This window comes from Salvelinus alpinus, chromosome 9 (genome assembly GCF_045679555.1).
Source record: "Salvelinus alpinus chromosome 9, SLU_Salpinus.1, whole genome shotgun sequence".
NCBI classification, from domain to species: domain Eukaryota; kingdom Metazoa; phylum Chordata; class Actinopteri; order Salmoniformes; family Salmonidae; genus Salvelinus; species Salvelinus alpinus.
In genome coordinates this window covers 74,684,382-74,828,560 of record NC_092094.1, presented here as the reverse complement: position 1 = coordinate 74,828,560, position 144,179 = coordinate 74,684,382, and the positions used below count along the sequence as shown (strand labels likewise).

At 43.4% G+C, this 144,179-nt stretch overlaps 2 protein-coding genes and 2 long non-coding RNA genes across 11 annotated transcripts; 2 read left to right on the top strand and 2 right to left on the bottom strand.

Annotated features, from left to right (window-relative positions):
• Positions 1 to 1,998: 1,998 nt before the first annotated feature.
• On the bottom strand, positions 1,999 to 15,428 carry LOC139530624 (uncharacterized). The gene is made up of 2 exons (XR_011666085.1): positions 15,257 to 15,428; positions 1,999 to 2,698 (listed from the first exon to the last, which is right to left on the bottom strand). It is a non-coding gene; the product is annotated as an uncharacterized lncRNA (long non-coding RNA).
• On the top strand, positions 11,909 to 45,532 carry LOC139530622 (homeobox-containing protein 1-like). 5 transcript variants are annotated; one of them, XM_071327196.1, is made up of 11 exons: positions 11,909 to 12,173; positions 13,486 to 13,558; positions 33,940 to 34,524; positions 36,423 to 36,508; positions 36,768 to 36,878; positions 40,095 to 40,251; positions 40,429 to 40,511; positions 40,612 to 40,707; positions 40,814 to 40,908; positions 41,532 to 41,609; positions 42,081 to 45,532. In XM_071327196.1, exons 2-11 carry the CDS (start codon positions 13,494 to 13,496, stop codon positions 42,435 to 42,437), a joined length of 1,713 nt encoding a protein of 570 aa, XP_071183297.1. In that variant the 5' UTR covers positions 11,909 to 12,173; positions 13,486 to 13,493; the 3' UTR covers positions 42,438 to 45,532. The 5 variants fall into 5 exon arrangements, with proteins under 5 accessions (XP_071183297.1, XP_071183296.1, XP_071183301.1 ...); XM_071327195.1 differs by having other exon boundaries at positions 11,910 to 12,173; positions 40,811 to 40,908; XM_071327200.1 differs by having other exon boundaries at positions 11,912 to 12,173; positions 42,264 to 45,532.
• On the top strand, positions 13,581 to 20,690 carry LOC139530623 (uncharacterized). Of its 2 annotated transcripts, XR_011666084.1 has the most exons (6): positions 13,581 to 14,856; positions 15,599 to 15,706; positions 15,997 to 18,156; positions 18,258 to 18,341; positions 20,317 to 20,498; positions 20,594 to 20,690. It is a non-coding gene; the product is annotated as an uncharacterized lncRNA (long non-coding RNA). The 2 variants fall into 2 exon arrangements; XR_011666083.1 differs by lacking the exon at positions 15,997 to 18,156 and having other exon boundaries at positions 13,605 to 14,856.
• A 2,615-nt stretch (positions 45,533 to 48,147) lies between the features above and the next one.
• On the bottom strand, positions 48,148 to 135,184 carry LOC139530621 (kinesin-like protein KIF13B). Of its 3 annotated transcripts, none has more exons than XM_071327192.1 (40): positions 134,992 to 135,184; positions 134,108 to 134,462; positions 127,568 to 127,661; positions 92,983 to 92,995; positions 92,577 to 92,637; positions 91,970 to 92,062; positions 91,485 to 91,665; positions 90,710 to 90,797; positions 90,288 to 90,422; positions 82,181 to 82,293; positions 81,871 to 81,982; positions 81,441 to 81,653; positions 80,945 to 81,055; positions 80,607 to 80,741; positions 78,732 to 78,862; positions 75,649 to 75,735; positions 75,314 to 75,507; positions 74,800 to 75,088; positions 74,485 to 74,647; positions 74,213 to 74,359; positions 70,455 to 70,604; positions 69,924 to 70,049; positions 68,034 to 68,207; positions 67,529 to 67,686; positions 67,127 to 67,259; positions 64,984 to 65,133; positions 63,751 to 63,780; positions 63,547 to 63,646; positions 63,239 to 63,365; positions 63,037 to 63,092; positions 62,741 to 62,865; positions 62,294 to 62,569; positions 61,664 to 61,816; positions 61,275 to 61,352; positions 61,078 to 61,128; positions 60,787 to 60,916; positions 58,998 to 59,131; positions 54,539 to 54,601; positions 53,484 to 54,183; positions 48,148 to 53,256 (listed from the first exon to the last, which is right to left on the bottom strand). In XM_071327192.1, exons 2-40 carry the CDS (start codon positions 134,202 to 134,204, stop codon positions 53,048 to 53,050), a joined length of 5,580 nt encoding a protein of 1,859 aa, XP_071183293.1. In that variant the 5' UTR covers positions 134,205 to 134,462; positions 134,992 to 135,184; the 3' UTR covers positions 48,148 to 53,047. The 3 variants fall into 3 exon arrangements, with proteins under 3 accessions (XP_071183293.1, XP_071183294.1, XP_071183295.1); XM_071327193.1 differs by having other exon boundaries at positions 58,998 to 59,098; XM_071327194.1 differs by lacking the exon at positions 53,484 to 54,183 and having other exon boundaries at positions 53,090 to 53,256.
• Between the last annotated feature and the right edge of the window lie 8,995 nt (positions 135,185 to 144,179).

The following is a 144,179-nucleotide window of genomic DNA, read 5'->3' as shown; positions in this document are numbered from 1 at the left end:
CTAATCTCCCAACCTCATAACTAGCTACCAAGAAGCCATTTCAGGCTATCAATCTAGTTAGAGTAGCTAGCTTGTCTAACTATTTGAGAAAAGCAAGCAATAACTAAATGTACTGAATAAGACTCACATTCCTTTTAATCTTTAACCCAGATTTTAGCAAAGATGCAGAGCAGCATATTTCGTTTCTTATTTTACAGACAGCTTAAGATGTATGCTTAGATATGCAGAAAAATCAAAATATTTTTTACAAAGCATAAATATTTTGGCTTTAGATACCTGAAACAGCATTTTCCTGCTATTTGAAAAATGCAACATTTTCACATTTACGTACAGAGGGAAATGTTCCCCCCGGTAGACCAACCCCCAGCCATCCACACATACTTTGTGCCCCTCAGATTTTTGGGGTATATGATGCCCCTGGGTGATGCTGATCCCATGTTCACACATTCTACCGACCGGCAAGCTTTGATTTTGCGAGAACAGTCGGCATTGACAATACACCATATCGATAAGGGGTTGGAGACGGGTTGTGAGAGGGACGAGTCGCCCCTCCTACCCTGACTGTTGACAGAAGCTCTTCGGGTGAAAGTAAACAGACATCTTGATCCACTTAATCAGAAATCAGCAAGTCTTCCCCAATCAACAGGTTTTAATGAAGGACTATAGATTAGCATTACAAAATAGGACAACAGAAACGAAGACACAGCCAAGCCTTTCATTTACTGCAGCTATTAATGTGCTGCTATTGTTGTAATGGTGATAATTTTCTGTAATCAAAGTTATAGCAGGCCTACATGTGTTGTGATAAAGGTATTGTAGCCTTAGCTGATCAAAATATGTTTGTGTTTATGATGAGTTCTAAGTGGATTAAGAAAAAGATATGAAGCATAAATCAATATCCTATTAAAGAAATTAAATTAAGCCTTTTAAATAAGAAGCCTCATTTAAAATGACTTAAATCTAGTAAAATATGTAATTATTCTTATCGCAATAACTTTTCCATAGGCTTGTCAGTGACACCTCGAACCAAGTGTAAATTATTCTACAAATGTCTGGCCTACTTTTACAACCTTTGATTTCCACCAAAAACCTTGTGTAAATTTATTAAAATGACTTAAATCTTGTGAAATATGTCATTTTATTGTTATCGCAATACCCTTTCTAATTGATTGTCAGAGAGACCTTACTCAAACATTTCTGGCCTACTTTTACATCCTTTGACTTCCACAAAAAACCTTGTGTGAATGTATTACAATTCCTTAGATCTAGTAAAAACATTATTCATTTGCAGGTTGAAATGTGTTCAATATCCACTGAAATAGCTAGCACGTTTCCTAGATAGACAGTAGTTGCCTTGGTAAGGCCAGGAAAACAACCTCTCACTCAACGTCAACAAAACAAAGGTGATGATCGTGGACTTCGGAAAACAGCAGAGGGAGCACCCCCTTATCCACATCGACGGGACAGCAGTGGAGAAGGTGGAAAGTTTTAAGTTCCTCGGCGTACACATCACTGACAAACTGAAATGGTCCACCCACATAGACAGTGTGGTGAAGAAGGCGCAGCAGCGCCTCTTCAACCTCAGGAGGCTGAAGAAATTGAGCTTGTCACCTAAAACCCTCACAAACTTTTACAGATGCACAATTGAGAACATCCTGTTGGGCTGTATCACCGCCTGGTATGGCAACTGCACCGCCCACAACTGCAGGGCTCTCCAGAGGGTGGTGCGGTCTGCACAACCCATCACCGGGGGGCAAACTACCTGCCCTCCAGGACACCTACAGCACCCAATGTCACAGGAAGGACAACCACCTGAGCCACTGTCGTTTATCCCGCTACCATCCAGAAGGCGAGGTCAGTACAGGTGCATCAAAGCTGGGACCGAGAGACTGAAAAATAGCTTCGATCTTAAGGCCATCAGACTGTTAAACAGCCATCACTAACACAGAGAGGCTGCTGCCTACATACAGACTTGGAATCATTGGCCACTCTAACAAATGGATCACTAGTCACTTTATTAATGCCACTTTAATAATGATGCTTACATATCTTGCATTACTCATCCCATATGTACATACTGTATTTTATATAATCTATTGCATCTTGCCTATGCCGCTCGGTCATTGCTCATCCATATATTTATATGAACATATTCTTATTCCATCCCTTAGATTTGTGTGTATTAGGTAGTTGTTGTGGAATTGTTAGATTACTTGTTAGATATTGCTGCACTGTCGGTACTAAAAGCACAAGCATTTTGCTACACTCGCAATAACATTTGCTAAGGAAGAAACCTAGAGAGGAATCAGGCTCTGAGGGGTGGCCATTCCTCTTCTGGCTGTGCCAGGTGGAGATTATAACAGAACATGACCAAGATGTTCAAACGTTCATAGATGACCAGCAGGGTTAGATAATAATAATCACAGTAGTTGTAGAGGGTGCAACAGGTCAGCACCTCAGGAGTAAATGTCAGTTGGCTTTTCATAGCCGATCATTCAGAGTTAGAGACAGCAGGTGCGGTAGAGAGAGAGAGAGAATAACAGTAGGTCTGGGACAAGGTAGCACATCCGGTGAACAGGTCAGGGTTCCATAGCCACAGGCAGAACGGTTGAAACTGCAGCACAACCAGGTGGACTGGGGACAGCAAGGAGTCATCAGGCCAGGTAGTCCTGAGGCATGGTCCTAGGGCTCAGGTCCTCTGAGAGAAGAGAGAGAGAAATAGAAAGAAAGAGAATTAGAAGGAGCATACTTAAATTCACACAGGACACTGGATAAGACAGGAGAAATACTCCAGATATAACAGACTGACCCTAGCCGCCCGGCACAAACTATTGCAGCATAATTACTGGAGGCTGAGACAGGATCATGGCTACTAATAATGCAACGATTGATTTATACAGACTAGTTACATTTTAGGTTTTGACGTTATTATACCATGTGGGTGTTGGGAAGAAAACAACAATTTTGACATTTATGGTCTGTTTACGTATATTTTAGAGGCTATTTACAGTATACAGAAAGTGTGTATAACCCTGTATGAACTATATTTATAATTTTATATTAACAATAATTATATTACACAATTTCTGATATACTCTGTATAGTAAACATAAAAACAGCAACATTCACACATGACAGATACAAATGTGTATATGTATGTATGTACAGTATATATACACTACCGTTCAAAAGTTTGGGGTCACTTAGAAATGTCCTTGTTTTTGAAAGAAAAGCAACAGTTTTTGTCCATTAAAGTAACGTCAAATTGATCAGAAATACAGTGTTGGACATTGTTAATGTTGTAAATGACTATTGTAGCTGGAAATGGCCGATTTTTTATGGAATATCTACATAGGTGTACAGAGGCCCATTATCAGTAACCATCACTCCTGTGTTCCAATGGCATGTTGTGTTAGCTAATCCAAGTTCGTAATTTTAAAAGGCTAATTGATCATTAGAAAACTCTTTTGCCATTATGTTAGCACAGCTGAAAACTGTTGTGCTGATTTAAAGAAGCAATAACACTGGCCTTTAGACTAGTTGAGTATCTGGAGCATCAGCATTTGTGGGTTCGATACAGGCTCAAAATGACCAGAAACAAAGCACTTTCTTCTGAAACTCGTCAGTCTATTCTTGTTCTGAGAAATGAAGGCTATTCCATGCGAGAAATTGCCAAGAAACTGAAGATCTCGTATAACGCTGTGTACTACTCCCTTCAGAGAACTGCGCAAACTGGCTCTAACCAGAATAGGAAGAGGAGTGGGAGGCCCCAGTGCACAACTGAGCAAGAGGACAAGTACATTAGAGAGTCTAGTCTGAGAAACAGATGCCTCACAAGTCCTCAACCTGCAAAACACCAGTCTAAACATCAACAGTGAAGAGGCGACTCCGGGATGCTGGCCTTCTAGGCAGAGTTGCAAAGAAAAAGCCATATCTCAGACTGGCCAATAAAAATAAAAGATTAAGATGGGCAAAAGAACACAGACACTGGTCAGAGGAAGATTGGAAAAAAGTGTTATGGACAGACTAATCTAAGTTTGAGGAGTTCGGATCACAAAGAAGAACAATCGTGAGACGCAGAAAAAATGAAAATATGCTGGAGGAGTGCTTGATGCCATCTGTCAAGGTGGAGGCAATGTGATGGTCTGGGGGTGCTTTGGTGGTGGTAAATTGGGAGATTTGTACAGGGTAAAAGGAATCTTGAAGAAGGAAGGCTATCACTCCATTTTGCAACACTATGCCATACCCTGTGGACGGCGCTTAATTGGAGCCAATTTCTCCTACAACAGGACAATGACCCAAAGCACAGCTCCAAACTAAGAATGTTCCAAGATGGCGTAGCAGTGCAGATGTTGTTTGTCATTCTCCTGTGTAAATATGGTATTTTTCGTATTTTTTGTATATTTTTCAATATATTTTCAATCTATTTTTACCATTTTTAAATTAAATATACCTGCTAATTAGCTACTAGCTATTTAGTCAAAGTTAGCCACTGCTAGCGGCCTTTACCTTTAGCACAGACACCAGCCGCTTTTAGCCTGGATAATACTTGCCAGCCTGCCAGTCTGCACAGGGCGTTATCAACCCTGAGCATATCGGACTGTTTTTCTCCACTACAACACCGGATTCCTGCCGTAAGCCATGGACCATTACTCCTGGTCATCGCAGCTAGCTAGCTGCCACCGAGTGGCCCAGCCCCGAAGCTAGCCTTGAGCCAGGCCCATCTCCCGGCCTGCTCAGTGGACCCTATGATCACTCGGCTACACAGCTGATGCCTCACGGACTCTTCACTAACACGACTAGAATCCACTACACCACTGGATTCTTGCCGTAAGCTCTGGACCTTTGCATCGGATCATCGCTGCTAGCTAGCTGCTACAGAGTGGCTATATTGGCTAACGCCCTTGTCCCGAAGCTAGCACCAGTTAGCCGCGAGCCAGGCACATCTCCCAGCTAGCAAACGAAATTACTCCAGCTACAATACCTCTTTTGCCAACTGGCCTGGACCCTTTGTCGAACACAGAGCCCCGCAGTTCCATCACGACTGGTCTGCCGACGTAATTCCATCCGTTGTGCCCTTACCCGCCTTTGCCGGACGTCGGAGCAGATGCTTCTACTAGCCCCGGCATGCAAACTTTTTTTTGAACGCCGTGTCTCCCGCTTGCTAGCCTAGTAAAGACTACCTAGCAGCTTCCCTGTTTCATCTATTGCTGTTCACTGGACCCTATGATCACTTGGCTACATAGCTGATGCCTGCTGGACTGTTCATTAATCACGGTACTCCATTTAAAAAATATATGTTTTTATCTGTCGGCCCCAGCCTCGAACTCAGGCCCTGTGTGTAGTTAACTGACCCTCTCTGCCCATTCATCGCCATTTTACCTGTTGTTATTGTCTTACCCGTTGTTGTCTTAGCTGGCTCTCCCAATCAACACCTGTGATTGCTTTATGCCTCGCTTTATGTCTCTCTCTAATTTCAACATACCTTGTATATTGTTGTTTGGGATAGTTATCATTGTTTTAGTTCACTGCGGAGCCCCTAGTCCCACTCAACATGCCTCAGATAGCTCTTTTGTCCCACCTCCCACACATGCGGTGACCTCACCCAGCATAACTAGTGCGTCCAGAGATGTAACCTCTCTTATCGTCACTCAATGCCTAGGTTTACCTCCACTGTACCGGCACCCTACCATACCCCTGTCTGTACAGTATGCTCTGAATCTATCCTACCACGCCCAGAAATCTGCTTCTTTTATTCTTTGTCCCCAACGCATTAGACGACCAGTTTTGATAGCCTTTAGCCGTACCCTCATCCTACTCCTCCTCTGTTCCTCGGGTGATGTGGAGGTTAACCCAGGCCCTGCCTGTCCCCAGGCGCTCTCATTTGTTGACTTCTGTAACCGTAAAAGTCTTGGTTTCATGCATGTTAACATCAGAAGCCTCCTCCCTAAGTTTGTTTTACTCACTGCTTTAGCACACTCCACCAACCCTGATGTCCTTGCCATGTCTGAATCCTGGCTTAGGAAGGCCACCAAAATTCTGAGATTTCTATCCCCAACTACAACATTTTCCGTCAAGATAGAACTGCCAATGGGGGAGGAGTTAGCCTGCAAAGTTCTGTCATACTTTCCAGGTCTATGCCCAAACAGTTCGAGCTTCTAATTTAAAAAATGTATCTCTCCAGAAATAAGTCTCTCACTGTTGCCGCCTGTTATAGACCCCCCTCAGCTCCCAGCTGTGCCCTGGACACCATATGTGAATTGATTGCCCCTCATCTCTCTTCAGAGTTCGTTCTGTTAGGTGACCTAAACTGGGATATACTTAACACCCCGGCAGTCCTACAATCTAAGCTCGATGCCCTCAATCTCACACAAATTATCAAGGAACCCACCAGGTACAACCCCAAATCCGTAAACATGGGCACCCTCATAGATATTATCCTGACCAACTTGCCCTCCAAATACACCTCTGCTGTTTTCAATCAGGATCTCAGCAATCACTGCCTCATTGCCTGCATCCGCTATGGGTCCGTGGTCAAACGACCACCCCTCATCACTGTCAAACACTCCCTAAAACACTTCTGCGAGCAGGCCTTTCTAATCGACCTGGCCCGGGTATCCTGGAAGGATATTGACCTCATCCCGTCAGTAGAGGATGCCCGGTCATTCTTTAAAAGTAATTTCCTCACCATCTTAAATAAGCATGCCCCTTTCAAAAAATGTAGAACTAAGAACAGATATAGCCCTTGGTTCACGCCAGACCTGACTGCCCTTGACCAGCACAAAACATCCTGTGGCAGACTGCACTAGCATCGAATAGTCCCAGCGAAATGCAACTTTTCAGGAAAGTCAGGAACCAATACACGCAGTCAGTTAGGAAAGCAAAGGCTATCTTTTTCAAACAGAAATTTGCATCCTGTCGCTCCAACTTCAAAAAGTTTTGGGACACTGTAAAGTCCATGGAGAATATGAGCACCTCCTCCCAGCTGCCCACTGCACTGAGGATAGGAAACACTGTCACCACCGATAAATCCATGATAATCGAGAATTTCAATAAGCATTTCTCTACGGCTGGTCAAGCTTTCCTCCTGGCTACCCCAACCCCGGCCAACAGCTCTGCACCCCCCGCAGCTACTTTCCCAAGCCTCCCCAGCTTCTCCTTCACCCAAATCCAGATAGCATATGTTCTGAAAGAGCTGCAAAACCTGGACCCGTACAAATCAGCTGGGCTAGACAATCTGGACCCTCTCTTTCTAAAATTATCCGCCGCCATTGATGCAACCTCTATTACCAGTCTGTTCAACCTCTCTTTTGTATCATCCGAGATCCCTAAAGATTGGAAAGCTGCCGCATTCATCCCCCTCTTCAAAGGGGGTGACACTCTAGACCCAAACTGTTACAGACCTATATCCATCCTGCCTTGCCTTTCTAAAGTCTTCGAAAGCCAAACAGATAACTGACCATTTCGAATCCCACCGTACCTTCTCCGCTGTGCAATCCGGTTTCCGAGCTGGTCACGGGTGCACCTCAGCCACGCTCAAGGCACTAAACGATATCATAACCGCCATCGATAAAAGGTTGTACTGTGCAGCCGTCTTCAATGACCTGGCCAAGGCTTTCGACTCTGTCAATCACCGTATTCTTATCGGCAGACTCAACAGCCTTGGTTTCTCAAATGACTGCCTCGCCTGGTTCACCAACTACATATCAGACAGAGTTCAGTGTGTCAAATCGGAGCTCCTGTTGTCCAGACATCTGGCAGTCTCTATGGGGGTACCACAGGGTTCAATTCTCGGGCCAACTCTTTTCTCTGTATATATCAACAATGTCGCTCTTGCTGCTGGTGATTCCCTGATCCACCTCTATGCAGACAACGCCATTCTGTATACATCTGGCCCTTCTTTGGACACTGTGTTAACAAACCTCCAAACGAGCTTCAATGCCACACAACACTCCTTCCGAGGCCTCCAACTGCTCTTAAACACTAGTAAAACTAAATGCATGCTTTTCAACCGATTGCTGCCCGCACCCGCCCGCCCGACTAGCATCACTACTCTGGACGGTTCTGACTTAGAATATGTGGACAACTACAAATACCTAGGTGTCTGGCTAGACTGTAAACTCTCCTTCCAGACTCATATTAAACATCTCCAATCCAAAATTAAATCTAGAATCGGCTTCCTATTTCGCAACAAAGCCTCCTTCACTCACGCTGCCAAACATACCCTCGTAAAACTGACTATCCTACCGATCCTCGACTTCGGCGATGTCATTTACAAAATAGCTTCCAACACTCTACTCCGCAAACTGGATTCAGTCTATCACAGTGCCATCCGTTTTGTCACCAAAGCCCCATATACCACCCACCACTGCGACCTGTATGCTCTCGTCAGCTGGCCCTTGCTACATATTCGTCGCCAGACCCACTGGCTCCAGGTCATCTATAAGTCTTTACTAGGTAAAGCTCCGCCTTATCTCAGCTCACTGGTCATATACCTGCTGGCGCTCCAGCAGGTATATCTCACTGGTCATCCCCAAAGCCAACACCTCCTTTGGCCGCCTTTCCTTACAGTTCTCTGCTGCCAATGACTGGAATGAATTGCAAAAATCGCTGAAGTTGGAGACTTATATCTCCCTCACTAACTTTAAGCATCAGCTATCCGAGCAGCTTACCGATCGCTGCAGCTGTAGATAGCCCATCTGTAAATAGCCCATCCAATCTACCTACCTCATCCCCATATTGTTTTTATTTACTTTTTTGCTCTTTTGCACACCAGTATTTCTCCTTGCACATTATCATCTGCACATCTATCACTCCAGTGTTAATTTGCTAAATTGTAATTACTTTGCTACTATGGCCTATTTATTGCCTTACCTCCTCACGCCATTTGCACACACTGTATATAGACTTTTTCTATTGTTTATTATTGACTGTACGTTTGTTTATTCCATGTGTAACTCTGTAACTCTGTGCTTGTGTCGCACTGCTTTGGTTTATCTTGGCCAGGTCACAGTTGTAAATGAGAACTTGTTCTCAACTGGCCTACCTGGTTAAATAAAGGTTGAAATAAAAAATAAAAAATAAAAATGCAAGAACTATTTAGGGAAGAAGCAGTTAGCTGGTATTCTGTCTATAATGGAGTGGCCAGCACAGTCACCGGATCTGAACCCGATTGAGCTGTTGTGGGAGCAGCTTGACCGTATGGTACGAAAGAAGTGCCCATCAAGCCAATCCAACTTGTGGGAGGTGCTTCAGGAAGCATGTGGTGAAATCTCTTCAGATTACCTCAACAAATTGACAACTAGAATGCCAAAGGTCTGCATGGCTGTAATAGCTGCAAATGGAGGATTCTTTGATGAAAGCAAAGTTTGAAAGACACAATTATTATTTCAATTAAAAATCATTATAACTTTGTCAATGTCTTCACTATATTTCCTATTAATTTTGCAACTCATTTTTGTATGTTTTTATAGAAAACAAGGACATTTCTAAGTGACCCCAAACTTTTGAACGTTAGTGTGTGTGTCTGTGTATATACACTGCTCAAAAAAATAAAGGGAACACTAAAATAACACATCCTAGATGAATGAATTAAATATTCTTATTAAATACTTTTTTCTTTACATAATTGAATGTGCTGCCAACAAAATCACACAAAAATGATAAATGGAAATCAAAATTATCAACCCATGGAGGTCTGGATTTGGAGTCACACTCAAAATTAAAGTGGAAAACCACACTACAGGCTGATCCAACTTTGATGTAATGTCCTTAAAACAAGTCAAAATGAGGCTCAGTAGTGTGTGTGGCCTCCACGTGCCTGTATGACCTCCCTACAACGCCTGGGCATGCTCCTGATGAGGTGGCGGATGGTCTCCTGAGGGATCTCCCAGACCTGGACTAAAACATCCGCCAACTCCTGGACAGTCTGTGGTGCAACGTGGCGTTGGTGGATGGAGCGAGACATGATGTCCCAGATGTGCTCAATTGGATTCAGGTCTGGGGAACGGGCGGGCCAGTCCATAGCATCAATGCCTTCCTCTTGCAAGAACTGCTGACACACTCCAGCCACATGAGGTCTAGCATTGTCTTGCATTAGGAGGAACCCAGGGCCAACCGCACCAGCATATGGTCTCACAAGGGGTCTGAGGATCTCATCTCGGTACCTAATGGCAGTCAGGCTACCTCTGGCGAGCACATGGAGGGCTGTGCGGCCCCCCAAAGAAATGCCACCTCACACCATGACTGACCCACCGCCAAACCGGTCATGCTGGAGGATGTTGCAGGCAGCAGAACGTTCTCCACGGCGTCTCCAGACTCTGTCACGTCTGTCACATGTGCTCAGTGTGAACCTGCTTTCATCTGTGAAGAGCACAGGGCGCCAGTGGCGAATTTGCCAATCTTGGTGTTCTCTGGCAAATGCCAAACGTCCTGCACGGTGTTGGGCTGTAAGCACAACCCCCACCTGTGGACGTCGGGCCCTCATTCCACCCTCATGGAGTCTGTTTCTGACCGTTTGAGCAGACACATGCACATTTGTGGCCTGCTGGAGGTCATTTTGCAGGGCTCTGGCAGTGCTCCACCTGCTCCTCCTTGCACAAAGGCGGAGGTAGCGGTCCTGCTGCTGGGTTGTTGCCCTCCTACGGCCTCCTCCACGTCTCCTGATGTACTGGCCTGTCTCCTGGTAGCGCCTCCATGCTCTGGACACTACGCTGACAGACACAGCAAACCTTCTTGCCACAGCTCGCATTGATGTGCCATCCTGGATGAGCTGCACTACCTGAGCCACTTGTGTGGGTTGTAGACTCCGTCTCATGCTACCACTAGAGTGAAAGCACCGCCAGCATTCAAAAGTGACCAAAACATCAGCCAGGAAGCATAGGAACTGAGAAGTGGTCTGTAGTCACCACCTGCAGAACCACTCCTTTATTGGGGGTGTCTTGCTAATTGCCTATAATTTCCACCTGTTGTCTATTCCATTTGCACAACAGCATGTGAAATTTATTGTCAATCAGTGTTGCTTCGTAAGTGGACAGTTTGATTTCACAGAAGTGTGATTGACTTGGAGTTACATTGTGTTGTTTAAGTGTTCCCTTTATTTTTTTGAGCAGTGTGTATATATATATATAATATAACAAGAGACTTTTAATTTTTTTCCTACAAAATATAGAAATGTGCCTTTTCCACATATGTAGGCCCTGGTATTGTGCAGGAGATAATGAAAATGAGTTTGAGAAGTGGTGGAATTGCCCTAAAATAGAGCTTACTGTTCACTGTCAGGGTTGAAAAGATGAGTGGTGGCTTACCCTCCATTGTGCATGTGACTGCCTGCACTCTCCCTTACCCAGGCTGACATGACCACGGCCAAACCATACATTAAACAGGCTCCACTCAGCTACAGTGGCTGCTACCGTGGGGTCTCTCTCTTTCAGACCAGGACCAGAACCACACACACACAGTCTTGTATAACTAACCAAGTGGGGGCACACACATTCAAAATCCCATTCTCCCTAACCTTAACCCAAAAACCTAACGTTAACCCTAAACCTAACCCTAGCTCCTAACCCTAATTCTAACCTTAACCCTAAACCCTCTAGAAATAGCATTTGACCTTGTGGGGACTTCTGGACCCCACAAGTATAGTTAAACACGTCCACACACACACACACACCTTAGATGAGAAAACATTATTCATGTCCAAAAGCAGTTGATTGTGGTCTAATTTGGGTCTGTGAAAAAAACTGAAGTGGATAATTTTTTGAACTTTGTGGAAAGCAACATCTCTATCACTGAAAAAAATGGATTGTATTATTAGACAACAAATCCGCCAGGCGGCGGTCAAATCCAAAGAAAGAGTTTATCAAGGGTGCATTCAAGATCGTATGTTTCTGAGGCGTTCCTGCAATAGGAATTTCCAAAACTACGAATCCCAGAGAACCTCAGTGCGCTCGCTATTAATGTCAATATGGCCACTGTCAGTCAGACAAAGGCGAATCAGTCTCGCCACGAAATGAAATCAAATTAGCAAGCTAGAGGAGGACGGATGGCACTGTGAAAACCGGCTGGTGCATGTTCCGTGTCGGGGATATAGAAGAGGACTTGTCACGAGGACCAACTAAACACCGGTTTATTAAATGCTGTGGAGGACGGGGGACCTAGATACAAAGATCAAGGTAAGACTTGTAATGCTAAGTAGTTAGCATAGGTTGCATTTCTGCAGACTCGCCCGCACTTCTTGGCACTGGTCCCAATGCTAGTCAGCAAGCTAACTTTATTAGCTAGCTGAGCTATAGCTGGTCACTTAAGGGATTTATAGCTAATGCCAGATCAGTGTTTTATGAAGTCGTTGGAAAAGTCTGCTTGGTCTATACAGGTTGTAAAGATTGGTAGCTAACAAGCCAGATGTCATGTCATAACTATAACGCTAGCTTAAATATGTCACGCTAACTAGCTAGCTAGATACCATGTACTGTAGCTATTGTCATTGAACAACCATTGCTACCACACTCAACTGCTTAGATCACTAGTTAGCAACAATACGTTTGTGGGTGCCTTTACCCTGCCATGTATCTATTTCCTGGCTATACTGTAACTAGATCATTATCAGAAAGTAACAACACAGCCAATGCCATACTCAATTGGTTAGATCATGAGTTACTTGCAAAGGATGAGCTAAGTAACGTTAGCCTAAAATCTAGAGCTGGACCGTGATTGAACACCACCCCTCCTGTCACCACACACTTTGCAAACAGTCAGACCCCTGAGGCGTTTGCGTGCTGTTAGCTACAGGTTATACACACAGACGGATAGTTTTTTGCATAGTTGTCTGGAATGGGTTTGGATTATTAGATTGTGCGCGTGAGAGATTATTTTAAATGGTACGCCCGTGTATGATGCATTGGCGTTCCACTGTTTTGATTCCAATGGGAATGTTACGGGGGTGACGTCATTTGAGTCACCACGTCATAAAATTATGCTGGGTTCAAAACAACTCCGAAATATATGCCGCATTCAAAACAACTTGGAAATCTCACACTTCCAATTTAAGTGCGTTTAAAACAACTGGGAACTCTTTATAAAAATTAAAATTAAAAAAACGAGCTCCGACTGGGAAAAATGTATATTAACAGTCATCCAACTTGGAATTCCAACTCGGGAACTCGGGCCTCTTTCTAGAGCTCGGACCTGAAGATCACTGATTTTTCTGAGTTTCCAGTTGTTTTGAATGCGGCTATAGATTACCACAGTATGGGTCATAATACCCATAAATTTAGCGGTCAAACAGGGAAATGGTTACAATTGTTTTCCCACCATTCATATTTTTCCTCATAGGGGATTTTAGAAACATTTAAAATAAGAGCTGTGTTTCATGTAGGCTTACCCTGGCATGATGTTTTGATAACTGTGTAAAGCTCTCTAGGACAAAGTGACTTTTTATAAATATATTTGCCTGTATTTGCCCCCCAAAAATGCATTGCAAATTAGCTGCTAATATGGCTATCCTAAAGGACTACAAATGCCATGATGACCTGGACGAGACTGCTGAATCGAGGCAAAGGTAAGAATCTCTGAATTAGCTATCTAATGTTAGCTAAATGTAGTAAGAAGTAAATTGGCTACATTTCTTTAAATTGACAATTCTGTGATCTGTCCTGTGAAAGTTTTAAATTGACAAAATACCTGTTAGCAAAGGTGTCAGCTAGAATGATGTGCTGGAGCTTGCAGGGATTTGTAGTTTTGCATGTCTACTTTGATGCTTATTAGCATTTTAAAATCTGAAAGTAAGTAGAGCCGACTATATTGATAAGTCATCTTGTCCGAAAGAGATTTACATGGTTATCAAAACGTCAGGGTAAGCCTACACGTTACCCTTGTTTACATTGAGCTGCACTGGGGTCAGAACACAATCATGGTTGGACAACATCTTGGTGTCATTGTACTTAGTGTCTTCTAACATATGGAGAACATCTAGATTATGAAACACATTTTCACATTCATTTATTCAACATTTAAAAGTAAGCTGTCTCCTTAGGGCATTTAAAACCAGATATATTGCTTCTATGTGGCATCAATATGAGTCAGAATCATTAATTCTGGTGCCAAAATTGACTACAAAGTGTAAATAGGATAATTTTGGTCAGTCTCGTCCGAAATTGAGTTTTGTCAGTGAGTTCTTTACGACTTACTGGAGTGTTGGGTATACATACTTAAGTATCAAACGTTAAAGTATAAATCATTTCAAATTCCTTATATTAAGCAAACCAGGAGGTACCATTTTTCTTTTTTTTACGGATAGCCAGGGGCACACTGCAACACTCAGACATCATTTACAAACGAAGCATGTGTTTAGTGAGTCCGCCAGATCAGATGCAATATGGATGACCAGGAATGTTCTCTTGTTAAGTGTGTGAATTGGACAATTTTCCTGTCCTGCTATGCATTCCAAATGTAATGAGTACTTTTGGGTGCCAGGGAAAATGTATGGAGTAAAAAGTACATCATTTTCTTTAGGAATGTTGGGAAGTAAAAGTTGTCAACATATAAATAGTAAAGTACAGATACCCCAAACAAACTACTTAAGTAGTAATTTAAGGTATTTTTACTTAAGGACTTTACACAACTGCCAATTGCCCAGAGACAACACGTTGTGCTATGTCCCCAGATGCCATGTGGACATTTTTTGTCAAGTCTGCATATGGGTGCAACGCAAGCACATTTTTCTCGCAAATAGGAGTGAAAATGGGCTTCCATAAAGTTGGTGCAAACTTCCAATGCATTTCAACAATATGGCCAGGAATGGATTACTTGCGACAGTTTATCTTCCGCTGCCTGTCAACCGTCAAACCACTGGTGTTGGTGAGTACTTTAGCTAAGTATATAGCTGGTACTAGCTAGCGGCTACTTTTGGTTATACAACATTATTTGATAATGCTAGCGAGCCAGGCTAGCTATGATGCCACAGATGAAAGGGGAATGATACTGTAGCTAGCTAAATACATCAAGCTAACGTGTAATGTGATGTAGCATCTCAGAGGACGATGTGCATAGCTTACCTCGCTAACAACAGCTAATTGTAGCCCATTGACATTTATTATTTGCTAAAAAATTAAGTCAATACAGGGCAGGCACTTGGATACTAGCTTTCTAGCTAATAATATGTAGCCAGCTTACTTTTAATAATGTTTCAACACGAACTGGCTAACTAATGTTAGCTAGATAGCCAACTCATTTAAACTCGGACAACGATATAACTTACCCGGATTTGCAAATTAGGTAGCTAGCTAGCATTTGGGGGCTTCGTCTGCTAACCCAAAACATGACTGTGATCATAAAAGTGTATCATATATTTTCTAAGGCAAAAATAAATTCTGGTACTAGTCTACTACAAATATAACTATGGCTCTGGCAGTGAATAGCAAAACGTTATCAGGAAGCATTCAGCAATGTACACAGCTGGTTGCATAGTAACGGCGTTCAGCGTCACCGGGCTGAATCTATTCTGTAGTTAGTCCCTCTATTAGCATATAAATTAATTCCAAACTAGAGAAAGTTATTTTTCTCGCTATGTTTATTGAGTTACATTTTATTTCATTTACAGGCTACATACAAAAGCTGGTGGATTTGTTGTTCAGCAGCATCTAGGAACCCTCCTACCATATCAGGAGCTGTTAGACACCAGTCCCACTTCAGAGGACACTTGAATCAGGTTGGTCACATTTGATTTGGTCAATGGTCAAAACACGATCTGTCCTGGAATTCACCTAACCACCATTGATAATGTAATCATTGCTGTGTGTGTATATGTATGTTGTAAGGAGGTGCCCCCTTCCACACTGTGCCAATGGTCTACTCCTGGGCCGAGTGAGTAATGCCATGCTGGCACGTGTCCCTTGTGATTTAGCTGTGAATCAGGATCTCTGATTGGCTATGTTGAATTGTGTATTTACTGTTGGCTTCCATGACTGTATAGTGAATGTCTTTCCCTCTCTCCCTCAGTGATATGATGCTGGGTTGGATATACAGTGCATTTGGAAAGTATTCAGACTCCTTCACTTCTTCCACATTTTGTTACATCACAGCCTTATTCTAAAATTGATTAAATATTTTTTCCCCCTCATCAATCTAAACAGGTTTAGCCATTTTTGCAAATGTATTAAAAATAAAAAACGGATCAAATTGACATAAGTATTCAGATCCTTTACTCAGTACTTTGTTGAAGTAGCTTTGGCAGCGATTACAGCCTTGAGTCTTCTTGGGTATGACGCTACAAGCTTGCACACCTGTATTTGGGGAGTTTTTCCCATTCTTCGCTGCAGATCCTCTCAAGCTCTGTCAGGTTGGATGGGGAGTGTCGCTGCACAGCTATTTTCAGGTCTCCAGAGATATTTGATAGGATTCAAGTCCGGGCTCTGACTGGGCCACTCAAGAACATTCAGAAACTTGTCCCAAAGCCACTCCTGTGTTGTCTTGGCTGTGTGCTTAGTGTCGTTGTCCTGTTGGAAGGTGAACCTTCTCCCCCAGTCTGAGGTCATGAGTGCTTTGGAGCAGGTTTTAATTAAGGATCTCTTTACTTTGCTCCATTCATCTTTCCCTTGATCCTGACTAGTCTCCCAGTCCCCGCCCCTGAAAAACATCCCCACAGCATGATGCTGCCACCATGATGCTTCACTGTAGGGATGGTATTGGCCAGGTGATGAGCGGTGCCTGGTTTACTCCAGACGTGACGCTTGGCATTCAGGCCAAAGAGTTCAATCTTGGTTTCATCAGACTAGAGAATCTTGTTTCTCATGGTCTGAGTCCTTTAGGTGTCTTTTGGTTAACTCCAAGCGGGCTGTCGTGTGCCTTTTTTACTGAGGAGTGGCTTCCGTCTGGCCACTCTACCATAAAGGTCTGATTGGTGGAGGGCTGCAGAGATGGCTGTCCTTCTGGAAGGTTCCCCCATCTCCACAGAGGAACTCTTGAGCTCTGTCAGTGACCCACGGGTTCTTGGTCATCTCCCTGACCAAGGCCCTTCTCCCCCGATTGCCCAGTTTGGCTGGGCGGCCATCTCCAGGAAGAGTCTTGGTGGTTCCACCAAGTGCTCTGACATCCAGTTTCAACTGTGGGACCTTGTATAGACAGGTGTGTGCCTTTCCAAATTATGTCCAATCAATTGAATTTACTACAGGTGTACTCCAATCAAGTTGTAGAAACATCTCAAGGTTGATCAATGGAAACAGGATGCATAGTCTCATACATAGGCGGAAATCCCAGGGGGGACGGGGGGGACACGACCCCCCCATCCTGGGAAAAATATGATTTGTCCCCCCCAATCTATCACTGTAAACATAACTATGTAATTTCAATAATATTAATAATACGCAATGAAAGCAGTTGTGCTGATTATAGACACTTAATAGCGCCTTTTTAAGTTTCAAAAGATTGCGACCACCCCGCCCTTTGCCTCACAATGGTTTGATCCACTGCCAGTTCTTTAGCTGGCAAGGTAATAGAGGGTTCGTGTCTACTGTCCGAAAGGCACTCAATGTACGTAACTGACGTGAGGTTAATCCAGTCAATCGCGCCATAGCAATGTTTACATTTTTATGTTGGCAGGGTTCACACACTAGCTGAATTTGCAGAGCTAGCGCGCAAACTAAAGCAAACATTAACTAGCAAGCTAGCTAGTACCTATTCCATTAATGTGGCGTCGTCAAAGATGGAATCTTTGCTATCGTCAGTTTATTCCAAGATCCGCATGCATCTGTAGTGCTTCAAAGTCCCTGTGATAAGGTTAGCGATAAACTGAAGTCCAAACTGAACAGAACTACACTCTCTTATACCATTGTCTTAAATATATTTAATGGTCTCGTTGCAAAAGCTAAGTTGTCGCTAGTGAACTTTTTAACATTTATTTTATTTCACCTTTTAAAAAAAAAAAAAGATTATAGCAAACACCACAGAAACGGAATTGGTGCTCGCTAGCTTTACAAATTCAGCTATTGTTGGAAGCCAGCCAATATGAAACAAACTATATTAAAATTAATAAAGGTTGTAGCATATGTTGTGTAAATGTGTGTGTGTGCAGCTAGACCGGCCAGCCAGCCAGGTAGAAAAATGGCAGAAAAAAGTAAAAAGACGGACATCAGAGTATCTTTCAGTACACCAAAACGCAAAGTAAGAACTCTAGTAGCCTAATATCTCAAAGACGAGTTGATAAAATGTTCATAAGAAAGAAGTGAAATGCTAATGGAAATGTTTCACATTTATGTCATTAGGCAGAGCAGGCAACAGATGGCACACAGACAGCAGAGCTGGGGACAGATAGGCAGGGACAGACTGGCAGAGACAGGGAGTCTCAGGTAAGTTTGTTGAGTCTTTGTTTGGCAACATTATGAAAGGTTCTCAATTTTTTTTACTTGTAAAATAGGGACATAATTGGAAAATGCCATGGATACCCCCGCTCTCAACTTAAACTGATGACTAAACTAAGATTTGTTTATGGAAATGGTATTGCTGTTGTGATTAATTGTGTAGTTTTGGGTACCGGTAGTTAGGAGTACGGCAAACACCTTATTTCTTTTCTAGGAGACAGACTGAGTCAGTGAGGGTGGTGAAAGGGAAAGAGCCAGGGAGAGAGACTTCAGAGAACAATGTCACAGCCACGGCAGGACCAGGTGTCACCCTTGTTGCCAGCAGCACCAGTATAGGGGACAGTGGCACAGCATTGTCCAGTTACCTCAGTGATGGCACAAAACCATATCAGCCACACCCACAATTTTTGAACCGCAAACTCTTGCCAACAGAGTGTTGACGTTTCAAGAGGCCCCAAAGCACAGAATGAAATTCTGAACATCATGGCCAATACAATCATTCGAGGCATTGCAGCTGAGATTAGGTCTCTTCCGATTGTACAATTTTCATTAATTGTTGATGGTACTCAAGATGTCTCTGGTGCTGAACAGGAGAGTGTCTTTTTGCATTATGTTGACCATGACCTTGTCCCTCACGAGGAGTTTATTGGGCTATACAGGGTGTCGGAGACAACAGGCGAGGGCATTGCGAAAGTGGCAACTGAAGTGTTGTTGAGGCTCAATTTGCCCATGTCTGGCTTACGTGGGCAGAGTTACGATGGTGCCTCAAACATGGCAGGAAAATACACAGGTGCACAGGCAATTGTGAGAAGGCAGCAGCCATTAGCCCTCTATGTCCATTGTGGAGCACACTGTGTAAATCTGATTACACAGGCTGGCTGCTCAGCCTCCCCACTGATCCGGGATTCCCTTTCTTGGGTCCATCAGTTAGGTGTCCTCTATGGCCAGTCAGGAAAGTTTAAGAGCATGTTTGAATCAATTGCCACGTCCAAAGAAACACATCTGCCCACCCGGAAACCCCTATGTCCAACAAGGTGGACTGTGCGGAATACTGCTATTAGAGCTGTGCTAGGGCAGTATGAGCGGGTACTAAGCAGCCTAGAGGAGAGTAGTTTTTAGTACATGACAGTACACTTACAAATTATTTATTTCATGTTATTTTATTTAAAATTGCATACTTTGTGCGACATACTTGTCCATAGCTGCTGTTTGAAGAGTTGAGACACTGACTGAAGGATATTTTGTTTGATTTATTTGGGTTTTTCATTGAAGTAGTTATTTTGCTTTTAGAACTGTACTTATTTTAAGCTTTTTGTTCTTGTAAAGATATTGTAGTAGACTCAGGCCAGTGGCACATTTAATGACTATATAAATGTATCAGAAAAAGTAAAATTAAAAGGTCAATTCAATACGGAGACTAACTTTGTAATGGTTCTCAATGGAGACTCTTTTAGATGAGATCACACCATGTTCATTGTATTTATGAAAACTACACCCATACAGTGTACAGTACCATTGCTACCTACTGGCCTTTCTTGATATTGCTGGTTGTAAGTACAAATACCTGCATACATACTGGACTGGTAAGGAGCACTGCTATAACTATTATTAGTAGTAGTATTATAATGATTTAAACATTTGAACAAGTTGGTTAAACCCTTCAGTTAACTACTGTACCTATCAATTATTCAGTTGTAGGAATTATGGTTCCTCAATATACATTTAACATATTACAACGTAGGCTATGTGTTACAGCACTACTTTTGGTGTCCCCCTCAGGAATTGCTCTTGAGAAAATGTAATGTAATTGTCCCCTCCAAGGTTGATATCAGATTTTCGCCCCTGGTCTCATAGCAAAGGGTCTGAATACTTTTATCAATTTGCAAAGCTTTCTAACAACTTGTTAGCTTTATCATTATGGGGTGTTGTGTGTAGATTGATTAACCATTTTTTATTTAATCAGTTTCAGAATAACGCTGTAACGTAACAATGTGGAAAAAGTGAAGGGGTCTGAATACTTTCCGAATGCCATGAAGAAGCCAAAGTTGGGCTCCTTCATGACCAGTATTTGTGACGAGGGGCCTGGAGCTGTTCTACACTGCCATGCCCATCAGGTGTTGGCAAACACCTCCGAAGGGACAAAAGGTGATTACTAATAAGACTGTACATCACAAGTGTGATATCACCCTTTTTAATATATGTGCCACTCATCAACTCTTCCTCGTTTTTTTTTTTTACAGATGGCCAGAAGAGATGCTTTTGGAATCCTCTGACTCAAAGACAGGTTGATACTGTTGTGTGAATTGGGAGAGACCTTGCATTAAAATGATACTAGTACTTTTTTATCTTTTGTTATTATTGTTACTGTTACACTTGAAAGATATCAAAACACTTAGTTTAGAATATCTACTTAAGTTCAGCAATTGCACTCTTCTCATATTCCTTTGTAGGCTACTGACCAATGCAATGCATCCTCCTGGAGAGGTATGGGAAGAGTGCCGTCCTCCTACATCTCACATCTGTCTGTACTTATTGAACTCTGCCTGCTGGACCCATGGGTTGAGGCAAACTCTGTCATATCCAGGATGGAGTGTCATGCACTCCACCCCTCCTTCCACCTGACTGCACCTGTCCATAATGTAATTCATTACGTAGATGGAAGGGACTTCATCACCCACTGGAGACTTGGACTGTGTTCGTAAATTCACTCTGGCTATCTACTCCGATTTCAGAGCACGCTCGTCTGTGTGCCAGAGCACAAAATAACTGAGGAATTTACGAACGCGCAACCCCCATTTGAATAATACTGCCGTCCAGTAAACGTCGGCAAAAGAACGTATTGAAATTGTTGCCAGCAGCACAGTTGCATTCACCAATGCACTAGATAATATGAAAACAGACTGAACAGTGATGCTAGGGCGAGTGAGATGTTCTCTCATTTGTGTCTGGAAGTAGCAATCAAGTTCGGTTGCGTGCTTGACTGCTGTTGGGAGGTCAGAACGATCAGATCAACCCTACTCCTCGGCCAGAGCGTCCAGTGTGCGCTCTGAACGCTCCGAGAGCGAAACGCTCTGAATTTACGAACGGACAATCTAACGACACTCACAAATGCACTCTGAGCACACTCTGGCACTACAGAGTGAATTTACGAACACACCCTTAAAGACAGAATCACCCAAAATGACACTTAAAAAAAAAAAAGTGTTTATTTTTAGACATATTATTTAAAACAATATACTCTACAAGTACATCACATCCAGAGTGAGCTCTATGGTATGTTTGAAAATATGATTTTATACATTGAAATTTACATTACATGTCATGAACCAATCCAAGCCCTCCTTTTAATTAAGATTACACATTCAGCAAATCACCAGCAGAAGGAGTTCCCTTTGAATCCATTTTCCATTTCATTCTGGTGGTGGTGCTCATACAATGGATTATTACTGCTATACAATCAATCATTAATTTATCATGTAGCAGAGAATCCACTCTGTAAATGTGATGTACTTGTAGAGTATATTGTTTTAAACAATATGTCCAAAAATGAACAAAATCTAAACGGGTAGTTTTGAGATTCATGTTGAACAAATTAACGTGTAATATTTTTATTTCAGAATCTAGACACTCCATATATTAAAGCAAACTATAAGGAGTGTAATGACACCAGGATGTTGTCTGTATCATGTATGGTTCACAACTCATAGGGTCTTATAGGAGGCAAGAATAGGTCTAAAAAGATATTGGTATAATACCTATCATATAGAAGTAAACTTCGGAGTCACGGAATATGTTGTGTGGTCTCCCACTACGACTCAGGGAGAGCTTGCAGTTTTAGGCTACAGATGAATTAAGTTATGACGAACTCACAGGAGGTTGGTGGCACCTTAACGGGCTCGTGAAAATAGCAGGAGAGACATGCGTTTGATCCCATTCGTTTGAAGCCATTCCATTTGCTCCGTTCCAGCCATTATTATTAGCCGTCCTCCCCTCAGCAGCCTGCACTGGATGAACTTCACAGGGTGGTGAAAGTGCCCGGTGATGAACCTAATGCACCTTTTCAATAAATATCAAGGGTTTTATTCTGGTGACATGATCATGATGCTTGGCTGCCATTTGACCAGTGGAGGCTGGTGGGAGGAGCTATAGGAGGAGTTCATTGTAATGACTGAACTGGAATTTATGGAACGGAGTCAAAAATGGTTAGATACCGTTCCATTTATGCCATTACAATGAGCCCATCCTCCTATAGCTCCTCCCACCAGCCTCCACTGCATTTGACAAATAAAAATAGTCTAGCTCAGTCTTTATAATCTCATGTAGATAGCCTACCCGCACTTCCTGCGAGCTGTTGGCTAGAGCTCATGTTCCAAGACCAGAGTGGGCACATTTTGCTATATAACGCAACAGATTTTGTGACAAAACAATCAGTAAAGTTGAAAACGCGATGGAAACCAATTTAACTTGTATTTTTTTATTCAATACATGGGAATTTTAACCGCAACAGTTTTGTCAGTTTGAAGGAAACATCTCAACACCTCAAACTATATTTGCATGAAAAGCTGTCGCGATTTGAATGTAAAGCTGACTATCGATTTTCAATCACTTGGCTTTGGATGGTAGTCAACCGCAACAACTCTGGTCAATGTTGAATAAGCCACTTTCACTGAGTCTCCCTAGTTAAGCATGGGCATTTCCATCTAAAGGACCCATGAGCTCCAACATGTGAAGTTCATAGGAGCATGTCAAATGAAAGCTAAGAGTCTTTTTTTGTTTGTTATTTAGGCATATATACAGTTGAAGTCGGAAGTTTACATACACTTAGGTTGGAGTCATTGAAACTCATTTTTCAACCACTCCACAAATTTCTTGTTAACAAACTATAGTTTTGGCAAGTCGGTTAGGACATCTACTTTATGCATGACAAGTAATTTGCCCAACAATTGTTTACAGACAGATTATTTCACTTATAATTCACTGTATCACAATTCAGCTGGGTCAGAAGTTTACATGCACTAAGTTGACTGTGCCTTTAAACAGCTTGGAAAATTCCAGAAAATTGTCATGGCTTTAGAAGCTTCTGATAGGCTAATTGACATCATTTGAGTCAATTGGAGGTGTACCTGTGGATGTATTTCAAGGCCTACCTTCAAACTCAGTGCCTCTTTGCTTGACATCATGGGGAAATCAGCCAAGACCTCAGAAAAAAAATTGTAGACCTCCAAGTCTGGTTCATCCTTGGGAGCAATTTCCAAATGCCTGAAGGTACCACGTTCATCTGTACAAACAGTAGTACGCAAGTATAAACACCATGGGACCAGGCAGCCATCATACCGCTCAGGAAGGTGACGCGTTCTGTCTCCTAGAGATGAACGTACTTTGGTGAGAAAAGTGCAAATCAATCCCAGAACAACAGCAAAGGACCTTGTGAAGATGCTGGAGGAAACGGGTACAAAAGTATCTGTATCCACAGTAAAACGAGTCCTAGATCAACATAACCTGAAAGGCCGCTCAGCAAGGAAGAAGCCACTGCTTCAAAACCGCCATTAAAAAAAGCCAAACTATGGTTTGCATTTGCGCATGGAGACAAAGATTGTACTTTTTGGAGAAATGTCCTCTGGTCTGATGAAACAAAAATAGAACTGTTTGGCCATAATGACCATCGTTATGTTTGGAGGAAAAAGGGGGAGACTTGCAAGCCGAAGAACACCATCCCAACCGTGAAGCAAGGGGGTGGCAGCATCATGTTGTGGGGGTGCTTTGCTGCAGGAGTGACTGGTGCACTTCACAAAATAGACGGCATCATGAGGGAGGAAAATTATGTGGATATATTGAAGCAACAACTCAAGACATCAGTCAGGAAGTTAAAGCTTGGTCGCAAATGGGTCTTCCAAATGGACAATGACCCCAAGCATACTTCCAAAGTTGTGTTTAAAATGGCTTAAGGACAACAAAGTCAAGGTATTGGAGTGGCCATCACAAAGCCCTGACCTCATTTGTGGGCAGAACTGAAAAGGGGTGTGTGAGCAAGGAGGCCTACAAACCTGACTCAGTTACACCAGCTCTGTCAGGAGGAATGGCCCAAATTCACCTGACTTATTGTGGGAAAGTGGAAGGCTACCTAAAACATTTGACCCAAGTTAAACAATTTAAAGGCAATGCTACAAAATACGAATTGAGTGTATGTAAACTTCTGACCCACTGGGAATGTGATGAAAGAAATAAAAGCTGAAATAAATCATTCTCTCAACTATTATTCTGACATTTCACATTCTTAAAATAAAGTGGTGATCCTAACTGACCTTAAACAGGGAATTTTTACTCAGATTAAATGTCAGGAATTGAGGAAAAACTGAGTTTAAATGTATTTGGCTAAGGTGTATGTCAACTTCCGACTTCAACTGTACATTTTTCAACAATTTTCCATCCTAAAAAATGTGCCTTTCGTTTCCAAAAGCCCATATGTTTAAGATATTTTCTAATTTCTGTCTCTCTTGAGGGATGATGATGAAAGTTCACAGAACTAGTATAGGTAGACCTACCAAATAAGCTAGTGTATTTACTGATAAAGTTTGTTTATGTATTATTAAGTGTTCAAAAGTCGTAATTCAGTTATCAAATCGGTAACGGAATTACCGCAATTGAACTGGCTACAATTTAAAATCAGTCTTAACAAACCACCGTTGAGTCACCTGCTACTGTCCTCCTTTCCACTAGCAAACTTATGTTCAGCTCATAACTATTTTCTTTCATCTTGTGGTCAAAGCAAGACTGAAAACTGTATGGACAACCAGACTTGCGCTGATTCTCCTTCCTCTCGCACACCTACTACGTACCCTCTTTTCCATTTACTGTAACAAGCATCCTCACCAACTGAGCACCGGACGTCCATGAACGTTGAAATTTGGTCAGTCCGCCCTGTCTGGACCAAATCTGAGTTTGAACAGCACAGTACAGTAGAGAACACTACAGTAAAGAAAAGTAGAGCATATGAGTAGAGTACTCAGTACAGAACTGTACCATACTGTGCTGTGATGTCCAAACCTGTGAAACATAGACATCTATGATTGGTTCAGATTTGGTTTGGTCTGGACCAAACTTGGGGGCGGAGCTCATTAGAATAATAGCCAGTGTGTAAAATAATACCCACATATCCAAAACAAGGATAATGCATATTTCTACTTTTGTGTACCTATTCAGGATACATCACCATGAAGATAATTAAATTAATATCCATAATTATGCATTTCTACATAGTACAGATCAGGGACCCATGATGTAATTACATTACTGGATGTAAATCCAATTCACCTACTGTAGTTCAATAACCCAAATATATATATATATATATATATATATATATATATCAAACTCAAGGTGTCATGTCATAGCTGACACCCCATTCTTTCTGCAGACATCTTTGAAACTTAATTCTGAGGAGATATTTAAAGGTGCAATATGCAGAAATCGCTCCGCCATTTCCTGGTTGCTTAATTTCTAATATTTCTCCTAATTTCAGTTTGTGACAAAAAAGCAGTGTAGAGAATCACTTTACCATCTAACCCACTGTGAAAAATATTTCAATAACCAAAAGTATTGTATTTTCAGCTGTTTTTGAAGCTGGTGTATAAAAGTAAAAGACGCAAAAACAAAACTTAAGAACAGAAGCATAGAAATAGCGCACATAGTACAGATCTACCGCTTCTTAGACTTGCTTTCAATGAGAATGACAGTTCTATAAGTCGCGTTGCTAGGTGAATTTGGTCAGGTCGCCCAAAAGTTACACATTGCAGCTTTAACAGAGTTTTTGGAAAACATAGTTTTTGAGCAACAAAACCGATGTGTGCTCAACTAAACTCAGCAAAAAAATAAATGTTCTCACTGTCAACTGTTTATTTTCAGCAAACTTAACATGGGTAAATATTTGTATGAACATAAGATTCAGCAACTGAGACATAAACGGAACAAGTTCCACAGAAATGGAATAATGTGTCCCTGAATAAAGGGGGGGTCAAAATCAAAAGTAACAGTCAGTATCTGGTGTGGCCACCAGCTGTATTAAGTACTGCAGTGCATCTCCTCATGGACTGCACCAGATTTGCCAGTGCTTGCTGTGAGATGCTAACCCACTCTTCCACCAAGGCACCTGCAAGTTCCCGGACATTTCTGAGAGGAATGGCCATGTCCCTAGCCCTCACCCTCCGATCCAACAGGTCCCAGACGTGTTCAATGGGATTGAGATCCGGGCTCTTCGCTGGCCATGGCAGAACACTGACATTCCTGTCTTGCAGGAAATCACGTACAGAACGAGCAGTATGGCTGGTGGCATTGTCATGCTGGAGGGTCATGTCAGGATGAGCCTGCAGGAAGGGTACCACATGAGGGAGGAGGATGTCTTCCCTGTAACGCACAGCACTGAGATTGCCTGCAATGACAACAAGCTCAGTCCGATGATGCTGTGACACACCTCCCCAGACCATGACGGACCCTCCACCTCCAAATCGATCCCGCTCCAGAGTACAGGCCTCGGTGTAACGCTCATTCTTTCGAGGATAAACGCGTTTATCCGACCATCACCCCTGGTGAGACAAAACCGCGACTCGTCAGTGCAGAGCACTTTTTTTTGCCAGTCCAGTGCCAGTTTTTTTTGCCGGTCCAGCGACGGTGGGTTTGTGCCCATAGGCGACGTTGTTGCTGGTGATGTCTGGTGAGGACCTGCCTTACATCAGGCCTACAAGACCTCAGTCCAGCCTCTCTCAGCCTATTGCGGACAGTCTGAGCACTGATGGAGGGATTGTGCATTCCTGGTGTATCTCGGGCAGTTTTTGTTGCCATCCTGTACCTGTCCCGCAGGAGTGATGTTCGGATGTACCGATCCTGTGCAGGTGTTGTTACGTGGTCTGCCACTGCGAGGACGATCAGCTGTCCGTCCTGTCTCCCTGTAGCACTGTCTTAGGCGTCTCACAGTACGGACATTGCAATTTATTGCCCTGGCCACATCTGCAGTCCTCATGTCTCCTTGCAGCATGCCTAAGGCACGTTCACGCAGATGAGCAGGGACCCTGGGCATCTTTCTTTTGGTGTTTTTCAGAGTCAGTAGAAAGGCCTCTTTAGTGTCCTAAGTTTTCATAACTGTGACCTTAATTGCCTACCGTCTGTAAGCTGTTAGTGTCTTAACGACTGTTACACAGGTGCATGTTCATTAATTGTTTATGGTTCATTGAACAAACATGGGAAACAGTGTTTAAACCCTTTACAATGAAGATCTGTGAAGTTATTTGGATTTTTACGAATTATCTTTGAAAGACGGGGTCCTGAAAAAGGGACGTTTATTTTTTTGCTGAGTTTGTGTCAAAACAGACGGGGTTGGCTTAGATTGTTAACAACATGTAAACTATATTTAGTCTCCAATGTTCATTGGAAACAAATACATTTGCACAATGAGCACTTGTTGTCTCTCAAATACGTTATTACAGTTGTTTGACATGAAATCAGTCAAAACACCTCAAAACAAGACATGGGATCAAGATGAAACTAGCTTAAACAAATCACTTACGATTGTCCAAAAGGTAGTTTCTTGTAGTTTCTTGTCACTGTTGCTATCTGGCCATCCAGAATCACAACAACTCAGACTTCTGCCCCATTGAAGAGTGCGCATCGTTTTTATAAAGTTTTTTTTATTATTGCGATTTTACTGTAATTCTGTTACTTAACTTTGCATCTGCACAGGTCTTCCAGTAAATGTGTTTTTGTGAAAACTTCTGTGTAAATTGTTCAACGTAGTCCCTGTGCATAGAGTAAGTCGTGTAGTGGCGGGTATACGCTGTATACCCACTTCCTTAAGCCGTATCAATTAACAATGTTAACGGAACAGATCAGAATGTTTAGCTTAAAATGTCGAGATATTACTTATTCAGCAATATGCACACAGCAGGAGGCCTATGCGCGAAGGCTCCAAAAATGCAATTTGCAGGAAAACTCATTCTAAAATGTGCACAGCACATGCGAGCGGTTTCGTGGACAGAGATGTGTAGATATCTGTTAAATTTAGAAAGAGGGGCGATCTAATGATAGTTGTTGTATCATGGGTTGCTATGATTAGGATAAGGCCTTTGGCTACTAAACAATGAAAGAAAGTTACAAGAAAAACAATAGAACAGGAGAACGCATATGAGGAAGTCTTTAGAAAATAATTGCCCCCATGTTTCTATGGGGGGATTTTGGCGACAGACTACTGTGATCCAGGCAATATATGTCTCAGATTATGAAGTAAAACATCCAGGTTTCAAACAATTAGAGAACAGAAGAAATATAGCGATGAAAGGTCTGACTCTTCTGTTAGATGGAAAGGCTTTCCCAAAAACCTATTAAATTGAATGTTAACTAGCTACAAAGTAGCCAATGCCTACCTGGGGAGACTCCATCTCATGCACTACATTCTTGGGGTTTTCCCCAAACCCCAAAGTGGTCTCCTGATGTGGTTTAAGCATTGTTATGGAATTGGAACATCCAATTTTGTTGTTTGTCTATTCAAGCTCTACTTTGGGAGCAAAAACCTGAATATTTCCGACTCGGTTGACAGCTTCATTTATTTATTTCAATAGTAGGCCTACTATTAGCCTGCTTGCACAGTACCACAGTACCGCTTGGGTTTCCTGACTGTGAAAGACCAATATGGGATTTATCATTTTAGGCCATTCGGAGTGTGTCACTGTTTCTCATAGAATTCTTCAGACAGGGTGCCATCACCGGCCGGGCCATAGAGTTGACCCACTTCTCCAGACACCATTGCATGGAGTTGTATGGTTTGTTAAACTTTGAAATCAATGTTGTTTTCTTTTGGCACACATTTTAAAGTGAAACATCTGAGTCAAAGGGTAATTCCGTTACCATGGAATTGCTTGCATGCGAATGTTTCCTCTAGTCCTAATTTGTAGATCATTATACAGGTTACCCATTAGATTTCCCCGTGTAGGCTCTGTGTTGCGAGACTAGTTTACCAGTCAGTGTTCCCAATACAAAACCAGAAGCACAGACACCCAAATTTACCAGTATCCACCTTTTCATCAGACACCTAGTAATCCAAAAGATTTCTAGGCAAAGGGAGTCAGGGAAAGTTTGCTGTGAAGCTACTAACTGGCTGCTTCCTTCTGCACCTGGGTAAACATATTGCTTCCTGGCTCCTAACCTTTTTCTAGGGGCCCTAAGGATTCAACTACACAGGTTACAAGCTTGGAATGGTTGATTAGGCATGGAAAAATGTGTTATTTTGCTCCGAAGGACGATCATTTCCCTGGCGTTGCAGTTTACAGCACAAATACAGTACAGTCGTTTCACAATTGTAATATGCTAATAGTTGCGTCCACTTGTTTAACAAGTCACTCAGACCCAAACACACTCAGTGTATGTTTTGAGAGTTTGTTTTTCCTGCTGAGTCAAATCTGACACGCCTGGACACTCTAACTTTTAAAAGCCACGAGGCTCTCAGGGCATAGTTGTGTGTGTGCATAGATTTCTCTTGCACTCGCTCTCTCTATCCATCCATCCACCCAGCCCTTTTTCCCTGCAGCCTTTCTGCTGAGCAGTGATCTACTGTATAAAGAGCATTGACCAGTGCTAGTTTAGTCAGCAGTATTAAACCTCTTTCCTCCCCAGGGCTAGGGCCAGGCTCTGAGCCTCTGCACCAGAGGAAGACAGGAGAGTCAAGGAGGAGGAGGATTTGTGGAGAAACTTGTTTCACTTCACTGAAGGAGCAGCACTTTGACTCCCACCCAGGGTTTATATTACAGACTGGACTATAAGACATGGTTTCAGTAGATCTCCAGGAAGAAGAGCAGGGCTGCCCCACCTAAGTCAAGGTCCTGGGCACCTTATTGTTCCTGCCCTCACCTAGCTGGCACACCTGATTCAACTAGTCAAGCCCTTGATTAGCCTAGTTGAGTATTAGTCAAATCAGGCATGGTTGCATTGGGCTAGAGCAAAAATGTACTATTTTCCCTAGACTTTAGTGTTGGGACCTAGCCTAAGCCTACAGTTCATTTGGAAAGTATTCAGACCCCTTCCCTTTTTCCACATTTTGTTACGTTACAGCCTTTTTCTAAAATGGATTACATAAAAAAAATTAAAATAATAATCTACACACACTCATAATGACAAAGCGAAAAACAGGTTTTTAGAAATGTTTGCATTTAAAACAGATACCTTATTTTCATAAGTATTCAGACCCTTTGCTATGAGCCTTGAAATTGAGCTCAGGTGCATCCTGTTTCCATTGATCATCCTTGAGATGTTTCTACAACTTGATTGGAGTCCACCTGTGGTAAATTCAATTGATTGGACATGATTTGGAAAGGCACACACCTGTCTATATAAGGTCCCACAGTTGACAGTGCATGTCTGAGCCAAGGTCGAAGGAATTGTCCGTAGAGCTCCGCGACAGGATTGTGTCGAGGCACAGATCTGGGGAAGGGTACCAAAAAATGTCTGCAGCATTGAAGATCCACCAAAAACACAGTGGCCTTCATCATTCTTAAATGGAAGAAGTTTGGAACCACCAAGACTCTTCCTAGAGGTGGCTGCCCAGACAAACTGAGCAATTGGGGGAGAAGGGCCTTGGTCAGGGAGGTGACCAAGAACCGAGGGTCACTGACAGAGCTCCAGAGTTCCTCTGTGGAGATGGGAGAACCTTCCAGAAGGACAATCATCACTGCAGCACTCCACCAATCAGGCCTTTAAGGTAGTGGCCAGAAGGAAGCCACTCCTCAGTAAAACGGCACACGACAGCCCGCTTGGACTCTCAGACTTTGAGAAACATTATTCTCTGGTCTGATGAATCCAAGATTGAACTCTTTGGCCTGAATTTCAAGTGTCACATCTGGAGGAAACCTGGCACCATCCCTACGGTGAAGCATGGTGGTGGCAGCATCATGTTGTGGGGATGTTTTTCAGGGGCGGGGACTGGGAGACTAGTCAGGATCGAGGGAAAGATGAATGGAGCAAAGTACAGAGATCCTTAATTAAAACCTGCTCCAGAGCACTCATGACCTCAGACTGGGGGAGAAGGTTCACCTTCCAACAGGACAATGCAGGAGTGGCTTCAGGACAGGTCTCTGAATGTCCTTAAGTGGCTCAGCCAGAGCCTGGACTTCAACCCGATCGAACATCTCTGGAGAGACCTGAAAATATCTGTGCAGCGACGCTCCCATTCCAACCTGACAGAGTTTGAGAGGATCTGCAGAGAATAATGTAGAAACTCCCCAAATACAGGTGTGCCAAGCTTGTAGCATCATACCCAAGAAGTCTCGAGGCTGATTGGGGACATTGCCCTGTGTAGGGTGCTGTCTTTCGAATGGGACGTTAAACAGGTGTCCTGGCTTTCTGTGGTCACTAAAGATCCCATGGCACTTATCATAAGAGTAGGGGTGTTAACCCCCGGTGTCCTGGCTAAATTCCCAATCTGGCCTTCATAACATCATGGCCACCTAATCATCCCCAGTTTACTATTGGCTCATTCATCTCCTCTCCCCGTAACTATTCCCCAGGTCGTTGCTGTAAATGAGAATGTGTTCTCAGTCAAGTTAGTGGGTGAAATGAAAAAAATTGTATGTAGATTGAGGGGGGACAAAAACAACAATTTATTTAAATTTGTAGAATAAGCCTGTAATGTAACAAAATGTGGAAAAAGGGAAGGGCTCTGAATACTCTCCGAATGCACTGTATAGTTTGAGAGGGAGATAAGAGAGGGGGAGGTATGCCTCATGTATTCCAGAGAGCTTTTTTTAAGGACGGCAGATTTGGAATCATATTGTGGAATGTGTGCAGCAGCCTTCATGTGACCACATCAGGACATCGTAGAGGAGAATGTAGTATAAAATGAAGATCACGAGCTGTTAATGTATCCTTCCTCTGACTCTGATTCCTCTGATTTAGCCAATGTCTCAAAGTAAGCATCCCAAATGGCACCCTATTTGCTATAAAGGACACTACTTTTGACCAGGGTCTATAGGGCTTTTATTTTGTATATCTATTTTTTTTGTCTGCTCTGTGCAGAGACTGGCTTTTCATACAGTAATGGTTCTGGGTACTGTCTCTGTCAAGTAGGCTAGGCGTTGTTGCATTGTTTAAAGCTCTACATAATAATAATAACAGCTATATGCCCTCTTGTTTTCAGTTGATGAGATCACTAGTGTGCTTTGTGCAATATGCATTCTGACTATGGCACCTCCTTCTCTAACAGCCTTCAGTCACTAGGTTTAGAGACTAGCCTGTGTGTTCGCGTGCCCTCTACTCTATTTGACCCTGTCTGTCTGTCTGCCTCCTTTTTTTACTGCTCTCTCTGTGTGTGTGTGTGTGTGTGTGTGTGTGTGTGTGTGTGTCCTGGCGGGGTGTGTATGTACACTACTGTATGTAAGTTTGTCTGATGTCTGTCTGTGTGATATCCTATACACTGTCCTATGACTCATTCCCGCCCTCTTCAAAGGGAAAATATGGAGGTTGGCCGCTTAGAATGGAACATTTTCTTGGCGTTTTTCCCAAGTCGCACTCTCTCTTAACCCCTCCTCCCTCCCTTTCTCCTCTCAATCTTTCAACTCTCTCTCTCTCTCTCTGTCATGCATGTGTTCTCTGTCAGCTCTCTCTCTCTCTCTCTCTCTCTCTCTCTCTCTCTCTCTCTCTCTCTCTCTCTCTCTCGCACACACATGCGGTCTGCTCTCTCTCTATTTCCATCTCTCTCACCCTCCCCCCTTTCGCACTATCTATCTAAGTCTATCCATATGTCCCATCCCTTTCCACATCTATCCTTCTCTCTCTTCCCCTCTCTCTCTCTCTCTCTCTCTCTCTCTCCTATCTCTCATGTCCTTTTCCTCATTCTCCCCATCTCTCCCTCTACCCCTCGCCCGCGCTCTCTCTCTCTCTCTCTCTCTCTCTCTCTAAAAGCCCTCTAAGAGGTTGATAGAATAATCCATTTCATATCTGGGCTGCAGCTGCTGAGCCAGTCTTCTCTAAGCATGCCGCTGATGAGGAGATAAGGTGTGTGCGGTTCTTCGGGAATTTCCATTTGTGTGTACTTCTTTGTAAGCTGGATGATGTTTTTGTGTGATTCTGAGTGCATACGTGTCTCAGCGTAATCTTTTGTAAGAGCTGCCATGGCCTCCCTCATAGTAATGGGTTATAATAATGGGTTACGTCATAGACATAAGCAGTGTTATGCAATACTATTTGATCTGTACCAGTGTCTAAGGGGCTAGCAGTTGTTCTCTGGACAGGGTCATATACAATACAGCGACAGCTCCCCATCTCTCCATCCATCCCTGTTTGTCTCATCTAAACGCGTCTCCTTCTCCCTCCTCTCTTCATCCGTCCGTCTGATCTGAACTCTCGCTCTCCCTCTGTTTAAACCATTCTCCCTCCATCTCTTTATCCATTCCTTCTAAACTCTCGTCTCTCACGCCATCTAAACTCTTCTCTCTCCCTCCTCTCTTCATCCATCCCATCTAACCGTTCCCCTCCTCTCTTCATCCATCCCATCTAACCGTTCCCCTCCTCTCTCGCTCCATGTCAACTCCTCTCTCCTCTTCTCTCTGTCCAGGATGTCTCAGTTCACAGATGAGCCTCGCTTCACCATCGAGCAGATTGACCTGCTCCAACGGCTGAGGAGGACGGGGATGACCAAGCCAGAGATCCTCCACGCTCTGGATACCCTGGACAGACTGGACCGCCAGCACGGACACAAGTTTGGACGCCGTCCCCAGATGCAGCCCCAGCCTGTCGGTCAGGGACCGACGTCCAATAGCAATGCTAATATGACGTCGTCTTCCTCGTCCAACAACGTTGTGGCGTCCTCATCGACGTCCACGGCCGCCACACAGACTGGTTACCGGGCGAATGGGAGTGGCGGGAGTGATCTGTCGCCGTCACTTAGCAACAACTATGATATGTCGCCGCCCCCTCCGGCGGTTGTATCTGCCCCTGTTGCTTTGGCAGCAGTGGCTCAGAACGGGTGTGGGGTTGGTGGCGGCGGAGAGATTGTTGCCATGACGAACGGAAAGCTGTCTCCACCACGGTTTCCTATCAGTGTTAGTGCGGTTAGTGGTGGCGTGACTGCGAGAGGCTACGGGTTTGAGGCCAGCGAGGAGGAACTAGACGTGGACGACAAAGTGGAGGAACTCATGAGGTGAGGAGGAGTAACCTGAGTCTTATGCCTCGTTCACGTGCTAGTCGGAAATAGGAAACTCTGACATTTCCGACTTGGAAACTCATTGAACTCAAGAGTTTCTCACTTGAAAGTACCAGAATCAACCAATAGGAAGCTCCTCGCAAAATAACTTGTGTTCATTTTAACTCGGAGGTCCCGAGTGTCGTATAGCACATGAACACAGCATTATCTGAACAGATTTAGATGGTAGTCAATAGGCACAAAATGGTAACCAAACGAATGACCTTTCATACTACCTGAACATGTCGGTTTTGAATGTGTTTTGTTCTGAGCTAGACCCCCAGGCCTGAGTCTAATGAGTTAAGTGACACCGGTCTATAAACACAGACACCATAATCAGACACACAGTGACGAAGCTGGCTGATGCTTTTTGCATTAAAAAGTTAATGACTAGAATTTGGATTTACTTAAAAATATGACTTATTTTCCATAACTATAATAAATACAGACTTGAAACAGGCAGAGTTAAAGTGGCTAAAGACAAATGTCAAACCGAGAGGTATAATAGACGCAGACACTCCTCACATCATCCTCGCTTAAACTGAAAACCAGGTGCCTCTCCCGCACCTTTAACCACCTGCACATAATTAGCAGGCCAGTCAGTTATCAATTAACCAATGCCTGTCCAAAAACACATGAACACACAATACGTTATTACATTGACAGTTTGGGTTGAAGTGGTTGGAAAGATATCAACTATGAATGGAATATATGCGGGTAACGTTATCTGGTTCGCTACATAAAATGTGGGATCTCATACACACACACACACACACACACACACACACACACACACACACACACACACACACACACACACGTGTCCTGTCAACCCTGCAGCTGCTCTTTTGTAGTGTGTGCCCAGTGATAAAGGCAGTATTGATTAGATGGAGTGATGAAAATGAAATTAAATGGAGGGAGAGAAAAGTAACAGTGGATTTCTGGCAGCTCAGTGCTGCCTGATTCTCCCTCACGTTCTCCATGAAGGGGAATCAATATAAATGTAAATGAGAAGGCAGTGTATCGACAGAGACTGTGTGTGTGTGTGTCTCCAGTGTTCAGCAGACGCTCCATCACATCTATGAGAACTGCTCTCTCTCCTTCTCTGCCTCGCTATCTCCCTCCGTCTCGCGCTCTCTCCGTCTCGCTCTCACTTTCTCGCTCTCGCTCTCTGCTTTTGTCACATTCACTCTTTCCGTCTCGCTCTCACTTTCTCGCTCTCGCTCTCTGCTTTTGTCACATTCACTCTTTCCTTCTGACAATCACACATACAGCGGCACTTGGTCACACACACACTTTCTCTGCCATCACCCCTATTCTCCTTGCTTTTCCTCAACCCCTCATATTGAGCTCCCGAGTGGCGCAGTGGTCTAAGGCACTGCATCTCAGTGCAAGAGGCGTCACTACAGTCCCTGGTTCGAATCCAGGCTGTATCACATCCGGACGTGATTGGGAGTCCCATAGGGCGGCGCACAATTGGCCCAGCGTTGTCCGGGTTTGGCCGGGGTAGGCCGTCATTGTAAATAAGAATTTGTTCTTAACTGACTTGCCTAGTTAAATAAAATAAATATTTCCCTTTTGATTAGCGCTTTGCTTCCTCTCCAACGTCATTGTACTTGCTGATCATATCTCCCTCTATTCATGGCTCTCTCTTCCTCCATTTCTCTCGCTCTTTCCACAGACATCTCTCTCTCACTTCTTCACTCGTCCTCTCTTTTCCTTGAACCGTCTTCTCATTCGATCTTCCTAGCAAAAGTGAACAATGCTCTTTGTTTTCTCTTTCCTCCCTCACATTCACCACCTCTCTCTCTCTCTCTCTCGCTCCTCCCTCACACTCACCACCTCTCCCCCTCCAGAAGGGACAGTGCCATAATCAAGGAGGAGATCAAGGTGTTCCTGGGGAACAGGCGCATCTCTCAGGCTGTGGTGGCTCAGGTCACAGGTCAGTATGCCCCCTTGTGGCTAATACAGTACACTACATATGGCACTTGACTGTGGGAGTGGAACTGTGGTCACTAGTGTTTGTGTGGATGTAATGAGAAACCGCAAGTACTTCATCCACTGTATATATGCAGTGGCAAGTTAATGAATCCCACTTTCTGTGCTCTTTCTCTCTCTGGGCCATCCTCACTCTCTTTGTCTGTCTGTCTCTCTCTCACTTCCTCTCTCCATTTTCTCTCCCTTGCTCCCCCTCTCTCCAGGTATCAGTCAGAGTCGTATCTCCCACTGGCTGCTCCAGCAGGGCTCGGACCTCAGTGAACAGAAGAAGAGGGCCTTCTATCGCTGGTACCAGTTGGAGAAGACCACCCCCGGTAATGCCCACCACCACCACCCCCATGACCAGCCCCCCACCCGGTCCCACCATGCCCCCCACCTCCTCCACCCCCTGGCAGACCCCCTTCTGTGCCCCCCCGACCCCCCCACCCTCAGCCTCCTCCCATCTGTCCAGTCCCTCTTCAGTTGTTCCACTCGTTCCATCCACTATTAGAGGACTCTCTAAGACCCTGCCCAAACTAGAGGGGTTATATGATGAGAGCTGATGGGCGAGTCTATGAACTATTTGTTGATATTCTCGGGCTAGAAAATAGGGATGGCCAAATCCACCCTATGTATCCCTGAACTGTTGTTTTGGCCCAATGCAATGCACTTTTCTAGGGGGCACTCATGCCAAATCTGAGTGTGTTTATTTGTAGTCACTCCATGTGACTACACTACCCACATGCCGTCTTGTGCCCCCTCAGTTTCAATGGGCATACAGTGCTTTGCAAAGGTATTCAGACCCCTTGGATTTCTTTGCATTTTATTGTGTTACAAAGTGGGATTAACATTTATTTAATTGTTCGTTTTTGTCAACAATAATAAAAATGAGAACTACAATATAGTCGTTGTATAAGTATTCAGGCCCTTTGTTTGGACAAGCCTAAATTAATGACAGAAGAATACAAATATACAGCATACAAATATTTCAAAGCATGCAACAAGGCACTAAAGTAACACTGCAAAAAAAACATGGAAAAGGAAAACACTTTTTGGCCTAAATGCACAGCCTTATGTTTGGGGCAAATCCAACACCACATCACTGAGTAACTCCCTCCTTATTTTCAAGCATGGTGGTTGGTGGCGGCATCATGGTGTGGGTGTGCTTCACATCGGCAAATACTGAAGTTTTTCAGGGTTAAAAAAAACGGGATGGAGCTTAGTACAGGCACACTCCTACAGGAAAACCTGCTTCAGTCTGGGAGAGGAATTCACATTTTCAGCAGGACATAACACGAGGTGAAATCTACACTGAAGTTGCTTACCAAGAAGACTGGGAATGTTCCTGAGTGGCCAAGTTACAGTTTTGACCTAAATCTGCGGAAAGACTTGAAAAATGCTTTCTAGCCATGATCCCCAACTTCTTGACAGAGCTTGAAGAATTATGAAAACAATAATGGGATAAAATAGCCAAATCCAGGTGTGTAAAGCTCTTTGAGAATTACTCAAAATCGCTGGGAAAGCTGTTTCTAACATGTATTGACTCAGCGTGCTGAATACTTATGCAACGACTATATGAGTCATTTAATTTCGATCAATCTTTAACATGTCATTGACATTAAAGTATTTTGTGGTTGTTGACAAAAAATTGCAATGAAATCCATTTTAATCCCACTTTAACACAAAAATGTGAAGAAATCCAAAGGGTATGAATGCTTTTTCAAGGCACTGTAGCTACTCTGCAGACACGCCCCATGCAGTATTGAAGCCTCTCCCCCAGAATGTTCCATTCACAGTACTTGTCCCGCCCAATTCTCTGAGCTGTTACGTCACATTTCGAACCCCCCTGCAACCTGTTTCTGCCCCTACAAACCCATTGTCTGTCTATGACTCCTTCCTGTGTCCAGATGTGTCACTTCCCATTTTGTGTCCCCCCCCTACTCTCTGGGCACAGCAGCCAATAAGCTATCACAGCCGCAAATATTCAAATACTCATTATTGGCTGGTGTATAATGAGTAGTAGTAGTACTTGTAGTTGTATCGCTACGATGTCGCTAAGACAATTGAGTAGAAATGTAAAGTGCTTTAAGCACTGTATAAACCTCATTTAATATGTTATTATGATGACTATAGCTAGGCCTTAAAGAGTACTGGTGTGTGACTGTATAACCATGGTGAAAAACTGATTTTTAATAAAAAGCAAACTTGTGAAATCACACCGGCCTCACCTCTCTGTCTGTGTGGAGGGGAGGGTGTAGTGATGAGCCCTGGTGGACTGTGTATGTCACAGCACCTATAGACTACTACTGTATTAGCTACATACATCAGGGCTATTCCCATCTGGGCCTGCAGCTCTGCAGTGCTGCCGGTTGTTCTTTTTCCTCCAGTCGTTAATTGATTGATTTTGATTGTCCCAAGAGTCCACTCGAAGGTCTGAATCAGTCCCTGGTTAAAGGGCAAGACTGAAAAGCAGCAGTGGTGTGGAACTCCAGGCCCAGATTTGAAAACTGTTGATCTATGTTGACTACATCTCTCGATTAGGGAAAGGCAACTGACGGCCCCCCTTTTGTAGGCCCGCAGACCAATTTCACGCAATAAAAAAAAAAAAAAAATGTTTTTAATTTTAGGATCTCAGTCGGGGTCTCAACTTACTGTTGAGAGTTAGAATAGTAGAATACACAAGGTGCAATTTCAAAATTTGGTTGTGCTTCAGCAGTTACTCAATTAGCCCAAGTCAGCTAAATGTTTTTAGATTGGTAAATTAGTCTAGCGCTCAGGTAAACTTAAGCATTGTCGAATTACCGACCGGGATGGGGCCCATTGAACATCTGTTATCATATTAAAAACTGCAAAAATGTGCCTCCACCATATGGCAAAATGTGTAGAATTGCAGGAAATTTGCTGTAAAACTGCAATTTATCTCGTTTTTTTTGTGTGTGGCCCCCATCAAAGTTGCCCATCCCTGATCTAGACAACAGATTTCAACATTTCATTTTAGTTCCAATCAAAAGCATGTATAGGTGTGAGTCAAATAGAATGGAGTCAGAAAAAGACGAAGGTTCTAGTCCCAGGAAGCACAAGTAGCATCCAGGATGTTAGTCTTTTAAAACATCTGTTATGAGTTTCAACATCTTCATATGGACACAGTCCACCTCTCCCTACATCTCTACATTTATAATGGGAATGCTGTATGTGTGTTACAGCTATAGGCCGTATATAAGGGTTACAGCCGCCATTGTTCATTAGGATAGTGCTATTGATCTATGCCAAAAACACTACCGCTCTTTGTATAAATGAGTCCTAATTTCCATACATGCACACCACGCAGTCGCAATATAACACTCTTAATTCTTCTATGAAATAAGGTGCTGAATCCTTTTTTATAAAATGCACTCAATCAACAACTAAAGGAGAGCACTCTCTAAATAGTAGATGTTTGAGTTTATTTTTAAAGGGACTGCGCACATTAATCAACGTTTCACTTGATCACTTGATACAATCTTGGTTACGTGAGGGTTGTCTCCATGGTAACATCACGGTTGTATCTACAGGTGCCACTCTGACGATGCGGCCCGCCCCCATGTCTCTGGAGGATGTGGTTGAGTGGCGGCAGACTCCGCCCCCTATAAGCTCCACCCCCGGGAGCTTCCGTCTGCGCCGAGGCAGTCGCTTCACCTGGAGGAAAGAATGTCTGGCTGTGATGGAGAGGTGAGGAAGAGACATAGAGAGAAAGGGAAGTGATGGAGAGAGAGTTGAGGGAGGGAGATTTGGTGAGTTGTTATAATCTAGATAAAGGCTGAGAGATTGGGGAAAGTAGCAAATTTGCCGTTAGACTTGGAGAAATGTGAATGTTGCCTAATAAATTACGTTGTGGTTATTTTCCAGTTACTTCAATGACAACCAGTACCCTGATGAAGCTAAAAGAGAGGAGATCGCTAACGCCTGCAACGCTGTCATCCAGAAACCAGGTAAGAACCAGCAGGAGGAAAACATGGAAAAACGAAAGAGGTACATACTTATGTTGAATATTTATTATGGAGTAAGAACACTTGAATATGGTGTGTGCAGGGAAGAAGCTGTCTGATCTGGAGAAAGTCACGTCTCTGAAGGTCTACAACTGGTTTGCCAACCGCCGCAAGGAGATCAAGAGACGCGCCAACATAGGTAACGTTTACGACCTCTCGGGGGGGGGGGGGGTCGAGTGAGTGTGTATGAGAGAGTGCGTAAGGCTCAGATATGTTATGGAGAAGTTTTAATTTTTTCGAAGAAGAAGCAGCAATCCTGGAGAGCCATGGGATCGACGTCCAGAGTCCTGGTGGACACTCCAACGGCGATGACATTGAGGGGAATGACTTCCCTGACCAGGTAACCACCCCTAATAAGGTGGAATGGTCCAGTTCTCTGCAAATCGTGTTGTATCTGACAGCCAAGACATTCTACCTTTTTATAGGGGTGCTCTATCATACACATGAGAGAGATCATCCCTGAGCATGTGGTTTAGCCGACATTCACAGCGGTCGTTTTTGCGGTGTTAGAGGTGGAAATGCGTTAGACTGGTCAAATCCACTAGCGACTCTTGGCACTATACTTAAAGCGGACATTGACATTGACTGCACGCATTAAGAAAAATCCCAGTTCGAACACTAGAATATGAGATGTAATCTACACCTAGATTAGGCTGATAGAAATCCTCATTATTTTTGTTGAATGATTTTCAATTTGAGCGTCATTATTTCCATATAGGATAGACTTTCTCGTTCTGATCTTCTAACGTGAGTGGCTTCATGACAATGATCAAGAGCAGCTGCGCACCAATTAGACAGCTCCAAAGCAGTTACACCTTCGACATCGCCAAAACATCAGCTATGCCAGTTCACGCTTGATCTGATTAAATCTAGGCCCTAGTCTCATCCAGTTTGTATCTTGTAGTCAAGACCATTCTGCCTTCATACGGGTGGTTTAACATATTGCCTCTTGTTTTCCTGCAGGGCTGTGAAGTCCCTCTGTTTGAGAAGAGAGCTGTTACCAGACCCTTCAGTCGACTAGACCTGTCCTCTCCCACACAGGTATGTATACTGCTATGAGACGTTGTATTGCATTACATATCCATACTGTACTCCATATTTGGTACAGAACTTTTTCTCTATACCAAATCTGTGAGATGGGTAGCTAACCAAGAAGTAGGGGGAAAGAACGCCTTAATGTTCATGTATTTGTCCATGCTAACCAGTTGACGTACGTAACCGAACAAGGGTGCATCTCAATAGTCTGAAGCGGATTCTCGATCTGAAAACACAGGATAGTGGAAAGCAACATAGTACTTTGCTTTACCTATCCATTTCTTTCAGGTCAGTGTGTAGGTCAGGGGTCTCAAACTCAAGGGTGGACCAAATATGGTCCGTGAACCGATTTTAATGCAGCCCGTGGTTTTGCTTAGTAAATGCGCCCTGCAGTTGTCTCAGGGTTGAAGACCACAGCTTTAGACTAGTATGATGTGTAAACACGACCCCTGACTCCTCCCCCTCTTGCGGTTGCAGGTGCCCACCCTGCTGCCCAGCTGGCTGGCGGCTTGGCCCGGCTCGGGCAGGGGGGGCTTGGCTGCCCAGAGGGCTAGCTCTCTGATTGGCCGCTCCTTGCTCTCTGGGTGGGGTCTCGCTCAGGGGGTGGGGATGGAAGGTTCCAGACTGACAGGTGTGTCCTGGTCTCCCCCCTCCCCCCAGGATGATGACTCCACCAATCACAGCAATGCCCTGGAGCACCAGGATCCCATCGCCCTCGCCGTGGAGATGGCGGCCGTCAATCACAGCATCCTCGCCCTGGCAACGCAGGCGGGGGGAGGATTGGCCCTGGGCGGGACAGGAAGTGACATCAAAACAGAGGTGCTAGACGACTAGGGATGAGAGAGAAACGTGTAATTTTGCGTTCATAATCAAATGGGAAGGTGGTAATTACCAGTTGTGAAGTCGCAAAAACGTGTTGGATGCATTCACGTGCTTTTAACTCGTTGAGAAATGTACAGCTATAATGCTTGTAAACAAATTAGTGTTCAAAAAACATTAATATAACTATAAAAAGCAATGGTTTTGTTGTTGCATTTAACTGCCGAAAATGCTGTTATCGAAGTCATTTCCGCAGCTACCAGTCAGTCGTATATGGTAAATACCACCTTCCCACTTAGTTATGAACGCAGCATATGTTTGTGTGTGCGCGCGTGCGTGAGTGCACATGAGGATGAGGCTACAGTAGAGTAGGAAAATATTTGTTGGGAGCAAGTAGAGCTTGTTGGAACATTATACTGTAAATGATGACCAAAAGTAATGCATAGGCTTAGAGACTGTCAAAGCTAAGGTAACAGGCCTCCCCTTACCTCCACCTCCCTATTTCCTAACCCCTTTAGACTGTTCTAGAGGTATTGTGTTGGGAGGCCTGGCCCTAAAGTTGTCTATGAAACAGTCATACAGTGTATGTACAGTGTGTGAGGTATATTATGCTCTTGTCTGTGTGAGTCTAAAGAATCAGAATAGGTTATTATGGAACCCTGGACAACTCCCTGTAAGCATGGAGGGCTCCTGCCTTGGCATTCTGATTTTGGCACCTTCTCCCCCAACGTGCACAGTATGCTATTTGATTCCTCGCTCGCTCCATCTTTCTTCTCTACCTCACCCAGACATATTCTCTTTCCATGTATACTCTTCTCTTTTGCCTCTTACACTGTCTGTTCACCCCTCCCTTTTCCCTCTCCGTCTGTCTGTCCCATTTCATTTGTCTCCAACTTCGCAGTATAAGGGAGAGAGAGGCGAGTGTTCTCAACAGGCCTCTGTAATCCCTGAAATGTATAAATATATCCCCTTGTTGTAGCACTACCTAAGCTGGATAGGTTTAAAGCAAGTGAAAATCAGACATTCATTATATTATTGCTTGAGAGAGAGGTATCGTGCAAGCTAGTGAAAGGGGCCATACGTGGTTGCTATGGGGGTAACTATAAGCATATTGAAGCTGTACCCAAACCATTTGTTTTTAGCTTTTAACCGTAGCTTAGTCTGTTCCCTTAAATTAAGGTGTCATAATCATGTTCCCCAGTTGAGAGAAAATGCGTTATTATTTTAAGATTGCCAATCAAGGGTGCGTTGGAAATGTCCCTATCACATGAGGCTGCTGAGGGGAGGAAGGCTCATAATAATGGCTGGAATGGAGTAAATGGAATGGCATCAAACTCATGGACCATGTGTTTGAAACCATTCCGTTCCAGCCATTATTATGAGCCCATCCTCTCCAATTAAGGTGCCAGCGGCTGCCTGTACTCCCAGTACTAAGAATAATAGGGACCAATGCAAACACTTCTTTTTCTATCCTTTATATGCCATGACGTCTTCAACACAAGCTGTTATCCAAGATACTTGCTTTTAAATGGTATTTTCTCTTTTAAAAATAAGTCACTTTATGGGAGTAGCTACCATGGGGCTTGAGTTTCCTGCCCTCGTAGCTTATTGGTTGTCCGGAGTGATTGACAGACCAGGCAAGCAATAGGAGGAAGAGAGACTGATCTGTTGGCTGACACAGGTTCAAAAGGTAAGGGGTCAGGGTTTGTTTGGTGATTCCACAAACACCTTCCCCCCCCATCTACCTTTCCCTATAAGCTAGGTTCCCCCACTCCCAGGTCGCTGCTTTTAATGTGAAATAAGTTATGTAGATGAATAACCTTGTTTGTTTTTTTACCTTAAAGGGGTAGTTCACATTCAAGTTGACCAGACTCAAATGTGATTTTTTTGTGTAGGTTCCTGTTATGATGAAATCAGCAGACCTCAATCCCAAACTACTGAGAAACTTTCTCCTTGCCAGATCTACACAACAGTCATGGTGGGATATGGTCCCAGCTTATTGTTAGACCACTTCTGAGCAGGGCTTGGAACCAGTTCAGGGAACAGAAACAAACAGAAAGTGATCTATACTGTTGTTTTAAAACCATGGGATCCGGCTAATAACGTTATTTTACATTCCGTTCTTTTATTCTGTCGCGCAAAGCACTCACTCTCTCATTAAGAAACTTATTCCGGTGTCTGCCTCCCTGCCAGCTGAAAATCTTTGCCAGTGTGCGTGTAGGCTACCTGCCCCTCCCCATCCGAAGTATTGTTTACTGTAGCCTATTGACGTTACAAGCGTGATTCAGAAATTAGGGAGAGCGATTTGTAATTAGAGAAGAATGGGTTCTTGCTAGGTATCACGTTTCACATTGGATTTATAAACTACAAAAAGGTAAGATGTTTTTATTTTAATTCTGGCGCCGCTCTTCACACACAAGCTTGTTAGCTAGCTCTGGTCCAACATTAAGCGAACTCTTTGAAATTAAAAGTTCCTCCATAGATGCCAGTCCTCCACATGTATAATTCCGTGGGCCTAATTCAGATAATGCATGTCATAAGATGCCCAGCGCTTCAAGCCATCCTCTCTTTCTCCCACCACCCGATTTCAGAAGTTTAAAAAAGAACGACATAAAAAAGTAACGTTTTTTCCCTTTCAAACCTCTGTGGGAACAGAGGAACGCAACAAAAAATATGGTTCTGTTCAGAATTAAACTAATAAATAATTGGTTCCAACCCCTGCTTCTGAGGTATTGAGATGTTTGGCAAACGTTAGTGTCTCGTGACATACTGTTAGCTGACCAAGTTGCAGAGATGACTCACATTGATGTTTGGGTGAACTGTCCCTTTAAGTAGGCCAATATATATTAAATGACAGCCAAGCTGACCTGTTTCTGCTGCTTCTGAGGTTCCACTAAAACCTAGTGCTTTGTTCTGTATCAAATATGTATCTTACAAGATAAGACTATTCTAAAGACTGAGGCAGAAAAAAAAACATTTTATTTTCGATTTGTTACTTAAATCTTTCCATGTGTAAAACTCTGCCAAGCAGAAATGTATACAGTGGGGAGAACAAGTATTTGATACACTGCCAATTTTGCAGGTTTTCCTACTTACAAAGCATGTAGAGGTCTGTAATTTTTATCATAGGTACACTTCAACTATGAGAGACGGAATCTAAAACAAAAATCCAGAAAATCACATTGTATGATTTTTAAGTAATTAATTTGCATTTTATTGCATGACATAAGTATTTGATACATCAGAAAAGCAGAACTTAATATTTGGTACAGAAACCTTTGTTTGCAATTACAGAGATCATACGTTTCCTGTAGTTCTTGACTAGGTTTGCACACACTGCAGCAGGGATTTTGGCCCACTCCTCCCTACAAATCTTCTCCAGATCCTTCAGGTTTCGGGGCTGTCGCTGGGCAATACGGACTTTCAGCTCCCTCCAAAGATTTTCTATTGGGTTCAGGTCTGGAGACTGGCTAGGCCACTCCAGGACCTTGAGATGCTTCTTACGGAGCCACTCCTTAGTTGCCATGGCTGTGTGCTTCGTGTCGTTGTCATGCTGGAAGACCCAGCCACGACCCATCTTCAATGCTCTTACTGAGGGAAGGAGGTTGTTGGCCAAGATCTCGCGATACATGGCCCCATCCATCCTCCCCTCAATACGGTGCAGTCGTCCTGTCCCCTTTGCAGAAAAGCATCCCCAAAGAATGATGTTTCCACCTCCATGCTTCACGGTTGGGATGGTGTTCTTGGGGTTGTACTCATACTTCTTCTTCCTCCAAACACGGCGAGTGGAGTTAGACCAAAAAGCTCTATTTTTGTCTCATCAGACCACATGACCTTCTCCCATTCCTCCTCTGGATCATCCAGATGGTCATTGGCAAACTTCAGACGGGCCTGGACATGCACTGGCTTAGGCAGGGGGACCTTGCGTGCGCTGCAGGATTTTAATCCATGACGGCGTAGTGTGTTACTAATGGTTTTCTTTGAGACTGTGGTCCCAGCTCTCTTCAGGTCATTGACCAGGTCCTGCCGTGTAGTTCTGGGCTGATCCCTCACCTTCCTCATGATCATTGATGCCCCACGAGGTGAAATCTTGCATGGAGCCCCAGACCGAGGGTGATTGACCGTCATCTTGAACTTCTTCCATTTTCTAATAATTGCGCCAACAGTTGTTTCCTTCTCACCAAGCTGCTTGCCTATTGTCCTGTAGCCCATCCCAGCCTTGTGCAGGTCTACAATTTTATCCCTGATGTCCTTACACAGCTCTCTGGTCTTGGCCATTGTGGAGAGGTTGGAATCTGTTTGATTGAGTGTGTGGACAGGTGTCTTTTATACAGGTAACGAGTTCAAACAGGTGCAGTTAATACAGGTAATGAGTGGAGAACAGGAGGGCTTCTTAAAGAAAAACTAACAGGTCTGTGAGAGCCGGAATTCTTACTGGTTGGTAGGTGATCAAATACTTATGTCATGCAATAAAATGCAAATTAATTATTTAAAAATCATACAATGTGATTTTCTGGATTTTTGTTTTAGATTCCGTCTCTCACAGTTGAAGTGTACCTATGATAAAAATGACAGACCTCTACATGCTTTGTAAGTAGGAAAACCTGCAAAATCGGCAGTGTATCAAATACTTGTTCTCCCCACTGTAGTATGAGATTAATCATTAAATGCTTAGTTTGTTTTTTGTTTTTCCATTTTGATATGCAGTGGGCCCGATTCAGACTTAGTAAATGTACGCCTTTCCTAAGCACTTCTTAGTAGTTGGTATTTAGACTTACCTTTTATGCAGGTGCATAAAGGGCTTTTCAAGCGTGGTTCCCTTGTGCACACTGAATACATTTAACCTAACCGCTGAAAACCCTCCCATTTTCTGGCCAGCTGATTTTCTCTTGGTTTTCAGTACATTTATCTAAAGCCATAACTTTAAATTTGACAGACTCACTAGAACAGGGATGGGCAACTCCAGTCCTTGGGGGGCATGCTTGGTGTGACACTTTTAACACACCTGACTCCAATAATCAAGATCTTCAGTTTAGAATGCAATTAGTTTATTCAGCTTGTTGTGTTTGTTAGGCATGGGCAAAAAGTGACACCACTCCGGCTCCCGAGGACTGGAGTTGACCATCCCTGCACTAGAATATATGGATCAATGAAAGGCCATGTAAATACATGCATATTAATCTCATTTTCAGCACCAATTGAATTGGTAGATTTAAAAATACTCTGATCTTGTGTATTATTTAGGGTTAGAAAAGTATTTATAAATAATAAAACAGGTTTGGAGACCCTTTAAGCATGAAATAGGTTGGTGAATCAAAAATAGTCGTAAATATTCATCCTGAAAGTTGCCATATTCAATTGTTCAATCCATTAAATATTGGAAAGTGTAGAATAGGGGGAATAATGTTACATTTATGCACGCATAACTCGGGTCTGAGTCGGCCCCAAACTACCGTGTTTTTCATTGCCCTATTGTACTCCATCAAAGGCAAAACTTATCCTTCAGGTTTCTGAGCTCTTTACTAGTCTCTCGAGACTGTTTAACAATTGTTAACGCCATATCAAGTAGCGAGCTAGCACACGATTTGGTTCATTGGCATCACCCAGAATTTGATGAATCTGTCAAATCTACAAATTAAAAATTGGTACTGTATACAAAACCAGGTGAAAACGTCTTTGCTAAAGGATTGCTACTCAATAATGACCATTAACCTCTGTGGGAGGGGCTTTGCCTTTGAAACTGCGAGGGAACAGCTATTGCCAGTCCTCATTCATACATAATGTGAATACATGAAATAACAAATATTCTAGAAGATGAAATGAATATAAATTATTGAAATCACTGTTGTATCAGATTGAAATAGTTAAACGAGTCCTGTTATCTTCTATTTCAGAATTTAGTGCCTTTTTTGGACAGTAGACTGTTCTGTAATTAATATGTAGAAATCTATATGCCTTTTGTTGCATTTGTTTGAAAAACATTTTGTTAACTTGTTTATTTTAGTATTGTATCTACTAAAGAATAAAGAAAGATGAACAATGGGTCTGTGTTTTGTGAGCAACTAAAGTCTAGCTCTCAAAATGTGTATCAATTGGCCCAAATCTGCAATTGACATCAGGAGCTCAAATTAGCATTCTGCCCTTAATGATGGAAGATTACAGTCTCATAAAAAACCCTGCAGATGATACAAATCTGTAAATCAATTCATTTTTTTTTTTATTCTTTCCTTTACAGGGAGATAATTGTCCAGACAATAAAAAATAAAATGATAAATGTATTATAATACATGATTATTCTTTGGATTTCAGCAGAGAATTAAATTAATCAAAATCCAAACTTGTGCTCAGATTTTTAAGTCTTTATATATATACACATACATACATAGTCATGCCTACACCTATTCGCTCCCACAGATATAGTGAAATAATACACTTCACGACAACCGGCAGAACAGAATCAGATACGCAAATCATTGATGACTATTATTGATAACTCAAGACTCCAGGACGAGGCACAGACCAGAGCTGGTCTCAGGTCAGTCAGTGTGTCTAAAATGGCACCCTATTCTCTATGCACTACAGGGTGCCATTTCAGAAGCAATCGTTGTAGAAGAAGAGTTGCACAAACAGTCTGAAGATCCGGCCCAATTCCATTTCTGTCCCTTGCCCCTTCCTCCTACCGCTTTAGTGTTGAACACCTGAGCGATGGGAGCTCGGCACAGAAATGGAACGTGGCCGGTGAGAGTTGGGGGTAAAGAGGCTCTACTCTAGTTGATGTCTGTGTTGGGGAAAAACAGACAAGTTCCCCATTAGAATCCTCTACTGACATGAGCTTCCATTGGCACATAAGCCAGCGCCCGACTTTGTACAGTGGCAGTTTGTCTGATGTGGTCCACTGCTGGCTATGGACAAGCCACGTGTAGTGTGAAGGAACAGTCTAATAGTACACAGGTTTCTCCATGGCTGGAGTTTGAGGGTTTCTAGTTATGGAGTCTCGCCTTGCCAGACTTGGTAGTCTGGAGAATGCCGAAGATGGAGGTTTTTAGTTATTAAACCCAGAGAGGGACAGACAGATTGACGTGAAGACTAACTTGTAGACTGAAGGCCACGTAAAGGCAGGTATCATATTGCTCTGAGCCTGTGTTGCCATAGATAGAGATATATAGGATATGTATATATTGGAACGGAAGAATAACAAATATACTCTTGAAATCCCCCCCCCCCCTTGGGCCTTGCTTATTCTTTAAAACACAGAGCATGCCTTCTGTGGAATGATACGGTAACTGTATGGATATATCCTTAATCAAGTATAGACAGTCTAACGGTCAAACTCAATACGTGGTTCTGAGCGCGTACAGTTACAAGCATAAATGGTCATATGATCAAGTCCATGATGATGAAATTAAGTACTTATGACACGTGCTAGTCTGAACTAGGAAACTCCACATCTCGTTAAAGAGCTAACAGTTGGAAATACAAACCGGTAAAAGCTACTGAATAATGAAATGGGTTTGAATCAGAGCTACTTGTGTGTCTCTGACTTCCTGATGAGAAAGAGTATGAGAGAAAGAAAGAGCGAGGCACTGAAATAAAGAACTAGATAAGCCTGAAGTGATCTTAACCACTTTTCGGTCTCTGTGCAAAGAAGCGTGGACACGACAAAACCGAGGCCAAATCCATCCGATACACTATGGCTGCGTTTACACAGGCAGCCCAATTCTGATCTTTTTCGTTTTCAGAGCTGATCTGATTGGTCAAAAGTCCAATTAGTGGGGGAAAAAGATTAGAATTGGGCTGCCTGTCTAAACGCAACCTACCTGCTCTCACAATCTTCATATAACACACGACACACACCCTCAAACTCAATTCCATTCCTTATATTAGCACAATGATGATCACTCGGTTAAAGGCTCGACACCAACTCAACCATGACAAACAACTTAAAAAAAAACACCCAAATCTGCTAACAGCAACGTAATGGTTCTGAGCGAATCGGGTAAAATACTTAAGGCAACCATGACAAATAAAACACTTGCTCATCCCATCTACTAGACTATATCTCCCAACTGGCCAGTCATCAGCCCATTGACAACTCCTCCTTACTCTGTCCCATCTCAAGTGGTGTTTGAGGCTAAAGATCAAGACTATAATCAAGATTAACTCCCGATAAGGACTATAATACCAATGATCAGATCAATTTACTGTTATATTACAGTTGCTATAGCAGCATCATTCCTCATAGAATTACTTGTGCAATCAACAATGTTTTTCAGTATAATTTAAAAGGCTTAGTCTTTTTCACATGCTAAAGGCATATGTCAACCATTACAACATATATCATAGCAAATTTAGACCTTTCTTAAAGAAATGGCATAGCGTTGAGGCGACGGGGTATATCTTACAGATAGATCATTTATGTTGTGACTTCACGCCATGCTTGCTGAATGGACTAGTGTTAAAGGTATAGTCATTACAAAATGACATTGTTCATAGACTGCTTACAGGGTGAGGAAACAAGGTATGACGGCAATCCATGCTTTGGTTTAGTTTCCCTGGCACCGTTTCCACATGTTAGCATTTGTGGCACAAATTCAAGTCATGGGATCGATAAGAGCGTTTGTTGCTCATCATGTACAAAACTTTATTGAGTTTCACAATCAATTGTGGATATGTGCGAAGAATGCTAGCATGGGTTGTTGTCATGCCTTGTCCATAGACTGCTTACAGGGTGAGGAAACCAATGTGTCATGTTGGAATTTGGGTGAAGTATCCCTTTAACACACATTGAGTCCTGTCAGAGCTTGTGACTCAGCTCACTAGGTGAGAGCGCACAGTTTATTTTAATGAAACTTCTGTCTAAAAAAAATGATTTACTAGGGATCAATTAAACATTAATTAAAACTCCATAGTGTCCCTCATTACACATCCTTCAACTCTCAACCTGGAATTTGCATTCAAACAAATTTGCTCCTAAAGCTTTGAAACTATATTAAAAAAAATAATAATAATATGCTTCCACATTCTTAATTCCCTTCATCTCCCAAAGTCATTGAGTCAGTATGTACATTTCAGACCCCCATTACAGATCTGTATCTAAAAAGAACAGGTGAACGCATGCGTAAAAGATAGATTTCCCCCCCCCCAAACACAAATCAAAGACCAGCTTCCATCCAACTTCCGCTCCACACGTTACATGACGTTAACACATTGATACAACGTTACACAACACCAGCAGTCCAGTCCAGCACACACACCATACATATATGCCACTGCTACTTCCTCAAACAGTTCTAAAACCACAGGCACCCATTTTGCTAACACAGATCACTAGTCACCACCAAACTAGGGATAAACCTCTACTGTGCAAAATCTTCTCCCTATGAGCAAGACATTGAAAAACATCTATTTTTAACCAATTTTGCACACTGGGCTTCTCCTCATAATGGAACCATCTTTCAACCTACTTCTCCACTTACAATTTAAAACCAACGCCAATGACTGTTGCAGAAACCACGTCATCATAACAACGATGCTTCACCTTTCAGATTAGCCGAAAACATGCACACACACACTCAATTTTTTGTCCACTGTACAACATTGCCATGGGTAAATTCGGCCTTTAAGGGCCAAACTTCTAAAACACACACACAGGCGCACCCACATACACGTTCATGTCCACTCTGCAGTCCCTGAGATCACCTTACACAAGGCATTCTCATCAAAGCTCAACAGAGGGTGAAAATCTAATAAAACCACGAAGAAATATATTACAATGAAAAATAAACTCATCATGAAGGCACATTCTGGAAGAATCGATCATTTCAGATAAATGACTCCACATGTGGGAAACGGATATAGTAACTTTAGTAATTTAGTAAAAAGGGACAGTTCCATTGAAAAAGAGGGGTCGGGGGTTCCAGTCCAGGTCTGGTGGAATAGAGCCTCATTCGTTCAGAAGGATTCTCGAGGTGACCAGTTTGACGACATCAGAAAAAGTTATGTCATCACTATGGATCCTGAACCTTGGCCCGAGAAGAAACATTCTCCATTGGTCGCCCTGTGCGTCACTTCATACAGACAGCAGCACTCTGTATAGTCACACTTCAGGTGCTGTGCCCAATCCATGCCACAGGGGGCGCCACCAGTGCTGCGTCCAGATGGGGAGACAGCGCACCAGGAGCAGGTTGAGTAAAAGTCTTCCCTATTGAAATGAATCCAGACAGATCCCTATGGGTGTTTCCCTGTAGTGAGACAGAGGCATGGCCAGTCAAGCCAACACAGGATCAGCCTGTATCAATCAAATGTATTCAAAAGCCCTTTTTATATCAGCAGATGTCACAGTGATTATACAGAAACCCAGCCTAGCATCTCTTGGCCAGGAGAGGGCACAGTACTGAAGTAGTGTTGCCAAGCTGTGGGTGGATGGTGGGTAGGGGACAGGGACCGTTGTTACATTAGATGTGGTAATATTGCATAGTTAGGGGGAAATTGATAGGAGTCTGAGGGAGACGGAGGCTTAGAAACAGGATAAAAAGAATGTGTGGGTTTCCTAGTTGATCCGAGCCAGGAGACAAAGTGGTGTGAGGATTAAAAGTCTCTCCCACCCAGGCCTGTTTCTCTCCAGTTCAACTGCTCCAGGACTTGCGGTTCTCCCCTCTCCTGTTAGTGGACTCTCCCCGTAGAACAGGTTGGTAGAACTCGCCGCTGCGCCGATTCTCCGGGTTCCATTTGGTGGAACGGTCCCGTCTGAACACTCGGTCGGGACGCACCAGGACGCCGTAACCAGGGTTACAGCGGAAGTAGTGGTGCCCGCCTACGGAGCCGTCGTTCTTACCTGGAGAGAGGGGAAGGAAGGAGAAAGAGGGAGGGAATAAGGGGAGTTAGACAAGGAATAGAGTTTGTTTAGTACTTTGAATTTCCTAAACTAAGCACTGCCTACTTTGATGTGTATGCGGACAAGGACAGGGCCCTCTACATTTTCAGGTTACTTCCTTAGATTCCATTGCTTATGGTGTCATTATGTTAAGTCATGCGATTCCTTTGTGAACAGTGAACACACACCTGAGGGCGAGTCGAGCTCCACCCCGACCCACACGCCCTCTGCGAACTTCGTGTTGCCCACGTAGCGCACCGTCCCGCCCTTATTGGCTCCCACCGTCACGCACGCCCCCTCTCTCAGCCAATCAGGCAACACGAAGTCGCGACCGCCGTCCTCATCGTCCAGGATGATCTCCAACCTCTCCAGACTCCCTTGTCCTCCTCTTCCTCCCTCCTCCTCCCCCAGGACACGCTCCTGTAACGACTTCAGGTCCGGCGTGCACACCCTCTGCACTGAGAAGGGCTTGTTGCTCGTCACGACGCTGTTGACGTTGGAGCCGGGACCGGTGGTGGCCATTTTGTTTTCGTACTGAGGAGATGCAGCAGTAACACCGTTCCGGTCAGCTTGCTGCTGTGGATGGGTTCTGGGTAATGTAGTTTCAGGAGCATTACTCCCCTTCAGCCTCACCCCTGCCTCTAGGAGGGTGAGGGAGGAGGATGGACGGAGAGGGGTGGTGGGGTGGTCGCCGCCGGCAGAAACCTCGGACAGGGTTGCTGTGGAAACGCTAGTGGAGAAGTAGCCACTGGAGGCCTCGCTGATGGGGCTGAGGGGGTAGTCATGCAGGTCATGCTGGGAGGACGGAACAGGAGTGGCTTCAGGGGACACCGACCACCTGTCATTGGTCAGGGCCGGGATCAGGGCTGTCCTCACTACCATAGCAACCTACGGGGAATTGACGGCAATGGCAATCACACCTCAAAGACAGGGATTTAAGAATTATTCAACCCAACTCAAGACTGACCGGAGCAAACCATGACGTCATACTGCCTGCCTATCACCACCACAATTATCTTTACCACCTCGACCACCACCATCATCCTCGTAATGAGATCCTCAGATCCACTAGCTTACTACCAACCATAGCTTCATATTACAGTCAATACCATAGAAATATAATTCATTCACTCTATTTATATGGTCAATACACTGTCTCAGCCTGAAGAGTTGTTGTAAATCTCTAACCAACTCAAACTAGACTGATCTCTAAACAACTAACTACAACTAGACTGGAACTTACCGGTTCTATCCGGATCCTGCTGTCTTCAGGCCCTGTCGTCTGCATGATGATACGAGGCATGTGCTGCCAGGGAGAGAGAGAGAAACACAACTATGTTCAATGGGAAAGAAGAAACACTTCAATTAAATACATAAGTATTCTTTCACATTATACATAACTAAGAGTTTAATATAAAAAGCCAAAAAGCTCATCCGATTATATTCGGCTCTTCACAAAAGTGGTTTTAATCCATACAGAATAATTTTTTAATCCATTGTGCCGTTATCTGTCTTTAAAGCGTGACTAACAAATGCAGCGTTGACAGAAGTGGAACCATGGCATTGCTACATCTTACTGCATTGGCAATACATCTAGTCTATATGGAAATTAAACAGCAAGCTTGGCTGGGCCAAACCAACATAGTGTTCAGCGACTTTCGACTTTACTATATAGGCTATAGACATGGTATTAAATAAGAAACCCATCAACTACTTTACAGACAAGAGATGTAAGAAATCACTTCGCTATGTAAAACCCTCATGTTGTTCCAGAAAAAAAAAAAAACATTCTTGGAAAGAGATGTACAATTATTTTCTGTCCAATTGTTTTTTTGTTCCTCTAAATGTGCAGGACCGAGTTTGGGAAACCCTGCACTACCTTAGAGCACGTGTGTGAAACTCATTCGACGGAGGGCCGAGTCTCTGCGGGTTCTCGCTTCCCCCTTTGAAGGAACTCCCCTCACCTGGTTGTCTAGGTTTTAATTGAAAGGAAAGGCCAAAAACCAGCAGACACTAGGGCCCCCCATGGAATGAGTTTGACACCCCTGCCTTAGAGCAATGCTTACGAGGCGCCATTATAACACTAGACAGCTCGAGAAGATGGGGATAAAACCAAATTCTTGGAGAGATGTAGGGAGTAGTAGTTCGCCTTCTGTGTTAAACCATTCACGTTTTACCTCCATTGAAGCTTAGATTTAGATTTTTATTGGGATCGCCATTAGCGACAGCTTGCCTTCCTGGGGTCCGACACCACGAAAAAGACATTACAAACAAAAATACTTTAGAATTTACATATATTTAAATACAATAACATAGGAAAGCAAACATACATTACTGCACATTACACTACATGATCAAAAGTATGTGGACAGCTGCTCTTCAAAAATCTCATTCCAAAATCATGGGCATTCATATGGAGTTGGTCTCCCTTTTGCTGCTATAACAGCCTCCCTTCTTCTGGGAAGGCTTTCTACTAGATGTTGGAGCATTGCTGCGGGGACTAGCTTCCATTCAGCCACAAAAGCATTAGTGATGTTGGGTAATTAGGCCTGGCACAGAATTGTCTAGAATGTCATTGTATGCTGTAGCGTTAAGATTTCCCTTCACTGGAACTAACGGACCTAGCCCGACCATAAAAAACAGCCCCAGACCATTATTCCTCATCCACCAAACTTTACAGTTGGCACTATGCATTCGGGCAGGTAGCGTTCTCCTGGCATCCGCCAAACCCAGATTAATCCGTTGGACTGCCAGATGGTGAAGCATGATTCATCACTCCAGAGAATGCGTTTCCACTGCTCCAGAGTCCAATGGCGGTGAGCTTTACACCACTCAAGCTGACACTTGGCATTGCGCATGGGGATCTTAGGCTTGTGTGCGGCTGCTCGGCCATGGAACCATTTCATGAAGCTCCCGACGAATAGTTATTGTGCTGACGTTGCTTCCAGAGGCAGTTTGGAACTCGGTAGTGAGTGTTGCAACCGAGGACAGACAATTTTTATGCACTACGCAATTCAGAAAATCAAATCAAATTTTATTTGTCACATGCGCCGAATATAACAGGTATAGATAGACCTTACATTGAAATGCAGCACTTGACGGTCCCGTGTTCTGTGAGCTTGTGTGGCCTACCACTTCACGGTTGAGCCGATGTTGCTCCTAGACATTTCCACTTCACAATAACAACACTTACAGTTCACCGGGGCAGCTCTAGCAGGGCAGACATTTGACAAACTGACTTGTTGGAAAGGTGGCATCCTATGACGGTGCCACGTTGAAAGTCACTGAGCTCTTCAGTAAGGCCATTCCAATATTTGTCTATGGAGATTGCATGGCTGTTTGCTCAATTTTATACACCTGTCAGCAACGGGTGTGGCTGAAATAGCCGAATCCACTAATTTGAAGGGGTGTCCACATACTTTTGTATATAAAGTGTACATACGCCTTAAAGACATGCTCCGGTACTTTGACGACTAGTATGTTTCAAATTTCTCGCTTAGGGCTGGATGTGTCAATGTGTACTTCAAACATCCATAATCTGAGTAGAATTACTGTTTTACCTCAATTAGCTACGAAAACCCTAGTTTGAAAGACTGTTTTCTGGAAGCTGTGCTGCGCCATGTTCCCTACATTTCCCCCCACGTGGGCCATTTCATGTTCCAGCCAATGATATTCAGCCCCTCGCCAATTGAGTGACAGGTAGCAAGAAACACACAGCAGAGCCAGAGAGAGAGAGCAATGACAGGGTGCACATATCTGCACATATGTGATGTAGTACGCAATTTTCGGGGACCACTTTCAGAACTATTGGCTCTGAGATTTGTGTTTTTGAAAACATGTAACTGCCATTTCTTGCAATCTAGTGCAAAAAAATACTCTATTAGGGTGTGGTGCCTGTTCTTAAATGATAACAAATAAAGTATTATTTATTTTTGACATAGTGGCACAGCCAGTCCACATGGTGAGAAGCCTGGATTATGGCTCTATATAACACTGTGCGTTGCCTTGAGACCCCTGGTGGCATGTCTGGTGGGGTAAGTATGTCTGTCAGAGCTATATATTGGTATCTTCAACACAATTTTTCATGCAATAATTGATGCAGTCAATCTCTCCTCTACTTTGAGCCAAGAGAGACTGACATTGAAAGGCAAGATGTGCTGCTCTGTTCTGGGCCAGCTGTAGCTTTTCTATGTCATTCTTTGCAGCACTTGACCAAATCACTGGGCAGGAGTCAAGATTAGATAACACTTGAGCTGGCAGGACTTGTTTGGTCAACTGTGGTGTTAAAAATGCTGAGAATCTTTTAATCACAGACAGTCATCTCCCCATCTTTACAACAATTGAATCAATGTGCCTTGACCATGACAATTTACAAATGTACAGTCTAAGATGAAACCAAGAAGTGTATTCTCCTCAATAGCCACATCACTTATTACAAGATTCAGCTCTAGAACTTAGGGAATGATTTGTACCAAATACAATGCTTTTAGTTTCATATATGTTCAGGACTAGTTTATTACTACCCACCCATTCCAAAACTGACTGCAACACCTTGTTTAATGCTAGCGGTGGGTCATTAGTAAAAATAGAGAACAGTAAAGGGCCAAGAGAGCTGCCTTGCGGAATACCACACTTTACAGAAGCTTCCATTGAAGGAAAACCCTCTGTGTTCTATTGGATAGATAGCTCTCAACCAAGGATATAAAGCAGGATATAAAGCAAAAACACAAATGTTTTCAATAATATGAAAGGCTACACTGAAGTTTTTTTTCAGCCATTTGTGTCAGTGCAGTGCATGTTTAGTGCTCTTCTCTATAAGCATACTGAAAGTCTGTTGTTAATTTGTTCACAGAGACATAGCATTGTATCTGGTCAAACAGCTTTTTTTCAAGAGTTTGTTTAGAGCTGGCAGCAAGCTGATTTGTCGGCTGTTAGAAGCCATTGCATCACAGTGCAATAATGAACATAATCCCAATAGACAGCTCCAGATCGCTCTACCCCCAGCTTCACCACCCCAGGTGTGCCCGTCTCCCACTGTGGAAAACAACTCTAAATCACAAGTGGCAGGTGGGAATCATTTCAGCGCTGCACAGTGTATCGAGCAGTGTCTTTCTTAGAGTAGCTCGTCTTATATCCTGTAATACAAGAGTGTGTTTTGTCAGCTCTGCTGGAAGCTGAATGTAACATTCACTAGTTTAGACACAACTTCCTCTGAATGCTCTAAAAACCATCTCCACTTTACTCCATTCCATTCAAATGCAGATAATGATAGGTCTTATTGTGATAGCAGCACCTGGTAAAAGGCCTGATGGATGAATTGAGCAAATCATTATGTCATATGGGAAGAGAAAAAAAAGGAAAAATAGGCTACATTGAAAAGAAGGCATGGATTTGAGCACTCATTTGGGAGTCAGAGGATGAGGAGACTGAACTACAGTGGAGTATAGACCCACATCAACCATACATTTTCTCTGGGCTCCCAGTTACTGATAGGTGTTGTGGCTAGAAACATGGTTTGGTTTATTTGGGGAAATCACAGAAAATGGGAAAGGCCTAGCCCCCCCCCCACACCACCTGGGTGCACGTTATACCAAATAACTAACTCATCATCAAGCTTTGAATCAGCTGTGGGGGGTGACCATTGGTGATAGTCCAAAGGTCACTTGGTTACCTAAGGTCAGTGGGGTGTGTGAGAGCCCTACCTGTAGGGAGTGGGGCGAGGGGCGCAGGGGCTCCTTCTTGTCCTCGCGGGCAGGGAACAGGGACTTGAGTAGCTTGGGCATCTGCGGCACCAGGGCTTTGACTGAAAGATAAGATGCAGCAAGCCCTGAACGACCTGAGGGGAGAACCGGTGAGAGAGGAGGAGGAAAGGAGAGGGTGAGGGCCAGGAAGAAAAGATAGGGGAGGAGAAGAAAGGGAGGAGCAGGAGGAAAAGAGGAAGGGCAGGAGAAGGTTTAGAAGGTGGGGGAGGTGCGAGAGATTAAGACAGGAAGTTGAAAAGCAAGCCCAGGAAATGACAACAAAAATATAACATGGCTGGACCAGGTCAGACAGATGACAAAGAATAAATTAAAATAACTGAACATAATAAAATAAAGATGATTTTACCACGTACTAACATATTATAATCATGAAGATTGCAAATGAATCTGAATGATTAATTCTCATTGGCAACACAGCCATTAAAACGACATCGCTGAGAGTGAAAAAAAAAAAAAACAGGAAATGGTACTACTGTATGTAACACAGGTACACGCACACGCACACACCAGGGTTTCTGTTAGGAAAATGTGGCACCGGACAATGTGACCGGGAAGATTTTAATTCACCGGCCATTTGAGAAATGTATTGGGTGCGTAACCAATTAGGGCAGGTAGGTAACTATACTGAAGAAATATATAAAGCAACATGCAACAATTTCAAAGATTTTTCTGAATTACAGTTCATATTAGGGAAATCAGTCCATTTAAGTAAATTCATTAGGCCCTAATCTCTGGATTTCACGTGACTGGGCAGGGGCGTGGCCCTGGGAGGGCATAGGCCCATCCACTTGGGAGCAGAGCATGTGAGCGGAGTTGAGCAGTTGGAAATCCTTCTCATCGCTCATGGAGCTCTCCGGCAAAAAAACACTGCACAATCGCGGGAAAAAAACTGCAGCTCCAAATTCGCTCCATCCATTAAAATCACAATTTAACCACCCGTCTATTTTTGTGACTACTTGGACCTTCCATTTGGTTTTGAAGTATTGAAACCAAACCATATGGATTTGAATGAAAATGATTGGAATAAACATGAAGAGGTGAATGTAAGAAGTGTACATAATTTCAAATAAGCTACATGTCATATTAAACAGCATATAACCACTCTAAATAGGTCAGGAGCCAGACAGGGAGCCTAATTAATTATTTAGGCTATATTATTTCAATTATTTCAAGCCTTCCCAGATATACATTGTGAAGCATTTGCGAGAGCGACAAAACAGGCTGGTAGGGACATAAAGCTCTCAGCATTTAAACAACATTTAGTTGTATTAAATCATTATAGTCTGTAAATTGAGCATATAGGCTGTGACTTACTTAGAATGAAATACAAATTAACATAAAATGACTTTGTGCCTTTGAATTCATTTTTAGAAACACGAGTTTGGCCAGTCTGTGGTTTCAGGCTCATGCGATGGTCGCCTGGAGATCCGGCCAGCAGCGGAGAATATCCGCTCCACATTTGCAGAGCCACTGCATTACCGATTCAAAGAAACCCTGGCACGAACACACGCACTAATTAAAACACAGAGACGTAATCACACCAGAGGTCTACTGCACAGAAAAGAGAAGGATGACAGGAGAACAGAGAAAAAGAGAGAGTGAATGTCAAGACTGAGGTAGAGTCAGCCAGTTAACAGAGCAGTCTCAGGGGGAGAAAGATGGAGAGGAGAGGGGCGAGAGGGGAGGGGATGGTAGAGCAGTGGTGTAGAGGGAGGAGTCAGGGCCTTACCTTGCTCTGAGTCCTGGCTCTGGTTCTGTGGGGGCATGGTGGGGGGGGAGGAGGAGGGCGAGGGGCGAGGCAGAGTCCGGCTGAACTGGGGCGAGGTGATGAAGATGTCCTGCTGGCTCTCCCAGCGACTCTGGAGGAGAGAAGAGAGAAAAGAACAGCAGAGAGAGAGAGAACGGGCGGAGGGGGAGAGAGAATTAAAAGATGTGGGGATTGATCCATGTACTTTGGGCTCTGGATTTGTTCAGTTTGAACACTAACAGTTGTATAGCTTCAACTGGGTTGTATAATCACCTTGTTTTCCAGATTGCAGGTAGAGGACAGGTCCTGTCTGCTGCCAGAGAGCTGAACAAGAGAAAGAGAGGAAGGAAGGAAGGAAAAAGAAAATGTATTTAGGCAGACCTCTGCTGCCTAAACCTATTAAATAAATCAATATAGCAAGGACCCAGTACCCCAACAGACATGACTTTTGTAGAGAATGTGCCATTTACCCTGTGTACACTGGGGGAGCTGAGACTGCGTCTGTTGCCTTTCCCTTTGCCTGCCATGTGCTCCTTCACCGCCACCTCCTATAAACACACACACACGATAAAACACAGTCAAAACCAGGAACATGCAACAGCAGCAACAGTACTGAATTGTCCTGCGATGCACCAACAGAAATGTTAAGTGTTGTATGTAGATGGTCCTAGTGTGTAGTGGGGATGGGCTCGAGTACTCCATTCAAGGTTTCTATTGGTTTACTAATAATTTAATACAAGTACTTGAAATGTGCAAATGCAACTATTTAGCAGGTTAAACTTATAAGCACTGAAAAAAATGTCAAACGCAACCCAGACATTGAACACAGTCCATCCTCAGTGTGTAAGTGTGTAGTGACCTGTCGTAGTCGGTCCAGAGTGAGGATGTTCTCCACAGCCAGGACACTGCGGAGGTATTTCTCAATGGCCGCCTCATTGTCGGCCGACTTGGGGTTCTCGGCGCTGGCAGCTAGACGAGCCAACATCTCCCTGTCCTCTGAACCCTGGGCGTCCTGAGAGAGGCGGGAGAGAGAGATCGGGGAGCGTTAGTAGAGCTGCCAAAAAGACGCAGGATCTCAATTGCTTGAAATATCTGTCCACTCCTAATCTCCTCCCCTTCATCGGCACTGGTCGGCTCAGTTGGTAGAGCATGGTGCTTGCAACACCAGGAGTGTGGGTTCGATTCCCGGGACCACCCCTTCGTAAGATGTACGCACACATGACTAAGACGCTTCGGACAAAAGCGTCTGCTAAATAGCATAGATTGTTATTATACGGTTTTAAAATACATTACTTGACAGAGGAAAACAATATGGTGGAAGCCAAAGGCATCATTAGGTTGGCTCCGTGCAATGAAGGAGAACGCGAGGACAGGACATATTTTTAAACAGCTGAGAGCTATAGTGATTGTAGTAAGTTAGTACAAAAAAAGAGCCATGGTAACTGATTATAAATCACAACATTTCCTGTGTCCCTCGGGTATGGCTCACCCCGGGGATGTTGGAGACCACCTCGAAGGTGACCCCGCAGCCGGGGATGGTGGAGCGCGTGGACATCCTCTTCAGGAGGTTCTGGGCGAAGCCCTGTCTGCCCGGGTTCAGGTTGACGCAGATCCGTTTCCTCAGCACCAGCTGCATGTCTGCCGGGTGGCTGAGCTGCACCACGCAACGTACCGTCAGATACACCCTCTGCTCTGGCCACGCTCCGCCGCGGCTCAGCTGGGGACACTCGTGCACTGTGGAGTCCCATGACGCCTCAGCTTTTACCTAGTGGAGAGGGGATGGGGAGGAGCAGGGTTGTGTTCATTAGGGATCATATGGAAGAGAGCCGACAAACAGAGAGGGATTACTTGGACTTTCCCAATGAAAAACGCTTTTGGTTTTCCGTTGCAAAAATAGTGATACGGTGTGCCCTAATGAATAGGACCCGGTGCTTACCTCTCCATCATAGTGTTTGACGATCTGCAGGTCGAAGAAGTCGTCCTCATCCTCTCCGCTCAGAGTGGCGTCCCAACCGCCTGCCTCCGGGACCTCCAATGCCTCCTGGGAACTGAAATCATCCGCTGGAGAGAGCGAGGGGGGGGAGAGAGAGAGAGAAAGAGAAAAGAGAGAGTAAGAGAAAGACATGCGGTGCTATATGAATGAAAGTGATGTTTTCAATGATTGACGTAATGTTACACTAGAACAGTCAGAAGAGAGAGAACGAAGAAAAGAAGAGTAGAGAAATAACTTACCACTGAGGTCCAGGAAAAGCACAGGGGTATGGGTCTCCATTCCAGGTAGGGGGACCCTGGAGAAAGAAAGAAACATGACCAAAGACACTTGTTGAATAATATGGACATTTCCCATAGGAAAACTGTTTGATCCTTCCACATCTCCATCTATATACATCTCTCTTGCAAACGCACACACACGCACATTCCCTGTCTCTCTCACCACTCTGCGGGAGCTCCAGGGATGCCGCTGCCGGCTGAAGGCACCATTACCGCGTTCCTCTCCTCAGTCAGAGTCAGACGCCATTCCAAAAGCTGGGCCTCCCTCTCCATATCCTCCTCGGTCTTTTCTGTAGAGGGAGCACAACAATGTCAATGTCTTTCTTCCTCAATGCCACACAGATGTGTAGGCAATCAGAGGAAGGTGTTTTCTGCCACCACTTCCTCTACCTCATTTCCTGTGCCCTTTGACCTGCCGCCCAAACTTATACAGTACTTCCTCCACTACACTGACTGTTGTGTGTGTGTTACCTGGCTTGCTGACCAAGGTCTGAAGGTGTTGGTCCAGGTACTCCTGTCTCTTGGTGAGAGCTGTCAGCCACTGGTGACGCAGACGCTCCAGATCACGCTCCTATTGGACAGAACACACACCAACCAATCAGATATAGCACCAGAAGCCATCATTGAGTCGTCCCGCTATCTGTCTCTCAGTAGAGATAATCTAATGTTATTTACCTGATAGCTGTCCATCTCATCACCTTCCACCTGTGAGACAAACAACAAAATACACAATAGTATTAGTCCAAAACACTTTCCTAAATGGCAGCCATTTCTTTCTTCAGGTATAGTAATGTATGTGTATACAGTACCACTCAAAAGTTTGGACACATCTACTCATTCAAGGGTTTTATTGATTTTTTTACTATTTTCTACATTGTAGAATTAATAGTGAAGACATCAAAACTATGAAATAACACATGGAATCATGTAGTAACCAAAAAAGTGTTAAAATCAAAATATATTTTAGATTTGAGATTCTTCAAAGTAGTCACCCTTTGCCTTGATGACAGCTTTGCACACTCTTGGCATTCTCTCAACCAGCTTCACCTGGAATGCTATTCCAACAGTCTTGAAGGAGTTCCCACATATGCTGAGCACTTGTTTACTGCTTTTTCTTCACTCTGTGGTCCAACTCATCTCAAACCATCTTAATTGGGTTGAGATCAGGTGATTGTGGAGTTCAGGTCATCTGATGCAGCACTCCATCACACTCCTTCTTGGTCAAATAGCCCTTACACAGCCTGGAGGTGTGTTGGGTCATTTTCCTGTTGAAAAACAAATGATAGGCCCACTAAGCGCAAACCAGATGGGATAGCGCATCGCTGCAGAATGCTGTGGCGGTTGGAACCAAAAATCTCAAATTGGGAATCAGACCAAAGGACAGATTTCCACCGGTCTAATGTCCATTGATTGTGTTTCTTGGCCCAAGCAAGTCTCTTCTTCTTATTGGTGTCCTTTAGTAGTGGTTTCTTTGCAGCAATTCAACCATGAAGGCCTGATTCACACAGTCTCCTCTGAACAGTTGATGTTGAGATGTGTCTGTTACTTGAACTCTGTGAAGCATTTATATGGGCTGCAATTTTTGAGGCTGGTAACTCTAATTAATTTATCCTCTGCAGCAGAGGGGTCCAGCTCTGGGTCTTCCTTTGCTGTGGCGGTCCTCATGAAAGTCAGTTTCATCATAGATCTTGATTGTTTTTGCGACTGCACTTGAAGAAGCTTTCAAAGTTCTTGAAAATCTGGATTGATGTACCTTCATGTCTTAAAGTAATGATGGTCTGTCGTTTCTATTTGTTTTTACTATTATTCTACAATGTAGAAAATAGTAAAAATAATGAAAAACTCTGGAATGAGTAATTGTTTCCAAACTTTTGACCGGTACTGTATGTATGTGTGTTCGTGTGTTACCTGTATGGGTTCGTTGCTGGCCTTGGCCTGGCAGGTCTGTCTGATCTCCACACAGCCCACTGACACGGCCAGCAGCACCTCAGCTATCAGGGGCATGGTCCCGCTATCCTGCACGGACCTCACCTCCACCTGCAGACGCCTTGACTGGCCCTGTGGGTGGGGGTGAAGGAGAGGGATAGAGGGAAGAAGAGATTAGATATGAAGTTCTAATGTCAGTCACCTGTTCGCATCCTGTACAACGGATTAAAGTGAGCTCCTTTCTACCTCAAATTAGTCCGTTTGGCCATTTTTTTTGGTAAGCCCCTTTCCATGACATGCCTTTGGACTGGCCCCGAGTGACACACATGGCATCAACAGAATATAGAACAGTGGGGAGAACGTTGCTTGTCCATTTCAATGGTAGATTTTGTTGTTACAGCCTGAATTCTAAATTGATTAAATATTTTTTTTTCTTACCCATCTACACACAATACCCCAAAATGTTTTCAAAAAGGTTAGCAAATGTATTGAAAATAAAATACAGAAATATCTAATTTACATGAAGTATTCACACCCCTGAGTCAATACTTTGTAGAAGCAGCGATTACAGCAGTCTTTCTGGGTAAGTCTCTAAGAGCTTTCCCCACCTTGATTGTGCAACATTTCCACATAATTATTTAAAAAATTCTTCAAGCTCTGTCAAATTGGTTGTTGATCATGGCTAGACAACTATTTTCAGGTCTTGTCATATATTTTCAAGTAGATTTAAGTTAGAACTAAAACTCGGACACTCAGGAACATTCACCGTCTTCTTGGTAAGCAACTACAGTGTAGATTTGGCGTTGTGTTTTAGGTAATTGTCCTGCTGAAAGGTGAATTCATCTTTGAATTCAGACTGAACCAGGTTTTCTGTGGAAAGCAGACTGAACCAGGTTTTCCTCTAGGATTTTGCCTGTGCTTAGCTCCATTCCGCTTCTTTTTAATCCTGAAAAAAACTCCCCAGTCCTTAACGATTATAAGCATACCCATAACATGATGCAGCCACCACTATGCTTGAAAATATGGAGAGTGGTACTCAGTAATGTGTTGTGTTGGATTTGACCCAAACATAACACTTTGTATTCAGGACAAAAAGTGAATTTCTTTGCCACATTTTTTGTATTATTACTTTAATGCCTTGTTGGAAACATGATGCAGGTTTTAGAATATGTTTATTCTGTACAGGCTTCCTTCTTTTCACTCTGTCAATTAGGTTAGTATTGTGGAGTAACTACAATGTTGCTGATCCATCCTCAATTTTCCCCTATCACAGCCATTAAACTAACTGTTTTAAAGTCACCATTGGCTACATGGTGAAATGCCTGAGCAGCAACTGAGTTAGGAAGGACTCCTGTATCTTTGTAGTGACTGGGTGTAGATACACCATCCCAAAGTGTAATTAATAACTTTACCATTTTCAAAGGGATATTTCATGTCTGCTTTTTTAAATCTTTACCCATCTACCAGTAGGTGCTCTTCTTTGCGAAGCATTGGGAAAACCTTTCTGGTCTTTGAATCTGTTTGAAATTCACTGCTCAACTGAGGGACCTTACAGATAATTGTATGTGTTGGGTACAGAGATTAGGCAGTCATTCAAAAATCACGATAAACACTATTATTGGTGCAATAGTGTTTTTTGCAATTGATTATTTGACTTGATAAGCAAATCTTTAGTCCTGAACTTTTTAAAGCTTGCTATAACAAAGGGCTTGAATACTTACTGACTCAAGACATGTCAGCTTTTCATTTTTAATTAATTGTAAAAAAATATATATTAAAAAATGTACAACTTAATTCCACTTTGACATTATGGGGTAGGCTAGTGACAACATTTTTTCAATTTAATCCATTTTAAATTCAGTCTATAACAACAACATTTGGAAGATGTCAAGGGGTGTGAATACTTTCTAAAAGGCACTGTAAGAAATGCTATTTTCTGAGGTAAGAACAACTTGGAATTGCTGATTAAACAGAAAAATAAAGATATTTACTTAAAATTGCGTTAACAGGAAAAAAATCACATTGTTTTAGATGGTGTTCTGAATAGATATAAACTAAATTACACCATTACATTGGCAGGAGAAAATGAGGGAAAAAATCACACACACACACAGGTAACACCTACCTGTCGTAGTTGGAAAATGCCTCCGGTGCGTACGTCTCTGGCAGGTATGACCTCTACAGGCATGAAGTCTCCGTTCTCGTTGATCTCCAACACCTGGATCCACATCTCCAGACGACGGGTTACCTCACTCCACCTGCAGATGGAGACAGACACAGGACATATGTCATTTACGAGGTTGTTTTTTTGTAGAAATGGAACCTCTGGTATATGTGTTGGTGTCACTTTGTGCTGCATCACTCTGTATGTATGTGTGTGTGTGTGTACTTGTCCCGTAGCCTGCGTACCTGTCTTGTAGCCACTATGTGTGCGTGTACCTGTCCCGTAGTGTGCGTGTACCTGTCCCGTAGTGTGCGTGTACCTGTCCCGTAGTGTGCGTGTACCTGTCCCGTAGTGTGCGTGTACCTGTCCCGTAGTGTGCGTGTCTTGGCCTGTATAATGCTGAGGTCCCAGAGGGCAGGGTTCCTGCCGGAGTCTGCTTGTCTGTGTCCGTACACCTCGATGGCCAATGCCCCCTCTGTCAGATACTCTATAAACTCTTCTGTTACTGCCACACCTAGCTCCTAATATATAGATAGATAGATATAAATGAGAGAGATATAGAGAGAAAGAAAAACAGCATTTGAAAGGGCAGAAATAATAGCATTGAACACCACTGAAAGAACATAGATGCGTTAGCATTACATTAACACACTATAGCGGAACAATACACATGCTGTAAGGAGATAGGAAGGGTTGGGGTTAAACCAGACTGAATGCTGCGTTCACTAGTTTAACCAGGCTACCTGTTTCATCCTGAGCTACATAAGCTATCTGCAACATGACTGAAATGTAAATTTATTTTATGTCCTTTTGGACTGTTCAACATTGTTGCTTTGGCAATACAAGTACTTGTAATTTAATGTAATACCTTGCAGCTGTCGAAAACCACCATGCAGTGCGGTTCCTTGCTGCTGGGGGATGAGGCGGAGGGGTCCACCTCTGGGGCCACGATGACGGGCTCCGCCTGGTCCCAGAACGAGTACTGGCAGAACACATAATTGGACAGGTACTGGGGGAGACCTGTCGCCTGCAGGATCTTGATCTGGAGGAGAGGCACGGTTGGGGGGGGGGGGGGGGGGATGATTAAATAGGATTCATGAGAGCACAAGCAAATTATATTGCAGACCTGCCAACCCTGTCCAACTTTTTAGAGTACCAGACGCACGCGGCAAATTGGAGATTCAACTCGTGCGCGGGCTGTTTGTGAGTCTGATCGCAATTATAGAATTGTACCAAATCTAGTCTATAAGAGGTTGGAGTACCTTCTTGACAGCATTCCATTCACACATATGGTAAAAGTCACTAACAAGATCTAATGAGAAAGAACACACAAAGGGCCTTCGAGTTCTTTTATTTTATTAAACAAATAATAAAGTTATTTGTTTAGGTACAAAATGTACAAACGTCTTACATGCTGACCAGACCGGACACGTCGCGTGCGCGAGCGTCGCATAATAAATGTAGAAATCCATGTTATTCAATTATTGCACCCACACTGCTCGCTCGCGCCAACGAGCGTCTGTGTTGCCAAGGGCTAAAATAGAACTCTAAATGACATATTATGTCCTGCGCAGATCGCGCTGAAAGTCCTGCCTCTCCCATCTCCTCATTGGTTTATAAAAGCAGGTACCCACGTGCCATCTCCTCATTGGTTAGTTCAGGTAAAACAACAACTCAATGTTTATATCCCAGGACAAATTAGCTAGCAACAGCAAGCTAGCTAAATAGGACAAATTAGCTAGCAAGTGCAAGCTAACTAGCTAAATTGCCATACATGTTTAATGCTTTTCGACCTGTCCCCAAATGAATGTCATTGGTTCAGAGTTTGTTTTGATGCTTTAACCTGCGTGTCGTGATCGTGTTTGGTGTAGGGGGACAAAATACATTTATGCAGGATGCACAATGGCGCACGCGCGCAGCCAGTTTGGGTTCCGTGTTATCCACGATCATAAAAATACATTTAAAAAAAGAACAAATGTTTGAAGCATAGCATCAGTATCAAATAAACATGTTACCCATAATAAAAAGGAAAAAGCTATGATAGGAAACAGTGGGTGAGAACAAATCTTCGGGAGACCTTCAGATGTTCATTTCATTTCCTAGACAGATTTGCCTGGAAGCTAGCAGATTTAGCCTTACTCAGCAGAGCATCAGGGTAGTTCCTCTGGCAATTGTTGAAACCTACTTGGTAACGAGGGCACTTAGCATGTCTGTACTGAGGGAGCTTTTTGTGACGTGGATCATAATCAGGTTGTGTGATCCTCGTAATGTTACGTGGAAAATACAACTAATGGGACACAGAATTAAATGTATATCACACTCGCATAACTGTGACCAGTTATTTTTCAGTATTTGCATTTCATTTCTTTCACTAGCAAATGCGAGTGAACTGCTGGCACTTTAGAGCCCACTGAATGTCCATCTTATGTTCGCTAACGTTAGCTTGAAACAATTAGTGTTGACCTTCCCACAACACTCAGAGTCGAAAAGGGATTTGTCCATGTGTTTACGTACAGCTGACAGTCGGCAAACTCAGCATCACAACAAACAGGGGGTAGCTACGTCGAAATAATGATGTATTAATCTCCATGTCCGTTGACACAAACGGAATTGCGTAATTGCGTAGTTGGTACGGAAAATGCGTGCATGTTGGCAGGTCTGATATTGCTTTCCCTTTTTTGAGAGCCAGAAGAGCCATCTAAAAAAGGGACTTTTCTTTGTGTGTGTACGAGTGTCTCCCTATCCGAAATAAACTCACCATGCAGACCAGTTTCCTCTCTTGCACCTCTCCATCAGGGCTGGGCTCAATGTCCTCTCCCCCAGCCATGCTGTCCTCAACCCCCCCCGCCACTCTCACCACCTCAACGTGTAATCTCCCAACCACCTACAAGAAAACCAACGGCACGGGTGAAATCATTTCATAACACGGGGAGTTTTCTGTGCTGCATCGTCACTGTTCCACAATATGAGGCTTTCGTTTTAACACAACACCAAGACGCCTTGTTCCTTCAAACAATCGACACAGGGCAGTCATCAAGCTAGACAACTATTTGTTTTATTAGGTGTGTTACTGCTGGGCTGGAACACAAGAGTTGGACATCACTGGTTGAGAAACATGGTCGTATTCTTTCGGCGACTAACGGAATAAACGGACTGAAACAAGGAGGAACTACCTTGACTTGTCCAATGAGAAATGCTCATTTTCGAATTCCGTTGCAAAAACATTTCGTTACACTGTGCCTAATGAACACGACCCTGGTGTTATGTAGCACCTGAAGCCTCTCTTTACCTCCCCCTTCTGGTTGATGATGGGTACTGCGTACTGCAGCTTGACGTCGTAGAACAGACAGGACAGGAAGACGTTGGCCACGCCTATCAGACTGTGATTCTCCTGCTCGTCAAAGAACGGGTCGGCACGCTTAAAATAGGAACGCATCACCTGCAGATGACAGAGCGAGAGAGAGGGGAGAGAAATTAGTGATGTGTCCAATCCCAAATAGAGCCCTTCCACTTTACATAGCATTTGTGTATATCTGAATGGCCTAGAAACAATTACTACTAAATGCACTCCATTTGGATATCACGCTGTCGAAAACAATGATTTGTCTCTCAGGGTTCGTCTTCGTTGTAGTCCAAGTTCTCTCCCCACCACACACTCCATCAACACTGACACTGGCCTGGCTTGAAGGTTTACCACGTACAGACACACAAATCAAATCTTATTGGTCACATACACATGGTTAGCAGATGTTAATGCGAGTGTAGCGAAATTCTTGTGCTTCTAGTTCCGACCATGCAGTAATATCTAACAAGTAATCTAACAATTTGACAACAACTACCTTATACACACAAGTGTAAAGGAATGAATAAGAATATGTACATATAAATATATGGATGAGCGATGGCCGAACGGCATAAGCAAAATGCAGTAGATGGTATAGAGTACAGTATATACATATGAGATGCGTAATGTAAGGTATGTAAACATTATATAAAGTGGCATTGATTAAAGTGACTAGTGATTATTAAAGTGACTACATTTATTACATCCAATTTTTTATTATTAAAGTGGCTAGAGATTTGAGTCAGTATGTTGGCAGCAGCCACTCAATGTTAGTGATGGCTGTTTAACAGTCTGATGGCCTTGAGATAGAAGCTGTTTTTCAGTCTCTCGGTCCCAGCTTTGATACACCTGTACTGACCTCGCCTTCTGGATTATAGCAGGGTGAACAGGCAGTGGCTCGGGTGGTTGTTGTCCTTGATGATCTTTTTGGCCTTCCTGTGACATCGGGTGCTGTAGGTGCCTGTTCACTCTGCTATAATCCAGAAGGCGAGGTCAGTACAGGTGTATCAAAGCTGGGACCGAGAGACTGAAAAACAGCTTCTATCTAGTTTGCCCCCGGTGATGCATTGTGCAGACCTCACTACCCTCTGGAGAGCCTTACGATTGTGGGCGGTGCAGTTGCCGTACCAGGCGGTGATACAGCCTGACAGGATGCTCTCGATTGTGCATCTGTAAAAGTTTGTGAGTGTTTTTGGTGACAAGCCGAATTTCTTCAGCCTCCTGAGGTTGAAGAGGCGCTGTTGCGCCTTCTTCACCACGCTGTCTGTGTGGGTGGACCATTTCAGTTTGTCCGTGATGTGTACGCCGAGGAATTAAAAACGTTCCACCTTCTCCACTACTGTCCCGTCGATGTCGCTAGGGGGGTGCTCCCTCTGCTGTTTCCTGAAGTCCACGATCATCTCCTTTGTTTTGTTGACGTTCAGTGTGAGGTTATTTTCCTGACACCACACTCCGAGGGCCCTCACCTCCTCCCTGTAGGCCGTCTCGTCGTTGTTGGTAATCAAGCCTACCACTGTAGTGTCGTCTGCAAACTTGATGATTGAGTTGGAGGCGTGCATGGCCACGCAGACATGGGTGAACAGGGAGTACAGGAGAGGGCTGAGAACGCACCCTTGTGGGGCCCCAGTGTTGAGGATCAGCGGGGTGGAGATGTTGTTTCCTACCCTCACCACCCGGGGGCGTCCGGTCAGAAAGTCCAGGACCCAGTTGCACAGGGCGGGGTCGAGACCCAGGGTCTCGAGCTTGATGACGAGTTTGGGGGGTACTATGGTGTTAAATGCTGAGCTGTAGTCAATGAACAGCATTCTTACATTCTTACGTATTCCTCTTGTCCAGATGGGTTAGGGCAGTGTGCAGTGCGATTGCGTCGTCTGTGGACCTATTAGGGCGGTAAGCAAATTGGAGTGGGTCTAGTGTGTCAGGTAGGGTGGAGGTGATATGGTCCTTAACTAGTCTCTCAAAGCACTTCATGATGACGGAAGTGAGCGCTACGGGGCGATAGTCGTTTAGCTCAGTTACCTTAGCTTTCTTGGGAACAGGAACAATGGTGGCCCTCTTGAAGCATGTGGGAACAGCAGACTGGGATAGGGATTGATTGTGTCCAAAAACACACCAGCCAGCTAGTCTGCGCATGCTCTGAGGACGCGGCTAGGGATGCCGTCTGGACCGGCAGCCTTGCGAGAGTTAAGACGTTTAAATGTTTTACTCACGTTGGCTGCGGTGAAGGAAAGCCCGCAGGTTTGGGTAGCGGGCCGTGTCAGTGGCACTGTATTGTCCTCAAAGCGAGCAAAGAAGTTGTTTAGTTTGTCTAGGAGCAAGAAGACATCGGGGTCCGCGACGGGGCTGGTTTTCTTTTTGTAGTCCGTGATTGACTGTAGACCCTGCCACATACCTCTCGTGTCTGAGCCTTTGAATTGCGACTCTACTTTGTCTCTATACTGACGCTTAGCTTGTTTGATTGCCTTGCGGAGGGAATAGCTACACTGTTTGTATTCGGTCATGTTTCCGGTCGCCTTGCCCTGATTAAAAGCAGTGGTTCACGCTTTCAGTTTTGCACGAATGCTGCCATCAATCCACGGTTTCTGGTTGGGGAAGGTTTTAATAGTCGCCGTGGGTACAACATCACCGATGCACTTGCTAATAAACTTGCTCACCGAATCAGCATAAACATCAATGTTGTTGTTCGACGCTATCCGGAACATATCCCAGTCCACGTGATCGAAGCAATCTTGAAGCGTGGAATCAGATTGGTCGGACCAGCGTTGTACAGATCTGAGCACGGGCGTTTCCTGTTTTAGTTTCTGTCTATAGGCTGGGAGCAACAAAATGGAATCGTGGTCAGATTTGCCGAAAGGAGGGCGAGGGAGGGCTTTGTATGCGTCGCGGAAGTTAGAGTAACAATGATCCAGAATTTTGCCAGCCCGGGTCGCGTATTCGATATGCTGATAAAATTTAGGGAGCCTTGTTTTCAGATTAGCCTTGTTAAAATCCCCAGCTACAATAAATGCAGCCTCATAATATGTCATTTCCAGTTTACATAGAGTCCAATGAAGTTCTTTCAGGGTGGTCGAGGTGTCTGCTTGGGGGCGAATATACACGACTGTGATTATAATCGAAGAGAATTACTCTTGGTAGATAATGCGGTCGGCATTTGATTGAAAGGAATTCTAGGTCAGGCGAACAAAAGGACTTGAGTTCCTGTATGTTGTTATGATCACACCACGTATCCCAAGTGAGCCATGTTTCCGCGAAACAGAGAATGTTACAATCTCTGATGTCTCTCTGGAAGGCAACCCTTGCTCGGATTTCGTGTACCTTGTTGTCAAGAGACTGGACATTGGCGAGTAGTATACTTGGGAGCGGTGGGCGATGTGCCCGTCTACGGCGCCTGACCAGAAGACCGCGCCGTCTGCCCCTTCTGTGGCGTCGTTGTTTTGGGTCGCCTGCTGGGATCCGATCCATTGTCCTGGGTGGTGGGCCAAACAGAGGATCCGCTTCGGGAAAGTTGTATTCCTGGTCATAATGTTGGTAAGTTGACGTTGCTCTTATATCCAATAGTTCCTCCCGGCTGTATGTAATAAGACTTAAGATTTCCTGGGGTAACAGTGTAAGAAATAATAGATAAAAAAGAAAAATACTGCATAGTTTCCTAAGAACACAAACACACTCATGACCACACACACACACAAGTCGTTTGAACTCACAGGGTTGTCGTCGTCGTAGTCCTTCCACTCCTGGTAGAGTTCTCTCATGTCCACCATTCTGTTCTCCATCTTCTCCAGAGCCCAGATCTGTTTCCCTTTCCCCTTACGCCTCACCTGCACCGCAGGCTCACTCAGCACTGCATCACGCTGTGAGGATGGAGAAACAGCGAGGGGGCTGGGGGTTAGATGTGTGTTTATGTACGTGTGAGTGTGAGAGAGAGAGAAGATATACATAGCACCAGGTGTGTGTGTTAATGCTCACGTGTGTGTACCTTGCGGTTGGCATTGAGGTTAGCAGCAGGTATCTGCAAGGTGACTCTGTACTCGGTGCGTTTGTCCAGCTCCTCTGCTATGAAGCCAGCCTCCTGTACCAGCAGGTTAGCTCTTACTATCTGCTCCCTCAGCTTACGTAGGCTCCGGGTCAACACTGCCTCTCTGAGGGGGAGAGCATCATCATTTTCAAATCACACACACACGTCAACACTACCTCTACAGAATGGAGACTAACATCACCACCACAATGGTCAATATCACTGACAATAACTCTCATTTACAGACATTCCCACCCTCCTTCCCCCACCACTCACCTCTCCTCGCTCCACTGCCTCAGCCTGCTTTGTGCACTAGGTGAGTTAGACATGCCTCCCATGCTGAGTCTCTCCAGGCTGCGGTAGTGGGGCTGTCCCGGCCTGTCGGCCTGGCCCTGTGATTGGCTGGGGGCCGTGCCAGCCTGTCCTACAGACTGTCTGTCTGGGTGGAGCCGTCTCCTCAGCTGTTGCAGCTCCTGTTCATACATCAGCCTCTGTCTCTCCAGCGCCGAGCGCTTCTCCTCCTCGTGCTGCCTCTCTAGGGACTGGAGCACTGCCTGCATGGGGTCTGAAGGTGACGGACAGGGGCGAGAGACAATCAGGAACGGGGTTTTTGGATGAGCAACCAATCGTGATTGCGATGCGACGGACAGTAGTTGTGTAGTCAATCGATGATTATCGAAACATTTGTTTCTGAGGGCATTTATATTACTCCTTTCCCTCCATTCTCATCGTTGTTTTACAAGGACCTGTGTGTGTGTGTGTGTGTGTGTGTGTGTGTGTGTGTACTCACCATTGTTGCCCAGGGCCTTCATCATGACCTCTGTCTGGGCGAACTCGTAGGAGAAAGAGACCTCGGAGGACCCCTCACTGTTGGTGTCTCCGTCCCCCTCCAGCTGCTCACTACTGCTACTGTTCTTCATCGGGCCCCCCTCACCCTCCTCTTCCTCACCGCCACCCCGCGACCGCCGCTTAGGCAAGTTGATCCTGTGGGGGAGGAGGGGAAGAGAGGGATGGGAGGAAAGAGAAAGGGAATGGTTTCAGTACTACTCTTTCCAAAACGAGGACCAGTAGTTGAGCGAGACATTGCGATTCACAATAGTCAGAACTGTCGGGACACAGACAGACCTGAAGAAGTGGTTGTTGCCCCACAGGATGCGGTCTCCGTGGTGGAGCCGCTGCGGGCTGGTGCAAGGAGAGCCGTTCACACACGTTCTGTAACGTAACAACAACTTAAGTTCCACATAATGAAAACAACGTGTAACCATGACATAAGACACATTCAGCAAAAGCGACATAATAAATGCGTAAGAACATCTTTACTGTTGTTTTTATTGATTCTATGGAACCAAGGACTCCCTGGAAAACATTGCCAAATGTTACTGAGTGGACTATCCTGGCAAAAAAAGATCTAATAAAAATGAATGAATGATCCAGTTAGTTCATTCAATTCTTAGGGGGCCTTGCGGCAACATGACATCACCATCATCTGAAAGCAGGAGATCATACTTGAGGCTAGAGGTGTGTGTGTGTGTGTGTGTGTGCGTGTAGTCATAGAGTGGGTGACTAGAGGCTAGAGAGAGGTCACTACTATTCGAGTCACCAAGTCACTATTATTCGAGTCACAAGTAGAACGGGTGGAGTCGTGCATTTCTAAGAGCGAGTCAAGTTGAGTCAAGTTTTTTCAAGTCAAGTAAAAAAAATGTTAACAAATGTAATCTACAAATCGAGACCTTAGGACTATTAAGGTTCCATCTGACATTTTTGTAAAAAAATGACTTAGTCACACATAATAGATGTTTAGACGGTTCTTCACAGACATACGAAGTTAGATTTTTGAAAAAGACATTTTTTGTTAAAAAAAGAAAGAATGAAAAACTAGAAAGTCCTATCTGCATAAACCCATTTGAACTATAAGGTTATATCTGCAATCCAATCACAAGACTGAATAAATACAGATGGACCAATCAGAACACGTCTTTGCCATCTCCCTCTAAGTATGGTCTAGCTAGTCTAGCCAGCAATAATGGCACGCGAGCAAAAAAAACAACACTGTCAGAAATCTTAAAGTAAATGATGTTGTCACATCGTTGTTCAACGATGACAATAGTTTGTCTAATGACCATAATACATTTCTTAATGTATTTGATGATGTGTTCTGACTATCCTGGTAAAATAGCTAGTATTCTTAAAAACTGAACATTGCCTTATTCAGAAGTGCCAGACGGAACCGCATGGCTCTGAGATGTCAAGGTTATATCTGGGATTGCAACCCCCCACAAAAATGGATTTAGAAATGTCACAGGATGTTGATACTTTAGGTAAGTGAGGACCTTAATGGGTTATGGATGAAGAATTCACTACAAAACAGTTCTGAGATCTGGGATGTGACAACTTTCATGCTCAAAATCTCAGAACTCTGCTTTGTGCAGATATAACCTTATAGTCCCAAGGCCACCAAATCTTTGTCTATTTATTGAGGCTACCAGACAGCCATATTCATTATTTTGTCTAAAACACATTTTGATAATGTAATAATACATTTAAAAAACTAATTCTAAATGCAAGCTTCATAAGTAAATTATCAATTTTAAGCAATTCTGGGATACCAAAGGAACAGTATGCCTATCCTAGTAATTGTTGATTGATGACCCATTGCTGTTGAGCTTGCAAAGTAAACAGTTAATATTACTGATCACCAAACAATTTTTGGAGCTGCATATTTATGGCAATCCTCTCTCCCAACAAGTTGACGTTTGCGCTGCACCCGATCCTATAGCTGTACAGCAAATCTGCGCTCTGTTCACTAGCTTCGTGATTCTAAAACGTTTTGACCCCCCCCCACCCCCAAAGGAGTGGTTCAAAGCTTGCGACCCCCACGCACGCACTTGATGAACACACGCGCACAATCGCAACGCAAATGTAGCCCGTCATTACAGCCATATACGGTGATGCATTTTCAAAACGCAAGATACAGAAATAAACTACGTTTTACGACTGCATTTTGAGCTGAAAATCATTCATGTTAGAAGTCAATATCAACTAGGGATATCATGTCACATTGTCACTTCTCTGGAGTCCAGACCAAGAAGGATCATACAGCCTACCTGTATGCAGCAGAGGTTGCAGGATCGGATAGGAAACATGGGTTGTAGCTTTTTTCTTGCTCACAAATATCGTAATTAATTCGCCATTAATAGCTAAGTATTCAAGGTAGTGTGATGTTCCAGCTATCTTTTGACATATAGCCAGTACCACCACTGAGGTATAGTGGTGGCACTTTTTCCACCGTGCACTGTGAATACGGTGTGTTCAATAAAGACATGAAAACGTATAATTGTTTGTGTGTTATTAGTTTAAGCAGACTGTGTTTGTCTATTGTTGTGACTTAAAATTTGATCCGATCTTCATCTATGACCAATTTATGCAGAAATCCTGGTAATTCCAAAGGGTTCACATACTTTTTCTTGCCACTGTAGGTAGGCAGTCTACTCTGTTTTTGCCAGGCAATACCGGAGAAAATTAAACAAGCTCTTTCTGGGTCACTAATCTGGATATGTGAGCCCACGTTTGCGCGCCAATGTTGATGACTTGTCATTGGTCAATAGTCAAGACAGGCAATTTATTGGTTCTGAAACAGGTGTTTTTTAAACAAAATTGTGTACAATGCCGTAGGCCTGTGCGTTTCACAAGCCAATAATTTTTTTTGCAAGTGCGATATGGTCTCTGGCTGCGTGGAGAGTAGCCTAATCCACTGAGACTCAGTGCCACAAAATGAGCGACAAAACGTTACAAAACCTGGCCAGATAATTTCAGTCTCAAGTCAAAGTCGTGTCCCAAGTCTTGAGGCCGCAAGTCAAAATCAAGTCATTTTATTTTCTATCAAGTCATCAAATTTGTGACTCAAGTCAGACTCGAGTCCAAGACATGTGAATCAAGTCCACAGCTCTGGCTAGAGATGTGTGCAATAATGATGATGTCAAGAATGACGATTTCGATGATGTGCGTTGAGATGATGATAATGACTGCTGGTGTACTGTGACATTTTCTGCGGTGTGAGCTGGTGCTAGCGGGCAAAATTGGTAACAAGGACATTCTTAAAACCAGATTTTGGTTCTGGAAAGGCTTCACCTCATCCAGGTTTGCCCCGTTGTGGATTATACTGATGAGGAGGATGATGGTAGAGATGAAGAGGAGTGTTCTATACGTACCGTGAGTTCCTGTGGGGAGTGAGGACCACCCCTTGGTCAGTTGTGATGTTTATGATGCAGTGTTCAGCCTGAATACCCATCCCACACAGCTGGATGTCCTGGGAGTCTGCTGAACCAACCTTAGTGTGCTCCTACAGTACACAACAATACCATGTTACAATGGTGTGTGTGTTATTGATCCGCGGGTTGACTCATAACCCGAAGTTTAGGGTTTAGGGTCATGAAATATTGTGTTAATCAACGGCGGGTGGGTGGCGGGCGGGTTGAATAAAAATAATACAATACCTTAAAATATCCAGAAATATATCATTCTTGTGCAATTTATATATCTATAGGCTACGTTGAGGTTTTTCGTTCATTATTTTAGGCTATCAGTGCGCGTAAGCCTAAGCTTTAGAACCTAACTGTACATGTTCCAGTCAGCCTACACGCCAACTGCCAAAAGCTTTCGGGAGCGAGCAGAAAAAAAGTTAGTCGATCCACGGAGGCACAAACGACAATGTCTGAGATTAATTCAATAAGAGGGTTGCGAAATGGAGAGTTGAAAATAAAGAGAAGGGAGGGCCAGTAAAGTCATGTTTATTTGGTGAAGTGGTAAAAGAGGATGATAGCAGTGCCGTCTATGTGATGTGTGATGATTGTGAGGCGCTATACAAATTCCACAGTCACAAGATAGTGACAAATAGGCCTATGGCAGGTCAAGGGAACTGTAGCCTACATTTGACATTTGAGTCATTTAGCAGACGCTCTTATCGAGAGAGACTTACAGTAGTGAGTGTTAAATGGAAACTGAAATCTGGACACTGACTATAGGTCTATAACCTGTCACATAGCCTAATATAATATTTACTCCTGCAGAATAGAGCAGTCCTTGCAGTAAAATGACAACATTTAGGTTACATTTTTACTCTAAAACAGGAGTGGAGAAATGTGATTTATTTCTTTCATCATCTTGAGAGAATGCGCAGTTATATACTGTCTGTAGAGGTGGTATCTTCATTAGCATCATAAAAGCTGATAGTATTTCAACCACATAAAATATGCATCCAAGCTGATGGGTCATTTTTTTATCAGCTTTAATTTGGAAATTTTGTACAGAAAATCTTTTCTGTTTTTTATTGCTTTTTCTCCCCGGTCCCTAAACGTCATTGCTCCACGAAAGAAGCAGCGATGACAGAGAAAACTTTACCAATGTCAACTAGAGTGAAGTGTTCATTTGATCATTTATGACGTTCTGGTGAGCAAGGGTTTATTTATTCTTCTCGGGCAACATAATGACAGAAGAGAAGCTGTGTGTATCTAATTATAGACAAGATGACTAACAAATAGCCTACCAAAATGTCGGAAATAAGCAGAAATATATCTAAAATCAGGCAACAACAAAAAATCCTGCACCCTGTCAAAAAATCTTTCCGCTGTCTGACTGTAACCTACAGCGCATTTTCTATATTAGCGTGTTATTTTATTTAACCTTTATTTAACTAGGCAAGTCAGTTAAGAACAAATTCTTATTTACAATGACTGCCTACCCCGGCCAAACCCGGACGACGCTGGGCCAATTGTGCGCCGCCCTATGGGACTCCGAATAACAGCCGGTTGTGATACAGCCTCTACAAACCAGGGTCTGTAGTGATGCCTCTAGCACTGAGATACAGTGCCTTAGACCGCTGCGCCACTCGGGAGCCCAAGTGTGGGTTAGGGTCGGGTGCGGGTCTCAGATTTTCACTTTATCACATATAGTCATGTGGATGGGTTATTAGCAATTGTGGGTGACCCTTGCTCCACTAGTGTGTGTGTGTGTGTGTGTGTGTGTGTGTGTGTGTGTGTGTGTGTGTGTGTGTGTGTGTGTGTGTGTGTGTGTGTGTGTGTGTGTACCTTCAGGTAGTAGACCAGCAGCTCATTGAGAGCGGGGTCAGCGTTGAGGTTGACTAGAAAACACTTGTCTTCTCCCACTCTGATGCCAGACGACTGGAGAGAGATGCCCAGGGATTCCAACTGTTTCTGACGCTCCTACAGGACACACAACAGAGGGAAACAATGCATCCATACTGGTTGTTGTAATAAGGGCACACAGAAGCAAAACATTTCAAAATGTTGTGCAAAAAAAGAAGCATGTCTAATTGTCCAATTTTAGAAAGTCCCTGTTTCACTCAGTTTTCTTTTTTGTGCCTAGTGAGCACGACCCAGGACAGAAAGTACAAGTGTGTATGTACCTGTGCGATCTCCTCCGTCTTGCGTAGTTTCTCCTCCCAGGTGACGGTCATCTCTTGGATGAGTTTCTCAGACTCCTCCAGCCTTTCCTTCAGCTCTGGGGCCTTCATAGACTGGCCAGGAGACAAGAAAAACACACTCTTACTTGTGTTCCCTCTCCCTGTCTCCCAGCAGACAAGATGTGGTAGTTGATGTCATTTGTAAACGGATGTTTCGGGTTGAAAAAAAGTCTTCATAAAACCAAATGCTCTCTGCTACACCTGATGAAGCATTAATTTTCCGGATGCAATTTCCAAACAGAACGCAACCAGTTTTGCCAGCTGGTGTGGGCCCTCTCCTCCCATCCCTCCTTACCTTCGCCTGTCTCAGTTGATCTCCCTCTTCCCCCTTCTTCTCTGCTCTCCCCGCCTCTCTTCCCTTCCCCCCCTATATCCTCTCTTTATCCCTATTTCCTCCTCTCCCTCCCTTTTCCCCTTCTCTCTCCCCTCCACCCCTCACCTCTGCCTGTGTCAGCTGGTCCCGTAGTTTCTCCACCTCTTCGCGGAGCTCCCTGATGATGCGTGCGTTGGGGTCTTCGTTGACGACGGCGTGGTTGACGATGCTCTTGGCCCGGTCGGCGTAGCGCAGCGTGGACAGCGTCTCGTCGTAGTTGTCGGCCGCCGGGCTCACCGTGGCCACCATGGCCGTGCGACTGTTGCCGCCCAGGCTGTCCTGGTGACAGGGGGAGGAAGAGAAAGGAGTGTTAGTAAGAGAGGGAGAATGAAAGAAAGACAAAAGGTTGCCGGGACCAAATCTTAATATGATTCTGTGGCAGAAGTGTTCAACTAATTAAAGGAAACAACAAAGATATGGGAGCGAGAAGGGGAAAGTAGGACGAGAGAAGTTATATTAAGAGCAGGGAAAAAGAGAAGATGTGTGTGCGTCTTACCTTAAGCAGCCACGTTAGTACAGAGTCTCTGTAGGGGACAAACTTGGTCTTGTTCTTCCCACACCCCTGTTCTGCCAGAGCAGATATGACCAGGCCTAGAGTGGTCAGAGACCTGCAGAGACACACAGAGAACACACTCTCCATCAGGGAAAATATTGTAACACACACACCGGCCCGCTATCATAAGCGGTGGAATGTTTTCTGGGTGTAAAGTGTGTATAATTTTTTCTTTTGGGAACTTGAAGCTAAAACTAGAACACTTGGAGCTGTGTGTGTGTGTATGTGTGTGCGTGTGTTTTCAGTGACATACTTGTTGATGTTGCTGCCCTCCTTCATCCTCTCACCGGTAGCTCCAGTCTTAGCAGCTCTCTCACTGCCAGCCAGGTCCACCAGACTCAGCTTACTCACCTTCTCACCACTCGTCTACAAAGAGGATAGGGAGGGAGAGAGAGAACAAGGGGGAGGCGGGTGTGGGGGGAGGTTAAAAGGGGGAGAGAGAAGGGGGAAGGTTATGGGGAGAGGAACAGGTAAGGACGTGGAGGGAGAGATAGAAGAGGGGGGAGACAGAGGGAGGGAGGTGGGAGGTTAAAGGGGGTGGGAGAGAGAGAGAGGAAGGGGGAGGGAGAAAGGGAAAATTAAAGGAAGTGAGTGAGAACGGATAGAAGCCATTTTAGCAGATTTTCTTTCAATTAAAATAACATCATTCGTGTTCGAATACATGCTAGAAGGACTCCGGTCCTGCACGCAATGCTTATTTGGGATGTAAACTTATTGACAGATTTCAGTGAAATTGACAAAACATTTTCCATCCTATAATTTACATGCAGTATACAACCATGTTTCCTTGCACTAACATAAGGGGGGGGGGGGGGTGATGTATGTGTGTGCGTAATGGGGTCTTTATCTTAAATAAGGTATGTGTGCATTAAGGACTGAAGCTTGACTGGTAGACAGAGAGATAATTGACAGATGAGAAAGGAGGGGTGGGAGGGAGGGGAAGGAGAAATAAAGAGGAAAGCGTTCTGGGAAGGAGAGATAATTTAAGACAGAGGAAGAACAGAGAGAATGCAGGAATGCAGGACGGAAAGAATGTAAGAGCGAGAATGTAAGAGAAAGGTGTGTAAAAAGAGTGAGAGTGATGGAGAATGAAAGTATGTGAAAATGTGAGATGGGGTGAGTGAATGAGTTGAGCGAGAAATGAGAGAGAGCGGGGAAGGTAGAGAGAGCCAAAGGCCAGTGGGGGTGAATTATGTACGGAGTTGTGCTGAGTGGGAATAGAGCAGGCAGAGACTACAGTGTGTTGTGAAAACAAAGACCGCTCTTGTCCCCAGAGAGAGAAGAGAACAGAATGAAGGGAAAAGACTGCATGAACTGGGGTGAACCTAGGTCAAAAACGATTCCAAGTATTTGACTGGTACCTCAAACTGTTTTCACCAACTGGATTCCACAGGAAATATTATGTTCTTTCCTATGATTTAGTTATTGCGTTATCACTCTTTTATAAAGATGCTATACTAAACATCCCTCTCTCATCTCAGACACACAGGCTTAGATTACACGCACTGTCAACAGGCCCCTGTGAATTTGCATTGAACTGAATTTCCATGGAGATATGCAAACCATCAGTAAAGGGAGGACAAAGCATATCATCAACAGCAGAAAAAGGAGGCCCAATGATTCTCAAGCTCTCTTTCTCTCACTGTGTGTGTGTGTGTGTTTTTCTTTAACTATCCTTGTGGGTACCAGAAGTCCTCACAAGGACAGTAAAACAAGGAAAAGTGGGGACATTTTGCCAAGGAAAAAGGAACAAGGAAAAAGGCTATTTTAGGCTTAGGGGTTAGGTTTAAGAGTTAGGTATAGTTTTAGGGTTAGGGGTTAAGGTTAGGCTTACGGTTAGACTTAGGTTAAGGGTTAAGGAAAATAGGATTTTGGACTGGAATCAATTATTTGGTCCCCACAAGGATAGCAATACAAAACTGTGTGTGTGTGTGTGTTGAAGCGTGGACAGACTTAATTTGTGTGTCAGTTTCAATGATCCGGCTCAGTCTATATTTAGCTTTGTTTCCATTCCAGCATGTGCACCTGGGGCTGCATTCAGGAACACAACCAACAAGGTACCAAATGGTCAGTCTGCAACAATGGGCAACACTCATTGACTTGAACACAGCCTTATTTGACCTGGACTAGAATCAACTGTTCCACTCCTGCATTATTCAAATCTGTGTGCTTCATACATTGTTCCAGAAGACCAGGGTTGGGTGATTATATCACACACATGCATGTAAATAGTCAGGCACACACACACACACACACACACACACACGGTTGGATGAGCGACCAGGTGTTGTTGGGATAACAAAGGATCAGGCTGACACAGCAGCATATCAGCTGACATCCAGACAGAGAGAGCAGCTCATTACTTATTTAAAAGGTTTTCTTGGAGGCTAAAATCACTAGCTAGTTCCTGAACAGTGGAAACTGAGGCTCACTGACAGGAGAGTCTCTCTGGGACACTCTTAGGCTGCGTTTACACAGGCAGCCCAATTCAAATATTTTTTCCCACTAATTGGTCTTTTGACCAATCACATCAGATCTTTTTCCATAGCTGATCTGATTGGTTAAAAGACCAATCTGTGAAAAAAAGATCAGAATTGGGCTGACAATTGCCCCAGATAGAAAGTGCTTAAGTAGAGCAGTGGTACTCATTGCGCGGCCCGTGAGGCCTTATCGCTGTGATTTTCCATTCATAATACAATTTCAATTCAATGTAGGCCTGAATCACTTCACTGAATATATATATGTTGTTCCCTGGCCGGCAGATACATGGTAGTACAGCACAACTGTTGAACAGAAAGGCCGAAATAGAATGCAACTGCTCAGCTCCTGCGACCGTCATATCAGTTTGCTACTAGATACTTTTGCAGTCTGGTCGACATGAATCGATTTATTGTAAAAAATAAACAGAAATCTATTGACAATGAAGATGAGAGGAAAGGGCTGGAGAACAACGTGACAGTTATGAACGAACAACCACCGGAGAACCAGGAAAATCAGGAACATGGCGGCGGGGAAATGCAGCTAACTAACGTAGCTTTGGTGGCTAAGAGAAGTTGGCTACGGTCGATTCAAGAACAAAAAGTTCCAAGAGAAATTGACAGACTTGTTTATACTGCATAATGGTACTAGCTCACTTTGTCTTGTTTTAAACGAGCAAATTTAGAGCGACATTTCCAGTCACACCATGCCCACTTTGACAAAACATATCTACCATAAAGCAACCTCAGAAACAACAAAATAGCGCAACTCAAAGGACAGCAAATAGCGGACAGATCTAGCACTGTTGCAGAGAAAACGACAGAGGCAACATTTACGTTTGCTTGGATGCTCGCGAGAAACAAGGCCTTCACAGACGCGGAGATAGTCAAAGACTGTTTTTTGGCCTCCGCCGAAATATTGTATAATGATTTCACAAACAAGGAAGCTATTTTAAAGCAAATTACGGGACTGCAACTCTCAGACTAGACCATAACAAGACGCATAGACATCGGTAAGCAACTGATTACTGACATATCCGTGGCGCCGTATTTTAGTATTGTACTGATTCAAATGACATTGCCCAATCATGTGTTTGTGTCCGCTTCCCTCAAAACGAGTCGTTCAGAGAATAACGTATGTTTACTACCCCTTCAGGGACAAACACGAGAGGATATTCTGGAAGCCCTCAAATATTTTGATGATAATAATATTGACCGGTCAAATCTGGCATCTGTGTGCACTGACGGCACCCCAAACACGCGAGGGAAGGAAAAGGGACTCATAGGCCTGATGAGAAAGATGATATTCCCGAATTTGTAACGTTTCGTTGTATCATTCATCAGGAAGCACTTGTGGCTAAACTCAAAGACTGACTTACATAATGTGATGCAGTAGGTCGTGCGCTTGGTGAACATTATTATTAGGGCACTGAATCACCGGCAATTCTGCAAGTTGCTGGAGGAATACCAGACAGAATACAGCGACTGTGATATTTCACAATGAGGTGAGATGGCTGTCTCCTGGCAGCTTTGGAAAGATTTCTCCCTCCTCCCTCAAATCTGTGAATGTGTTGCACGCAAGGGGAGAGTGGAGACCAAGCTGGATATTACATTTACATTTAAGTCATTTAGCAGACGCTCTTATCCAGAGCGACTTACAAATTGGAAAGTTCATACATATTCATCCTGGTCCCCCCGTGGGGAATGAACCCACAACCCTGGCGTTGCAAGCGCCATGCTCTACCAACTGAGCCACACGGGACCATATTATATTATTATTATATTATATTGATATTAAAGCTGGCTATTTTAACTGACATCACCTGCCACCTGAACACAGTTTATCTCCAGTTCCAAGGGAAAGCTAAAACTCTGGGCAAAATGCTGCATGTGGTCAAAGCATTTCAAAATAAAATCACCACACTTCATACCTGAAAGTTTGTTAATTTCCCAAAACTCAGAGCAGTCACCACATCCAACCCAGACATACAGCAACATTTTAGCTATGATGCATTAGTGTGTTGGAAGAGTTGGAGTTTGAGAATATCATGGAGTACAAGGAGTTTTTCAACTTCATTAAGAACCCCTTTCATGTGCCAGTGTCATCTCAGCCCTCTGTCCTGACTGTGCTGGAATAGAGAGTGAGATAGTGGAGCTGCAGGCAAATGACACATTGCAAGGTGAACTAAGATCAGGTGTTACCCATTTCTGGAGTCTTGTGTCAGACACAGAGTATCCACTTCTGAAGCAGTGTGTGCAAAAGGTGACATTTTTTTGTCAGTACTTATTCCTGTGAAGCAACATTATCAACAATGAACATTGTGAAACAACAACAGAGAGACTGACCAATGCACACCAGGATTGCCTCACAAGGATAGCAACAGACTATGAATTCAGTCAAGGAGCAGAAGAGACATTTTCGCTCTTCCAACTACTGTGGTTACCCTTAATATGGGTCTTATGCATGTGATGTAGCCTATTTGATGTGTGTGTATATATTTGTGATGTGCTGTATCATCAGTTGTATGTGCTCTATTGCTCTCAATTGATAATATTGGAAGAAAAAGTACAACAGATTAAAGATGTGCGGCCCTCTGAATGATTGTCTCAACCCAAAGTGGCCCCCTTACAAAAAATTGTGAGTAACACTGAAGTAGAGTGAGAGGATGAGAGAATTTTAGATAACGACAAATAACATGCAGTCTTCACAAAAGCATTACAGCAGTCGCAGTGTTTCCGCTGCAGCGTGGCGCCGCGCCACGGCAAAACCATTGCCACCACGCCAAAAAAATCTGGAACATTTGTAAATGCTAGAACAGTCCACATTTACTTTGCCTCTGCAAATAAAATGAGTAACTAATAGAAAAATCAGACAACCCCATAGTAGAATAGTTTATATATTTACCTTGTGCGTTCTATGCGGGACAAATATTCCTCACAAGGCGCATTCAAGTTGCGAGTGCCATAGGGAGGGAACATGCATTCTGACAAGCAGTCAATGCACAACAATTCATAACGCAATCGCAGGGTAAACAGCAGTTTTAATGGTCTTTGTTAAAAAGAGGGGGGGGGTCCCAGCTTTCCATTCCTACTTAAATATGTGTGAACTGCACCATTTCAAACCCAGAGTTTTAAGCAGCAGCATGGTTAAGCACCTTATCGCATAGGGAAGTAACTTGGGATAAAACACCGCCCTCAAGCTTTTTTTTTGAGTGACTTAAGAAATTGTGATTAGCCAGATTACATTTTTAGTTGAGCAAGAGTAGTGGTAACCAGGGAAAGTGTTGTGGGAAAATGTGTGACAAAGTGGTTCCTGTGAGAAGTACAGACAGGGGGCGTATTACCCCTGGTGGCGGATTACCCAAAACTACCTTAACAGGTAGGCCTTCATTATACTAACTGTGTTTGTAATTTTTGGGGGACATAAAATGCATCAATATGCATAACTAGTTATTAAAATATCACATTTGGGATCTAGCTAATGATTAGCACATTAGGGTAAATGCAAATAGGCAACCCCATGCTTCAGCCTATTTATAGATACTATGCTGCATCAGTTGGGCTACAGGTGATAATGCTTATTGCTAATAGCATACCTGATAATATGGACCAGGGGTGTCAAAATCATTCCATGGAGGGCCTAGTGTCTGCAGGTTTTTGGCTGTTCCGTTCAATTAAGACAACCAGGTGAGGGAAGTTCTTTACTAATTAGTGAGGGAGGAGAGAAATCCCACAGACACTTGACCTTCCGTGGAATGATGTTGACACATGATATAGACCAGGACTACCCAACCCTCTTCCTGGAGATCTACAATCCTGTGGGTTCAGGCCAACCCTAATTTAACACACCTGATTCTACTAAATAGCTGCTCAACAAGACCTTAACTAGCTGAATCAGCTTTGCTAAATTAGGGTTGGACTGAAAACCTACAGGACAGTAGATCTCCATGATGAGGGTTGGGCAGCCCTTATGTAGACGATGCATAGGCTATAAGCATGGTCCACTACAGTGCATTCGGAAAATGTTCAGACACCTTCACTTTTTCTACATTTTGTTACGTTACTGATTGGTGGAGCATTATTCTAAAATGGATGGAGAAAAAAAAGTATTCCTCAATCTAAACACAATACCCCATAATGATGAAGCAAAAATCTGGTTTTTAGAAATGTTTGCAAATGTATAAAAAATACAAAACTGAAATATCACATTTACATAAGTATTCAGACCCTTTACTCAGTACATTGGCAGTGATTACAGCCTCGAGTCTTCTTTGGTGTGATGCTACAAGCTTGCACACCTGCATTTAGGGAGTTTCTCCCATTCGTCTCTCTAGATCCTCTCAAACTCTGTCAGGTTGGATGGGGAGCGTCGTTGCACAGCTATTTTCAGGTCTCTCCAGAGATGTTTGATTGGGGTCAAGTCCGGGCTCTAGCTGGGCCACTTAAGGACATTCAGACTTGTCCCAAAGCTACACCTGCGTTGTCTTGGCTGTGTACTTAGGGTCGTTGTCTTGTTAGAAGGTGAACCTTCACCCCCAGTCTGAGGTCCTGAGTTCTCTGGAGCAGGTTTTCATCAAGGATCTCTCTGTACTTTGCTCTGTTCATCTTTCCCTCGATCCTGACTAGTCTTCCAGTTCCTGCCACTGAAAAACATCCCCACAGCATAATGCTGCCACCACCATGCTTCACAGTAGGAATGGTATTGGCCAGGTGATGAGCAGTGCCTGGTTTCCTCCAGACGTGATGCTTAGCATTCAGGTCAAAGAGTTCAATCTTGGTTTCATCAGATCAGAGAATCTTGTCTCATGGTCAGTCCTTTAGGTGCCTTTTGGCAAACTCCAAGCGGGCTTTAATGTGCCTTTTACTGAGGAGTGGCTTCCGTCTGGCCACTCTACAATAAAAGGCCTGATTGGTGGAGTGCTGCAAAGATGGGAGAACCTTCCAGAAGGACAACCATCTCCACAGATGAACTCTGGAGCTCTGTCAGAGTGACCCTCGAGTTCTTGGTCACCTCCCTGACCAAGGCCCTTCTCCCCTGATTGCTCAGTTTGGCCGGGCGGCCAGCGCTAGGAAGAGTCTTGGTGGTTCCAAACGTCTTCCATTTAAGAATGATGGAGGCCACAGTGTTCATGGGGACCTTCAATGCTGCAGACATTTTCTGGTACCCTTCCCCAGATCTGTGCCTTGACACAATCCTGTCTCTGAACTCTACGGACAATTCCTTCGACCTCATAGCTTGGTTTTTGCTCTGACATGCACTGTCAACTGTGGGACCTTATATAGACAGCTGTGTGCCTTTCCAAATCATGTCCAATCAATTGAATTTAGCACAGGTGGACTCCAATCAAGTTGTAGAAACATCAAGGATTGTCAATGGAAACAGGACGCACCTGAGCTCAATTTCGAGTCTCATAGCAAAGGGTCTGAATACTTATGTAAATAAGGTATCAGGTTTTTTTATATATAAATGTGCAAAAATGTATATTTGTCATTATGGGGTTGTGTGTAGATTGAGGAAAATGTTTAATTTAATCAACATTAGAGTAAGGCTGTAACGTAACAAAATGTGGAAAAGGTCAAGGAGTCTGAATACTTTCCGAATGCACTGTATGTTAAAATAATTTCTGGAGGTGAAAATTATATTTTAGATGGTGTCAGCGTAATTTGATTTTAATTAATTTTGGAGTAGAATGTCCTTTTAAAAAGTCACAAGAACTTGACTTCCCAGTCTTTCTACATAAAAATTATCTGGGAGGGGGTTAACCTCCAAAACAAAGGGGGGAGGGATCCCCCCTTAACCCTCAGATGGAGGGTTTGTGTCTCTGTGTCCATGTTTGTGTATGTCAGTGTGTGTGTCTTTCCGTGTGTGTCAGCATGTCTTACCCCAGACTGCAGGTCTTTGAGTGTGTGTGTGAGGATGATGTTGAAGACTGCGTGAGATCTGCTGCTCTCCTCGTTCATGTTGGTTGCGGCCACCGTACGAGACTTATTCCCCTCTGACATCAGAGACTCGATGTCCTATAGGAGAGAGAGAGAGAGAGATCGGGAGGAGAGAGAGAGAGAGATCGGGAGGAGAGAGAGAGAGAGAGAGATCGGGAGGAGAGAGAGAGAGAGAGAGAGAGAGAGAGATCGGGAGGAGAGAGAGAGAGAAGACAAACGGGGGACGGAAGAAGGCAAGAGAGAAAGGAAGAATGGAGAATAGAGAGAGGAAAGGAGATGCTATAAATAATTCATTAGTAAACAAATAAATACTTATATATTGTTACTAGTGGTGGTAGTGGTACAGCAGTGATATTGTGGTGTACCTTGTAGCTGGCCACAGCCAGACGAGACAGGCCGTCCACATACGGCCCCAACACCTTGTGTTCCCTCACTCTCAGAGCCTGTCTGCTCCTGGAGGGGAGGGGGGATGACAGATATGAATGTGGTTTACTATGGAATAAATCCACAGTCATCATGCTTCCATGCTCTATCTAAAAAATAATATAAATAAATGAATGCATTTATACATTTCTATCATTTTTCATTTGTAAATTAATTTTAAAAAGTATTCATTTATTTGTAAATAAAATAAGTATCCCTATACACTCTCCTACATTCTGTGTAGAAGCAACAGTTCTCCAAATAGAATCAGCAATAGCCAGATCAATACAAGTGGTATATCATTAGGCCAAGTTCTAGCATCTGTATAATGTGGCAGACTGACTCCATATGGCCGTCAGATGTCGGACCTCCCACTCCTGTGGCACGCAGCTCTGCTATTCTATTGATTGTTTTAGCCGGGGTCAGAGGTGACGGGGTCATAACCTTTGGGGTCAAGTGGGGAGCCATAGAAACTGTGAGCAGACAAACAGGTGCAAATGTGTGCAAAACCATTGGGGCCCTGCTCCGAAGCATGTTTGGAAACGTACTGGATAGGCGAAAGCTACCACCAGTATGTCATGGAACAATTGAGTTATCAGTGACTACATCAAGGGAGGAAGCGTGTTTGTATTATTTGAAAATGGGGCCACAGACAAACTGTAGTATATTCAAACAATTAACTAAAACAAGAGGTCATGTGGAGGTTAAAGGTCGTACCCTTTGGGGTCAAGGAGGTCGCGGACCTTCTCGTTGTATATCTCCATGTAGGAGACCTCTATGGTGAAGCCTTCCCCCTCCCTCTGCTCTAGCAGGGTCCGGTCAAACAGAGAGCTGCACAGCCGCGGGATCAGACCTGGAGAGTCCACCGAACCCATCATTGTGTACGACTTCCCCGAACCTGGAGGGACACACACATACAGCCAATGGGTGAGCACGGATGTGAGGAGACAGCCAATGGGAGAGCATAGCAGTGAGGTGACAGATGAACCCCTAAGGATCTGTTACATGCTAATCAGAACAGCCAGTAGTATCATAGCATATGTCATAGGGAAAAATTCAATTGCATTTGCTTGATTCCTCGCGTAATTCTCCTCACCCATTGGATGAGATGGTGACCTTCTGACCTCATCCAATGAGTTTGGAGAAGGAGGAGAGGAATAAAGGAAATGCAATTCAGATTCTCCCATAATGTAATAACATACCCGTCTGTCCATAGGCGAAGATGCAGGCATTGTAGCCTTGGAAGGCGTTGTGCAAAAGACTCTCCCCAAGGCACTGGAACACCACGTCCTGACCTGGAGACAACCACCAGGCAATGTTACAACACCACACATTATTATACAATATAAAACAGTACAAAAGGACTTCATTGATCCCTTTAGGGGTGATTTAGAAAATTATCTGGAGCACACAGACGATTACAAAATAAGCTACAAGCTTTGCAGGTTAATTTAAAATAGGACCTTCAGACCGTAGCCATGAACAGTGCGAGAAACAATCACCTACAGATTCATCCAAGCGAGTAAACGACAGAGAATTCAGGTGGGATCCTAATTCCTTAGTCACTACTGTAGAGACAAATGTTTGAAAAAACACCTTAAAAAAAACACCCGAACAGACCTATCCCATTTAAGCAAAAGACGGTGAAAAGACAGTTTCAATGTTTTTTTCTACCAAAAATACACTGTTTCGACGTCCTTTATTAAACATCTTGTGCTCACAGGGACACCTGTAGATACACGAGGTGGAGGAAGAAGAGGGAAGGAAGGGAAGTGAGGAGAGGTTAACGTGAGGGAAATGAAAACTGACCCGCAAACTTGTCCTTTTCCGACTCGTCCATGGACCAGAAACAGTAGTCGTAGGCAAAGGTCTGAGGGACGAGACATAGAATGAAACAAAACAGTTTAGAACGGATTTAAAACAGCTGTTATTTAGCGGGCAAAACATATGGGGATGATCAGTTGAAATGGCATTGTTACGGTGTCATTTCAACCAGTTTTGCCCGTTGGGTGTTTCTTGTTGAGCACTGGCAATGATAAACATGCCATACAAATGAACAGTGTGTGTACATGTCAACATAAAAGTACAATGATTGCTTTATAAAACACATGAATACAGAGTTGCTAGAATGTAAACACAGAGACATTAACAGCATTGCCAACCAAACATTAACACAATCAATAGTAATAGCAGCCAGTCACAGTACTGGACTTACCTTGGTCTGATTCCTGATGAAGTTCACACGAGGTCACAGGATGGCCACATGGGTAGAGGGAGAGAAAGAAAGAAAGAAAAGGGGGACATTTAGACTAAAGCATCATGTCTCAGACACCATGTAAACAAACACCAGGACATACTGGACCCGTATTCACAAAGAGTATGAGTAGGAGTGCTGATCTAGGATCAGGTCCTCCATGTCCATATATTATTATTAATTATGATCCAAACAGAAAACCTGATCCTATATCAGCACTCCTACTCTGAGGTACTTTGTGGACACTGGCCCTGATGTACTGTAGTGTACACCGAGACGGACAATCACACACTGTAACAGGATTTTCTGAGACGGGTCCAAAAACAAATTCTTCTGGCACTGCGTTAAGGGTACACACAGTTTGGTGAGGGCTTTGAGATTATTCTCCGTCAATAACCCTGCTCATTTTAAGAGGCCCACTTTGTGATCTTAAGAAGCATAGTTTGAGTATAATGATGTGTATTCAGAATGCATCCTACTATCAGTGATGTGATCATCACTAGATAAGTCAAGAAAAGAAAGACTGCTGGTCTATCTCAATGATGAGCTACAGATAATGGAGGATACAGTGGTTAGTATTCATATTAGCGTTGTTTTGCTGTTTGTCTGAGACAGGATGCATGGGTAATAAAGCTAACATGAACCTATTCACAGGAATGCACGCTAGCTTCCACTCTTCCTGCTCCCTCTCCCCTTCTCTCAGTCTTTCACACTCTCGCTCTCCCTCTAAAATGTTCAATCCTGTGGCTGCCGAGGCCTGGAGTTGATAAACCCTTGTTTATGACAATGTTTCATTACTGTTTCCAACCCCCTAGGCTATATCATGGGGGAGGGGGTGGGGTCCTGGCTCCCGGCTCCCTATGCGAGCAAACAGAGAGAGTGAGAGAGGGAGGGTCTATAGGACACAAAGCCCCTCTCTTGGTCCATGTCATCAGTTGGACTTTGTTCAGTGGACCTGAACACAAACAGAGAGAGCATCACTCAATGGCAGAGGAGAGGAAAGGGGGGGAGAGAGAGAAGGGGAGATTCACATAATGACAAGAGAGGGAGAGTCGAGCCGAGCAGCAGGGTAAATATGCATTTAAGGACTCCCTTATCTACCCTGTGGCTGAGCAGAAGCTTTACACAGCACTGCATGAACACAATGACCTATATAAACATTACACTCCAACACACAGGCCGTGGGAGAAAGACAAGGAGACACTCAGTTTCTACACTGCATTCACAAAATGCTGGGGATGTTACTCTCTTACACAAACACACTGGCTCCGCTCCCATCAGAGAGCATGCATGACACACGTATTTGCACACACACTCTTTCAGACATTTTGTGTGTCCTTTGAAGGTCCCACACACTGGTTGTCCATTAGTAAATCAGTTTAATAATAGATTACACAGCAACTGTACACACACAGTTCATATCTGAAAAATCACCATGTGCGAGAGCACACATCATGACATGGGAGTCACACACACACACACACACACACACACACACTGGAGCATATGTGGCAATGTTAGTGACAACAGAGGGCTGGCTAGCACAAAGACAGAGCGAGAGATAGGAATAAGCACAGTGACCTGGGGCTGGGCTTGTCGTGAGGGATCAGCTCAACTGTATAACAAGCAGCGCCACAGGCAGAGTGCATGTGTGTGTAGGTGTGTGTGTGAGCGTCACATCTCCAGAAACTGCAGGGAGGATTAGAGACCCCTGGGGTAGTAGTTAACATGTCAGGGGGGTGGGCCTCCATCTCACAGGCACAGGAGTAGACAGTGCTGGGTGGTGGACATGGACCTCCAGGATGGGACCAGGATAGCCAATCATGCTTTAGTGACTGGGCCAGCATAGCCAATCAGAGTTCAGGATCAAGACCAGTGCATCTATCAGAAGCTATGCTGACTAGGGATGTGACAAATAGACAATATGTTAATGTTGAATTTTCCATTCAAACTATAAGAAAAATTCATACAATTTAAATGCATGCTCTTCAACCGATCGCTGCCCGCACCTGCCCGCCTGTCCAGCATCACTACTCTGGACGGTTCTGACTTAGAATATGTGGACAACTACAAATACCTAGGTGTCTGGTTAGACTGTAAACTCTCCTTCCAAACTCACATTAAGCATCTCCAATCCAAAATGAAATCTAGAATCGGCTCCCTATTTCGCAACAAAGCATCCTTCACTCATGCTGCCAAACATACCCTCGTAAAACTGACCATCCTACCGATCCTCGACGATGTCATTTACAAAATAGCCTCCAACACTCTACTCAACAAATTGGATGCAGTCTATCACAGTGCCATCCGTTTTGTCACCAAAGCCCCATATACTACCCACCACTGCGACAACCACTGGCCCTCGCTTCATACTCGTCGCCAAACCCACTGGCTCCAGGTCATCTACAAGTCTCTGCTAGGTAAAGCCCCGCCTTATCTTAGCTCACTGGTCACCATAGCAGCACCCACCCGTAGCACGCGCTCCAGCAGGTATATCTCACTGGTCACCCCCAAAGCCAATTCTTCCTTTGGCCGCCTTTCCTTCCAGTTCTCTGCTGCCAATTACTGGAACGAACTGCAAAAATCACTGAAGCTGGATACTCATATCTCCCTCACTAGCTTTAAACACCAGCTGCCAGAGCAGCTCACAGATCACTGCCCATCTGTAAACAGCCCATCTATCTACCTCATCCCCATACTGTATTTATTTATTTATCTTGCTCCTTTGCACCCCAGTATCTCTACTTGCACATTCATCTTCTGCACATCTACCATTCCCGTGTTTAATTGCTATGTTGTAATTACTTCGCCACCATGGCCTATTTATTGCCTCCTTTGCACACACTGTATATAGACTTTTTCTACTGTATTATTGACTGTATGTTTGTTTATTCCATCTGTAACTCTGTTGTTGTATGTATCGAACTGCTTTGCTTTATCTTGGCCAGGTCGCAGTTGTAAATGAGAACTTGTTCTCAACTAGCCTACCTGGTTAAATAAAGGTGAAATAAATTAAAATATACAAATTTTGTTAGGATTCTCTATGAAATTTTACATATAATTGTTAGCATTGCTAACCTTCAGGTTAGTGGGGTTTACAGAATAACCTGGTGAGGCACAAGGTCGGTATGAAGGGATAACAATCTGGATACCGCCCAAGCCTAGTTCTAAGTCCACAACAATGCCTAAACGACATCAGGAGACCACTTTTGAGGTCTGGGAAAAATTGAAGAATTGAAAAAAATATATACAAATACTTATTTTCCACCATAATTTGCTGCTGGAGGTCATTTTGCAGGGCTCTGGCAGTGCTCCTCCTTGCACAAAGGTGGAGGTAGCGGTCCTGCTGCTGGGTTGTTGCCCTCCTACGGCCTCCTCCACGTCTCCTGATGTACTGGCCTGTCTCCTGGTAGCGCCTCCATGCTCTGGACACTACGCTGACAGACACAGCAAACCTTTTTGCCACAGCTCGCATTGATGTGCCATCCTGGATGAGCTGCACTACCTGAGCCACTTGTGTGGGTTGTAGACTCTGTCTCATGCTACCACTAGAGTGAAAGCACCGCCAGCATTCAAAAGTGACCAAAACATCAGCCAGGAAGCATAGGAACTGAGAAGTGGTCTGTGGTCACCACCTGCAGAATCACTCCTTTATTGGGGGTGTCTTGCTAATTGCCTATAATTTCCACCTTTTGTCTATTCCATTTGCACAACAGCATGTGAAATTTATTGTCAATCAGTGTTGCTTCCTGAGTGGACAGTTTGATTTCACAGAAGTGTGATTGACTTGGAGTTACATTGTGTTGTTTAAGTGTTCCCTTTATTTTTTTGAGCAGTGTAGTATAAATCCCCTCGCACGGTCCCCGCAGCCGGACAACTTTCTCATGGCTTCCGGAGGGAAATGCTGTAGGAATGCTCAACCGGTGTCGCTCATTCAGCCGACAGAAACTTTCAACCGGTTCTCCCCATTAAGCAGCGAGTCGGAGTCAGAGGCCGAGCCTTCTCTGGTCTCTACTCCTCCCGTTACGGGGTCTGAGACGCCGAAGCCTCCCACCATTAGCTCTGACAAATTAAAAACCCTAGTCATTGGCGACTCCATTACCCGCTGTATTAGACTTAAAACGAACCATCAAGCGATCATACACTGTTTACCAGGGGGCAGGGCTACCGACGTTAAGGCTAATCTGAAGATGGTGCTGGCTAAAGCTAAAACTGGCGAGTGTAGAGAGTATAGGGATATTGTTATCCACGTCGGCACCAACGATGTTAGGATGAAACAGTCAGAGGTCACCAAGCGCAACATAGCTTCAGCGTGTAAATCAGCTAGAAAGATGTGTCGGCATCGAGTAATGGTCTCTGGCCCCCTCCCAGTTATGAGCTCTATAGCTGATTCTCACAACTCATTCGCTGGTTGAAAACTGTTTTCTGCCCCTCCCAAAAGATAGAATTTGTAGATAATTGGTCCTCTTTCTGGGACTCACCCACAAACAGGACCAAGCTTGGCCTGTTGAGGAGTGACGGACCCCATCCTAGCTGGAGGGGTGCTCTCATCTTATCTACGAACATAGACAGGGCTCTAACTCCCCTAGCTCCACAACGAAACAGGGTGCAGGCCAGGCAGCAGGCTGTTAGCCAGCCTGCCAGCTTAGTGGAGTCTGCCACTAGCACAGTCAGTGTAGTCAGCTCAGCTATCCCCATTGAGACCGTACGGATCTGTGCCTCGACCTAGGTTGGGCAAAACTAAACATGGCGGTGTTCGCCTTAGCACTCTCACTAGAATAAAGACCCCCTCCATTCCTGCCATTATTGAAAGAGATTGTGATCTCACATCTCAAAATAGGGCTACTTAATGTTAGATCCCTCACTTCCAAGGCAGTTATAGTCAATGAACTAATCACTGATCATAATCTTGATGTGATTGGCCTGACTGAAACATGGCTTAAGCTTGATGAATTTACTGTGTTAAATGAGGCCTCACCTCCTGGTTACACTAGTGACCATATCCCCCGCGCATCCCGCAAAGGTGGAGGTGTTGCTAACATTTACAAAAGCAAATTTCAATTTACAAAAAAACCCGACGTTGTCGTCTTTTGAGCTTCTAGTCATGAAATCTATGCAGCCTACTCAATCACTTTTTATAGATACTGTTTACAGGCCTCCTGGGTCATATACAGCGTTCCTCACTGAGTTCCCTGAATTCCTATCGGACCTTGTAGTCATAGCAGATAATATTCTAATTTTTGGTGACTTTAATATTCACATGGAAAAGTCCACATACCCACTCCAAAAGGCTTTCGGAGCCATCATCGACTCAGTGGGTTTTGTCCAACATGTCTCCGGACCTACTCACTGCCACAGTCATACTCTGGACCTAGTTTTGTCCCATGGAATAAATGTTGTGGATCTTAATGTTTTTCCTCTTAATTCTGGACTCACTCATAATCGGACCACCTTTTTATTATGTTTGCAATCGCAACAAATAATCTGCTCAGACCCCAACCAAGGATCATCAAAAGTCGTGCTATAAATTCTCAGACAACCCGAAGATTCCTTGATGCCCTTCCAGACTCCCTCTGCCTACCCAAGGCATCAGAGGACAAAAATCAGTTAACCACCTAACCGAGGAACTCAATTTAACCTGGCGTAATACCTTAGATACAGTCACACCCCTAAAAACAAAAAACATCTGTCATAAGAAACTAGCTCCCTGGTATACAGAAAATACCCCAGCTCTGAAGCAAGCTTCCAGAAAATTGGAACGGAAATGGCGTCACACCAAACTGGAAGTCTTCCGACTAGCTTGGAAAGACAGTACCGTGCAGTATCAAAGAGCCCTCACTGCTGCTCGATGATCCTACTTTTCCAACTTAATTGAGGAAAATAAGAACAATCCAACATTTATTTTTGGTACTGTCACAAAGCTAACTAAAAAGCAGCATTCCCCAAGAGAGGATGGCTTTCAATTCAGCAGTAATAAATTCATTAACATCTTTGAGGAAAAGATCATGATCATTAGAAAACAAATTACGGACTCCTCTTTAAATCTGCGTATTCCTCCAAAGCTCAGTTGTCCTGAGTCTGCACAACTCTGCCAGGACCTACGATCAAGGGAGACACTCAAGTGTTTTAGTACTATATCTCTTGACTCAATGATGAAAATAATCATGGCCTCTAAACCTTCAAGCTGCATACTGGACCCTATTCCAACTAAACTACTGAAAGAGCTGCTTCCTGTGCTTGGCCCTCCTATGTTGAACATAATAAACGGCTCTCTATCCACCGGATGTGTACCAAACTCACTAAAAGTGGCAGTAATAAAGCCTCTCTTGAAAAAGTCAAACCTTGACCCAGAAAATCTAAAAAACTAAATCGGCCTATATCGAATCTCCCATTCGTCTCAAATTTTAGAACAAGCTGTTGCGCAGCAACTCACTGCCTTCCTGAAGACAAACAATGTATACGAAATGCTTCAGTCTGGTTTTAGACCCCATCATAGCACTGAGACTGCACTTGTGAAGGTGGTAAATGACCTTTTAAGGGCGTCAGACCGAGGCTCTGCATCTGTCCTCGTGCTCCTAGACCTTAGTGCTGCTTTTGATACCGTCGGTCACCACATTCTTTTGGAGACATTGGAAACCCAAATTGGTCTACACGGACAAGTTCTGGCCTGGTTTAGATCTTATCTGTCGGAAAGATATCCGTTTCTCTCTGTGGATGGTTTGTCCTCTGACAAATCAACTGTATATTTCGGTATTCCTCAAGGTTCCGTTTTAGGACCACTTGTTTTCACTATATATTTTACCTCTTGAGGATGTCATATGAAAACATAATGTTAACTTTCATTGCTATGCGGATGACACACAGCTGTACATTTCAATGAAACATGGTGAAGCCCCAAAATTGCCCTCGCTGGAAGCCTGTGTTTCAGACATAAGGATGGCTACAAACGTTCTACTTTTAAACTCGGACAAACCAGAAATGCTTGTTGTTCTAGGTCCCAAAAAACAAAGATCTTCTGTTGAATCTGACAATTAATCTTGATGGTTGTACAGTCGTCTCAAATAAAACTGTGAAGGACCTCGGCGTTACTCTGGACCCTGATCTCTCTTTTGACGAACATATCAAGACTGTTTCAAGGACAGCTTTTTTCCATCTACGTAACATTGCAAAAATCAGACATTTTCTGTCCAAAAATGATGCAGAAAAATGTTGCCATGCTTTTGTTACTTCTAGGTTAGACTACTGCAATGCTCTACTTTCCGGATACCCGGATAAAGCACTAAATAAACTTCAGTTAGTGCTAAATACGGCTGCTAGAATCCTGACTAGAACCCAAAAAATTGAATATTACTCCAGTGCTAGCCTCCCTACACTGGCTTCCTGTTAAGGCAAGGGCTGATTTCAAGGTTTTACTGCTAACCTACAAAGCATTACATGGGCTTGCTCCTACCTATCTTGCCGATTTGTTCCTGCCGTACATACCTACACGTATGCTACGGTCAAAAAACGCAGGCCTCCTAATTGTCCCTAGAATTTCTAAGCAAACAGCTGGAGGCAGGGCTTTCTCCTATAGAGCTCAATTTGTATGGAATGGTCTGCCTACCCATGTGAGAGACGAAGACTCGATCTCAACCTTTGTCTTATCTCTTCAGTAGGTCCTATGATTGAGTGTAGTCTGGCCCAGGAGTGTGAAGGTGAACGGAAAGGCACTGGAGCAACAAACCGCCCTTGCTGTCTCTGCCTGGCCGGTTCCCCTCTCTCCACTGGGATTCTTTGCCTCTAACCCTATTACAGGGGCTGATTCACTGGCTTACTGGTGCTCTTCCATGCCTTCCCTAGGAGGGGTGTGTCACTTGAGTGGGTTGAGTCACTGACGTGGTCTTCCTGTCTGGGTTGGCGCCCCCCCTTGGGTTGTGCCGTGGTGGAGATCTTTGTGGGCTATACTCGGCCTTGTCTCAGGATTGGTGGTTGAAGATATCCCTCTAGTGGTGTGGGGGCTGTGCTTTGGCAAAGTGGGTGGGGTTATATCCTGCCTGTTTGGCCCTGTCTGGGGGTATCATCAGATGGGGCCAACGTGTCTCCTGACCCCTCCTGTCTCAGCCTCCAGTATTTATCCTGCAGTAGTTTGTGTCGGGGGGCTAGGATCAGTCTGTTATATCTGGAGTATTTCTCCTGTCTTATCCGTTGTCCTGTGTGAATTTAAGTATGCTCTCTCTAATTCTTTCTTTCTCTCTCTCGGAGGACCTGAACCCTAGGACCATGCCTCAGGACTACCTGGCATGATGACTCCTTGCTGTCCCCAGTCCACCTGGCCGTGCTGCTGCTCCAGTTTCAACTGTTCTGCCTGCGGCTATGGAACCCTGACCTGTTCACCGGACGTGCTACCTGTCCCAGACCTGCTGTTTTCAACTCTCTAGAGACAGCAGGAGCGGTAGAGATACTCTCAATGATCGGCTATGAAAAGCCAACTGACATTTACTCCTGAGGTGATTATTATTTGACCATGCTGGTCATTTATGAACATTTGAACATCTTGGCAATGTTCTGTTATAATCTCCACCCGGCACAGCCAGAAGAGGACTGGCCACCCCTCATAGCCTGGTTCCTCTCTAGGTTTCCTCCTAGGTTTTGGCCTTTCTAGGGAGTTTTTCCTAGCCACTGTGCTTCTACACCTGCATTGCTTGCCGTTTGAGGTTTTAGGCTGGGTTTCTGTACAGCACTTTGAGATATCAGCTGATGTAAGAAGGGCTATATAAATACATTTGATTTGATTTCTGTAGTGCACATGTGATTGCACTTAGCTAAAAACATTGACACTGGATTGATGCAAATAATCCTAATATTCTGCCAGGTAGGCATAGGCTACTTTGTAGTAGAGGTCAACCGATTATGATTTTTCAACGCCGATACTGATACCGATTATTGGAGGACCAAAAAAAGCAGATACTGATTAATCGGACGATTTTTATATATATATTTGTAATAATGACAATTACAACAATACTGAATGAACACTTTTATTTTAACTTAATAATAATACATAAATAAAATCAATTTAGTCTCAAATAAATAATGAAACATGTTCAATTTGGTTTAAATAATGCAAAAACAGTGTTGGAGAAGAAAGTAAAAGTGTGCCATGTAAAAAAGCTACAGTGAGGGAAAAAAGTATTTGATCCCCTGCTGATTTTGTACGTTTGCCCACTGACAAAGAAATGATCAGTCTATAATTTTAATGGTAGGTTTATTTGAACAGTGAGAGACAGAATATCAACAAAAAAATCCAGAAAAACGCATGTCAAAAATGTTATGAATTGATTTGCATTTTAATGAGGGAAATAAGTATTTGACCCCTCTGCAAAACATGACTTAGTACTTGGTGGCAAAACCCTTGTTGGCAATCACAGAGGTCAGACGTTTCTTGTAGTTGGCCACCAGGTTTGCACACATCTCAGGAGGGATTTTGTCCCACTCCTCTTTGCAGATCTTCTTCAAGTCATTAAGGTTTCGAGGCTGACGTTTGGCAACTCGAACCTTCAGCTCCCTCCACAGATTTTCTATGGGATTAAGGTCTGGAGACTGGCTAGGCCACTCCAGGACCTTAATGTGCTTCTTCTTGAGCCACTCCTTTGTTGCCTTGGCCGTGTGTTTTGGGTCATTGTCATGCTGGAATACCCATCCACGACCCATTTTCAATACCCTGGCTGAGGGAAGGAGGTTTTCACCCAAGATTTGACGGTACATGGCCCCGTCCATCGTCCCTTTGATGCGGTGAAGTTGTCCTGTCCCTTTAGCAGAAAAACACCCCCAAGCATAATGTTTCCACCTCCATGTTTGACGGTGGGGATGGTTTCTTGGGGTCATAGGCAGCATTCCTCCTCCTCCAAACACGGCAAGTTGGGTTGATGCCAAAGAACTCCATTTTGGTCTCATCTGACCACAACACGTTCACCCAGTTGTCCTCTGAATCATTCAGATGTTCATTGGCAAACTTCAGACGGGCATGTATATGTGCTTTCTTGAGCAGGGGGACCTTGCGGGCGCTGCAGGATTTCAGTCCTTCACGGCATAGTGTGTTACCAATTGTTTTCTTGATGACTATGGTCCCAGCTGCCTTGAGATCATTGACAAGATCCTCCTGTGTAGTTCTGGGCTGATTCCTCACCGTTCTCATGATCATTGCAACTCCACGAGGTGAGATCTTGCATGGAGCCCCAGGCTGAGGGAGATTGACAGTTCTTTTGTGTTTCTTCCATTTGCGAATAATCACAGAAACTGTTGTCACCTTCTCACCAAGCTGCTTGGCGATGGTCTTGTAGCCCATTCCAGCCTTGTGTAGGTCTACAATCTTGTCCCTGACATCCTTGGAGAGCTCTTTGGTCTTGGCCATGGTGGAGAGTTTGGAATCTGATTGATTGATTGCTTCTGTGGACAGGTATCTTTTATACAGGTAAGAAACTGAGATTAGGAGCACTCCCTTTAAGAGTGTGCTCCTAATCTCCGTTCGTTACCTGTCTGAAAGACACCTGGGAGCCAGAAATCTTTTTGATTGAGAAGGGGTCAAATACTTATTTCCCTCATTAAAATGCAAATCAATTTATAACATTTTTGACATGCATTTTTCTGGATATTTTTGTTGTTATTCTGTCTCTCACTGTTCAAATAAACCTACCATTAAAATTATAGACTGATAATTTCTTTGTCAGTGGGCAAACGTACAAAATCAGCAGGGGATCAAATACTTTTTTCCCTCACTGTAACGTTTAAGTTCCTTGCTCAGAACATGAAAACATATGAAAGCTGGTGGTTCCTTTTAACTTGAGTCTTCAATATTCCCAGTTAAGAAGTTTTAGGTTGTAGTTATTATAGGAATTATAGGACTATTTCTCTCTATACCATTTGTATTTCATATACCTTTCACTATGGAAATAGGCACTATAGTATTGCCAGCCTAACCTCGGGAGTTGATAGGCTTGAAGTCATAAACAGCGCAATGTTTGAAGCACAGCGAAGAGCTGCTGGCAAACGCAGCTCAGTCAGACTGCTCTATCAAATATCAAATGATAGACTTAATTATAATATACACACAGACATATGAGCCTTAGGTCATTAATATGGTCAAATCCAGAAACTATAATTTCGAAAACAAGACGTTTATTCTTTCAGTGAAATACGGAACTGTTCCGTATTTATCTAAACGGGTGGCATCCTTAAGTCTAAATATTGCTGTTACATTGAACAACCTTCAATGTTATGTCATAATTATGTAAAATTCTGGCAAATTAATTACGGTCTTTATTAGGAAGAAATGGTCTTCACACAGTTCGCAACGAGCCAGGTGGCCCAAACTGCTGCATACACCCTGACTCTGCTTGCACAGAACGCAAGAGAAGTGACACAATTTCCCTAGTTAAAAGAAATTCATGTTAGCATGCAATATTAACTAATTATGCAGATATAAAAAATATATACTTGTGTATTGATTTTAAGAAAGGCATTGATGTTTATGGTTAGGTAAACATTGGTGCAACGACAGTGCTTTTTTCGCAAATGCGCTTGTTAAATCATCACCCGTTTGGCGAAGTAGGCTATGATTCGATGATAAATTAACAGGCACCGCATTGATTATATGCAACGCAGGACAAGCTAGATAAACTAGTAATATTGTCAACCATGTGTAGTTAACTAGTGATTATATTAAGATTGTATGTTTTTTATAAGATACGTTTAATGCTAGCTAGCAACTTACCGTGGCTCCTTGCTGCACTCGCGTAACAGGTGGTCAGCCTGCACGCAGTCTCCTCGTGGAGTGCAATGTAATCGCCATCCAAAAATGCAGATTAACGATTGTTATGAAAACTTTAAATCGGCCATGCCGATTAAATCAGTCGACCTCTACTTTGTAGTTAACATTTAATTTAGAAGGTTTTTGGGAAAGCCCTTCCATCTACCAGCAGACGGTTATCATTAGCATTATCGCTAACGGCTCCACAAAGTGTAGACATAGGCACGGACCATCACAGACAGGGGCATTCCTATACCGTTTCAGAAAGTTGAAGGAAAATACAAATCACTGATGCATTTTGTTAATGTCTTATGAATAACTTGGGCAAAGGTATGCATTTTCTAATAAGTTCAATACATTTGGTTGATTTCCAATTAAGTTCAATACATTTTTGAATATTGTTGAATTCTGTTTTTATGTCTAGATTCCGTGATTCAGTCCACGTTTTCCACAAAGCAGATTTTATAGGGTCCTACTTCTTCAACACACACATCACCCTTTTATCCCTGCCAACTCCCTTCCTAAACAATGTAGCCTAGCTAGAGTTACTTTGACCTCGTCCCAGCACAGTGACTGCTCCCTCTAGCCCAATGCCCTGATCTTTTCTTATCAGACCAACCCACAACACATGACCAGAGCCAAAAAACATTATACAGTAAGGTGGACTACCACGCCTATATGGATGGTTAGGTAGGGGAAACACTAGACAGTACTAGGTTCAGGTGAATTCTATAAAGAGACCGTATCAGGGCTCTCAAACCCTGTTTGAGTAGGTTTTTGCTCCAACCCTGGGCTTAACTCTGATAGCCACGGAGGGAGGGAGGAAGGCGTAGGCGATGGATGGATGGTCGGAAAGTGGAAGTATTTGGCAGCTGCTTCCCAGCCCTCACCCCACCACTCTCCACTCCACCACCAATCTACCCTCGCCCCACTAGCTTGCTCATCTCATCCCCTGGTATTCCCACCTCCCAGCCAGGCCTGGCTCCAGCAAGCTGTTGCAGCAGACTGACATGTTGTCTCAGCCTGCCCGAGTCTGGGTACTGAGGGTAGAGGACATCTGCTCTGCCAGCTTAGCAGCATGCCAGCAAAACACACCACCTGCACCCATAAAACATTATGGCCTTATGGATGATGATATGTGGGGTGGAAAAAAGGTTGTCTGATACGGGCTGGGAAATCATTGTTAATGGTTCCATCCAAGTTGCTGTGTGTGTGCGTGTGTGTGTTTGTTTACTCCCATTGGCAGAGCTGTGACCACCAGGTAGGCTAGACATACAGTACCAGTCAAAAGTTTTGACACACATACTCATTCAACGGTTTTTCTTTATTTTTACTATTTTCTACAATGTAGAATAATAGTGAAAACATCAAAATTATGAAATAATGCATGGATTCATGTAGTAACCAAAAAAGTGTTAAACAAATCAAAATATATTTTAGATTCTTCTAAGTAGCCACCCTTTGCCTTGATGACAGCTTAGGACACTCTTGGCATTCTCTCAACCAGCTTCACCTGGAATGCTTTTCCAACAGTCTTGAAGGAGTTTCCACATATGCTGAGCACTTGTTGGCTGCTTTTCCTTCACTCTGTGGTCCAATTCATCCCAAACCATCTCAATTGGGTTGAGGTCGGGTGATGGGGAGGCCAGGTCATCTGATGCAGCACTCCATCACTCTCCTTCTTGGTCAAATAGCCATCACACAGCCTGGAGGTGTGTTGGGTCATTGTCCTGTTGAAAAACAAATGATAGTCCCACTAATCGCAAACCAGATGGGATGGCTTATCGCTGCAGAATGCTGTGGTAGCCATGCTGGTTAATTGTTCCTTGAATTAAAAATAAATCACTGACAGTGTCACCGACAAAGCACCCCCACACCATCACACTCCTCCATTCTTCACGGTGGGAACCCACACATGCAGAGATCATCCGTTCATCTACTCTGCGTCTCAAAGACACGGAGGTTGGAACCAAAAATCATAAATTTGGACTCATCAGACCAAAGGACTGATTTCCACCGGTCTAATGTCCATTACTCGTGTTTCTTGGCCCAAGCAAGTTCTTCTTATTGGTGTCCTTTTGTAGTGGATTCTTTGCAGCAATTCAACCATGAAGGCCTGATTCACACAGTCTCCTCTTAACAGTTGATGTTGAGATGTGTCTGTTACTTGATCTCTGTGAAGCATTTATTTGGGCTGCAATTTATGTGGCTGGTAACTCTAATGAACTTATCCTCTGCAGCAGAGTTAACTCTGGGCCTTCCTTTCCTGTGGCAGTCCTCATGAGGGCCAGCTTCATCATAGAGCTTGAAATGTTCCATATTGACTGACCTTCATGTCTTAAAGTAATGATGGACTGTCGTTTCTCTTTGCTTACTTGAGCTGTTCTTGCCATAATATGGACTTGGTCTTTTACCAAATAGGGCCATCTTCTGTATACCAACCCCACCTCGTCACAACGCAACTGACTGGCTCAAACGCTTTAAAGAAAGAAATTCCCCAAATTAACTTTTAACAAGGCACACCTGTTAATTGAAATGCATTCCAGGTGACTACCTCATGAAGCTGGTTGAGAGAATGCCAAGAGTGTGCAAAGCTGTCAAGGCAAAGAAAGGGTGGCTACTTTGAAGAATCTAAAATGTATTTTGATTTGTTTTACACTTTTTTGGTTACTACATGATTCTATATGTGTTATTTAATAGTTTTGATGTCTTCACTATTATTCTACAATGTAGAAAATAGTAAAAAATTAGTATGTGTCCATACTTTTGACTGGTACTGTAAGCAAATGGATCAAGCCAACTTCCTTGATCCTGTTCTAGAAAATTCTTAGAATAGAAATGTCTTACAATCAAACTCGGGAGACTAAAACAGAGGATTGTCGTGTCACAAAAGACCTACCATTCACAGGGAAAATCTCAATTGCATTTCCATGATTCCTTGCGTCCTCGCCTCCTTCTCAAAACCCATTGAGATCGTTCTCCACTGACCTTCTCCTCCAACGGGAGCCGAGGAGAGAAGCGAGGAATCAAGGCAACTTTGTGGGCTTTCACACCGAATTGGTTTGGAGCGTTTTTTTTCAAAACTCTGGTGTGTTTACCCCTTAATTCGGTTCATTTGGACTCCTCACTTGGGAGCACACTACACAACAACATACAGTGGTTCACTCAAAAAGAGTGGATTCAATTTGTACGGTAGTGCAGTACGCTACAGGTGAGAACGCAGTCCAGACCAAACAAAAAGAAACGGAGTCGCACAGTATTATTGGTTGTTTGACTGCAAGCATTTTATGAAATGCACACAGCATCATAACTTGATATCTCTGAAACATTCAGTGAGTAGCAACACATTTATGAACGCATCTGATGCAGATTAGGGGAGATGGGGCTATCTGATGCAGATTAGGGGAGATGGGGCTATATCGGGGATATAGGCTACTGAATAAAGCCTATTCACGTAGCAGTTAGTGGCTATTCCCACATGTTGTTGGAAGACCAAAGAGAAAGTAATATGAGAATTCGGACACACAAGTGATGCTTCGTGATAATCATAGATGGATTTAACACCAGCATTTTTGTCTAATAAACAAATGACTTGCATGGACAGAAGGTTTTGTTTAGGAATTTTTGTTTGTTTGATATGTGAAAAAAATGAAAAAACTACAACGTAATTTTTTAAATTTAACTTCTTATGGCTGGGGGAGTATTGAGTAACTTGGATGAATAAGGTGCCCAGAGTAAACTGCCTGCTACTCAGGCCCAGAAGCTAAGATATACATATTATTAGTAGATTTGGATAGAAAACACTCTGAAGTTTCTAAAACTGTTTGAATGATGTCTGAGTATAACAGAAATCATATGGCAGGCAAAAACCTGAGAATAAATCCAACCAGGAAGTGGGAGATCTAAGGTTTGTAGGTTTGCCTATCCAATATACAGTGTCTATGGGGTCATATTGCACTTCCTAAGGCTTCCACTAGATGTCAACAGTCTTTAGAACCTTGTTTGATGCTTCTACTGTGAAAGATGAGGCAATGAGAGCTGGTTGAGTCAGGGGTCTGGCAAAGTGCCACGAGCTCACTCAGGCGCGCCCCCGTGAGAGTTAGGAATTCTCCGGTTGAAACATTATTGAAGATTTATGTTAAAAACATCCTAAAGATTGATTCTACACATCGTTTGACATGTTTCTACGAACTGTAATGGAATTTTTTGACTTTGTCTGGCCTGCGCGTCATGAATTTGGATTTTGGAACTAAACGCGCAAACAAAAAGGAGGTATTTGGACATAAATTATGGACGTTATCGAACAAAACAAACATTTGTGTAACTGAGATTCCTGGGAGTGCATTCTGATGAAGATCATCAAAGGTAAGTGAATATTTATAATGCTATTCTGACATCTGTTGACTCCACAACATGGCGGGTACCTGTATGGCTTGTTTTTGTGTCTGAGCGCCGTACTCAGATTATTGCATGGTGTGCTTTTTCCGTAAAGTTTTTTTGAAATCTGACACAGCGGTTGCATTAAGGAGAAGTTCATCTAAAGTTCCATGTAAAACACTTGTATCTTTTATCAATGTTTATTCTGAGTATTTCTGTAAATTGATGTGGCTCTGCAAAATCACCGGATGTTTTGGAGGCAAAACATTACTGAACATAACGTGCCAATGTAAACTAATATTTTTGGATATAAATATGAACTTTATCGAACAAAACATACATATAGTGTGTAACATGAAGTCCTATGAGTGTCATCTGATGAAGATCATCAAAGGTTAGTGATTATTTTTATCTCTTTCTGCATTTTGTGACTCCTCTCTATGGCTGGGAAAATGGCTGTGTTTTTCTGTGACTAGGTACTGACCTAACATAATCAGATAGTGTCCTTTCGTTGAAATCGAACACTGTGGTGGAATTAACAAGTTTATCTTTAAAATTGTGTAAAATAGTTGTATGTTTGAGGAATTTTAATTGAGATTTCTGTTGTTTGAATTTGGCGTCCTGCACTTTCACTGGCTGTTGTCAAGTCGATCCCGTTAACGGGATCTCAACCGTAAGAAGTTAACTCAGTTTTGAGCTATAGTTCAAATCAATGTGTGGGAGTTTATTGGCCGGGCTGTTAAGTTCAATTCATGCCCCAATTAACCCAAGCACTGGACTGGTGTAAATGAAGCCAGGCATCGACTTCTGGAGGCAGGGGGGAATCCTCTTTACTCTCCTGTGCAGTGCTTTGTTTCCTGTCATTCAGGCCAATAGATTTCCTCCTGTCACAGTGTCACTGTAAAACTGTCAGTGTTTTTTTTATCCTCAATTTGGGATGGGGCTTTGCTTTCACAGCAGCTGCTGGGCTGGCATTCCCCAACACACAACATTGCACACACACACAGAGCATGGTTTATATAGGCCTGGCTACATACCACGAGACAGCCACAGGGTGGAAGACATGGGAGTTGAATGTAATCCTCTAGGATTTATTCCAGTACGTGATAGTTTAGATTGTACAGCTGTAGTAATAGGACTATCGGAAGAATCTTCGGACGACTGGCCTTGGGCCTAGAGTTGTATATCACGTCTAAAGCCCCAAAGTAATCTAGAGGCTACACACACACCACAGCCACAAAACATACCACAACAGTGTGTCATGAATCTCTCACTACCCAATTCGATCTAAAAGGCTGCACCATACACCACAAAACATTTTTTTTACTGGCTGTCAAAAAGTCAGCGTTGCCATTTCTTAATTAGGTTTATGAGATTAAATACAGTAAATCTGAAAGGCTCTGCTCAACTGAAGCCAAACAGGTTAGCATAGTTCTAGTGGAAGCTACACCACACTGCGTTGTATGCCATTGCCTCGTGAGTAAATCTGATCTGAAAAAACATTGTAGGCTATTCCGTCAAATTCTCATCTTATCTGGCGGATTTTAAATGATCCTTTTGTGAAGTGCAGCCGGGAACTCTGTAGATGGCGAATGGTGGGATCGATAAAACCAGAATTGGAGGATACTCAATCATTGTTTAAATCTCCAGTTTGGGAACATTTTGGCTTCACAGTCAATAACAACAGTGATGGAGAGAGCTAGCTAGCTAGCTATATACAGTACCAGTCAAAAGTTGACACAGCTACGTATTTTCTTTATTTTTACTATTTTCTACATTGTAGAATAATAGCAATGACATCAACACTATGACATAACACATATGGAATCATTTAGTAACCAAAAAATTGTTAAAAATAAATCAAAATATATATTATATTTGAGATTCTTCAAAGTAGCCTCCCTTTGCCTTGATGACAGCTTTGCACACTCTTGGCATTCTCTCAACCAGCTTCATGAGGTAGTCACCTGGAATGCATTTCAATTAACAGGTGTGCCTTACTAAAAGTTCATTTGTGGATTTTCTTTCCTTAATGCATTTGAGCCAATCAGTTGTGTTGTGACAAGGTAGGGTTGGTATACAGAAGATAACCCTATTTGGTAAAATATTTCAGAGGCAGTTTGGAACTCGGTAGCGAGTGTTGCAACCGAGGACAGACGATTTTTCCACTTCACAATAACTGCACTTACAGTTGACCGGGGCAGCTCTAGCAGGGCAGAAATTTGACAAACTGACTTGTTGGAAAGGTGGCATCCTATGACAGTGCCACGTTGAAAGTCACTGAGCTCTTCAGTAAGGCCATTCTACTGCCAATGTTTGTCTATGGAGATTGCATGGCTGTGTGCTCGATTTTATACACCGGTCAGCAACGGGTGTGGCTGAAATAGATGAATCCACTAATTTTAAGGGGTGTCCACATACTCTCGAGATTAGTGTGGAAGAACTTGACTTGCCTGCACAGAGCCCTGACCTCAACCCCATCGAACACCTTTGGGATGAATTGGAATGCTGACTGCGAGCCAGGCCTAAATCGCCCAACATTATTGCCCGACTTCACTTAACCTAACGGCTGAATGGAAGAAAGTCCCCGCAGCAATGTTCCAAAATCTAGCTGGCTACATTATTTCTATGATAAACATTAATATGATGGCCATGCAAAAGCTCATTTACTTGTGTGGCTTCCAGCCAAATAGCGTTGCACTTCTGTTGTCATCTGATGAAAATGAAGCTATATTCTGCCGAATGTGTTGAACCAATGTATTTTCTGTGAAGGATAACTATAGTTGCATGTCCCTGATCACTCTGTTGAAGCAAGAAAACACTTGACTTTCAATATAAAATGTGAGTGAAATGGTTTAAAAATGCAGATTCTTTTTGATGGTCTGTTTTGAAAATGTTGATTAATCAACTCTAACGCGACCCCTGCATATCTACCCCTCATCCCGCCACTTCTCTCCTCCTCCATAGCGCCGAAGGCTCAAAACATCAACCTCCATCTCTTCTCCTCTATTTCACTCATCCCTCCATACCTCCATGGCACCTGTCAGACCAGGCCGGATGGAACCAGATATGATGAGCACTACAGGAAAAACAAGGCATAGGCTGGACGCACGCACGCACGCACCTAGGGCTTTGACAGTCATGGAATTTTGAATGCCGGTTATTGGTCAGCCAAATGACTGTGGTTACAGTAATAACCGTTTGAATAACCGTTTGTTTAATTTTTAAAGACACACATTTTCCTCTCCTCCGCTCCTGACTGCATGTGCTGCTGCTGCAGGGAGGGGGGCGTTGCCTAGACAACCCAACTCGTTTGCTACAACACATTACTTGTTTCAGCCAGAAGTTTAAAAAAAAATATATATATATATTTTTAAAATTCATCACGTTGCAGAGTCCATGTTACAGCAGAAACGGACTCACCCGCACGAATGCCCGGCCGTTCCGTCTTCAGTCAGCTTTTCTTTCCACCAAAAAAGTCAGAATAATAAATATGTATTTTTTTTAATAGTTATGACAGTCTTCATACATAACTGTCAGTTACACGGTTATACAGTAAGTGTACCAGACCTAACACACACACACACACACACACACACACACACACTAAAGGGAAAAACAAACATAATTAAAGCAAACGATTGTCTGTCAACAATCTAAAAACACACACACACAACAGCAGGAAAACACACAAGACACCCGTTTCCCGTAATCCATGAACATTCTTCCATTGAAAATGCTTACGCTGCACCTTTTCAGCTCTTTATTAAAAACACCCAAAACTCTGACCGCAGGCATTGGGACACGTCATTTGACTGACACTAGGCTACATAGAACAACTGACTTGACATAGGCCTGTTTCCCAGGTGACTCGAACTTTCATGGCATTCTCCTTAAAAAGAGAGCTACATCACTGTGTGATTTACACTGCCGTTAGGACTGGGCCTAACTGGAGTGTAAGAAGGTAGGGGAGGCTTTGAACATGTCTCTTAAAAATGCTTCCTGTGTTTTCCATCAGGTCTCTCCCTTCTTTTCATCTCCAGCTTTGCATTTCACACTCGTCTCATGTCTTCCAGACCAGGAGCCATGCCTTGTATTAAGGGTGTATTGGTTCACCAAAACACACGGTTCGGTACGTATACAGTGATCCCTCGCCACTTCGCGGTTCACTTATCGCGGATTCGCTATTTCGCGGATTTTCATAATGCATTTTTTATTTTTTTTTGGTGCATTGTGCTCTGCATTCTGATTCGCTAAAAACTCACTCCCGCTTCTTGTATCAAAACATGCTACGAATTGTGCTATCATTTTGTCGTCTCGTGCAGTTATGTGTACGTACATAAAACAGCTTGGCAAATTTACATTAAGTTGGCCAGGAAGGAAGGAAGGACTAACGCTTGGTCGCTTAGCAACCATGGTGCGAATGGCCACTGAACTTAAGCGAGTAGCTGAGGAATGGGACCCTTTGATGAGCCGTTCATTACAGTTCTCCAACGTAATCGATGGTGGCATGTCGGTGTACAAGGATCTTTTTGCAAAGAAGAAAAAAGAGCGACAACAGCTGCCTATCACTATGCTCTTCTCCCGAACAAACACACCTGCACCGCGGGCTTCAGAAGAAGAGAACACTGCAGAGCGCAGTCAGGATGCAGCGGCCCAGTCTGAAGAGCAGTGAAACGGCCTACACGTGAGTCACTGTATTTGTATACATGTAATAGTTGCTAATTGTAAAAAAAAAAGAAGTTTTCTATTTCGCGGATTTCACTTATCGCGGGTCATTTTCGGAACGTAACCCCCGCGATAAACGAGGGATTACTGTAATGGTTTTGGAATCACGGTTCGGTTTCTGTACAGCGGGAAAATGAAATGCTAACAGTTACTGTAGTTCATTTTTGTTTATTAAAGAAAACACAGTGTTGCTATTCCTGATTCCATATATGATCAAGAGTCATATAATGGCTTATGAGAGCACAATCAAGAAGACTTTGTATTTTCTTCAATGAAAACATACGATTACTCATCAACAACAACACTAACATATCTATTTATATCTTCATTCATTCGGGTTCACAGTGCGGAGCCGAACCGAGGTCCCCGTACCGAACGGTTCGGTACGAATACGTGTCCCGTTACCATGTATACCCTCATTTTACACACACACGCCACGTGTGCACATAAGTGAGAGAAAACCCACAGCCAAGCCCAGCATTTCCACTCGCCCAATTTCTTCCAAGAGTTCAGTGAAACACTGTATAGTGCAGTGAGTCAGTAAAAAACCACAGCACAGCTCGATCTAACCAACCCTCCCCAATGCGTTGCTACTATGAGTCTTTCTTGCCCAATTTCTTCCAAGAGCTCAACGAGTGTTGAACCACTCTGCATGGTACAGGCCAGAGAATAGAACCCTCCCTCCCCACAGCCATAACCAGCTCGCTGAGAAGTTGACATCCTGCACACTGACACATGTCACAGCAAATCAGGGGCTGGGAACCAGCGCTAAGTTTGGGGGGGGGGGGGGGTTGGACCCCAGAGGGCTGCGAGTGTCACTGTCCCACACCCCAGTCACACACCGTGTCACGTGACGCAGCATGCCGGCCAATGAGAGGAGAATGCGAGGCAGTCAGGAGACCCGGCGCACACTGCTCTCTTCTCTCTTTCGTTCTCTGGTTCTCTCTGTTGCGATCAGCGTCGTTTAAAAAATGAGTTTACGCGTGGATGCGCATCGCTGGCCGCTCGCTCCCCCTTCTGTGCTGTGAGTATGGAGAGGGACGAGGTTTAGCCTGTGCTACAGCCTACTAGAGGTAAGGGTTAGGGGGGACACGGCTGGGGAGGGTGAGGAGCACTAGGGAGTGGGGAGGAGGATTGGGTATTTTTAAATTCTCCTTTATTTAACTAGGCAAGCCAGTTAAGAACAAATTCTTATTTACAATGACGGCCTACCCCTGCCAAACCCTAACCCGGGCGACGCTGGGCCAATTGTGCGCCGACCTACGGGACTCCCAATCATGTCCGGTTGTGATACAGCCTGGAATTGAACCAGGGTCTGTAGTGACGCCTCTAGTGACGCCTCTATGCAGTGCCTTAGGCTCCCGAGTGGCGCAGTGGTCTAACTGGGGAGGGGTAAAGAAAGGATAGGGCAGGGGGCAGGGTGAGGAAGCATCAGATAGGGATAAGGATGGAGGACCGGGGAGAAGGGTTAAGGAGGGCTATATGGGGACTGAAGTCAGGAGGGGGGCTGAGGGGACTGTACTGTACTATTGACCTAAATAGTAATCCCACACCTACAGCAGAGCAGACACATTCTAAATGAATGAATATGCGTGACAAACAACAGAGTGGGGCCCGCCTGTCTTGGGTGGCTGATCATAATACTACTGTAAATAACAAGCAGCGGTCAGGGGTCATGGGTCAATGGACTAGGCCTTTGAGGAGATCATCAACTTTAAAGCTCACCCACTTAGGAGAGGCCAAGCGAGTTTGTGTTTACAATAATTTCCAAAAATTGTGCCTAAATTGTGCTTTTAGATTAATCCGACTACATACAATTAGAAAGAGGACTTATGTGAACAACGCCTCCATACGGGGACATCATTGTGTTGGCTAACACAATGAGGCCAGATAACAGATAAAGCAACACCTCACGGCACAACGCCTCTCCCCTATTTGACCTTGACTGTTTGTGTGTATTGATATGTAAGCCTTTTTTTAAATTGATTAGTTCTGTCCTTGTATATTAATTTGCATACCGCCCAAACAGATCCACAGATGATGCAATCTCTATTGCACTTCACACTGCCCTTTCCCACCTGGACAAAAGGAACACTTATGTGAGAATGCTATTCATTGACTACAGCTCAGCGTTCAACACCATAGTACCCTCAAAGCTCATCACTAAGCTAAGGATCCTGGGACTAAACACCTCCCTCTGCAACTGGATCCTGGACTTCCTGATGGGCCGCCCCCAGGTGGAGAGGGTAGGTAGCAACACATCTGCCACGCTGATCCTCAACACTGGAGCCCCTCAGGGGTGCGTGCTCAGTCCCCTCCTGTACTCCCTGTTCACCCACGACTGCATGGCCAGGCACGACTCCAACACCATCATTAAGTTTGCAGACAACACAACAGTGGTAGGCCTGATCACCGACAACGACGAGACAGCCTATAGGGAGGAGGTCAGAGACCTAGCCGGGTGGTGCCAGAATAACAACCTATCCCTCAACGTAACCAAGACTAAGGAGATGATTGTGGACTACAGGAAAAGGAGGACCGAGCATCCCCCCACTCTCATCGACGGGGCTGTAGTGGAGCAGGTTGAGAGCTTCAAGTTCCTTGGTGTCCACATCAACAACAAACTAGAATGGTCCAAACACACCAAGACAGTCGTGAAGAGGGCCTATTCCCCCTCAGGAAACTAAAAAGATTTGGCTTGGGTCCTGAGATCCTCAAAAGGTTCTACAGCTGCAACATCGAGAGCATCCTGACTGTTTGCATCACTGCCTGGTACGGCAATTGCTCGGCCTCTGACTGCAAGGCAATACAGAGGGTAGTGCGTACGGCCCAGTACATCACTGGGGCTAAGCTTTCTGCCATCCAGGACCTCTACACCAGGCGGTGTCAGAGGAAGACCCTAAAAACTGTCAAAGACCCCAGCCACCCCAGTCATAATTGGTACCGCATGGCAAGCGGTACCAGAGTGCCAAGTCTAGGACAAAAAGGCTTCTCAACAGTTTTTACCCCCAAGCCATAAGACTTCTGAACAGGTAACCAAATGGTTACCAGGACTATTTGCATTGTGTGCCCCCCCAACCCCTCTTTTTAAGCTGCTGCTACTCTCTGTTTATCATATATGCATAGTCACTTTAACTATACATTCATGTACATACTACCTCAATTGGGCCAAACAACCAGTGCTCCCGCACATTGGCTAACCGGGCTATCTGCATTGTGTCCCGCCACACCCTCTTTTACGCTATTGCTACTCTCTGTTCATCATATATGCATAGTCACTTTAACCACATCTACATACTACCTCAATCAGCCTGACTAACCGGTGTCTGTATGTAGCCTCGCTACTTTTATAGCCTCTCTATAGCCTGTCTTTTTACCGTTGTTTTATTTCTTTACTTACCCATTGTTCACCTAAAACCTTTTTTGCACTATTGGTTGGAGCCTGTAAGTAAGCATTTCACTGTAAGGTCTATTCGGCGCACGTGACAAATAAACTTTGATTTGATTTGGAATGTTCAGTATTATGTCATGTTTCATGTTTTGTTTGGACCCCAGGAAGAGTAGCTGCTGCTTTCGCAACAGCTAATAGGGATCCTAATAAAACACCAAAAATACTTCTGGATATTTTTCCATGCAGAGCTACGTTTGTCCCATGTGCAATAAACAACTTGTCAATATAATAAGAAGAATGACATCTTAAGAGTTTGAGCCAAGGTCTGACTGAACGAGTAAACATTGAACTCTGACACTTACGCAAATAATACCTTACGTCACTATGCAAACTACACACACACACAATGCAAACTCCAATGCCGGCAGGATATGAGTGAGCCAGCCAGCCATCCACCCAGACAGGTGTTCAACAATAGACAGCCAGCCAATCTTGTTATCAGAACAGAAAGGGAGAGATGAGTCTAGAGCAGTGGTGCCAGCACGTCGTCAGCAGCCTGACTGTCACTGAGTCATTTATGATACGGTGTGCAGCTGGTCGGCCATATTGGATCAACAGTCACCCTCCCATCAGAGGTCCTCTGGCCTCGCTGCTGTGTGTTAGTGCTGGCACAATTATCGTATAACCGACGGCTATGGATGAAGACCATCATGAAAATAAAATAATCGTCATAAACAGTTTATGCCATAACATGGACTCTCAACCATTTTCACGTGTGAGTTCCAAATATCTCTAACGGTTGCCCCAGCGTGAGTTTTTTTTATGCACGTAATGTCAGAATGCACTCACTGTTCCAAAATGTGATTGTTACGCAACAGGATAGTTAACCCGCGCCGCCTTCAAACCAAGGCACACTGCCTGCTAATTATCTATAGGCTGTTTCACATAAGTAGACCATTTCACTGTTGCAGACCATTTATGTTTGTACTTTTTACCCCTTTTTCTCCCCTTTTTCTCCCAAATTGATTGTAATAGACGCGTGCGTAAAATACTTTTTTGAAGGTTGTACTGATTATGATGAGCTAATGCAAAGCTATTTGCCGGCTATGTGTAGCGCCATGTTTGTTGGTCCTACAATGCTTTTTGGTTGTCATGTCAGACAAAAGATGTTATAACAAGGTATAGTTCAAGCACTTATGGTGCTTTCAAGACAACTGTGAACTCTGAAAAATACTAGGTCAAATCATGACGTCAGTGATCTTCAGGTTGGAAAGTCGGCGCTCTAGAAAGAGGCCCGAGTTCCCGAGTTGGAATTCCAAGTTGGATGACCGTTCAAAATTACTTTTCCCAGTCGGAGCTCGAACGCACTGAAGTCGGAGATTTCCCAGTTCCCAGTATTTTTTGCCAGCTCAGATTCCCCTTTCCAGGGGATTTATTTTTATTTAGCGTATTAACTTCTGTGTTTGCCCCCCATTTATTTATTAATCCCCCATCATAGTAATATTTCCTATATCATATCCCCCCACGATACCTTCCCCCATTTCTACCCCACATGGACTTGAAAACCTCCCACAAATGAAATGAACCCCTCCACAAACGGTTTCATCCATGCCTAGCTTTCACGCTAAGGTTAGGCTTGGCAGTAGGTTTGTATTTGGTGTGATGATCTGTAAGGTGATAACATTTTATTTGCTTTGTGATTTGTCAAAAACAGTAAATGACTTGTCAAGTCTTGTGCTCCTGTTCTTGTATATACTAAAAAGTACATTGAAGGCCTCCCGGGTGGCGCAGTGGTCTAGAGCACTGCATCGCAGTGCTATGCTGCGCCACCAGAGTCTGGGTTCGCGCCCAGGCTCTGTCGCAGCCGGCCGCGACCGGGAGGTCCGTGGGGCGACGCACAATTGGCTTAGCGTCGTCCGGGTTAGGGAGGGTTTGGCCGGTAGGGATATCCTTGTCTCATCGCGCTCCAGCGACTCCTGTGGCGGGCCGGGCGCAGTGCGCGCTAACCGAGGGGGGCGGGTGCACGGTGTTTCCTCCGACACATTGGTGCGGCTGGCTTCCGGGTTGGAGGCGCGCTGTGTTAAGAAGCAGTGCGGCTTGGTTGGGTTGTGCTTCGGAGGACGCATGACTTTCGACCTTCGTCTCTCCCGAGCCCGTACGGGAGTTGTAGCGATGAGACAAGATAGTAATTACTAGCGATTGGATACCACGAAAATTGGGGAGAAAAGGGGATAAAATTTATTTTAAAAAAATAAAATAAAAATAATAAGTACATTGAAGAAGATTTGTAATATGCTGAAAAGTGGCTAAGTTCATATTGGCGCAGCCATCTTTGACTTTGATTACTTGCGTCTTATAGTGAATGGCATTCTGGGATAAGGGAGTTTTCGCCAAGTCAAACAAACAAACAAACAAACATGGCTGCCATCAAAGAATTCAGCTGCTGTTTGCTTAGCTGACACGCATCTCTTTTCTAAACAATATTACATTTAAGATGGCGCCGACAGAGGGCTGCCTCGCTTCTAGTTCTTCGGAAACTTTGCAGTATTTTTTTTGTTTTATTTTATTTCTTACATTGTTAGCCCAGAATATTGTGTTATTACATACAGCCGGGAAGAACTATTGGATATCAGAGCGGCGGTAACTCACCAGTACTACGACCAGGAAAAATACTTTCCCGAAGCGGATCCTTTGTTCGCACCACCCAGGGCAATTGAACTGATTCCAGAGGCCAACCCAAAACAACGCCGGCGGAAAAGAGGGAATCAGAGTGGTCTTCTAGTCCGAGGCGGGCACACCACCCACCGCTTCCGAGTATATTACTCGATAGTGTTCAGTCCCTGGATAACAAAGTTAACGAGATCAGGGCAAGGGTTTCTTTCCAGAGAGACATCAGGGATTGTAACATACTCTTGTTTCATGGAAACATGGCTCTCAGGATATACTGTCGGAGTCAGTCCAGCCATCTGGATTCTCAGTTCATCGCGCCGACAGGAATAAACATCTCTCCGGGAAGAAGGGCGGGGGTGTATGTTTCATAATTTACAACTCCTGGTGTAATTGTGATAACATACAGGAACTCAAGTCCTTTTTTTTCACCCAACCTAGAATACCTCAAATCAAATGCCGACTGTGTTATCTCCCAAGAGCATTCTCTTGATTATAGTCACAGCCATGTATATCCCCCCTCAAGCCGATACCACGACAGCCCTCAAGGAACTTCACTGGACTTTATGCAAACTGGAAACCATATATCCTGGAGGTTGCATTTATTGTAGCTGGAGATTTTAAGCAAATGTTAAGAAAAAGATGCCTAAATTCTATCAGCATATCGACTCGCGCTGTAAAACACTAGACCACTGTTACTACAACTTCCGGGATGCATACAAGGCCCTCCCCTGCCCTCCTTTCAGCAAATCTGACCATGACTCCATTTTGCTCCTCACTTCCTATAGGCAGAAACTCATACAGGAAGTACCTGTGCTAAGGATTATTTAACGCTGGTCTGACCAATCGGAATCCATGCAAGATTGTTTTGATCACGCGGATTGGATATGTTCCAGGTAGCTTCCGGGAATAATATTGACGAATATACTGAAACGGTAACTGCCTTTATCAGGAAGTGTATAGGAGATGTTGTACCCACTGTGACTATTAAAACCTACCCTAACCAGAAACCGTGGATAGTTGTCAGCATTCGCACAAAACTGAAAGTGAGAACCACCGCATTTAAACATGGCAAGGTGACTGGGAATACGGCAGAATACAAACAGAGTAGTCATTCCCTCCGCAAGCCAATCAAACAGGCAAAACGTCAGTATAAAGACAAAGTTGATTCAACGGCTCAGACACGAGACTTATGTGGCAAGGTCTACAGACAACTACGGACTACAAAAGGAAAACTAGCCAGGTCCCGGACACCGACATCTTGCTTCCGGACAAGCTAAATACCTTCTTTGCCCTCTTTGAGGATAACACAGTGCCAACAACGCGGCCCGCTACCAAGGACTGTGGGCTCTCCTTCTCCGTGGCAGACGTGAGTAACACATTTAAACGTGTTAACCCTCGCAAGGCTGCCGGCCCAGACGGCAACCCTAGCTGCGTCCTCAGAGTATGCGCAGACCAGCTGGCTGGTGTGTTTACGGACATATTCAATCTCTCCCTATCCCAGTCTGCTGTCCCCACATGCTTCAAGATGGCCACCATTGTTCCTGTACCCAAGAATGCAAAGGTAACTGAACTAAATGACTATCGCCCTGTAGCACTCACCTCTGTCATCATGAAGTGCTTTGAGAGACTAGTTAAGGATCCTATGACCTCTACCTTACCTGCCACCCTAGACCCACTTCAATTTGCGTACCAACCCAATAGGTCCACAGATGATGCAATCACTATCACACTGCCCTATCCATTCTGGACAAGAGGAATACCTGTGTAAGAATGCTGTTCATCGACTGCAGCTCAGCATTCAACACCATAGTACCTTCCAAGCTCATAATTTCCCTGGGTCTGAACCCCGCCCTGTGCAATTGATTACTGGACTTCCTGATGGACTGCCCCCAGGTGGTGAAGATAGGAAACACCTCCACTTCACTGATCCTCAACACTCAGCCCCCTCCTGTACTCCCTGTTCACCCATGACTGCGTGGCCAAGCACGCCTCCAACTCAAATCATCAAGTTTGCAGACGACACAACAGTAGTAGGCTTGATTACCAACAACGACGAGACAGCCTACAGGGAGGTGGTGAAGGCTCTGGGAGTGTGGTGCAACAGCGCCTCTTCAACCTCAGGAGGCTAAAGAAATTTGGCTTGTCACCGAAAACCCTCAAACTTTTACAGGATGTACAATTGAGAGCATCCCGTCAGGCTGTATCACCGCCTGGTACGGCAACTGCACCGCTCGCAAGCACAGGGTGCTACAGAGGGTAGTGCGAACGGCCCACTACATCCAGGACCTATATAATAGGCGGTGTCAGAGGAAAGCCCATAACATTGTCAGAGACTCCAGTCACCCAAGTTATAGACTGTTTAAGCGTTACCGGAGCGCCAAGTCTAGGACCAAAAGGCTCCTCAACAGCTTCCAACCCCAAGCCGTAAGACTGTTCAACAATTCATAAAAGTGCCACAGGACAATTTACACTGACCCCCCCCCCTCACTTTTTTACACTGCTGCTACTCGCTATTTGTTTGTTATCTATTCATAGTCACTTCACCCCCACCTACATGTACAGATTACCTCAACTAGCCTGTACACCCGCACACTGACTCAGTACCGGTGCCCCCTGTATATAGCCTCGTTATTGTTATTCTTATTGTGTTACTTTTTATTTCAGTCTACTTGGTAAATATTTTCTTCTTGAACTGCACTGTTGGTTAAGGGCTTGTAAGTAAGCATTTCACGGTAAAGTCTACACTTGTTGTATTCAGCGCATGTGACAAATAAAGTTTGATTTATTTGATTTGACCTACAGCACCAGATGTCACAGGAAGGCCAAAAAGATCATCAAGGACAACAACCACCGGAGCCACTGCCTGTTCCCCCCGCTATGATCCAGAAGGCGAGGTCAGTACAGGTGCATCAAAGCTGGGACTGAGAGACCCTGAAAAACAGCTTCTATCTCAAGGCCATCAGACTGTTAAATAGCCATTGCTATCACAGAGGCTGCTGCCTATATGCACAGACTTGAAATCATTGGCCACTTTAATAATGTAAATGTAATAATGTTTACATATCTGGCATTACTCATCTCATATGTATATACTGTATTCTATACTATTCCATTGTATTTTGTCTACGCCACTCTGACATTGCTCGTCCATATATTTATATATTCTTAATTCCATTCCTCACTTAGATGTGTGTATTGGGTATATGTTGTGAAATTGTTTGATATTACTCATTAGATATTGCTGCATTGTCGGAACTAGAAGCACAAGCATTTCGCTACACCCGCAATAACATCTGCTAAACACGTGTATGTGACCAATAAAATGTGATTTCTCACCAGAGATGTGGTACATTGTAAACAAATCTAAGTCGCTAACTTATGTTTAGTTTTTGTCAGCGCAACCTGTTATTTAGACTGGTTTATGGATTGAGTTTAGCTGTGGATGTGTTCCGTGTTGTTTGGATGATGAAGATCGCATTTATCTTTTACAATAAAAGGTGAAATTGTGGAATAAAGTTCAGACAACAATGATGTTTAGATGCGTTTGTTGCATCATATGTTCTGTTGCTACTGTTCCAATCACATTTGTGATCATACGCTGCAGGGACCACCCAACAATGATCACAAATGTGTCCTTGTACGCATCAAAGGGTTAACAACGTCATGAAATTTGGTTGCCTCTTGCTGAAACAAACAAGGTGTCATAGCAAACAATGAATAGAATGGGCTTGGAACCTCTAACTGTGGCAATTTGAGTTGTAAACTCATGGGTACACTCACAATGGCTGCCTGGTATTGTGATGTAATAATTTCCATGGTAATGTAGAATGTTCATTCAAATTAGTTAACTGATGTGACTGATGCATTGGAATGTACTTTTTGTAATAACTTATTTAATTTGTAAAGCGCTTTTCTCAGACAAAGCGCAAACAAAACAAAAATATATATATTTTTTAAATCAGGTGAGTTGAATCAACTAATCACAGCACATATTGATGGGTACACATTGTGGTTTTACTTCCTGCTTTTACTGCTTTTCCCCTATAGGTACACTATGCACACCATTATGCAATCATTGACGTTCTATTCATTCTATTTCTATGGCAGCACATACCGGCAGGAGTGGAGGAAAATATAAAATATGCATAGAAAACACACACACACACACGTTTGGGGTCACTTAGAAATGTCCTTGTTTTTGAAAGAAAAGCACATTTTTTGTCCATTAAAATAACATCAAATTGATCAGAAATACAGTGTTGACATTGTTAATGTTGTAAATGACTATTGTAGCTGGAAACAGCTGAATTTTTATGGAATATCTACATAGGTGTACAGAGGCCCATTATCAGCAACCATCACTCCTGTGTTCCAATGGCACGTCAACTAGTCTAAAGGCCAGTTTTATTGCTTCTTTAATCAGGACAACAGTTTTCAGCTGTGCTAACATAATGGCAAAAGGGTTTTCTAATGATCAATTAGCCTTTTAAATGACGAACTTGGATTAGCTAACAACGTGCCATTGGAACAAAGTTTGCTGATAATGATATTAGATTAATAGATATTCAATTTTTTTTAAATTATGTTTTTAAATTAGCCGTTTCCAGCTACAATAGTCAGGTACAACATTAACAATGTCAACACTGTATTTCTGATTAATTTTATATGATTTTAAAAATGGACAAAAAAAAGTGCTTTTCTTTCAAAAACAAGGACATTTCTAAGTGACCCCAAATTTTTGAACGGTAGTGTATATACACATACACACACAGTGCATTCAGAAAGTATTCAGACCCCTTGACTTTTCCACATTGTTACTTTACAGCCTTATTCTAAAATGGATAAAATTGTCCCCACCCCCTCAAATCTACACACAACACCCCATAATGACAAAGCAAAAAACAGATTTTTATACATTTTTGCAGATTTGCTCAAAATAAAAACACAGAAATTACATTCACATAAGTACTCAGACCCTTTACTCAGTACTTTGTTGAAGCACCTTTGGCAGGGATTACAGCCTTGAGTATGACGCTACAACCTTGGCACACCTTTATTTGGGGAGTTTCTCCCATTCCTCTCTGCAGATCCTCTCAAGTGCTGTCAGGTTGGATGGGGAGCGTCGCTGCACAGCTATTTTCAGGTCTCTCCAGAGATGTATGATCGGGTTCAAGTCCAGGGTCTGGCTGGGCCACTCAAGGACATTCAGAGACTTGTCCCAAAGCCACTCCTGCATTGTCTTGGTTGTGTGCTTAGGGTCATTGTCCTTCTGGAAGGTGAACCTTCGCCCCAGTCAGAGGTCCTGAGCGCTCTGGAGCAGGTTTTAACCAATGATCTCACTGTAGTTTGCTCCGTTCATCTTTCCCTGAATCCTGACTAGTCTCCTAGTCCCTGCCGCTGAAAAACATCCCCACAGCATGATGCTACCACCACCACCATGCTTCACCGTAGGGATGGTGCCAGGTTTCCTCCAGATGTGCCGCTTGGCATTCAGGCCAAAGAGTTCAATCTTGGTTTCATCAGACCAGAGAATCTTGTTTCTCATGCTCTAAGAGTCTTTAGGTCCCTTTTAGCAAAGATGAAGCGGGCTGTCATGTGCTATTTACTGACGAATGGCTTCCTTCTGGCCACTATCATAAAGCCCTGATTGGTGGAGTGCTGCAGAGATAGTTGTCCTTTGGGAAGGTTCTCTCTGTCAGGTTATGGGGTATTATGTTTAGATTGATGAGGAAAAAACGAATTAACACATTTTAGAATAAAGCTGTAACGTAACAAAATGTGGAAAAAGGGGTCTGACTACTTTCCGAATGCACTGTATATATTTGAATAATTTTGGGGGGCTTTTCAAAATGGTTATTAGAGACCTCAGTCATTTGGCTGGCCAATTACAGTCATCCAAAATTCCATGACCGTCACAGCACTAGTGTGTGTGTGTGTGTGTGTGGCCAGTGTGCATGTATGGTGGTCTTCATCTATTGAAGGTAGTGCTAGATAGGCAGTCCTTGTACAGTCTGAGCGTGGCCAGTTTGTCTCAATGGAGGTGGAGCACAGTCAGTCCCAGCCAGGGACATTCAGGGAGTGTCAATGTACTGTAGGCCTATTGAACATTCATTAGACAGGCCCTATCTGACATGATCATTTTCCACTCATGAATCATGATACATCAGATCAGCCAACATAGAAGGTCCAACATGCATCGACACGACAGAGGGCTATCCCTGATTCTAACTATCGCTAGAGGAAACAACACATAGGGAGAACAAACCGAAATCGTCCATTAAACTTTAACAAGACACGGGAGCAGAGACAAAACATTAGCAGTTCAACGTCCCACTAGTCCCACACACATTCGATAGATAGAGAGATCAGTCAGACAGGCAACACAGTCCCGCCCTCCACACGCTGGCACGCAGGAAAAAGACAGGGGAGTGGATGGATATTATAGGCCCTATAAAATACCCGTTTTGTTTTTCCCCAAATTCCGTTTAATTGTTTTTCAAAGGGTTAAGGTCTGGATGACATGGTCGCCAGGTGTACAGTGTTTCCTCCGACACATTGGTGCGGCTGGGTTAAGTGGGCATTGTGTCAAGAAGCAGTGCGGCTTGGTTGGGTTGTGTTTCGGAGGACCCACGGCTCTTGACCTTCGCCTCTCCCGAGTCCGTACGGGAGTTGAGGCGATGAGACAATTGGAAACCACGAAATTGGGGAGAAAGAGGGGTACAAAAAATATATATATATAAAAAATAAATTATGTTGTCTGGATTCCGAGCCCCCCCCGCCCACCCACCACCAAAGATAAACTAGGTAAAACACTGGGCAGTCATGTGAACTCGTGCCATTGGAGGCATCTGGGGCCCTGGGAGTCTGTAGAGGCTCTATGGGAGTGAGCGAGGAGAGCCTCTACTCCATTCATCTCTTCATCCCAGCAGCAGGTCCCACAACACGAACCCAGCTCCACCATTAAAGTGTCTGCAGTGTGAGGGCAGCAGCCAGCTCCATCTTTCTCCTCCAAGTTTAAAACCTGGTCCACCCACCAACGCTCACACCATTGTCATCCGAAGGAAAATAAAGGGAAATGAAGAAAAGAGGCAGAGAAAGAGAGAAATGATAGCGCTTCCCTTGTTTACCCCCATAAAAGTCAGCCGGGGATCTTTACTGCCGACAGATGCTAAAGCAAACATGCTTTTTTTCTTTCTTTTCTTTTTCCTCACTCCCTAGCTTCTCCAAATGTAATGGGGTTCCATGATCGCAAGGCGTTGACCCCGCCGTGACCTCCCCCTGCATTGTCGGGGCAACGGAAGGGTTGAGATAAAGAGAGGAAGTCAGTCGGAGGAGAGTTATGCTCCAACACACGGAAGGATGAGGAGAGGAGCAGCAGGCAGCCTGGGCTGTCTACCGACTTACAGAGACACACACACTCTCTCCACACAAACAAACATAGACCCCCCCCAAAATCATTGTTCACTCAGCAGGTGACACAGACTGTCGACACGCAAACACAGTCATGCGACATTCTCCAAATCCCTTTACTGGACTCAAACTCGTTCAACAGCTGAAACTGATTCCCATGGGCACACACAAAAACACACACCAACCTGGAGTCTCCCTTGCCCAGGTTTCCACCACCTGGGTGAAGGATGGTCTGGTTGCCTTCCATATCCACAATACATTTTGTGTTCAGGTCCTTTTCTGTGAGAGGGAGAGATGAAATAGAAAAGGTTCAGAACAACGTCCAGGTGCAGGGTAGGTACATATTCATGGGACTAGAAAGGAGAGTACCTGTACACTGTTTTACTTGCCCCAGGCCAAGACAGAGTTTAATGCAGTCACATTACATCAACAGGGTCATCGTCAACTTTGAAAGCATTTAAGTAGTGTGAAGACAGAGAGATGCACATATAGGCAATGTATAACATAGGGTTCTGCCAAGAAAAATAAACTTTTGTTCAGTGATTGGTGGGTACTGGGTAGGCATCGGCCCAGGCTTGTTGCCTTCTATCTTGGAGGTGAGCTGTAACTCAATTGATAACTGTAGAACAAAGTGTCTAAAACCATTAGTCCTCCTCACACAAATGCCCTCATCACATGACTTGGGACACTGACTCAATCACACTTTGACCCTGACCCTCTGGTTCCAAACCATGACTTAGCTTTTGTCTCTGAGGCCAAGTGTTATCACTCACACAACTCAGGTTTGGCCAATACAAGAAAGAGAGAAATGGCCAAGCAATGCTGGTCCAAATGGCTCAGTACTACTTAGTAGATTGGTCATACTGCTGACTATGGCAAAAAACACAAGGTTGTGGGTTCAATTCCTGCAAGGGTCACACAAAGGCTACTAACAGATAATGTAGCAGGCCTATATTGCATTAAGTCACTTGTGAGTCACATTCACTGTAAACATGTCTGATGAATGACCATGTAAAATGTTACTTTATCGAAACTGGAGGGTGAGAACTTATATTTTTTTCTCCATCATAGAAAACCCATTAAATATAATTTGCTGAATTCCAAAACTGCTCTGTGGACACAATGGGTGTGCCATTATTTTTGGCTGCCCTGTTAGTTAGCACATTGTAGCTAGTGCAGCCCAGCGCTGCCATATGGAAGCCTAATAATAGCAGCATTAATTATTGGGCTCTCCATCTGTACTGCTGGCCTAAATGTGGGCTCGTCCCCTTTCCACACTGTCAGTTTGCTCATTTCAAAATTGTCCTAGGGAACAAAACACTTCAACGGTATTATGATTTAGCCTAGATTTCCTCTGTACTTACTGTACTGTGTCTAGAACATTATTCCTCACCGACTGCATTCTTATAGACGTTGTTATTATTATTATTAACCAAACAACCAGTTCATTATTTTCAAAACCCTGTGTTTGCGCTTGACCCTTGGGGTCCAATATTCACAATTCCTCACATTTTTAGCATCGACAGGAATGCACACAAACAAAGAGGCCAGTAGACAAGACAAACTCACACAGACACCCAAACAAAACATTCACTACTTGGCTATGTAAACAACCACACACATTCAATTTCAAACACATCCATGAAACGATAAGTGTGTCCAGAGGAAAGATCCATGATCCATGTCAATGCAAATTGCATAGAGGGTTTTTTGCATAGGGGAGTTGCATGGAGAGGTAGCACTACCCTATGGAGGCTGGGGCACAGAGGGGGTGGGAGGGACCTTCGGATGAGTAACTCCGGCTGGCTGCAACCCTTCTCCCTCAGAGGAAGCACGGGCTTCCTCCCTCTTCCCTTCCTCCCTCCATCCATCCTTCCCCCTCATGCATTGGTGACCAGTAACCACCGAAGCAGAGAGGTAAAGAACGTGTATACTTGTTGGGGTCAAATTGGGTTTAAGAGTCAGTGCTGGTACTGTGAAGGAATCCAAGGACTTAGGCTCCAGTCCAATCCCAAATAACAAGACGTGATCTTGAGTGCCTTGCCAGTGTCACAGCCCCGTGTTTCCCTGAACCGAGTCACTGAGCGTCTTTATTGGGCACACTGTGTGTGTGTGTATGTGTGTGTGTGTGTGTGTGTGTGTGTGTCATCATCACACGGGTTTGAGCGCCATTACACAGTTTTCACTGCCACTGATATGGATCAACCACTTCGCCTGGTGTGTGTGAGTAAGCTCCAGCAGCCTCACATACCAGACTGGTAGTACAGATCAGTGTGTGGTTATACACCTGCTAATGTTCTGACCAGTTGACTATTCTGTGACTTTCGGTAATAGCATTAGATCTGCTTTTTCTCAAAGGAAATGAAGAGGAAAGATATATACATCTTAAGTGAAATGCAACGGAGAAGTGACGGTAATATCCTAGTATTCTCTCGTCTTTCATCAGATTCTTTCCAGTACCAGCTCATTTTCCATTGGCAAATTAGCTTTCTTCCGTGCGGTAAGTGAAACAGCACCGGGCTCAGTTGGTGGTACAATAGGCATGACATCAATGTGGAAATGGAAAGGCAGTGTATATGATGTGACTGGGCTGGAGCCGATGGGGTCGTTCTTCGAAGACCTGGCCTCCCACCAGTAACTCCTCTACGGCCATGAGAACATGGTCAGTTATGCAACGCTAGCAAATAGTCCTTTCAGACTGACTCCCTTCCTGCCTTTGTCCAGCACAGCCAGAACAGCTCAGAGTCTGAATAGTGCTGAGCGATTAACCGAAACGTTAGTTGTTTTATATCCTAAAAAAAATAACTAATTGACGATGTCGGATGAATTACTTGAATTCCATGTCGTTTTTTTTGTGAGCCCAATGTGCCGTTTCTCTAGAAGGAAATCAAATCATTCTTGAGAGGAATCAAGTCAAGAACTATGTGGGACGCTGGGCTGAAGGGAGTTTGTAGTTTTCATTAAGCAAATATTGAACCTAGTTCAGCGCAGATATGTGGTAAATGACTACAATGACAATCCATTGAGCCTGTTCTTTCCGGCTCGTATAGATGGATACACTTTTACAACTGCTAAGTTAGACACACACAGACCGCATGAGAAAGGAATGTACACAACACAACAAGAGTGAATGATTGAGACAGTTCGTGAAAGTATGCCTTATCTACTTTAAAGAACTAGTAAAACGATTGTCAGACAGCTCTGCAGCTCTAAAGGCTAGCCTAGCTAAATAGGATGACTTAAAACAGTACAGTATGGGGAGCACAAAGATAACGTTTTATGGCTGTCTGGCTACTACTGCCTGAGCAGAGATGCGATGATGACTTTAAGGAATGAAAAATAATAAAGTAATCAAATAAAAAAAACTAAGTAATATACACAACTTAAATATTTTATCTCATATTAATTTTCCATTTTTCTATTGATATCAATGGAATATTTTCTATGTTTTGGCAATTGAATGTTCACTACTTTTATTTCATAATAGATTTCATGTTTTAAATTATCGAAAACTGAAAAAAATATATATAATTGTAAAAATCTAACAGAAACAACCTTAAAAAAAATATATACACTAAATCACTCGGCACTAAGTCTGATACACTTAGATCCCAAGATCAATGAGCCCTTGCCATAATACATTTGAGATGTCAGTAACTTAGAAATCAAATGTACAGTTACATCAACAGTGTGAAGCAGAAATGTAAGTTGTGTTCTGATTTGTGATTATTAACAATTGTATTACAGTGCATCTTCAAAGGAGAAGCTTCAGTCTAGGGTGTGTTTTGGTGGGAATCCAATTAAATTCGCAGACAGTAGGCTACTAATCACAATGGACAAGGATAGGTGTAGTGCGGGATATAACAGTGTCAAATGGATACTGCCCTGGGCTTGTTTCATTGCATGATTGGAGGATACACGAGAAAGAGCGCTGGTAAAATTCCATGTCTGGTGACTGATTTCTACGCTCTGTGAGAAGGAACACGTGACATGGCCCGCTACATTGTAGCTAGACTCAGTATTTTCCACCTCAGTAGACTCTCGTACATCCAGACATGTTCTCCCATGGCTAAATTCGACTGGGGGCACACGGCTAAAATATCCTTTCTTCCCTCCAAGCGGCATTCATAGCCAGCATTATAATTTACCGAATCATTTGAGTGTGCGCAAAGATTCATTAACGGGAGGCATGTCACTCATTACTGCGGCTTATGTTATGAAAGGGAGACTACAGTTGTTCAGGCCGATCACACCGTTTAACACTAAATCCATAACTTCTTGAATAGGCAGATCGTTTGTGTATTATAGGTCAGGAATATTTTCAAATCCATGCTATCCCACCCAATAGTCTGGCCTGATCAAGCAAAATGCCAATGGATGTTGTTGGCTGTTGAAATCATAAAGCAAAAGTAATCTCTAGACATCTCTAATATACAGTATCAGTCAAAAGTTTGGACACCTACTCATTCAGGGCTTTTCTTTAGTTTTGCTCATTTCTACATTGTAGAATAATAATGAAGCCATCAAAACTATGAATAACACATATGGAATCATGTACTAACCAAAAAAAAAAAGTGTAAACAAATCCAAATATATTTTAGACTTGAGATTCTTCAAAGTAGCCACCCATTGCCTTGATGACAGCTTAGCACACTCTTGCCATTCTCTCAACCAGCTTCACCTGGAATGCTTTTCCTATAGTCTTGAAGCAGTTCCCACACATGCTGAGCACTTGTAGGCTGCTTTTCCTCCACTCTGAGATCCAACTCATCCCAAACCATCTCAATTCGGTTGAGGTCAGGTGATTGTGGAGGCCAGGTCATCTGATGCAGCACTCCATCACTCAGCCTGGAGGTGTGTTGGGTCATTGTCCTGTTGAAAAACAAATTATAGTCCCACTAAGCCCAAACCAGATGGGATGGCATATTGCTGCTAAATGCTGTGGTAGCAATGCTGGTTAAGGGTGCTTTGAATTCTAAATAAATCACTGACAGTGTCACCAGTAAATCACCCCCACACCTTCTCCATGCTTCACGGTGGGAACCACACATGCGGAGAACCAAACATCTCAAATTTGGACTCATCAGAACAAAGGACAGATTTCCAACGGTCTAATGTCCATTGTTCGTGTTTCTTGGCCCAAGCAAGTCTTCTTATTGGTGTCTTTTAGTAGTGGTTTCTGTGCAGTAATTCAACCATGAAGGCCTGATTCACACATCCTCTGAACAGTTGATGTTAAGATGTGTCTGTTACTTTGCTAGGTAAAGCCCCGCCTTATCTCAGCTCACTGGTCACCATAGCAGCACCCACCCGTAGCACGCGCTCCAGCAGGTATATCTCACTGGTCACCCCCAAAGCCAATTCCTCCTTTGGCCGCCTTTCCTTCCAGTTCTCTGCTGCCAACAACTGGAACGAACTGCAAAAATCACTGAAGCTGGAGACTCATATCTCCCTCACTAGCTTTAAGTACCAGCTGTCAGAGCAGCTCACAGATCCCTGCACCTGTACATAACCAATCTGTAAACAGCCCATCCAACTACCTCATCCCCATACTGTATTTATTGATCTTGCTCCTTTGCGGCCCAGTATCTCTACTTGCATATTCATCTTCTGCACATCTATCACTCCAGTGTTTAATTGCTATATTGTAATTACTTCGCCACCATGGCCAATTTATTGCCTTACCTCCCTGATCTTACCTCATTTGCACACACTGTATGTAGACTTTTTCTACTGTATGTTTGTTTATTCCATGTGTAACTCTGTGTTGTTGTATGTGTCAAACTGCTTTGCTTTATCTTGGCCAGGTCGCAGTTGTAAATGAGAACTTGTTCTCAACTAGCCTACCTCGTTAAATAAAGGTGAAATAAAAATAACTAATCTCTGAAGCATTTATTTGTGCTGCAATTTCTGAGGCTGGGAACTCTAATGAACTTATCCTCTGCAGCCGAGGTAACTCTGGGTCTTCCTTTTTAACTCTGGGTGGTCCTCATGAGAGCCAGTTTCATCATAGCGCTTGATGGTTTTTCCGACTGCACTTGAAGAAACTTTTAAAGTTCTTGACATTTTCCGTATTGACTGACCTTCATGTCTTAAAGTAATGATGGACTGTTGTGTCTCTTTGCTTATTTGAGCTGTTCATGCCATAATATGACCTTGGACTTTTATCAAATAGGGTTATCTTCTGTATACCAACCCTACCTTGTCACAACACAACTGATTGGCTCAAATGCATTAAGGAAAGAAATTCCACAAATTAACTTTTAACAAGGCACACCTGTTAATTGAAAAGCATTCCAGGTGACTACCTCATGTAGCTGGTTGAGAGAATAACAATAGTGTGCAAAGCTGTCATCAAGGCAAAGGGTGGCTACTCTGAAGAATCTCAAATCTATTTTGATTTGTTTAACACTTTTTTGGTTACTACATGATTCCATGTTATATTTCATAGCGCTGATGTCTACAATGTAGAAAATAGTAAAGAAATAAAAGAAAAACCCTGGAATGAGTAGATGTGTCCAAACTTGGTACTGTATGTTCATGAAAACATAGATAATGCGTTTACTACAGACACTGCCCCAGGGAGGGACCCATGGCAGGCAAGGGTCAGGGCTTTGATTCACTAAAAGGTTATCGATTAGACCCTTTTCACAGCAACTGAGCCGAGTGTCGAGTGTCAAGCTTCGTGTCATCAATTTAGCGATAACCCAGCTAATGTTACTTACCTCTCCTGTTCATAGGACGAACACGGACTGCGACCTTCACGTTCGAGTCGTTCAGACTGGCGTCGCCCATTGTGTCCACTGTCAGACGGACAGACATTGCGTCTGTCTCGGTGATAAATTAGAGGCGCTCTCCGGATGATAATAATGATGCCCAATGGACTCTTGTGGAAGAATCATCCAGAATCCTTGATATGTGCTGCTAGCTGCCTGGTCAGCCAGCTAGCTTTAAGGGTTCGTCCTAAAACATGGCATTTTCCATCATTGCACAATGGCTTGCTGGGAGGAAAATTCTCTCTCCAACAAATCTTCAATAAACAGCTATCCTCCAGTTACTGTATGTCCCGAGGGGTTTGAGCTGTAAATACAATCCAGAAAATGCATCAATACATGCTGCAAAACAAGCAAGAAATCTGTTTAGCATCACACTGGATCCATTTGATTGTCTTCGAAAAACAAGACTAGAGAGGACAAACGTTAACTTAGTGTGCTAACATAACGGTTGTTTTTATGATGCAGACATGAATTTGGCATTCACCTATTATTAGCATTTAAGACTCAGCTCAACAATATCAATCAATAGTTAATGAATTGGCAATGGAGTCAGATAAATGGAATAGTCGAAGCCACCTTGGAGTTGAGCTAACCTAGCTAAATATCATTAGCTAGCTAACACAATTTTCTGTATTCAAACAAATGACAGCAAACATTGATTAAAGGACACGCCCAACAAGCATACATCATATAATTTAAAGTGTAAACCAACCAAGATGGTTTAAATAAGCAAATAACCTATTTGCTTTGCGACCAAACCCCTTGCCTTGCATTGGCTGACAAAATTAGCTAGCTAACGGGCTGGGTCTAGGGGACTCAACTTCGCGACTTACAAGAAAGTGCGGGGGCTCAATCTACCGGCTAACGACGCTGCTCCGTGTTTTAAAATCCAATCTTCGGAATGGTGCTGTGTGGTTTCAATTTCGTATATCTTTGCCAAATGTTCCACCTGTTCGGCGAGCAAATCCCCGTCAGCACAGTGTTCCGTTAATTCTGTTCTCGAGCTCTCAAACTGGGATAACCTCGTGCACGCCCTTTCCGGCAGGGAAGGTCGGGAGTAAATTATATTACGTTTATACGAAGTTCCACTGCCATAACATTGCAGATAAAAAAAAAAATGGTTGAAAATTTAACTGTTTATCTTACGTGAAATACATTATATTTGTGGTTGAAAAAAAAATTGTTGAAAATGTAACTGTTTATCTTACGTGAAATACATTATATTTCAAAGTGCAACGTTGAGAATCTAGCACATTGTAGAAAGTAAGGCAGAAAGAGTAATTCGCCATAACAGTAAGGTCAAACACATCAACACGTTGTGTTTAGGTAGGCTACACAACCCTGTTTACAGTACGCACGTCGCACAGGCACAATGGATTTATAAAACATCACTGTTTGTTCACACTCGGTAGTCTAATAAATCTAGTGTGAGGAAGATTTAGTCTGGTCTCATAGGCTAGACGTAACATAGTAAACGTAAATCCGGGAAACTCAAATGAGTATGATACAGTATGTTATGTTTGGTATGGTTACATCAGACAGAAGGTTACTTAAAGTAAAGATTCACCTATTTTGAATGTTATATTGTTTTGTGCATCTCTGAGCGATGTTCTATCTATTCCCTGGGCCAATTCATGTTTTCATGTGTATCTGAGATATTGGCATTCAGTATGATGTAGCACTGAGATAAAGCCGCTTTCACTACACTGCAAGATAATAGGGATATGACTTTTAAATCAAGAAAACGTATCATATATCATATATGTCAGATTTAAAAAATGACCTACGTCATCTCTTCAGTCCAGGGTGCATTGCATGGTGCCGTTGCGAATGTCAGACTCCATTCTGAGGTACATCGATCTGCAGGTTGAACATGGTGAAATTGTAGACTCCTAAATTTATAGTGCAGTTTGTTTAGGTGATTTTACAACTAACTAGCTACTTCACATGCTGATATTGACTTTGGTATTATTGTGTGTAGCTACGTATGCTAGCTAGTTAGCTAGCCAGCCCATAGAGAGAGCATTATATTGTGGTCGACTTGAGCTGCAAAATATTTCCAAATTTTGCTACCAATCTTATTATAACAACAACATTTAAAATGTGTTCACAAAAAATATTGTTCTCACATATCAGTGTTATCTAACACTGTAAATTATAGAAATTAGTGGTTTTGGGTGGATTTTTCCTTTAAAGTCCAAAACGAAGGGAGGGTGGATGTGTGGATGGGTAGCCATATAACGTGAATGCCTAGCAACCCAAAGGTTGCATGTTCGAGTCTCATCATGGACAACTAATTAGCAACTACATAATACTTTTTAGCTACTTTGCAATTACTTAGCATGTTAGTTAACCCTTACCCTCACCCTAACCTTAACCCTTTTAGCTAACCCTTCCCCTAATCTTAACCCTTTAACCTAACTCCTAGCCTAGCTAAAGTTAGCATTAGCTGAATAGCTAACGTTAGTGCTAGCCACCTAGCTAACATTAGTACTAGCCAGCATACGTTTTTGCAAATTCGTAACATATCATATGAATTGTAATTCGTAACATATCATACGAAATGGATGATTGACATCCACAAATTAATGCATACCATACTATACCAAACACATACCATACTAAATCCCAGATTTATGCACAGAATAATAAGAAATGCTCTGAGACCAGGTTGCAGCCCTGCACCTTGGAGCCGTGTGAGCTATGGTGTCGGAAAAGAGGGATGTACCCCAAATTGTACATTTATCCACACTGATACATCCAGGAGAATTAAATACTGCTAGTTTTCCGGGAAAGGGTAGTTTTCCTGGAAAACTAGCAGTATTTCAATCTTCTCGATGGAGATATGTGGATAATTGTCAAATTTGGAGTACAGTGGCATATCCCATCCCTGCATTGAGGTACGTTTTCCGATTCATATCTAGTGCTGTCTCCACAGTGTCCATGATTGCGTTCCTACCCCAGTGCAGCTCAGTGTAAAAAAAGCGTAATGGTAGGGTCGGTATCTTCTGGCAAAGGCCTACATGGTCCCCTGTATTGTTTGTAAATTGTACAGTATATACAGTTGAAATCGGAAGTTTACATACACCTTAGCCAAATACATTTAAACTCTGTTTTTCACAATTCCTGACGTTTAATCCTAGTAACAATCCCTGTTTTAGGTCAGTTAGGATCACCACTTTATTTTAAGAATGTAAAATGTCAGAATAATAGTAGAGATAATTATTTATTTCAGCTTTTATTTCTTTCATCACATTCCCGGTGGGTCAGAAGTTTACATACACTCAATTAGGATTTGGTAGCATTGCCTTTAAATTGTTTAACTTGGGTGAAACGTTTCGGGTAGTCTTCTACAAGCTTCCTACAAGGAGTTGGGTGAATTTTGGCCCATTCCTCTTGACAGAGCTGGTGTAAACTGAGTCAGGTTTGTAGGCCTCCTTGCTCGCACACGCTTTTTCAGTTCTGCCCACAAATGTTCTCTAGGATTGAGGTCAGTGCTTTGTGATGGCCACTCAAATACCTTGACTTTGTTGTCCTTAAGCCATTTTAACACAACTTTGGAAGTATGCTTAGGGTCATTGTCCATTTGGAAGACCCATTTGCGACCAAGCTTTAACTTCCTGACTGATGTCTTGAGATGTTGCTTCAATATATCCACATCATTTTCCTGCCTATTTTGTGAAGTGCACCAATCCCTCTTGCAGCAAAGCACCCCCACAACATGATGCTGCCACCCCCATGCTTCATGGTTGGGATGGTGTTCTTCGGCTTGCAAGCATCCCCCTTTTTCCTACAAATGTAACGATGGTCATTATGGCCAAACAGTTCTATTTTTGTTTCATCAGACCAGAGGACATTTCTCAAAAAATAACGATCTTTGTCTCCCATGTGCAGTTGCAAACCGTAGGCTGACTTTTTTATGGCGGTTTTGGAGCAGTGGCTTCTTCCTTGCGGTGCGGCCTTTCAGGTTATGTCGATATAGGACTCGTTTTACTGTGGATATAGATACTTTTGTACCTGTTTCCTCCAGCATCTTCACATGGTCCTTTGCTGTTGTTCTGGGATTGATTTGCATTTTTCGCACCAAAGTATGTTAATCTCTAGGAGACAGAACGCGTCTCCTTCCTGAGCGGTATGATTGCTGCGTGGTCTCATGGTGTTTATATTTGCATACTATTGTTTGTTCAGATGAACGTGGTACCTTCAGGCATTTGGAAATTGCTCCCAAGGATGAACCAGACTTGTGGAAGTCTACAATTTTTTGAAGGTAGGCCTTGAAATACATCCACAGGTACACCTCCAATTGACTGAAATTATGTATATTAGCCAATCAGAAGCTTCTAAAGCCATGACATCTTTTTCTGGAAATTTCCAAGCTGTTTAAAGGCACAGTCAACTTAGTGTATGTAAACTTCTGACCCACTGGAATTGTGATGCTGTGAATTATAAGTGAAATAATCTGTCTGCAAACATTTGTTGGAAAAATTACTTGTGTCATGCACAAAGTAGATGTCCTAACCGACTTGCCAAATTATAGTTTGTTCACAAGAAATTTGTGGAGTGGTTGAAAAACGAGTTTTAATGACTCCAACCTAAGTGTATGTAAACTTCCGACTTCAACTGTAGGTCTAATGCAGTGTTGGTCGGTGCCGTTTAAGATGATGGAAGACTATACATTTTTTTAATCAGCATTTCCTTATTTCTATTACAGCATATTAGATTTATTTTTTTTATTTTTTTATTTTACCGTTATTTTACCAGGTAAGTTGACTGAGAACACGTTCTCATTTGCAGCAACGACCTGGGGAATAGTTACAGGGGAGAGGGGGATGAATGAGCCAATTATAAACTGGGGATTATTAGGTGACCAAGATGGTTTGAGGGCCAGATTGGGAATTTAGCCAGGACACCGGGGTTAACACCCCTACTCTTACGATAAGTGCCATGGGATCTTTAATGACCTCAGAGTCAGGACACCCGTTTAACGTCCCATCCGAAAGACGGCACCCTACACAGATGACTGTCATTCATAATCTTTTCACCCAGCTCAATGTAACATCGATAGGTTTAGGCTACTACAATTTTCCCTGTACCCATCATGAGGTTGCTACAACCTAGCCTATGAATGAAAGTTTACAATATAGGTGCACAGGTTGTGAGAAATTTGAGTAATCAAAGTGACAGACATTGACACATTCAATACTGCCTTGCACACTCTTGCCTGCATCTAGCTGATCTAGAGTATAATCAATATTCCAACAATTGCAAACGAGAGTTTCTATTGGACAAATTAAAGTATGTTTATCCCCTTTTCATTCTGTTTGCTTCCATTTAAGAAACATTATTCAACAGAATCGGCGTAATGAATACACCCCTGATCATTGTATTATTCCTTTTTGCATCTACGCGCTCTCCTCTTCTCCCCTTTTCCCTTCATTTGTGAACTTCAGTGCACAACACATCAGCTGTCTCTGACCAGACAAAACACAATTTCCAAGCCAAACCTTCATATCATAACCACTAAGCGCTACACACAGCCTACATTGTTGTTACCATATTAGTTAACTTCATAGTCAACATACCTACTAGAACTAACGCGTTAGTAAATCTGCTACAATCATGCAGTACAGTGTACAGTCAGCAAGCAGTTTAACAGTTACACTGGCGGGCCCTATGGCAATAAATTTATGAAACCAAAAGCTTACCTTGACTTGGAAGAGTTACAGTGTTGGATAGCCATAGCCAGCTAACTAACATAGCATCCCTCTCTGTTTGAGCCTGGTGTTTGAGTAGACTAAACTAGCTAGCTGCATTCGCTAGCTAAGAAAGTAAAAGTGAAAGTGAAAAAGATACAACAAAATATAGCTCTCTCTCTTCTTCATTTTTGAAGAAATTAATTGTCTTTCTCTTTCTTTGAGTCAACTACTCACTATATTTTATGCACTGCAGTACTTGCTGACTATAGCTTATGTTTTCAGTACTAGATTCCTTCTTTGATCCTTTGATTGGGTGGACAACTTTATTCCATGCTGCAAGAACTCTGATACGTTGGAGGACGTCTTATGGAAGTTGTCATAATTAATGTGTAAGTCTATGGAAGGGGGTGAGAACCACAAGCCTCCTGGGTTTTGTATTGAAGTCAATGTACCCAGAGGAGGATGGAAACTTGCTGTCCTTCGGCTACACCATGGTACTACCCTACAGAGTGCTGTTGAGGCTGCTGTAGACCTTAATTGCAAAACAGTGTGTTTTAATCAATTATTTGGTGACGTGAATATATCTAGTATATTTTTATCTGAAAATTATAACTTTTTAATGTTTCACTATTTTTATGAAATTCACTGTGGAGGATGCTCTTCCCCTTCCTCCCTTGAGGAGCCTCCACTGCTCTAATGTTGTATTTGACCACCACATTCCTCTACTCTATCTTTACTGGTTTTTTTTTATTAATGTCACTTGCATCAAATCCAATTATTGACTGTTTTCAGTATTCAGAGATTGCCTTTGTATAGCATCTTTCTGTCAGTCACTCAGTCAGTCTACCAATCAACCCAACTTCAGTCAGTGTGAGCTGGCTGCCAACCAAACAATGCTGTCACCATTCCCCAGTGTCGATCATAAAACACCATTCCATGACCGCAACAGTTAATAATTTAATATAACCAGCTGGCACCCTAATTAGTACTGAATCAACTGACATATAAAATAGGGATCCCCCTTACAACACTGATCAATACAGATTTATGTCAGGTTCCAAAATATCATATTTTAAAGGACCCTGTGCTGCTGGCCTTTGGTGCTTCCTGGTTCAATGCAAAGCACATGGGGAGAATCTCAATGGCAGACACATCTGTCTCTCTCTTCCAATGGGTTTTGAGAAGAAGGCGAGGAGAGGATTCAAGGAGTGTGCAATTGAGATTATCCCAAAGTCTGTCAGCTGGGACCGCTTAAAGGGAAACTTCACTACTAGACACTTTTTTCAGCCTCTTTACATAATTCAGAGTGGTGAAAGGTGTTTTAGAGATAATTATGCACTATAGTGGTATTTTTTTATTTTCACGCCCGGAGAGTTCAACCAATGACCTCATCGGTTGAATGAGCCTGCTGTCTGATCTAAAAACTAATAGAGTTGTCATGTTTTGTAGCTTTTGTTTTTCGCAGATTGCACGGTTACGCTAGCAGCGAGAAGATATGGTTGTCCTTGTTCAGTACTGTAGAGCCATTGGACATGCTCCTATCTGCAAGGACATTACAGGATATCTAGGTAGATGTTTTTCTTTCTGGCTTTGTAAAGACTACAGCCTGACGGGAGCCCTACTTCCTTGTCCAATTGTGTTCCCACCCTCGAAGGCATTCTTTTCAAAACGGAGGCAGTACTAGTTTCTACAGGTTCATGGGAGCTACGGTATGTTAGTGCACTGTATCAGAGATTGCTAAATAATTACAATGGCTGCTTCTGATCATTCCTCTTTCCAAGAAGTGCTGGACAACAAAACATTTTTTTATGTTCTTTTACATCGGAACATAGACTTTTTTATTTGAGCCGTAATACACTGAAGAGGAGTTGAGACCAGCAAGCAGCGGCGGCAGCCTAGACCAGGGCTGCGTTCAGTACGTTTTTATGCTTTATGCTTTATTCAATTGAACGGAAACGGTGCTGTACTGAAAGACCAGTTGAAAAATGGGGAGGGGTAGGGTTGTGGGTTGAGGATTGCTGTCAGCATGGCTAATGCCCTTTAAATACGTCACTCATTGCTTCAAGCCACACCTCGCCACGCTCACCAAACATACCTCAAAGTTTGTACAAGAACGCGTTGGGGAAATGCATCGTTCCGTACAAACCGTTTCGCAACGAAGCAAACATTCAAGCGAACTGAACACACCTCAGCTGATCCAGGAGGGTAAATGACAAACGAGTAAGTTGTTTTTCTTCATCATCTGTAACGTATACGGACATAACTCACATGTTCCTAATAAGACCCTTTTTACCCAATTTACCAGGAAAGTACAGGATTTAAGCAACAAATACTCAGAGGCTTTTCTAATTATTTCAGGGGTTTTTAATGAAACGCCTGATGCATCTGCTGATCGTTTTCCTCCTAGAACGAGTCAAAACCCTCAAAATAGTAACATTATCATTACATTATGCAAGGATCTCTGTGTTGAGGATGCCTAGCGTTATTTCAATCCGGATGCTAAGGGTTATACCTGGACCAACAAAACTATGTCACGTAAATCTAGAATAGATTTATTCCTAATTTCCCCTTTTTTGTTACAATTTGTTATAGATGAAGATCATCAGTTGGCTCCCTTTTCTGATCATCACTTGATTTCCCTGAATTTACAAGCTACTAAAAAATCAAAAAGGTACTCGAGGATATTGGAAATGAAACAATACACTTCTTAAAGATACTGATCTCATTGAAAACATCAAATCATTAGCTAAAGATATTTTTGCAAGAAAAGTCATGGAAGTAGATGGGAATTTTTCAAATATAAAGTCAGAGTGGTAGCCATTAAATGCGCCAAAGAGCTGATGCAATCACAGAACCATAGAGAAAAGGAGATGATGAGCAAGCATGACAGTTTTCTAAAGAAAGATAATCTATCTGAAGAAGAGGAGTCTGTGTTCAGGTCTTTACAACTAGAATTAGAACAGACTTACACGGATCTGGCAAAGGGCGCCATTGTAAGGTCAAGAGCAAAATGGATTGAAGAGGGGGAAAGAAACACTAGTTACTTTTTTGCACTTGAAAAGAGAAACTACAAAAGAAAATCTATAACTGCACTCAAAATTAACGATGTTTTATGCAAAGATCCCATTACAATATCATCATTTGTCAATTAATTTTATGAAAACCTTTACAGCTCTCAATTTCAGGAAGATGGTTGTGAAAGCTACATTTGCCACATTCAGAATTATGTCCCTGTAATTGAGGATGATTTCCACTCAGTTTGAGATTCACCTGTGTCAATTGGAGAAATTAGAGAGGCTCTGAATTCAATGAAAAAAGGGAAATCACCTGGCCCTGATGGCCTGTCAGTTGAATTCTATAGACAGTTTTGGGAGTTGCTAGAAGACCCGATTTTCAATATGTTTCAAGATTGCATTAAAAATGGGGAAATGGTCTCCACTATGAAACAGGGCCTTATTTAATTGATTCCGAAGCCTGATAAAGACCCTTCTCTCATTGACAATTGGAGACCAATTACTTTATTAAATGTTGATTAGAAATTGATTGCTCTGGTTTATGCCAAAAGATTAAAGAAAGGAATAGATACCATTATAAATGAGACTCAAACAGGATTTATGAAGCGCCGTCACATAAGTTCTAACATTCGTTTAGTCTTGGACCTTATAGATTATTCAGATGCAATTGACTCAGATGCGGTTGTCCTCTTTCTGGATTTCTGTAAAGCCTTTGACACAATTGAACATTAATTTCTCTTTAGGTCTCTTAAACTTTTTGGATTTGGCGAAAATTTTATTAAAGTAATTTGCATGTTTTACAAATGTAACGATTGTCGTCGGGAGAAGAGGACCAAAGTGCAGCGTGGTACGTATCCATAATACTTTTAATAAAGATGAACACGAGTACAAAAAGGACCAACGAACAGTTCTGAAAGGTGCAACAAACACTAAACAGAAAATAACCACCCACAAACACAGGTGGGAACAGGTTACCTAAGTATGGTTCTCAATCAGAGACAACGATAGACAGCTGCCTCTGATTGGGAACCATACCAGGCCAAACACATAGAAATACAAAACAAGGACAACATAGAACACCAGACATAGAATGCCCACCCAAACTCACGCCCTGACCAACCAAAATAGAGACATAAAAAGGATCTCTAAGGTCAGGGCGTGACAACAAAGATATAAATAGTTCTGTGCTACTAAACCTTAATACTTCCAAAAGATTTAGTATCAACAGAAGTGTATGACTAGGATGCCCAATGTCGCCATTTTTATTCATTTTGGTTGTGGAACTTCTATCTCTAGATATTCTGAATAATG

Bases quoted from the DNA above. Each gene is read 5' to 3' on its own strand.
- LOC139530622 (XM_071327195.1), top strand. From the start codon at position 13,494: ATGGCTATCCTAAAGGACTACAAATGCCATGATGACCTGGACGAGACT. The intron at 36,509-36,767 runs GTCAGTATGCCC...CCCTCTCTCCAG, and splicing joins TGTGGTGGCTCAGGTCACAG to GTATCAGTCAGAGTCGTATC. The intron at 40,708-40,810 runs GTAACGTTTACG...ATTTTTTCGAAG, and splicing joins CAAGAGACGCGCCAACATAG to AAGAAGCAGCAATCCTGGAG.
- LOC139530621 (XM_071327192.1), bottom strand. From the start codon at position 134,204: ATGTCTGTCCGTCTGACAGTGGACACAATGGGCGACGCCAGTCTGAAC. The intron at 90,423-90,709 runs GTACACCACAAT...TCTCTCCTATAG, and splicing joins TGGCTGTGGCCAGCTACAAG to GACATCGAGTCTCTGATGTC. The intron at 67,687-68,033 runs GTATTACATTAA...TCTATATATTAG, and splicing joins TGGTTTTCGACAGCTGCAAG to GAGCTAGGTGTGGCAGTAAC.